The 144,179-nt window shown below is 40.5% G+C and overlaps 1 protein-coding gene across 1 annotated transcript; it reads right to left on the bottom strand.

Moving 5' to 3' along the window:
* Positions 1–39,050: 39,050 nt before the first annotated feature.
* Positions 39,051–135,899, bottom strand: LOC136863746 (uncharacterized). The gene is made up of 5 exons (XM_067140098.2): positions 135,777–135,899; positions 135,198–135,686; positions 96,667–96,998; positions 72,614–73,861; positions 39,051–39,684 (listed from the first exon to the last, which is right to left on the bottom strand). The coding sequence occupies exons 1-5, from the start codon at positions 135,897–135,899 to the stop codon at positions 39,051–39,053; spliced, it is 2,826 nt and encodes a 941-aa protein (XP_066996199.1).
* Positions 135,900–144,179: the final 8,280 nt, after the last annotated feature.

Genomic DNA, 144,179 nt, shown 5'->3' with positions numbered 1-144,179 from the left:
CAACCTCCCCCGACCAGTTAAACTGCTATCCTGTCTTTGCCATGGCCATTACCACGCTCCCGTCTCCTGCTCAAACACACAGTGGCTAATTTAAATGAAATAAATATTTCCACGCCGCTGGCCCCTCAGCTCCACCGAAAGTACTGTACCCAAAAATCATTATGGTCCAACAAATTCTGCCGCCGAGATCTTAATGTTTCAGTGCCCCCGCAGCCGCGCGGCGCCGTACCGCTACTGGAGTAGAGCACGGGCCCGATCTACTTCAGTGAGGTCAACCAGTGTACGGCGAGCCGGAGCCCTCCTCCTGGCCAAGGCTGATGTGCGGCGCACCTCCTGCAACTTGCCCGCGGTCTGTAAACATTCGCCGCGTGTGCGGCGTGCTTCAGCACCACTACCCCTCTCATGGTGCGGGAGAGCGGTATCTCAGCGTACTTGAGGGGTCCGAGCGGCCTCCTCTGGACACAAGCAGCGGCGGCTTAATCAACGTTTAATGTACTTATTCAGCTACAGGGACATTCCATTTCAACAATTACTACGTTTTTGAATTCAACTGCTACGTTTGGTGGACTTAGGAAAAGTTTTGTTTCCTTTCAATAATTTAAAGTTCTTTTTTTCTGAATTCTACTTCTACAAGCACAAAGACATTTCATCAAAACTACTACAAAGAATTATGAAACTGAATCATACCAATCTAAAAAACTCGGCTACGGGAATATTTTATTTTCTCTTTTAAATCCTTCTGCAACTAATTTCAATAATCTACAGCAAACTTGGACTTGTTTTAAAACAAATTTTGTTTTCTCCTGTGTTACCCCTCGGACGGACTTTTGGGAGGGAGGTCTATACCGGGCGGTACACCTCCACGCTGCTAATTCAAACATTGCGCCAGTTGATACTCCTTTGCTGAAGAAAGCCTGAACTTTAACAACCATATTAATTCTAAGGTTTCTCAGAAGATGTCTTTACTGTAAATTTTGAAGTGTTCTGAACTATGCCTGTTTCGATGTGTATTTGTTTGCTCTGCAGTAAGAAATTTGAACATTCTCTAACAGATGTCTCTACCAAAACTATAATAATAATAATAATAATAATAATAATAATAATAATAATAATAATAATAATAATAATAATAATAATAATAATAATAATAATAATGTTATTGGCTTTACGTCTCACTAACTACTCTTTTACGGCTTTCGGAGACGCCGAGGTGCCGGAATTTTGTCCCGCAGGATTTCTTTTACTTGCCAGTAAATATACCGACACGAGCCTGACGTATTTGACGATTGATCAATACAGGGAATTATTGCAGACAAACCCATATCTCTTAATTTACTGTACAGCAATATATATCTTCCATTGCTTATTTTAATGTCGACCCGTGCTGAAAATACATGTTCTCTTAGATAAGTTTTTGAAACCTGAAGTGGTATGGATGCGACATGAGTGATCGGCACGTTTCTCAAGCGTTTATGTAGCTAACATGGTATACGTTCTACTAGGGTTCATGGCCTGTCGGGACTGCTGCCTTGCGTTTGAAACCTTTCTAAAACAGGCTGGATGTGGGCAATATTTCCAAAAATGTTTTAGACTAATATTTCCGTAGTCCTAATTCAACTAAATTTCCAAATAAATATCGGCTGATATGTCAAGTACATTTACCTTTCCAGCGTGAAAACACCTCTTTGTCCTATATTTGCCTCTTTTTGTGATTTCAGTACTTAGATTATGGTCATATTTGTTAAAAATATCCCTCTGATTTGAAACACGGTTTTAAGATCTTGTCTTGCCATCAGTGCTCTGTACTACGGCAGTTATTCAATGTCTAATCACTCAAAGAAAGAATAAGCGCATGGTATGTTATGTTCATCGCATTTAATATTTTATCAAACTCAATTTTAATGATTATCAAAATATAATTCACCTCTCATTTACAGTAGATAAAAACTCAGTGGATAACTACAACAAACATATCTATAAATTCAGTTGTTTCTGAGAAAAAATTACTCGCGAGGAACTTATACAGTACCATTTGCTCGTTCACTGTTCTTGAGCGACTGTAGGTATAGTTACTGTAATTCTCAAAATTACGTATATTACATTAAAGAAACGTATTTAAACGAATTCATTTTTCAACTCTTCAAATCTTTGGAATCAGACACCCAGTTTTCTATCCGGAGTTTTGAAGGTTCTTGGCATTTCTTTTGTTTTTTTTGCTAGTGGCTTTACGTCGCACCGACACAGATAGGTCTTACGGCGACGACATTCCTGTTATTAATGTTCCTTACCTTCATGTATGACCATTATTAACAACATCATGTATGACACGTGGTAAAATAACGCACTGTTACCTCGGAAGTCGTACTTACCTTGAATACGTCTGGAAGAGAATGGTGAGTTGTGCAATTGAATGTCAATCATAAGTGGGATTTATGTGTAGGATTTTAACTGAATATGCTAAAATGAGTATTAAATATATTTTTCACAATTCAACACCATTTTTATTACAGTTTCACTCACAATATACCAGGTGAAACGTTAACCTGAAAATGTGACATATAAGTCTACTGAAATATACAATGCGCTTCTTATATTGTTAAGGAGCAAGGAGTGTAGACAGGGATGCAACCTGCTATGCACAACCGCTCAGATAAACAAAACCGATATCGGCATCCGTGTTGGAATTATGTCCTGTAAATGACTGCATGGCAACACTTACCATATATCACGCTGAGAGACAGAAGAACAAAAGGCACGCTGGTGTGCTCGTGTAGCTATAGATGATGTTATGAGAACTTATGCTGGCCCCTGCTAGTGAAACGTTGGTATTAAACACATAGCCTCACAATCTGCAAGATCAAACCGGATTAAATGGCTCAGAGTGCAGAATGCTACCTCATAAACCAGAATTCACGGGTTCGATCTTGTTTCAGTACGGTGGTTATTGAAGATTCTCGACAAGAGCACATAAAACACCTGTGGGACAAAATTTTCGATAATCCATCTCTCCGAGAACCGTAAAATTAGTTGACGGGACATAATAATAATAATAGTAATAATAATATCGTCGCTGCACTGGCAAATCCTTGTATCCCATAATTCTCCTTAAGTCTGGTCACGCCTCCCAGCCACATATGGATATACAGTCCATCAGAAGCGTTTTCCTTGTGTTCATTTTAGTATGTCAGCGTGTAAAGGATACTGAAACTTACTGTACCGCCCTGTACAATGTATGCTTGCCTGACGTGTTTACGCACTCCTACAAGGTAATGCACTTAACTTTGACATTCTTTTATCCGTTACTTTGCGAAAATGAAAACAACAAACATTGTTCTGATGGACTGCATATCCATATGTGGCTGGGAGGCGTGACCGTCTTAAGGAGGATAATAGATCAGAAGAGCATTATTATTATTATTATTATTATTATTATTATTATTATTATTATTATTATTATTTGACCTCAGTGATGCAGTCGATTGCCATTTGGTACATCCAGGCTGAAGTAGATATTACGGGAGCGTGTTTAAAAGTGTCAACTTTGTGTCGTTGGCTACCGATACATTTAAGAAATTCTGCAGCCCAAAATACGGTCACCCTGGCTTCTCTTGCTGTCTGTAGCTAATGAAGTGACGTTAAACAAATGGCATACGTAATAAAAAATTATGAATAACAATCAACATCTTACCAGCATCACCTCAACTTCGAGGCGAAATAGTAAATATTTGGAAGCTATCTAGGGGACTGCCTACCCGCAGCGGTAAAGGCATGCTCGGATCACAAGTAAGTACGTCGGCTCGAATCGTCGTCAGAAGGTCGAAAAATTCAGATACGAGGTTTTGACTTCTAGGGAGGAAGATGGCCCTAATGTTCACTCAGTCCACATTAAAAATGACTACCACGTTAATTCCTGAAGGGAAAAGCAGTCGGGCACAGGGCTAACCACTATATTCCACTTAATGCCGAGGTTACAGGCATTGGAAGCCTTTACACTTCAGTCTTCTAACGGCCTTCGTGGCCTGTACGGCTTTATGCAACCTACCAAATGCTTTAATCTAACCTCTCAAATTACAGAGTTGAATAGGCAAATTCGTAATAGTTCGCCGATCTGAGTGGATCAGACTGTTAAAGCACTGGATTTCCGAGTCCAATTTGGTAGGTTCGATCCTGGCTTGGTCCGATTATGTTTGTTATACGTCAGCCCAATGTCTGTAGATTTATTGGCACTTAAATGAACTCTCATGGGAGAAGATTCCGACACCTTGGCGTCTCCGAAATTCGTAAAAAATTGTCAGTGGAGCGTAAAACAGTAACATTTTTATAAATGTTTAATAGTTCATTTTTTCATCAATTCTATGCAGGGAAGCAAACTATTTAAGACATCTGCTGCTTGTAGTGCTTAAACCAACCACCGCATATGTTTTGTACACACGATTAAGAAAAAAATACAATGATTTCATTGCACATCTCAGTACATGCTGGGCTCTCTGAAACACTTATCCAGCAAGTATCCACAGGCTCTGTAAAACTATCTGTGGAATATGACTGTATAGAACTGTAAGGACCTGGTACAAAACTCACCTTCTGGTTTCCAACTAAATTTTTTATCCTTAACTTTCCTTAGGCTGCCATATTTCCTCCGGTCTCTCTTGCTCAGATGTCAGAGAGAGAGAAGGACGGGGCTATGGGGGGATTACCGGGAGCAATCAATCGCGGGAAGAGCGCGTCGACCCGGGGGCGCCGACTGAGTGGCGTCGTCGGGCGTCGGGTCGTGGCTTAGCGAGATATGGGGGAGGAAATAACACCATGCATCTCAACGCTGCATAGAAACGAAGCTGGTGCTCATTAGTGAGCACGTAATATCATTCCAACTAGTGTTCTCGATTATAATGAGGCCTGCTGAATAAACATCTGACCAATGCACAGTAAACATTTTGGAAAGACTGAGGTGGGTTATCTATTTTGCAATAGAACTGATCCTCCTGAATTTATTTTGTTGTTGTTTGAGTATCCGAAATAGTTTCAAACATTGATCATAAACCAAAATACAATTCTCAAAATTGTATTATTATCACGATATTTTGAAGCGAGGAACTGAAATTCGTGACATCTGTAAAGTTATAATAATATGGCACTTAATTCTAAAGAATTATATTGAATTGACTGAGTGAGCTGGCCGTTCAGTAAGGGTCGCACAGCAGTAAGCTTGCATTCTGATGACAGCGGTTTCGAACCCCACTGTCGTCAGTCCTGAATATTGTTTTCCGTCGTTTCCCGAATTCACGCCAGGCAAATGCTGGCAGTGTACCTAAATTAAAGCCACGGCCACATCCTTCGCATTCCTAGCCCTGTCCTATCCCATCGTCGCCATATGACCTATATGAATCGGTGCGACGTACAGCAAATTGTGAAAGAAAAAGGAAAAGCTAGAAATGAAAGTATCAACGCCGTGTATATTTTAAAATTCGTCTGATTGTATGCATCCGATAAATTACGCTAATCGTTAAAGTGACTACTCATCCCGTAGACATGTAATATTTAGCCCATAGAACACATGCGTTTCCACCCGCCTTCTTGACTGAATGGTCAGCGTTATAGTCTTCGATTCACAGCGCCCCGGGTTCGACTCCCGCAGGATCTGTGATTTTAACCGCGTTTGGCTAGTTTCTCTAGCTCTGGGACTGGGAATGTGATCGCCGTAACACACATCTTTATTTACATACAACACGTTGTATCGCCAACCACCACAAAACGCACAATAATGAACGCATCCCTTGACGTAGGAATGACGTCAGGAAAGGACCATTGGCTTAACTTACATTCATGGCGACCCCAGATGAATGGGAAAAAAGGCCAAGAAGAATAAGAAGAATAAAAAGAAATACACTTGCACATTATAACCAAGTACATCTGTACGTACGCATTGTTGGTTCAGCAAGAAACAGCTATTTTCCTTTCACGAGTCGATACTACTCCAATATCAAAACAAAACAGTTCTATTTGTCCTCAGACACTCCACGGCATTAAAAACCATGCACTATTTCATTTCATTTCATTGTTACGTAGTCTGGCCCCCTGGCTAAGTGATTAGCATGCTGGCCTTTGGTCACAGGGGTCCAGGGTTCGAATCTCTGTGGGGTCGGGAATTTTAACCAAAGTTGGTTAATTCAGCGGACACGGGAGCTGGGCGTATCATTATTTCATCCTCACAACGCTGCGCAGGTCGTCGAAGAGTGTTAAAGCAAAAGACCTGCATCTGGCAAGCCGAACTTTTCCTCGGACACTCCGGCCCTAAAAGCCATATGTCATTTCATTGCATCGTTACGTAATTATAGATATAGGACATGAATCTAAACATGTTGAACTTCAAGACGTATACTTTATTATTTTAAATTCATCATTCTTTCAAGTGTAAATGTGAGTTTGTTATTGTAATGGCCTGATGGGTTATGGTACATGCAATTAAATACCATACGGATATAACGGTTACAAGCCTGCCCGAGGAAGTAGTAGTATAGTAAGTTTTTCTCGGAGACTCTGGGTTCGATTCCAGTTTCGTCTATGGATTTGATTCCTATTCTGAAGGTGCTATGTACGTGAAAGGCTGCAGCCTTAGTCTCAAAAGTCAAGTCATTTACCACGTGACGCTACAATATCTGCAGACCATCGCACTAGCCGTCCGACTTGTTGGATGAATGGTCAGCGTACTGGCCTTCGGTTCAGAGGGTCCCGGGTTCGATTTCCGGCAGGGTCGGGGATTTTAACCTTCATTGGTTAATTCCAATGGCTCGGGGGTTGGATGTTTGTGTTGTCCCCAATATCCCTGCAACACTCACACCACACATAACACTATCCTACACCACAATAACACGCAGTAACCTACACATGGCAGATGCCGCCTACCCGCATCGGAGGATCTGCCTTGCAAGGGCTGCACCCGGCTAGACATACCCACACGAAATCGGACTAGCCAACTGCAAACATGGGAATCAAAGAACCTGGGTGGACTGTATGTGCCATGAGCTTGTTTGTATAGTATTTAGTTGTGTGCAATTATTAATGTATGTGGTAGTGCTATGTAATAATATTTGCTGTTGTGATATAAATACATCGTCTTGCGATATGTAGCGAATTGTTCCCGTGAAACTTCAAATACGCATTGTTATAAGGACTGAATGGAATTCCAAGATAACTGCATTTACAAAGTCGACGTTACCTACTTTGAGGAAAATACTGCCTTTTGTGGTTATAAAGGAGTTATCATTGTTACTATTGCTGTTGTTGGATACAATGACGGTCAGTAATGTAAATCACTCCGACGCGAAGGTCACGTTTTCAATATTGTCACGACAAGATTTCGATTTCATACGAAAGTCCCATGACAGTTACACAGTAGTAATCAATGGTACTACAACCTATTGACCAATGATTATCTTCTTCTTTATGGGACAATGGTGTGCCACTCGGCCAACCCTGATATCAGTGATGTGTTCTAAGTTCTGGTTACTATCATAACGAAATAGTTACCCTGTTATTCTTTTGACGGTGTGTCAACATATTCCAAACCTTGATACGAAAAAAGCTATATACTTAGTCGGATTTTAAAAAATTGCATTGCTCATATATCGGACTAAGTTTTATTGTGTGATAACTTTAGACTTTATTTAATGAAGATGCCCTCTTAACATTTCGTCGGATAATGAAATGGCCGGTAAAAAGGCAATATTAAATTAAAGGCCGTATCGAGCAATTTATAGCACTATATGAATTTTTAGTTTTTCACCATGTTTTATTTCGAAATGTTCTAGGTTTATAAAGTGCGTTACGTTAATCTACAATCTTAAAATTATTTAAATATTAAAATGCAATATATAAGAGTAGAGTATGTACTGTATAGGCCTAGTCTCTCAGGAAAATGTTTCTTGCGTTTAATATTTCATCAGATATCATTTTAATTGCTATCAAAATGTAATTCACGACCCATGTAGAAACAAAACCTATGGATAACCATAACGAACGTTATATGTATAGGTTTAACTGTTCCTGAGCAAAGAGTACTTGCGAGTAACTCATGCAATAACATGCGCGCATTCCTTACTTTTTGAGCGACTGTACATAGCAACGTTATTGTCTGCCATGATATGAAATATAAGACCCAGTTCATGGGCTGACGACGGTATGCTTTACTTCACAACACAATCACTTGTTCGCTAAAGTAAACTTGAAAAAGTGAGTCCATCATTTAAGTATTAAAACACTGACAGTAATACCAATAATATGAATCAAAAACATGAAGGTGAATTTACTCACGGTAATGTGTTCAATGATCTTCTGAATCTGGAGTCATGCCATTTTCTCATAAAAATGAAGTCCAGAGCAGAGCGTGGAAAACCGTAAGCTGCATTACATTATTCAACGAGTCGGTCGGTTAATTCGACGGTCAGTTAACCGAGGCTGGTTAAGGGGATGTATGCAGTAAGTTAAAAAGGAGAGAGATTACAACAAAATAGAATTATCTTATTATATTTTTATTTTTGTAAATTATACTGGCATATTCTATAGGACTGTCTGACACACTAGCACTATCATCCACTTGTTTAATATCGGCAGCATGTTCAAAATGTCTGACAATTATCTTAGTAGTTTACGGAAAGATGTCTTACGGAGATAATTAGCCAACTTAATAATGGCTAACTACGTCAATTTCAACAGAAAATACGAATTAGTACCTTTAAGGCCATATGCTGATGTGAGCCAGCAAGTATAAACTCACCTTTTGACACAGATTGCGTTGATATTCTTCAGAAAGTCAAGTCTTCCATTTTTAGTTGTATTTTCTGTATAGGAAAATTATGCCGTTCGACACTTCGAACTCTCGTATACTCTGCAATCTACTCCCAGCACGGAACAAAAATCTTTCTGCGAAGATAATAATAATAATAATAATAATAATAATAATAATGCTATTTTGCGAACGTCCGTTCTATCTGCCAATGGCTGTAAACGACGCCATGGAGACGTAAGTATTTTTCTCGAAGGAATTCTTTAACGTGCCGGAAGACAACAACTATAATACATATTTAAACGCTTTTAAATACCACCGGCCATATCTCGGATCGATCACACTCTCTTGGAAACACTGACTGACTAACTAATCAATTGCGCCACTAAAATATAAAGCTTTGCTGAGATATTATTTGATCAATTTATTAAATACTGAAATAAATTTAATCCGTTATTCTAATTGATAAATGAAAAGTGCTGCAAATTTTCTGGAGGAAGTCTTCTATTTTCGTTCCGTATCGTGACAATAATTTATAATGGTATATACTGATAATAATTTTGGACATGACGTTAACTGAGTAACTTCCTTAGAAGAAGTGCTTGGACCGGGCGAGTTGGGCAGTTCGTGCGCAACCTCGGTCGAGGTAACACGGCAAGCAGCCGAGCGGTGACAGTGAGCTAGTGCGAAAGTCATTGCGACTTGTGTTCTCGTTACATCTTTGGAATAGCCTCAGTACTAATATGGCAAGTATACGGAAAAATACTATTAAATGTGTGTTTGAGGATAGGAATAATAGGCCTAGTCCACTGGAAATTCATCGCTGGATAGGAACAGAACTCAAATTTAACAAGGACCAAATTATAGTCATTCAACTTCATAATGGGGAAAATGCAGTGTATATTAAATTAGTCTCTGTTGTACTATATGAAAACTTATTATCACGGCATGAAGGTGTGAAAGTATTCCGTCTTTCTACTGGTCTTTCAACTAATGTGACAATTACTGCTGCGGACACCTCTACTAAGCGAGTGCGTGTATTCAACTTACCACCTGAAGTAAACAACGAACGGCTTGCCTGCGTGCTGTCAACTTACGGGCTGGTCAAGGACATTCGGGACGAGAAGTGGAGTGACCCCTACGAATTTTCTGACGTGAGTAACGGCATTCGTGTTGTCAATATTGAACTTAAGTACCCTATACCCACTCAACTAACTGTTAATGACTGTAGAATTCTCCTAACGTATGAGGGCCAAATGAAATCATGTTTTTACTGTAAGGAAACGACACATTTACAAGTAGATTGTCCGCATCGTAGAAGCCGACCGGCTTTGAACGTCAGGCAGCCGACATACAGCACTGTGTTGACTGCTTCTGACGGAACTGGCAATATAAATAACATTACTGAGGATGGTGGAGACGTTAGTTCACCACCACTTCCTAGCTTAGAAGACCTTAATACTTCACATGCAGATCTCACAGACATAGACAACACCATGGAACCAGCCGTACAGCACATTAACACGGATGAACCAGCTTCACATACACAGGATATTGAAGAAGTAGTACTCGAACCTTCCGCTGAGGGACACACACATAACACAGTGACAGGCCAGACTGTTGAACAGGGACAAGAGGATAGCAAACTTAATGTTAATGCGGCTACCGTAGTGAAATCCTCCTCATGGGCGGAACAGATGGACGTCCTAGAAGACAATGAGCCCCAGTTACATAAACTCCTTCCAGTGGACATTCACCATGAGCCTGCCAACCATATGATGCCGTCACACCAACACCAATTAGTGCCTGTAGATGTCACTAAAGACACTGAAGTCGCACCTCCTAATATTGACATCGTACAGCAACTTGAGTCTACACTAACACCTGACCTGAGGACGGACTTAGTAGCCGTAGAACAACGAATATTACCTACTGGAAATCTGGATAATAAGAAACCCACGCCTATAGTTCCTAAAGATTCGTTCACTCTAACAACGAAAGCTGCCAGTAAAAATAGTGCTCGAGAGGGAGCTAAACCGTATCGTACACAACCCCGCAGTAATTCCCGAAGCCGCCGCAAATCTCCAGAGGCTCGTAAATAGATTGATAATGAGACGCACCTTTCATAGGATATTGTGTACAAGGGAGTTGGTTATATTGCTGATGGTGCAGATTCTGACTCTCGCTACTGTAAACATCAATGTCATCCAAAGCCACCTTAAATTTCAAGTGTTTGAACGATTTCTTCGTTCTAATGATATTGACATTGCTTTTTTACAAGAAGTCGCACTCCCTGTGTTACCCATATCCTCATACTTCAACCAATATATCAACATTGGCAATGCTAGTAGGGGAACAGGATTCCTTACCCGGCACGACCTGAAACTGGAAGATGTGCACAGTCACCCTTCAGGAAGGATCATATCTGGACACATTAATGACACTACGCTAATAAATATTTATGCACCATCAGGGAGCCACAACCGTGTTCAACGTAAGAACTTCTTTCAGAACGATATACTCCAACACCTGCATAATATGAAAGAAAAAAACAATCCTCGCCGGGGACTTTAATTGTGTTCAACGAACAGAAGATTCGACGGGGCAAACTTATGCGACCAACCCTGCCTTAAATGATCTCATAACCTCATTAAACCTGATCGATGTTGTGGATAAGTTGCATGTACCCCTTCCCCACTATACCTACATCCAGTATAACTCCTCCTCCCGCCTTGACCGTATGTATGTTTCCAGAACAGTCTTTCACCCTAGAACTTACGAGGTGATCCCCGTTAACTTCACCAATCACCACGCAGTTGTATGTAAAATAAATTTCCCACACAAAGTATACTATATAGGGAGAGGGTACTGGAAACTGAACTGCTCACTGTTACAGGATGATCAATGCACGGAAGCTTTTCTAAGACAATGGAACAAATGGTTACTTCAGAAATGTAAATATAGCGATAGTGCAGAATGGTGGGACCAGTTAATTAAACCGGGGATAAGAAGACTCTTCAAAAATATTGCGTATCAAAAGGCCCAAGAGAGACGCGATACAGCTGACTTCTATTACAGGGTTCTCCTACAGCTCCAGGAGAGGAATAACGCTGGCGAACGAAATTACCATGAGATTACAGATGTTAAAGATAAACTGTTGACGGTACAGCAGAGGACGCTCATAAAATTAAACGTAACCCTGAAGGATCAGACGGCACTACCTGATGAGGTTGCAAGTGTCTATTATATTGCACGTACACAGCGAGAGCAACAACGCCGGTACATTCATACAATAAGATCGTCCGATGGAAGAGAGGTGACGTCACAAGAAGACATCAGAAGAGAAATTTCCTCATTTTATCAACAATTCTATGCCAGGGAATCTATCGATGTACACGAAGTCAATACTTTGCTTCAGTCCTGCGATGCCCACCTTACTCCAGCAAGTAAAGAACTGCTTGGCATGGACATTACTGATGATGAAATTCAAGCCGTCATAAGAAATCTTCCGACCAATCGCTCTCCAGGAATCGACGGGGTCCCTTATGAATTTTATAAACAGTACTGGTTTATTATTGGCAAAGAGTTTTGTGACGTTATCCGCACTATCTTGAGACGTCGTTCCCTATGTAAAACCCACTATGAAGGTATCATAGTTCTCATCCCCAAAAAGAAAGGAACCCTTCAGGTGGAGGACTTCAGGCCTATTACTCTACTATGCAGTGATTATAAAATACTAACCAGAGTGTTATCCCGTCGTATGAAGACAGTCCTCATAGATATAATTGGACCCGAACAGTGTTGCAGCGTTCCCGGACGTACAATTTTGACCAATTTAAGAACACTACGTGATATCCATCTGAAAACAGCCTCTCAGCCGAGTGACCACCTCAGTCTCCTGAATATAGATCTTGATAAAGCATTTGATCGTATTAGCCATCAGTACCTCTACATCGTTTTAAAGCACTTCCAATTCCCTGACACAGTGATCGATTACATTCGAATGATAAACTGCCACTCTATATCTCGAATCCTTGTTAACGGCTTCCTCTCGACGCCCATACCGATAGAAAGATCAGTAAGACAGGGATGCCCCCTCTCCATGTTACTCTTCGTCATAGGCCTGGAACCATTTATTAGGACACTTCAACTAAAGTTACAAGGATACAGAGTGAATATCCATACCTTTTCAATGTGTGTTTACGCAGATGACATATCGATATTAGTCAGAGGTGAACAGGACATTCAACATATCTCTCAAGCTCTCAGCACATACAGCGCCGGTTCAGGGGCAAAAGCCAATCCAAGGAAAACTACTTTACTGAACTTAAACGATGGGCCCGGCATCGTACAGAAGGACTGGTTTAACATTGTTGATGAAGTGAAGATCCTTGGTATTAAATGGACAAAGACTGTGATAGGTACTTTAGAAACCAACTGGGCTACTGTTATTGCTAATGTTAGGGGTGTGATGATGAACTTTCGTACACGAAATTTGAATATAACTCAACGGATTGTGGTGGCAAACATCTATGCTCTCTCAAAGGTTTGGTACTTAGCTCAAGTGTTCCCACTACCCAACTACTTTGAAAGCCAGCTCTCAAAATATATTGGCTGGTTCATCTGGCAAGGCTATTTATTTAGAGTACAACGGGAACAGCTGTATCTTCCATGTAAACTTGGTGGATTAGGACTCATCGCACACGGAACGAAATGCCAAGCCCTACTTCTTAAAAATGATATTTCTATATTATTACAATCGGACAATTTCTCGAAGGCACTGTACAAAGACACTTGGAGCCCAGATAACTGTGACTCTAGTTCCTTGCCGAAAATTTTTAGAGATCACCAACTGAAACTCCAAAAGTTCGTCAGTGAACTCCCGTCTGGAACGAATGCTACTACCAAGACCATCTACACTATGTTACGACGAGCTGTGCACTTCACCCCGCGCATTGAGTCCACGGCACTCTACGCCCACTGGTCAACGGTGTGGGTCAACTTTAGCCGTATGAAACTCTCGTCCCACGCACGTTCCCAAATATTCCTTTTCATAAACAATCTGGTACCAACAGCACAACGTCGCTACCAAATACATTTGGAACAATCGCCTTGGTGTACGGTGTGTGGTCAGATGGACACAGTGATACATCGCTTGACAACATGCACACATGCCGTGCGCACATGGAGCTGGTGTAAACGACAGGTGTGTCGCCTCATGAACCTTCCTCTTGGAGACATCGATGACAGGAAACTGATTCGCCTGTCTGTAACGGCCTTTCCTCAGGTAAAACAGCAAGCGATTGTATGGCTCCTAGGTCACTACATTACATACATGTTGGACAGTGTTGATGGTGTCATACTACCGGCTCTCTTGTACCACCTAAGGAAAGAGAGATGGAAACTGAGTGCAAGTGGACAGCTAGAAGATAGATATGGCCATTACTTGAACTGTCTTGATATATAATGTGTCTTTGTGTTTTTACGTTTTAGTTTTGAATGAACACCTCGAAGGTATCAGTGATTTTCTTTTTTTTTAATACCAGACAGTGCATGAACAAATGAACTATTTCAACACTATTTCACCAATACCTGGCAAGTGCAGATTTATTTCATGTGTGAATGTAAATATTGAAGTATAGAATAAATAAAAATAGTTGGCAAAAAAAAAAAGTTGGCAGTTAGGTAAGGGCGCGCAGTTGTGAGCTTGCGTCTGCGGGATAATGGGTTCAAACCCCACTGTCGGCAGCCCTGTATATGGTTTTCCGTGGTTCCTCATTTTCACACCAGTAAAATAATTACTTACGTGAACAAAAACATTTTCTGCTTATCTCAGCTATTCCTGGGGTCGCTCGAGTAACGCTAGTTTGTTTTTGATTTTGAAATGTTTTTCTTGTAGTTCTACGTGAATGTTCATATCGTGATCATAGGTAAGGGCGTAATATTAACCACATGAACGTCATATTTCTTTTCCATAATCTCATATATTGGTCGGGATTCGAACCATGACCCCCTTGAAGAGACGCCAGTGAGAATGCCTCTCAACTACCACGTTTCACATTTTCTTTTTGATGTCGGCTTGAAGTCGTTTCTTACATCCTGGTAGCGTTGTAGGTGAAATTTTCACTCTAATATTTGAATCTCGACCACCTAAATGGAAAGGGAACTTTTTGGATTTCATAGCGTCAGATACGGAGGCACCACTCTTACGACGACAACGACCTTGGATGCCGTAAACAGATATTCGACCATTCAGGTGACTTCTACATGCAGAGTGGAGGAAATGCATCTCATCGTCATTCGTCCTCTGCTCAGGGCTACACTCAAAGGCGCTATTGCGACATTTAATGGTGGAGTATGTTAGTAAACCAAAATGTTGAGGCCTTGGGAATATGCTACACGTGAAGTGCAGGTCGACGTTATTCAAGATAACAGTTTAGCTGTACAAGGAACCTGTAAAAATACTGAATTTGAAAGAACAAAAACCGAACCGGTAGGGTACCTTAAATAAGCAACCTAATAATGGAGAAAAATAAAGGCGACGACATCGCTGCTGATATCGAGCAGCGACTTGGTGCGAACTGGCTGTTGACGTGTCACTTGTATTACAAAGTTTGACGCTGGGTAATTCTTCAAATTCCCAGGTTATATGCACTGATGGAAAAGTGAATTAGAGATAACTGCATTTTTATAATATGACGCTGTAGTCAGCGCGGCGAATGTAATAGTTTGGCGTTGTACCTGACTGCGATATCTTCAGACCTCGTATTGGCCGTGTGCGTGAAAGGTGACCACAGGATGGATAAGACACAAGATCTCGGCACGGTTGATCGCGACCAGATTTTTGGTGCCATATGCATCTCGGCTATTTCATCACGGAAAATTATTTATTGGCCACCGTGTCAAGAGTGTACCAAGAGTACGTCGATTCGGACAAAACCTCCAACGTCAGAGTCAACTGCCTTGGAGTACAACTTCTTTTGTCGTGGCTCACCGTAAAGTGATTTGGATCGTAAGAGTGGATGGACGGGTTATAATGCACCAGACTACTCGTCACTTCACCGCAATGAAGTAAAAGGGCTACCGTCTCGCTTGGGTAAAACTTCCCATCGCACGTCACAAAGCCCAAAATGTAACCTTTGGGACATAAAAACACCAATGAACCATCAAAGCATCGAGAAAGATTGCCTGGACTATGGAGTCGTGGTACCAGTTTGTACGCGTGGAGGGCAGGGTACGAAAGCATCACCAGGCATTCGAGACAATGGATTCTCTTCTCAGGGGGTACAGTTAAGGTCTAATGTGTTTGTATCATCGAATGCGGACTGTACATATGGGACCGCTGATACATCCGACAAAGTTCCTCGCCGACGAATGGTAAAGTAATTGTCTGTCAGATCATGTCCACCTATTTGGTCACCTTCAGTACGCTGCAGGAGACCTATGTGTAGAATAAGACAATGCAACGTCCAGTCACTCTCGAACTGTGGTTGACTGGTTAGATGAACACTCCATGGACATGAGGATGCTTACCTGGTCCCTAAGGTCATCCAAACTCAATCCTATTGAGGACATCTTGGTTGCTGTCCAGAGAGATGTGCGCGCCATTGACTCTGCTCTGAAAAATCACTCTGCATTTCGGGAGGCTGTGCAGTAGTCATGGAACACTATGATTTCCCACGCTTCCCGTAGTTTGTGGGGTGCATTTCACGCCGCATTGCCATCGTCATCAGAATGAAAGGATGTGCTAGACGCAAAAAAAAAACAGGTACCTCTAATTGAATTGCTCATCAGTGTATACTATTTAGGGAGCCTTCGTGGATATGTTACCCTTGTGTGTTTATTGTTAATGAAAAATAAAAGTTTGAAGAATGCCTCCATAGCCATTGTACTCGGTATCACATCATCATCCTCCTAAACTTCTAGGATGGCCGAGAGTGTGATTAAAACATACTACTTCCATTCCTGGCCCTAGATTGGCTCCGTACCGTTCCAACCATATGCCAGAGTTTGAACACTCCAAAGAAGAGTATAGCATCGAACCCATTCGAACAATTAGGGAAGCTGCTAAGCTAATCCACTGTGGCTAAGCAAGAGTTTTGAGTGTAGTATCTTAAAGGTCCCAGTTGTTTGAGATACTGAAGCTGATCGGGAACAGATAACGAGAAAAAAAACAATTACCTATGATACGTACAAAAATCAGTCCGCAGTAATAAGAATCAAGGGCTATGAAAAAGAAGCAGCAATCCAGAAAGGAGTGAGGCAAGGCGACAGTTATTCACCTCTCCTTTTCAACATTTATATAGAAAAGACAATAAAGGAAATCAAAGGGGAATTTGAAACGGGAATCACAATCCAAAGATAGGAAATCAAAACTCTGAGATTTGCCTATGATATTGTTATTTCACCCAAATTTGCGGAAGATCTGGAGAAATTGCTGAATGGTATGGACACAGTCTTGGAAAAGGAGCAAAATATGAAGATAAATAAGCCAAAGCAAACTTAATGGGGTGCAGTCTAACGAAGTCTGTTGATACAGGAAATATTAGATTATGAAATTAAGTCTTAAATGAAGTAAATAATGATGCTGCTGCTGCTGCTGATGATGATGATGATTAAAGGGACTTAACATCTAGGACATCGGCCGTGAATAAATGGATATTGTTACATGTGTATTAGAATAACTAATGATGACAGAAGTGAGGAGGACATAAAATACAGGCTAGCACAAGCAAGGAAGTTCTTTCGTAATATAAGATGATAATAATAATGGTATTTGCTTTACGTCCCACTAAGTACCTTTTTACGGTTTTTGGAAACGCCATGGTGCCGGAATTTCGTCCCGCAGGAGTTCTTTTACGTTCCAGTAAATCTACTAACACGAGGCTGACGTATTTGTGCGCCTTCAAATACCACCGGGCTGAGCCAGGATCGAACCTGTCAAACTGGGATCAGAAAGACGGCGCCTCAACCGTCTGGGCCACTCAGCCCGGTGTAAGACAAGAAATTTTCTCACTTCGAAAATGAACCTTGAATGCATTATACTGTACGAATGCGTCATTACACGTGAAAATACTATACATTCCTACAATACACACAATAAGGTTTATTTTTCTTCCCTTCCACCTTGGTATAGTAAAATGAACACAACGAACATTGTGCTGATGGACTACACATCCATGTGTGGCTGGGAGCCATGACCAGTCGTACGGGAAATAATGGCTAGAATGTGCATTGCGGGATACGAGGTATTGCTCGCGCAGCGACGGAAGCGTTTTTAAATGTTGGCCTAAAGATTATTTTCTGTATTTTACGACAGAAATGCACAAGAGGAAAAGAACCAATTCGACGTGATTGTGAAATATGGTAATGTCTTCTTAAAAAAAACGTTGATTTACAGCAGAAAAATTGAAGTTGATGCTAGAATGTGAAGGACAAGACTACTTAAAGTATGACAGATGGGGGGAAATCTGAAACTCTGGTAAGAGTAGTATTGAACTGAGTGACAGAGTCCTCATTTCATGGAATTGTCTGAAAAACAAAGTTTTTATTTTAGCCTTGTGTTAGCCTTTGAAAGTAGGATAAAAAATTCAAATGATGTGTACAATTTTGACGTTTTCTGACAAAAGCTATGAAGATATGTGTAAAGATTCTGGCCAATATATTTTATCAGCGACTATACGAAGGTCTCAATGGAGAGAAAGTATCCAAAGACATTGCCAATGAAATAACTTAATTATTTTGTTTCCGGATACAACGCTTCATTTAAATTGTTTATTGGGTGTGTGAAGTCCTAGTTTTGGTTAACTTCGATATTTTAGTGAAGGTTATCTGACGGGCCATGCTGTCAGTGTCAATAACAGGAAAAGTGTTATTATTTCGTTTGTTGTTGTGTCAACACTAACTTTTAAATGAAGTGACTCTCCTTATGTAAAGGTAACTTGAAGTTTGGTTTGATAATTTTAAAATCCAATCTCTGCATTTTGCTCTCCTAGATAAAGTCCACGTAAATTCACAATTGCTATATTTTGTATCAAAATTAAAGTTTTTGAAAAATATCGATAAATATTTTCGTACTACGTAGAACATTCTCATGACAATTTTTAGGTTACTAGTCACCTTGCCAGCTTTGGCCCGATACGGACGCCATGATTTTATGTATTGTGGTCTGAGTACTGTAGCTGGCAAGTATTTCTTACTCTGCAATGTATGTTTCTTTTTACTAGTTGCTTTACGTCGCACAGACACAGACAGATCTTATGACGACTATGGGATAGGAAAAAGCTAGGAATGGGAAGGAAGCGGCCGTGGCCTTAATGTACAGCCCAAGCAGTTACCAGGTGTGAAAATGGGAAAACATGCAAAACCATTTTCAGGTCTGCCGACAGTTGGGTTCGAACCCACTATCTCAATGCAAGCTCACATCTGCGCGCGTCTGGCCTCATGGCTAACTCGCTCGGTACAATAAACGTTTGCCGTGGTACAATACTTTTGATATTTACCTTATACTAACATATCCTATGCCTGCACCCACCTACGCGCCGCTGCAATGTACCTTTCATGGTGTCAGATATACCAGGTGGTACGGCTGATCCTATTTTTCACAAACATATGCAACCAGCTCGGAATAAATTGTCTCTTAGTCCTATGTGGCGCAACTTCTTACAGGAATTTTTTGTGAAGTTAGTCCGATATAGACATCCCCGTACAATGCAAAAAAGGTACAAGAGGCAGTAAGTGAGGCCCATTGCAAAAACACTGTGCCGTTTTATATAGAGCGGAGTCCAATACTCCAGTCATTTATACCAAATGTACAAACCATAGCCACTCCTTTAGCTGTCGGTAGATAATTGCGCATATGATTGGTTCAAGAGGCCATCTCCTTTTGAGAGAAAAGGGCAGTCACGGTATCATGGAAAACTTGATAGGTTAGGACCAATTACAGGCATGTCAATTAACCGCCATTTTGTATAGTCTCATCACATCGAAATTGATAGAAACGAGTTTTTCACAGTATTTTCTAATCTATGGCACGCAAATGCTATACAGCAGATGTGATAGCTTACGCCATGTAATTACTACCGTTACAGCGTTCAATAAAGTCATAAAACTGGACCATAAGGCTGTAACACATCAGTAACTTTACGAAGCGAGAACTTACGCTCTCCTCGTGAATACTGATTTGTATGAATTAGGTGTTCAAGCAGAAAGTAGCTGCGCGGATATAGGCATGTGAGATGTACCTCGAGAAGCTACAGGGAGCAGATTTTGAAACCTTGTTAAGTCGTCCCTTTTTTAATTTAAATTTTGTACTCTTCTAGGCATCCTTCACGAAGGCTTGACTTTTCTGAAGTCTCAGATATTCTTCTTCTAAGGAAGTTATAATAAACAGACGTAATAATTATCACCACGAAAGCACCGACCACAGACAAATTCATTGGGAATACCGCCTGAAACGTAATGTTGAACTCATTTAACCGAGTAATAGATACCCGCCCCTGTGGTGTAGTGGTTAGTGTGATTACTTTCCACCCCCGGATTCTCGGCTCTGCCACAAAATTTGAAAAGTGGTACGAGGGCTGGAACGGGTTTCACTCAACCTCGGGAGGTCAAATGAGTAGAGGAGTGTCGATTCCCACCTCAGCCATCCTGGAAGTGATTTTCCATTGTTTCTCACTTCTCCTCCGGGTAAATACCGGGATGATACCTAACTTAAGGCCACGGCCGCTTCCTTGTCTATCCCTTCCAACCTACCCTTCCCCCACAAGGCCCCTGTTCAGTATAGCAGGTGAGGTCGCCTGGGCGAGGTACTGGTCATTTCCCCAGTTGTATCACCCGACCCAATGTCTCACGCTTCAGGACACTGCCCTTGAGACGGTAGAGGTGGAATCCCTCGCTGAGTCCGAGGGGGAAACCAACCCCTGAGGGTAAACAAATTAAGAAAGAAAAAAAGAAAGAAAAAATAGGTACCCACTTTACTCGTAGGGAATGGTTGCAACTATCTGACCTTAAGGGAGATATGATTCTTTAGCGTACTGTGGTGCTTTGAGCAAGGTAAACCTGTCTGCACATTTCGAGTTCAGAACTTGTAACATATATTTATCAGTTTCAGAAGCGGTAGCGTAGATTATTCTATTAGTACAGAGATACGAGACCTACTCTTTGTTGCCTGGAATGGCTATATGGTACTAATCGCACCCAGCATGTGATTTCTTCGACGGATTCAGAGTTCGATTCTAGCTCAGAGCTTTTCATTTCTATTTTTGTACTGTTTTTTTCTATTTTCTTTACGTCGCACTGACACAGATAGGTCTTATGGCGACGATGGGATAGGAAAGGCCTAGGAAGTGGAAGGAAGCGTCCGTGGCCTTAATTAAGGTAGAGCCCCGGCATTTGCCTGGTGTGAAAATGGGAAACCACGGAAAACCATCTTTAGCGCTGCCGACAGTGGGGCTTGAACCCACTATCCCCGATTACTGGATACTGGCCGCACTCAGCGACTGCAGCTATCGAGCTCGGTTTTTGTACTTTTAAGGCATTCGTAGTTAAGGTATAACTTCCGTAAGTCTCAAAAGTTACTTTTCACCTTTAGATAGAATGCACACATCAGAAAGGAATAATAACATGCCACATTTACATGGCAAACGGCTACAACGAATGCAGCCCACTGCACTTATTGTCAGCATTATGACAAACCAATTCAACAAAGTAACTGGGCACGTTCGACTTGAAGAACGAGTGGACTTCATACGTAGGGCACATGAAACAGCACATAGAAATCTTAACAGGAAAGTGCAGGCAAGTTCCTGTACATACGTTGCAGCAAGCAAGAATGGCTCACCTCTACCGTACTCAGATATGCATTAACGAAGGAGGTGGTCATTTTGAACATTTCCTTCATTAATGGAATGGCCATGCACAAGTCCATTGCACCTCTGTCGGTAATAGCATATTTTACTGCAAATAGCTCTTTAAGAACTACTTAGAAATGAACATAAAAATGCCTGCAACATATGAACTGATCATTATTTAGGTTTGTCTTCAGCAACACGACTCATACGTACATTTAACAACAAAGTAAAACAAAATCATCCTACATCGGACTCGAACCTCCATCTAACGAGCACCGCTTTACTTCCTGAACTCCAAGCGTGCTCGCGTATCGCGAGCTGTCGTTTGCGAGCGTTATATCAACACTACTTCTAGTCATATAGTCATCATATTCTCAGTACATGAAGTTTCTGTGATGGGCCTACAGAATTTTCACGATTCTTTACAATCATTAGTTGTGTTATAGTTAAGGCCACGACCGCTTCTTTCGATTTCTAGATCTTTCTTGTCCTGTCGTCGTCAAAGGCATGAATTTGGGTGACTTCAGACCACTACCAACAGGAAACGAGAAATTTTTATTCCTCGTAATTTTTAAATTTTGTTTATATAAATATTTGAAACTTTAAAAACAGACCTCACAAGTGTTATCGGCTACATTAAATATCTTTAATGGGAGTTTCCTTCAGCATAAGTTTTAATATAGCGAAAAAGTATGTGATATTAACTTAGTTTTTTTTTCGAAGGTAATGTACAAGTCATGTATAGGTACTCGCCATGGACTATTGCTTCCATAGCTCACGTGTATTACTGCTGGAATAGGTACGTACCATTGTGTGTGACTAGAACATTCTGCATACAATTATGGCTATGTGTAACATTTAAATTTACAGTCCTACTATTGTTTGTGAAATAAACTACATGTCAAATGAATAGAACATTTCTTTTCTTCCCTTTCCATTATTTTTTCCTGGACTCTTCCCAGAATGTTGGGATTGGTACGATTTGTGCCCTGGACACAGTTTTATGTTCGAATGCCAGTTCTAACGCCAACTTTTTTTAACCTTTGCATACAGGCTATATGCTACCGTGTATTTCTGTGGTGATCGGTACTGTGGTGTGTTGCGTGTAAATAGAGAGTTGTGTATTAAGACTAAGACAAACATTCAGTCCCCGATCCAGAGGAATTAACCGCACGCAGTTAAAAACATCCACCTAGCAGGGAGTTGAAACTGTCAGTCACTGAACTGAAGGCCATTACACTGACCATTCAGCCAAGACTCAGGATAGCCCAGATAATAAGATTCGTAATTCGTACGTGCCTGTGGTTAGTAGTTGAATGATGTTACTTGCTGGCATGTTACCTTCTTAACAATTTTAGAGTTTCAACGTGTAGTTTAGATTCCATCCGTCATTGCAATTGATTCTCTCTCCTGTTATTTACTTAATTTAATATAGCGAAAAAGTATGTGATATTAGTTAGTTTTTTTCGAAGGTAATGTACAAGTCATGTATAGGTTTCTCGTAGATAACTTTATTCATTTGTTATGATATTCATGTGACTATCAGAGCCTGGTGGAGTTTCTCTTCGCCAGATCCTGCGTTGAGGATGGGCGGCTATGCTTTGTGAGGTACTCCACGTAGCGGAAAAACGTGTTGTAGGCTGTGTCAAAATTTCAGAGAAGAGTGCAGTCCCAGGACGATAGGAAAAAGCAATCCGGGGTTAAAATTAAACAGCCGGGTCGAGAACAGAACTCGGATATCCTTGTATCGTTCATCAGCATACTACCATTCAGCACTGTAGAGACGAAAGAAAAATGTCCGTTCAGTTACTAATAATGTCAACGAACATTGATTCTCATATCATATTTACTTACGACAAGCAAATCTAATACATTTTTAAGCAGTAGACATATCACACTACTTGTAAGTCAGAGTGCAAGGATTATTTTGACGTTTGGAGTTATATAGTCATTACTTTCATAGCCAAACAGCAGTAACGTCTGATATCTGCCTTCCTTAGTGGTGACATATAGGCAGTAATACCACCTCACCTAAAACTTTCATATGAAATTATAAGGTAACAAACGATACATCACAATGGAACTATAATTTCCTTTATTTACAGGTCTATATAATCTTCTACTGCTGCAAATGTCGTCTATTGAGAGACAGATCATTTTCCTTATCCTTTGTTAGATATTAGATTTCGTTTCACTTCTTCACTTGCATCAGATGATATAGATTAAAACGTGTCATAAATGAAATTTCTTTGATGTAAAGAATGACACATATGATTATATTCCAAGTAAATACTGTCTAGCATAGTTTTACCCCCATACGACCTCACTGAGAATAAATTCCTTCTATAAAATTGATTTAGCTATTCACCTCTGATTCCTATTAATGATTAGTGAAATTTCATTGTAACTGTGTTATGTACTTACCTAACTTCCAATTTCTTGACAGGAGTTTCGTAAGAATATTTTAGGGATTGATCAGTTCTTCTTTCAGATGTGGTGAAACGCATAATGCTGAAATATTTGTAAAGTATCTAGAGATAAGAGATGAACATAAAATTATATATTTATTGCACATTGAGGAATATTCTCTATGGGAAAAGTTCAACATGAATAAGGTATTATCAGGGCGAAGTGTGAAACTGATGCTCTACCTGGATATACTGGGTTTAAGTTAGGTTTACAAGGAACACACTTTTCTTTATTCATTTTTATTTGTTTTCCTGCCAAATAATTATCAAAATTATTTGTACATTATATAAGTTCACTTTCACTGGAGCAAGTATGCATGGAGCTATGGTTGTTCTGGCGAGTTTATCTCGACTATTCAACGCAGTCATTTCCCTCTATTCAGGGCTGATATTGTAGTATGAAGTAAGTAAAAACCTGAGAAAATCCCAACACACCCAAATACGATAATAATAAGGAAGTGTGTTCAACAAAAGAACGTCGATCCCAAAGCGAATTGAAGTGCCTGAAACAGTCAATTCTCATGAAGTATATGATCAGTTGACTGGGCTTCTAACAATGTTTCGAATTCCTTAATGAATACGTATTATGATATATAATTATTACATTGTTGTATATATTAACATCTCAAATTTCGAAATAATTTCTTTTTGGAATGTCTTCACTTTTGCTGACCCAAGAACATTGTCAGTTAGTTGTCCTGTTCTCAATAACGCGATGTTGATTCTAACTCAGGTCGGCGGCATTTAACTGTGCTCAAGTGCTACAACTCCATGTTGTTGGTTTCCAGGACGATAAATATATTTTTGAGGCAAAATTGTGACACACCGGCGTTTCTCTAAACTCTACAGCAATTTAGTGCACGTACACAGTAATATTCATCTTATTTCTACAAGTGTGATTTCATGAAAGGACGTTTGGTTGTTTAATTTGATAAACTGGTCAATAATTGAATTACACAAGCATATGTGTTGGGGAAATGTGCCAACACAAGTAAAGGCTTACTACGGTTTGGGATTAATTTTACGTCAGATAGGGAATCTGAGATAGGCATTACAAATAGTTGTAAATTCCAGACTTCAGGTCAAAAATTTCAAAAGGACATACGTTCATGACAATTAACAGTTAAATTAAATTCCTCTGCGCCGTTGTACTGTAGATAATCTGAAAGATTTTTAGTTAATTTTTGTTGTCATATATACCAGGTGGTATAGCTGCCACTAGTTTTTCCCAAATATATGCAACCAGCTAGGAATGAAATGTCTCTGCATTGCGCAACGTCTTACAGCAGTTTTGCGTGCGGTTAGTCCGATATAGTTCGCCTCTGTGGTGTAGTGGTTATTGTGATTAGCTGCCAACTGCGGAGGCCCGGGTTCGATTCCCGGCTCTGCCACGAAATTTGAAAAGTGGTACGAGGACTGGAAAAGGGTCCACTCAGCCTCGGGAGGTCAGCTGAGTAGAGGGGGGTCGATTCCCTCCTCAGCCATCCTGGAAGTGGTTTTCCGTGGTTTTCCGTTTCTCCTCCAGGCAAATGCCAGGATGGTACCTAATGTCAGGCCAGAGCTGCTTCCTTCCCTGTTCGTTGTCTATCCCTTACAACCTTCCCACCCCCCACCAAGGCCCCTGTTCAGCATAGCAGGTGAGGCCGCCTGGGAGAGGTACTGATCATCCTCCCCAGTTGTATCCCACGACCCAGAGTCTGAAGCTCCAGGACACTGCCCTTGAGGCGGTAGAGGTGGGATTCCTCGCTGAGTCCGAGGGAAAAGCCAACCCTGGAGGGTAAACAAATGAAGAAGTAGAAGAAGAAGATGTAGACTGTCCCGCACAATGGAAAAACGGTACAATAGGCAGTAAGTGAGGCTCAAAACCACTGTACCATTATAATGTAGAGTGGAATCCAATACTCTAGTAATTTTTACGAAATGTTACTCTACACTGCAAACCATAGCCACTCCTTTAGATGTATATAAAGAATTGCGCTCCTGATTGGTTCAAGAGGCCATTTTCTTTTAACAGAAAAGAGTGGTCACAGTATCATAGAAAAAGTGACAAGTTCTGAACAATTACAGGCATGTCAATTCACCGCCATTTTATATAGTCACACCACATCGAAATTGATAGAAACGCGTTTTTCACAGTATGTTATAATTTATGGCACTCAAATGCTGTACAGCAGATGTGATAGCTTACGCCATGTAATTACTACCGTTACGGCGTTCTTCTCGTGAATATAGAGTTGTAAGAACTGGACGCTCAAGCAGGAAATAGTTGCGAAGAGTTAGGCATGTTGCGAGTATGTATACCTGTGTAAGCTACATGGAGCAGTCAGAGTTCGAAAACTTATTGAGTCATGCATTTTGTAATTTCATTTCGTACCCTCCTAGGCATCCATTACGAAGACTTGACTTTCCTGAAGTCTCGGATATTCTTCAAAGAAAGTTAAAACAAACAGACATAATTATCGCCACATACGCATCGACTACGGACAAATTCATTTTGAATGCCAAATAAAACATAATGCTGGACTCATTTAAGCAAGTAATAGGTACATACGTCCGCCTCTATGGTGTAGTGGTTAGTGTGATTAGCTGCCAACCCAAAAGGCCCGGGTTCGATTTCCGGCTCTGCCACGAAATTTGAAAAGTGGTACGAGGGCTGGGACGGGGTCCTCTGAGCCTCGGGAGGTCAACTGAGTAGAGGTGAGTTCGATTCCCACCTCAGCCATCCTGGAAGTAGTTTTTCGTGGTGTCCCACTTCTCCTCCAGGAAAATGCTGGGATGGTATCTATCTTAGGGCCACGGCCGCTTCCTTCCCTCGTCCTTGTCTATCTCTTACAACCTTCCCATCCCCCACCAAGGCCCCTGTTCAGAATATTGCTATTGGTCATCCTTCCCAGTTGTAACCCCGACCCAAAGTCTCACGCTCCAGGACACTGCCCTTGAGGCGGTAGAGGTGGGATCCCTCGCTGAGTCCGAGGGAAAAGCCCACCCTGGAAGGTAAATAGAGTAAGAAAGAAAGAAAGAATAGATACAATGGACAAACGGTACATTAGGCAGTAAGTGAGGCTCAAAACCACTCTAATCGTAGGGAATGGTTGCAACTACTTGCTCTTATGAGAGACATGATTCTTTAGCATGGTGTTTGCAGCAAGGTAAACCTGTCTGCACGTTCGAGTTCAGAACTTGTAACATACAAAATGAGTTTCGAAACGATAGCGTAGATTATTCCATTAGTACACTGATACGAGACCTATTTTTCGCCACCTGGAGTGGCTGCATGGTACTAATCACAGCCAGCATGTTATTTTTCCGACGGACTCAGCGTTCGAATCTAGCTACGGGCTTCTCATTTTTATTTTGATACTCATGAGGCATTCGTAGTTAAGGTTTAACTTCCTTAAGTCTGAAAAGTCGCTCTTCACCTTTAGGAATAAAGCACACATCAGAAAGGAATAATACCATGCAACGTTTATATGGCAAACGGCTACATTGAATGAAGCGCACTGCACTTATTGTCAGCATTATGACACACCCATTCAACCAAGTAACTGCGCACGTTCGTCTCGAAGAATGACTGGACTCATGCGTAGGGCATATGAAACAGCACATAGTGATCTTTACAGCAAAGTGCAGGCAGGTTCCACCACATACGTTGCACCAAGCAAGAATGACTTACCTCTACCGTACTCAGATATGCACTAAGTAAGGAAGTGGTCATTTTGAAGATTTCGTCCAGTAATCGAATGGCCATCATGCACAAGGCCATTGCACCTCTGTCGGTATAAGGTTATTTTACTGCAAACAGCTCATTTAAGAGCTACTTAGAAATGAACAGAAGAGAGTACCTGCGATATGAGAACTGATCATGATTTAAATTTTTCTTGAACAGCGCGATTCACAGGAACATTTAAAAACAACATCAAAATTCATCCTATATCGCACTCGAACCTAACGAGCACAGCTTTCCTCCTCTAACTTCAAGCACTCTCGGCTATCACGAGCTGTCGTTCGCCAGCGTTATATCAACAGTACTTCTAGTCATTCAGCTATCATATTCTCCGTACATGAAGTTTCTGTAATTGGCCTACAAAATTTTCACGTTTCTTTACACTCATTCGGTATTTTATAGTTAATGGTGACTTGTTTGACACCACTAAACGGATTATAGAAAGTGTAGTAAGACCAGATATCGCTGTGAGTAGTCAAGGTCAATGTTTATAGGTTAGGCTATAATCTGCGGGTTGTATAAAACTGAGTGAATAGGGGCAGCTGTACCACTCGGTACATGTATGTATATACATAATACAGCGCCCACTTTCGTTCAGTCAGGTAAGTACGACCTATTTTGTCTATGCGGATTTAGATTAATTCTATTGATTCCTGGCCACATTGGTTTCAATGAAGCAAGGAAATTGAATTTGATCTGAAAATAAGTCCTTTAAACTTGAGCCTAAATTCAATCTTCAGCTGTGAGCGTCTTGCCGTTCTTCAAATGACGAATGAAATCGCATAATGGGATATTCGGCGTTCAAAAGTCCGGACCAAAGTTCAACTTCAACCGTTAGCTTCAGGTAAGAGGAATACATTGGTCATCAGTCTTGAAAAATTCGCCAGGCTAAATTTTTTCAGAGGACATTCATTATCCAATGATCATAATTTATCATGCCTCCTATTTTCAGACAAGTGCTAGTATGTGTTGTGGAGTATTACAAATGTTACTACACCGTGAGGTAGCGATTCAGGGGTGACTTAATTAAATAAAAATGTCCTCCTTTTCTACGCTCCGAACAGCGTATTTCTTTTTATAAAGAGAGATTTCCTCTTGGTATAATAACTACTTATACGTAGATGCCTTATTTAAATATTAAACTTGGAAAGTATATTCCAAAATATATTTTATTCTCATAAGTCCGAAATAGGTTCTTATCGCCTTCACTAACTGCGAAACATTTTTCAGGAGCGTTGATTGATAAATGTATTCAAATGGCGTCAGTACGTTATTCGTCGTTCACACTACTTCAGCTGCAATATTTCATTAGTACTTCCTCAGTATTAAGCGTATATCGATGCAATGACTGATTGATCCTTCTGGCCTATCCATAAATCAATTTTAATCCTGTACCTGCAACATTAAATTATTCCCCAACTCCGTGTCATGAAACGTAACTAAGGGTTAGCCATATATACGGACATTCATACAACAACTGTCATGGTATCAGTCAATAAAATGTTCATGAATGTTAAATAATGCCAGGAAATGTCACCGAACATCTCCAGAACTTCCATAGCTGCCAAAGCTCCAGCAATTGTACCTCCATGACCACCAAAGTCAGTTTTATTTTGATACTATCTTTAAATCATTCTAAAATGGAACTTCTACTCATTTCTCTCTTTATTAGCAATCGAAGTTTGGACTAGAAAAACAATCAGATGATTCTTTTAAGAGTTCCTACGTAGAGCTGAACGATATCTTCTAAAACTTACTGTCGACATAATTATCAATGTTGCCAGTAGCAGATTAAATGCCATTACAGAATACAGTATATGACTTCGTCAGTCTTTATTTGGTCCAACAGCTTGTTACTCCTATCTTCCAGTCCATTCTTCAAATGCTCTAAATCTTGTAAATTACGACAAAAATACTTTGATAATGAACACAACAATCTCTGTGGTATAATAGGTCGATTTTGATAGAGAAATGAGAAGATAGCTCTGCGAAGGAATGATTTGTAATTACATTTCATATCCAACCCTGTGTCCATATGTATTTTACAATCACCATATCCGAATTCAGTCTCAAAATCATCTCTCATCAATAGGGAGAAACAATGACCAATCATAACCCACGTATCTTTGCTTAATATTGAAGGGGATAAAGTAGTTTTTCAATGCATCATTTATATTATTAGTATTTTTAGGACAAAATTACTTAAACGAGAACATTCTCCTGCGTCTATGCATAACAACAATTCCACTGTTATCAATGGAACAATAATTAAAAATAACATACATTCTATGGCCAGACACCAACTAATTCAAAGTACATCAAACGCTAAATGATACATTCTCCATAAAATACGTACTGTAAAACTGCGAACTCTCGACAACGTAATCAACCTCGGAATCATCACTTCACTCTCACGCTTCCGGTGTTATTGAAAAATTAATAATCACTGTTGCGAACCCAATGAGAATGTTATCATTTTGCACAAGCCATACTATTCTACTCACATATCAGTTCAATATTTAGGCTGTGTACGTGGGAGTCACATGTAATTATCCTCAAAGGGTATAATTTGTTACAGAAATAGTCGTAACATGTCGAGCAAACTAACACTTCGATTTCATCTTGTACCTTTAATGCACAGAGTACGTAATCTTCTGAAATCTAATGACAATCCCGGTGCTGAATTGGGAAATATTTGTACAATGTATTCGGTGATGTAATTAGATTATAAAGTGCTATACCTGGATTGAAGTATTACAATGTGAACATACAGTACATGTTGACTAATAAGTAACTTTATTATATTATCATCTACAATTTAAGATCTGCAATTAAGCAATTTGGCACAATACCTTGTCCTTAAAAAGAAAGAGATATATTGGAATATTTAATCTAAATGTCTAAAACGTTACAAACAAAGCTTTCAGAAATATACACCTCGTGTAATTGTAGAGTTCGTAAGCTTTTATCATGTGTTGTTGTATTGAGATTACAGGCTGACTGACAGCGAAAATCTTGCCGCACACGGAAAGGAAACTTGTCGTAATAAAAGCTAAGAATTTCATATCCATTTCTGCAGCAAAATTCTTGACCAGTTCTTGTTTGAAAGTTATTTCAGAAATAACTTTGGCAGTGATTCAGGTCTAATTGTTTTGATATAAACATGTTAAATTTCATTGATGATATCCGATTAAACCTTATTGATCTCTTAGCTTTCACTAAACTCAAATGAATATATTAGTACCCGTATATTTCAGCATATAAGAAGTGAAATTGTGATCATTCTAATCGTATGCCTACGTATAACTTTCTTGTCTAACGTACGAGAAACAGGAAACCTACTGAGAAATCTGCAAAAGTAACATTTCAGTGAAATACATAAATGAAAATTAACCTAGGGTTCAAAATTTAAAATTATCAATGTGTAGGTTTGTACAAAATCATGCAGGATGTTTGTGGAAGAGAAAATTCCATAGGGAAAGTAAACACTCGGATTAATGAGTCTCTTTCCAGTGGACTTCATGTTGTAAGATAAATCTCTAGGTCCGAAGACACCATTTATTTTCTTCCGGAACAGTGGTTAAGTCAGTTTTTCACGCGATATCTTACCAGAAACCACAAAGTGAGTATAAAATGGTACGTTGTGTAAGTCCAAAAGACGGCCCCGCCCCTCTGAGCAGCATTGTGCGTCCGTGTGATACTTTGTTGATCGTAGGTTTTATTGTCCTCATATGCTGGAAATTGTAAATATTTTTTTCCTTAACATCAAGAAATTGAGAGAAAGTTAGCGGTGTCTAGCTTAATATCGGAATTAAAATTAATGGAGAGCTACGATGTCATTCTGTATAATATCAATGTTGTTATGCCTGTAAAATAAAACATCAGGCTTGTTGAGGTTTTTGATTGTATGGGAGGAATAAGGAACATATACAAATAAAAGTACTCAAGAAGTAAATTTGAATGCATTACACAGAGCGTAAGAGAAATCCCTCTGTAGTGAAGTGAAGACAGCCCCCAACCTGTCAAGCCACTTAAAGTTGGCAGCGCGTTGCTCTCCTCGCTTCAAAATGTGTCAAGGCGTGAATAAGACACGTAAGTTTCTTTAAATGTCAATAATGAGGACTACTGCATTTAAAATACACTAACAGTGACAATGATGATAATAATAATATCGTCGCCATAAGACCAATCTGTGTCGGTGCGACGTAAAGCCCGTAGCAAATAATAATAATAATAATAATAATAATAATAATAATAATAATAATAATAATAATAATAATAATAATAATAATAATAATAATAATAATAATAATGTGTCCGCCTCTGTGGTGTAGTGGTTAGTGTGATTGGTTGCCACTCCCGGAGGCCCGGGTTCGATTCCCGGCTCTGCCGCGAAATTTGAAAAGTGGTACGAGGGCTGGAACGGGGTTCACTCAGCCTCGGGAGGTCAAATGAGTAGAGGTGGGTTCGATTTCTACCTCAGCGATCCTGGAAGTGGTTTTCCGTGGTTTCCCACTTCTCCAGGCAAATGCCGGGGTGGTACCTAACTTAAGGCCACGACCGCTTCCTTCCCTCTTCCTTGTCTAACCCTTCCAATCTTCCCATCCCCCTATAAGGCCGCTGTTCAGTATAATAGGTGAGGCCGCCTGGGAGATGTACTGGTCATTCTCCCCAATTGTATCCCCCGACGCTCCAGGACACTGCTCTTGAGGCAGTGGAGGTGGGATCCCTCGATGTTTCTTCTGTAGATAACATTGCAGCTAACCGCCTGACATTCGTGTTACTAACACAGTAACACACCTCACTAATGGCACGCCGTGTTTACCAACACTTCGTTTGTCTGCATTCCACGTGGGTAGGAATAACAATGGCCTGCAGTAAGACATCCATTGCTACTGCTGCCAACTTAACTGCATCTGCAGTGCGAACGTGGCTCTGTGAATGAAGTTCTCTCACACACTGAAACATCAAATGTGGTAAAATATTGTACAGACGCGTTAAACGTTGTGATTTTAATACATTTGCACTTCAAAAGTATATCGGCATCAGTGTGAAAACTTCAGCTCTGTTTAACAGTTGAAGCAAGTTTCTTGGGTCCTTGCCGATTGATGGGTGTTAATACTTCCGATTCTGCATGTACAGACTAACCTTTAGATATAAAACCTACTTATATTTTAAATAACGTCATTCATCTAATTCTAGGGAAAGGAAAGACCTTTGCAATATTTTAGGTTTTGCTAAAGGTGACAGGATAACTATAGTACGCGCACTTTTTCTTGAGCCCTAGTTCCCATTCGTTACTATGGAGATCCGGGCTCAAGATAAAGTGCGCGTATAGTACACACCATTAAAAGTCACGAAGTTCTTGCTAAGTAATGCCATACAACTCAATAGTATTCGGAATAAAGATCAGTTTGTTCGAGAGCTGCTGTGTAATGAAACGAAAATTTCGAAATGCTGTGGGACTTGGGGTGAGAATAATTTTTCTGTTCCGTCTGAGTTTTTGAAATAATTGAAATACATTTAAATTAGTAGAATAATATCCCCTTACCATGATGGTGATGTACAGAGACACAGAGGCTTTATGCACTGATTTCCACGTTGATTATCTGTGACTTTACACATTTTTGTTGGAAATTACGCCCATTCTTTTTTCAAGTTAAAATCGAAGACCCACCACTTCTAGGGGCATCGTGTACAATTTCCATTTTCGGTAACACGGAAGTTAGTATTCAATCCCTCTCACGATGTGGACATTGGACATTTGAAAACTGAATACCTCAGATCACTACATATATATATCACGTCAACCATTTGTGATGTTCAGATCAGAGTGGAGTAGTGAGGATGAAGTCTACTTAAGCTTTATATCAACACTACCGTACTCAACTACTGTAACATATAATAAATCGAAAATGTTTGAAACGCGTTGTTTCGAAACAATGCTTTTAATATTGATTTTGTGCTAATATTTCGTCGCTATTTTGAAACAAACTGTCATAATTATATACTGTAGTAACTGGGAGCATTGCTTGGCTTTCTTGACCGTGATCACTGTCTGTTAGATCAGACAGCTGCTGAGTTAGTCTCAGTGAACTCCACTCCAGCCCTCATCCCAGGATTTATTTTTAGGACGACCTGGGAATTTGGGGTCACTGAATACAAAGCAGACACGTTTCCCCTTCGCCACGGTACAGGTAACGTAGCTCATGCTGCAAATACATTGGTCATATATTTTAATATGACTATAATTAAACTGGTGGAAAAATATCCAAACACCATGAAATAAGGAATGTAGAATACGAAAAATTTGGTAATATAGTTTTCGAGATAACATATTTAATTGACTAAAGGTACAAGACTACGGGTTAATATCTGCGCGAGAAAAGCCATCACAAATGTGCCCGGATGGTCCATTAATAACCGGTGTAATCGCCTTACAGTTGAATGCAGGCATGCAAATGTGCATGTGTTGTATCCTACAGGTGCCGGATGTCAGCTTGAGGTATAGAGTTCCATGCTTATTGCCCTTGGTTGGTCAATACAGGGACGGTTAATGCTGGTTGTAGATGACGCTGGAGTTGTCGTCCAATGACGTCCATTACGTGCTCGATTGGGGACAGATCGGAGGATCGAGCAGGCCAAGGCAACATGTCGACACTGTGTAGAGCATGTTGGCCTACAAGAGCGGCATGGGGGCGTGTATTATCCTGTTGGAAAACAGCCCGGGGAATGCTTTCAATGAATGGCAGCACAGCAGGTTGAACCACCAAACGGACGTACACATCTGCAGTTCCAGACCAGAACTCCCGGTGTACGTCCAGTATGTCAACGCCGCAGACAGGTGGAATGCAGGTGTTCACCTGAACTCCTTTTAACCAAAACACGGCCATCATTGGCACCAAGGAAGAACCGGTTTTCATCGGAAAATACAAGGGTCCTCCACTCTATCCTCCAATGAGCTTTCGCATGACACCACTGAAATTGCAGACGGCGGTGGTTTGGGGTAAGTGGACTGCTCTTCGCAAGACGCCTGGCTCGGAGCTGTCCTTCAAGTAACCGATTTCGAACAGTTCGTTGCATCACTGTGGTGCCAACTGCCGTTCGAATTGCTGCTGCAGACGCAGTTCGCTGCGCCACTGCTATACGCCGGTTATGGCGATCTTCCCTCTCGGAGGAGCCACGAGGACGTTCAGAGTCCGGTCTTCTATCGAACGTACGTTCTCGTGACCACTGATGCCACCACGCATGCACAGTAAAGATATTCCTCCCAAGTCGTTCTGCAATAGCGTGGTAGAAAATTCCACCTTCACGTAGCCCTATTATACGGACTCGTTCAACCACAGTGAGCTGTTAATATTGGCCTCTTTGTCGTCGTAAAGGCATTCTTGACCTACTCACAGCCACTCCGTCCAATATCACAGGTAACGAACGCTCTCACTCCGTGCAGTCCGTACTTAAAGCAAACCTGATATTATGGGACATTTGAATCAACGTCATCTTTCAGGTGTATAAACACGCCTACCAACGTTCGTTAATCTAGCACAACCCCTTCTTTGTGTTTGGATACTTTTCCGCCAGTGTATTTGGAATTGTGTATGGATAGAGCAGGATTAGTCTGGATTTAATTCAGTAAAACTGGAGAAAGACCACATAAGGAAAGCCTCGTGATTGGGGATTGATTCATTCATACGTGGTTTAAAGGTCCCCAAGTTAATTTATACTGAAACATAACCACAATTTATCCATGGAATATGTCCTTTTCGTTTATGAAAATGTACACATTTTTATTGTTACAGAATGAGCACATTAGGCAATCAAAAAGCAGAAATAACTGCCAATTTACTGTTCTGAAGTGTCAATTTACAGTGATCCACTACTATAACCATCTGTGCAGCATGTCATCTATTTAATTAAATCTGGCTGAACACGGTAATGTAGTTTTACAATCGATAACTTGAAAACAATATGGATTATGTTAAGGGAAAACAGTAGAGAAATAATTGAAAATACGATTTGTCATTGTATTGTTTACATGAGTGTAATACTTAAGAATTCGTATTGTGGACGTTTTAATTTTGTGTAACATAAAATTGTTAACATAGTCATTTCTACTTAATAACAGCCGGTTAGAGTAGGCCTATATATATTCCACGATATCTAGTTGTCAGAAGTTAAAACGATGTGATTAAAAAAAGGAACTCTTCATGTAATCACATCGTAACTTTTGACAAAGTAAACATGAGATAAATGTTAATGAAATCAAATATACCCTGAAACGAATGTGTCGTGAACAGAATCTGCTCCTAAATACCTGTTAACTGCAGTTAGTCAAATCCGTACTAAGTATTGGATATGTGGAGGATCATTCATTGAAGTAAAAAGCTACCGGAATAACGTCAGGGAATAACAAATATACGATTGTAGAATGGAAAAATTAGCTACGGATTACAGTTTCAATAAGTTTGGGAATATCGCCAAGATGAGTATTAAACATTTTCGGAATTATGTAACCAATTCTATTCCGTATTAACCAATGATTTAAAGTTGTTTTCGCGTAACGTTCGGGATTTGTCTGCAACTATTGTACTGTATTTCCTCATGGACGATGTAGTGTAAATGACGTATGACCCGCCCGACTCGTTGGCTGAATGGTCAGCGTACTGGCCTTCGGTTCAGAGGGCCCGGGTTCAATTCCCGGCTGGGTCGGGGATCTTAACCTTCATTAGTTAATTCCAATGGCCCGGGAGCTGGGTGTCTGTGCTGTCTCCAACATTCCTGCAACTCACACACCACACATAACTCTATCCTCCAACACAATAACACGCAGTTACCTACACATGGCAGATGCCGCCCATCCTCATCTGAGGGTATGCCTTACAAAGGCTGCACTCGGCTAGTAATAGCCACACGAAATTAAAAACATGTATGACCCATGAACTCTTCTCATATAATCTGGTGTTTCGCGATCATGATCCTGGATATAGTTGGTTGAAAAGGGTTTAAGGGAATGCCAAACACAGTTTACAACATATTTCGTTTGTTATTATAATTCCTTTTTAGGTGTATAATTTATTATTAAATTCTCGACTATCATCTTATATTGTAGAAAACAATCTCCTTCCCTTGATAAAGTGCTCATGTGTTTACTGAAAAGATGCTTAAAATGATTAGGAAAGAGGCTTAAGGCAGGGGTTTATATACTTATGTTCACATCACACTAGGTTTCTAGAATTGTTTTCTACAGATGTGCATTCTAGTTGACAACAAATACTGTGACTGATATTTGGTGATCAGGAAGGCACATTTCTCAATATATATACATATATGTATATATATATATATATATACCTTTAAGAGAAAATTGCCCTATTGTGTTTAATCTTACATGTTTTGTGTGATCGCAACTTAGATGTTGTAATGAGGTGATGTGTGAACTACGTTACTACATCTATAAACTAAGTGACGTAAGTACAGAATGCATAAATTCCAGTCGTCCGAATAGTATATGCAACATATGAAACAAAAATATGAAACGTACAGCCTGCGAATTTTCCTCGCTCCATTTCAATCTCACAATCTGTAACAATATGAATTTACCACAGTTACTTTGAATGTTTAAAATTATCATCTCTCACTACTTTAAAGTTTAATTGGTGTTGTGTGATGGTAACTTTGGCCATTTTATGGGTAGTTAACACTTTAAGAATATTTGACTGAAGGCAGAAATCAGTGGAATTTGCCTGGTTTCTGGGGATATACTTCCTTCTTCATGTAATATTGCACTACATCTCACGGCCTTCTCTCTGATCGCAAAATGTGATGCACTCATGTCCAACAGGCGCGATTACGTATCTTAGGTAAAGCCAATAACAAAATGATGTGAATATTTCTGCTTGTTCTTTGTATGAGAAAAATGTTTGATAAACTCTCGAAAGTTTCAACTACAGAATATTTTTATACAGTACTGTTATATACAAACAAAGTTTCTGCAGAATAAGTTTCTTTGTGTAGTTAAGATTTATTTAAATCAACTAGTTACTGAGAAAGTCCTCAGCGTGTTTATGATCGATTTTCTAGTCTGTGGAGTTGTTATAGTAGTTAACACAAGAATATTGCCGTGATTCACCCCGTCCCTGTTCTTATTTTGTAAGGCTCCGGGTTGTAGATTGTTCAAGGTTCAGGATAATAGTGCAAGGCCACCATTTAGAGTCCATTTTGAAAATAGTTAAATATATATGTATTTCGAATATCGCAAAATAATGTCGTAACATGAAAGGTGGCAGTGATTTCTGGATTTCCAAATGCAGAAGTTAGTTTTAAAATACTTCTGTAAACAAGATTTAATTCACTCCTCCTTTAGGGAGTTATGCATATTACATTTTTGTAAGTAATATTACACTACGGCCATAAATAAGGTATACTAACGTAGTAATATTAAGCAGTCAAAGGAAAGAATCATTTAACTATATAACCAGTCACAACATGTGTTTTATGTGGACACCATCCTGTGACATTATACCTATCCTGCATGTTGGCTAACATTACTAAGGTATACACCTCCAGGTAGAAAAGATAACAGGCGTCTACCAGCACCACAGTCCGTGTAATGGAACGCAACTCATGTCTGATATTAACTTTCAACGAAACAATGAATGGCATTCGGCGCGTTTTTTCATAATGTCACAGAAGTAAGCACCATGCAGCAGACCACAGAGAAAAAGTGAGAATATTAAGATAATGTGCTGTCTACTTTGTATCATTGCCATAATATGATCAGGAAGGAAATATTCCGCTCTTTGTATGGTTAATATTTTGTTCAATTTTATTCTGGAAAAAATATTCCTGGAAGTTAAACTCGAAGTATTACTTTAAGAAGAAATAAAGTTTTCAGCTGTTTATTGCGATTGCGATACAACAACCTTTCATTCATAACTGATGAATGACCATGTTAGGGAAACTACCGTCATGCAATTGGCAGGTGAAGGACTCATGAGGCCTTGCGGGTATGCGGGGAGGTGCAGGATATTTTGTGACAGTGGACGGCTGTTCGTGATGAGCGGGCTGTGCAGGGGAAGAGAGAAATACATAGAAATAGAAGGATTTGGATAGAGCTGGTCCGTCCCGGTATTGAGCAGAGAGTCGGGCAGGGGGCACTTGTCGGCATGCCACTACACGGTTGTTTCGCGGTCAACATGGATGAACTCCACAGACTGGGCTGGTTGTCAGGAAGATGTAGTGGAGCCCGTCGGATCCAGGAGCATCTCCATTGTGGGAACTCGACGAGGCTCTCCAGCACCTCGCTTCTTCTTTCCTAGCCTGCGACGACGTCGTCTAGTGCGAACCCTATGTGCTATAGCCACACATATGAAGATGATTACGGCAGCAATAGCTGCAGCGCCGCCTCCAAACAGCGTGTATACACCTCCAGGTAGAAAAGATAACAGGCGTCTACCAGCACCACAGTGTGACTCATCTTCATCATAACCAGAAGGACAGTGAGGATGTCCATCACACCACAGACTGGAGCTAATACAAGCGTTTAGTTCCGGGCAGCGGTGCGGGCAATCCCAATCAGAGAGCAGTGTTCCACCATTGGAATCGTTACTTCCTATACCGACGCCATCTTCTAACTGCAGCTGCTGCAAGAGTGATGAACGAGATCGTGATATCTCGAGCCAGTTGAATGCTGCAATTCCCGTCTCTCGACCAACAAACTCTACCAGGAAACTTGGGGGCCTCGGGGGTTGTAAGTAAAACCCTGGACTTGACCCACTGTCACCAAACCATTCCTCTGAGAACACGTGCACCGCATACTGACGTGCATTTGGAGAAGCTGGGCACACTACTCGCATCAACCTGAAACAATTACAAAAACAAACTATAAAGATATTCAATCGTTTGATCGCTTATAAATCAAGAGTCCAGAGGAAAAGCCAGCTAACCCAAGAGTATTTAACTTTTGGGGAGAGTCATTTTAAAGTTTGGAACCCTATAGCTTCCTCAGTTCTCATGGTTAATCAATGGAGATTAACTTTTTCAGTTTAATATACACCAGCCCGCAGTGGCCTTTGGACTACCAAGCCACCGCTGCTCAACCCGGATGACTGCAGATTATGAGGTGACGCGTAGTCAACGTGACGAACCCTCTCGGCCATTTTTCTGGGCTTTCTAGACCGGAGCCGCCAACTCACCGTCAGCAAACTCCTCAATTGAAATCACGTAGGCTGACTGGACCTCGAACCAGCGTCAGATCCAGGTAAAGGAAAACCTTACCTGGCTGGGAGTATAACCGGGTGCGGGCATGTACATATGTAGATGATGTTTATGGTGATAACAAATTCGAGTAGTTTGTTTAGATTTAGAAAAAAATATTCTGATTATCACAACTACAAGATATTAAGGAAAACCAGGTTAACTGCAAAGTTGACAACGGTGAAATCCATGAATATCCATAAGTACAAACACATTCAAGACTACACAACGTAAATTGACATTACACTACATACTATGAATTTTATGGTTCTGTAAAAATAGTGAAGACTCAGACTTTCCATAAAGTAAACTCTTTTAAAGTTCACTATAATTATTAACTTCCTAGTATGCAGGTAATTGGACTTATACAAAAGCCCATACTACGATCTAGTCCTTGCAATTTTAATTCTTTTCTTTCTGCAAGCATTTAAGTTTCTTGTTGCAAAACTTGGCTTCGTCACTACAAAATTACTTCAGATGCTGAACGTCTTGATACCTTTCCTCAGATATTGGAAGTGAGTATGAAGAGTAATACATATTTAAGATAAATCTTATCAAACGTAAAAACAAATATACTCCATATAACGCATGTCAAAATATCGACATTAGAGGAAGTGATCATAGCGTCATATCTGCTTGATGTATGACATCACGACGATGGTTACCCGGTTTTCCTTATGAGAACTAGGGGTTAGCTGAGTGACACATTGGATTCAAAATTTCAAACAACTGTTAATAAATGAACCAACTTGTGTTTGTCCTTTTCCTGAGAACAGTTCCAGTATTCAATAAAATTACCAGATGACATTGAAATTTTATTTATCGATTTTTGGGGGGTTAGCCTATTTTCCCTTAGACTCTTCGAGTCAAAATACCTGGCAAATCTGTGAAATGAAGGGAATTAAGACAATGATTTGAAACTTAGTGTGTCAAGGTCTTCGTTCCAGAACGTATCACTGTAAGGGTGCAATGAAAAGTGTGCTAATTGAAATTAGCAGTCAAGCATCTCACGGAGACAGATTTCTTCAACGATCAACAGGATGATTAAATGTTCTGGGGCTGCGAGCTTTCATCCGGGAGATAGTGGTTTCGAACTCCACTGTCGGCAGCCCCGAAGATGGTTTTCCATGGTTTCTCATTTTCACAGCAGGCAAATGCTGGGGCTGTACCTTAATTAAGGCCACGGCTGCTTCCTTCCCATTCCTAGGCCCTTCCTTGCCCATCGTCACCATAAAACTTATCTGTGTTGGTGCGACGTAAAGCAAATAGCAAAAAATGTTCTGGCACGTGAAATATCTGTCTAGTCTCAATTCATGTCCCTAGGAATATGGCAGTTAGGACAAGTGCCGCAATGCTGTGTTTAACACGTTTGATGAGTGAGTAGATTAAACTCTGGCGTTTATGTACACCGTTATTATTAGTTGATTTTTGCTGGTTCGTTAATATCTTTACTACATGGTTGATTATTATCTTTTAAAAACTCGATACATTTTACTTAAGGTTTAATATCAGTTCTCTGTGAACTTTGGGATGGGTTTAAAGCAGTTGTTGAGGAATGTGAAAATAGGTTTGTACCTTTAAAGGTGGTAAGGAATGATAAAGATCCACTATATTATAATAGATAAATAAAGAGACTAAGAAGGAGGTGCAGGTTGGGAAGAAATAGAGTTAGAAATGTCTGTGTACGTAAGAAGAAATTGAAAGAACTTACTAGGAAATTGAATCGAGCAAAGAAGTCAGCTAAGGATAACACGATGGCAAGCATTATTGGTGGTCATACAAATTTTAGTGAAAAATAGAAGTGTCTGTATGGGTACTTTAAGGCAGAAAGAGGTTCCAAGAAGGATATCCCAGGAATCATTAATGAACAAGGGGAGTGAGTATGCGAGGATCTTCAAAAAGCAGACGTATTCAGTCAGCAGTATATAAAGATTGTTGGTTACAAGGATAAGGTCCAGATAGAGGAGGTGACTAATGCTATTGAAGTATTAAAATTTGCCTGTGACCACAATGACATTTACAGTAAGCTACACAAATTGAAAACTAGAAAAGCAGCTGGAATTGATTTGGTTTCGGGGAGTATACTAAAGACAATGGGCTGGGATATAGTACCATATCTGAAGTACTTATTTGATTATTGTTTGTAAGCAGGAGCTATACAAAATGAATGGGGAGTTGCTATAGTAGCCCCTGTGTGTAAAGGAAAGGGTGATACACATAAAGCTGAAAATTACAGGCCAGTCCGTTTTACATCAATTGCACGTAAGCTTTGGAAATCAATCTTTCTCATCATATTAGACATATTTGCGAAATTAATAACTGGTTTGATAGAAGGCAGTTTGGGTTTGGGAAAGGTTATTCCACAGAAGCTCAACTTGTAGGATTCCAGCAAGATATAGCAGATATCCTGGATTCAGGAGGTCAAATGGACTGTATCGCGATTGACCTACCTAAGGCATTTGATAGGATAGATCATGGGAGACTACTGGCAAAAATGAATGCAATTGGACTTGACAAAAGAGTGACTGACTGAATGGGTGGCTAGGTTTCTAGAAAATAGAACTTACAGAATTAGAGTAGGCGAAGATGTATCTGCCCCTGTAATAATTCAGAGGGGAATTCCTCAAGGCAGTAATATTGGACCTTTATATTTTCTTATATATATATCAATGATATGTGTAAAGAGGTGGAGTCAGAGATAAGTTATTATGTACAGAGTAATAAATAAGTTACAAGATTGTGAGCAACTGCAAAACGACGTCGATAATGTTGTGAGATGGGCTGTAGGCAATGGTATGATGATAAGCATGGTTAAAAGTCAGGTTGTGAGTTTCACAAATAGCGAAATTCCTCTCAGATTTCATTACTGCTTTGATGGGGTGAAAGTTCCTTTTGGGGTATTAATATAAGCAAAGGTATTCATTGGTGTAATCACATAAATATGATTGTAAATAAAGGGTACAGATCCTTGAACATGGTTATGAGGTTCTTTAGGGGTTGTAGTAAGGATGTAAAGGAGAGGGCATATATGTCTCTGGTAAGACCCCAACTAGAGTATGGTTCCAGTGTATGGGACTCTCACCAGGATTACTTGATTCAAGAACTGGAAAAATCCAAAGAAAAGCAGCTCGATTTGTTCTGGGTGATTTCCGACAAAAGAGTAGCGTTACAAAAATTTTGCAATGTTTGGGCTGGGATGATTTGGGAGAAAGAGGTCGAGCTGCTAGACTATGTGGTATGTTCCGAGCTGTCAGTGGAGAGATTGCGTGGGACATCAGCAGACGAATACGTTTGTGTGGTGCCTTTAAAGGTAAGAAAGATCAAAATATAAAGATAAAGTTGGAATTCAAGAGGATAAATTGGGGAAAATGTTCGTTTTTAGGAAGGGAGTTACGTACTGGAACAACTTACCAAGGGAGATGTTCAATAAATTTCCAATTCCTTTGCAATCATTTAAGAAACGCTAGGAAAACAACAGATAGGGAATGTGCCACCTGGGCGACTGCCCTAAATGCAGTTCAGTAGTGATTGATTGATTTGATTGATTGATTGATTGATTGATTGATTGATTGATTGATTGATTGATTGATTGATTGATTGATTGATTGATTGATTGATTGATTGATTGATTGATTGATTGATTGATTGATTGATTGATTGTACTGCGGGAAGTCTGCGTTCATTCAGCCATCACACTTTCGTATCAGTAGTATAATTGGATGGTTCGGCCGCCACAACCCCCACCGGCTCCCAGAGGCCTCCTCCAACACCACCACAGCCAGAGGCCTACCCAGGGGCCTCCTCCACCACCACCAGAGCCAGAGGCCTCCCAGAGGCCTCCTCCACCACCACCACTACAGCCAGATGCCTCCCAGAGGCCTCCTCCACCACCACCACAGCCAGAGGCCTCCCAGAGGTCTCCTCCAACACCCGCGGGATATTTGAATTTGTAAACAAAGCCACGTGCTTTTTGACAGCTGTCATCGACAACAACGCATCGCTAACCTCACTGCTTCCATCTTGACGGGCCTAAACCTCAGTAGTACCAACTTAACCTAACTAGCGCGAAATTTGAATAGGTAAACAAAGGAACGTGTTTTTTGACAGCCACGTGCTTTTTGACAGACAACAACGCATCGCTAACCTCAGTACTGCCATCTTGACAGGCTTAAACCTCATTAGTACCAACTTAACCTAACTACCGCGAGATAAACAAATCCACGTGTTTTTTTGACAGCTACGTGCCTTTTGACAGCTGTCATCCGCCATCTTTAAACTACAGAGCACCGTGCTGCCCTCTTTATCGTAGTAGCTGGAAATTCATCAGCTGTCATCCGCAGTGCTGCCATCTTGGCGGGCCTAAACCTTAGTGCTACCAACTTAACCTCACTAGCGCGAGATAAACAAATCCACGTGCTTTTTTGACAGCTGTCATCCGCCATCTTTAATCCATACAGCACAGTGCCACCCTCTTTAGCTACTTACCTTTGAAATGTGGTGGCGGATAATTTGAAAAATGCTTTTTGACAGCAGCCATCTTTACTCCAGAGAGCATCGTGCTGCACTCTATGTGGTAGCGGCAATTTGAAAACTTCTAAGTGCCCCTGTTTGGAAACAAACCACGTGCTTTTTTGACAACTACATCCGCCATCCTTAATCAAGGGTGGACCGTGCCGCACTCTTTAGTTGAAATGTGGTGGCGGCAATTTGAAAAATTCCACGTGCTCTTGTTTGGAAACAATGCTACATGCTTATTTGACAGCTACCGTCCGCCATCTTTAATCCATATAGCACAGCGCTGCCCTCTTTAGCTACTTAAATTTGAAATGTGGTGGCGGATAATTTGAAAAATGCATTTGACAGCAGCCATCTTTAATCTAGAGAGCACCGTGCTGCCCTCTTTAGCTAGATACCTTTGAAATGTGGTGGCAGGCAATTCCACATGACAGCAGCCATCTTAAATCAAGAGAGCACCGTGCTGCCCTCTATGTGGTGGCGGCAATTTGAAAAATTCTACATGCTCTTGTTTGGAAACAAATTCACGCGCTTTTTTGACAGCCGTCATCCGCCATCTTTAATCAGCAGAGCACAGTGCTGCCCTCTTTAGCTAGATACCTTTGAAATGTGGTGGCGGCAAATTCCACTTGCTCTTGTTTGGAAACAAAGCCATGTGCTTTTTGACAGCTGTCACCCACCATTTTTAATCAATAGAGCACTGTGCTCCTATCATGCGGACAATTTCGTCAGTTGTCATCCGCCATCTTTAATCCACAGAGCACCGTGCTGCCCTCTATGTGGTGGCGGCAATTTGAAAAGTTCTGTTAGCTGTCATCAGCCATCTTTAATCAAGAGAGTACCGTGCTGCCATCTTTAGCTAGATACCTTTGAAATGTGGTGGAGGCAATTTGAAAAATTCTATGTGCTCTTGTTTGGAAACAAAGCCACGTGCTTTTTTGACAGCAATAGAGCACTGTGCTGCTATCATGCGGGCAATTTTGTCAGCTGTCATCCGCCATCTTTAATCTACAGAGCACGGTGCTGCCCTCTGTAGTAGCGGGCAATTTGAAAAGTTCTGTTAGCTGTCATCCGCCATCTTTAATCAAGAGAGCACCGTGCTGCCATCTTTAGCTAGATACCTTTGAAATGTGATGGCGGCAAATTGAAAAATTCTACGTGCTCTTGTTTAGGAAACAAACTCACGCGCTCTTTGTCAGCTGTCATCCGCCATCTTACATCGCAAACCTCAGTGCTACACTCTTTAGTTGAAATATGGTGGCGGATAATTTAAAAAGAAAAATTCTACAGCAGCCATCTCTCGACGCTAATTGCACAAGATGGTGGCTATACATGACTCCTTAAAGGTGCTTATGCAAGATGGCTACTATACATAGGTTCTTATGAGACACCCTTGGGATGCTTGCGCAAGATAGCGGTTATACAAGGCTCCTTATGAGACGCCCTAGGGGATGCTTGCGCAAGATGGCGGTTGCTGTTATGAGCAGGCTTAAGGGTCCTTGCACAAGATGGCTAGAGACGTCCTAAGGATGCTTGCGCAAGATGGCTGCTGCTCTTATGAAGAAAGCTAGCTTAGAGGCTAACGTGTCGTGCTAGTTGGATTCATTAAATTTGGGGCTTAAATGCAAAATGTTAAATATCTCGAAAACGGTGCATCGTAGAGCAAAACGGACAAAATTTTTCTACCCAATACCTCGGTTCGCAGTATCAGGAACATGATAACATAAGAAAAACATAGTCTAATGATGAGATCGACGGTTCGATTCCTACTTAGGCCCTTCGGCATTGGCAGCTATCTATGTCTACAAGATGGCGGCTATACATAGCTTCTTATGAGATAGCTTAAGAGCGCTTGCACAAGATGGCTGCTGCTGGTATGAGACGCCCTAGGGGTGCTTGCGGGAGGTAGCAGCGACAAGACGATGACTATACACAGCTGCTTATGATACGGCCTAGAGGTGCTCACACAAGATGGTGGCTGCTCTGATGAAGAAAGCTAGCGTGATCATGTGATCGGAACATTGATTGAAGTGTTTAGAACACTAAATAAGTGATCAAGGCTATAATAGAACACTGTACTCGATACAACATGTGTTTAGAACATGTCAGGGGATACCTTTGTTCTAAGAAGATTAGATTACCGCACATTCCTTGTAGGGTTAATAGGCGAAAGGGCTAATGGGCTAAAGGGCTAATGGGCTAAAGGGCTAAAGGAGCAACAACCTCATCGTTCGCTATCAGCAAGAACGCTTGTACTTTGTTAAGTGTAGAAAACTAATCATTATTAGTAAATGGTTTCATGTTCAGAACAAGGAATGGAACCTAGGGGTTCCGTCTTACCTAATAAAATCCCCGAGGTGCGATGAGTTACGTTTTTCGAACTAGTGTTTGGAGCACTGAACTTTTCAAGATGATAGCAGAGAGTTTATCAATGTTCTGTTGTTGGATTTTAAATTCCGCTCTATAACATGCATAAGGTGGTAGCCTTGAGGTTTACCGCCGTAAAGATGGCAGCAGTGAGGTTAGCGACGCTCTATTGTCCTTCAAAGTGAGGTTAGGATTCGTCAAGAAGACAGCTGTCAAAAAAGCACGTGGCTATGTTTACCAAACAAGAGCACGTGGCTGTGACGTCACGGTCACGTAGTATGCTGCGTCAGCATGAAAAGATAAATGTCTACACCTACGTAGTTAACACTCTGCTATGTTCACAAGATTTTTTACTCATAAGTATTCTTTATGCTTTACGTTCGTGTACATAGGTTATGTTAAGATAGCAGCAGATACAAGCGATGGTCACACGCTTTAGTAGAAGATGCATGCATTATCAAAATGTGGTGTGTACACGCTTTTAAACCTCGCTATTCTTACCGCTGCCATGTTCACAAGGTTTTTAAACATCGCTATTCTTTGTACTTTAAGTTCATGCACATAGGCTATGCTAAGATAGCAGCACAAAGACATGCGAACTTTGTACATTCTAGTGAAATAAGTTTAGTACCGCGTGCATCATGGATACATGATGTGTACGCGCATTTAAACATTGCTATACTTAATGCTGCTGCTATGTTTACAAGATTTTTATACATTGCTATTCTTTATGCTTTAAGTTCGTGCACACACAAGCGATAGTCGTACGCTCTAGCAGAAGAATTTTAGTACGATAGTCGATACATACATCATCGGCAGGTGATGGGTACACGCTTTAGAACATAGCTCTTCTTTGTGCTTTAAGTTCGTGCACATAGGTTAGGGATACACAAAAGCGATTGCTACATGCTCTAGCGGAAGAAGCCTAGTACGATATTCGATGCATGTAAAATCGATAGGTTATGCTAAGATAGCAGCACTCTTACACGATTTTAGCACAATCTAATGAGAATAGTTTAGTATGATGGTCGCTTCATGGAAAATTATTAGGTAATGTGTACACGCTTTGAAACGAGGCTATTCTTTGTACTTTAATTCATGCGTACAGGTTATGCAAAGATAGCAGCACAATCTAGCGCAAGAAGTTTAGTACGATATTTTTTGCTTGCAAAATCGCTAGGTAATGTGTACATGCTTTGAAACATGGCTATTCTTTGTACTTTAAGTTTATGGGTATAGGTTATGCTAAGATAGCAGCACAATCTAGCGGAAGAAGTTTAGTAAGAGATTCTATGCATGCAAAATCAATAAGGAATATGTACACGCTTTGAAACATGGCTATTCTTTGTACTTTAAGTTCATGTGTATAAGTTATGCTAAGATAGCAGCACAATCTAGCGGGAGAAGTTTAGTAAGAGATTCGATGCATGCAAATCAATAAGTTATATGTACACGCTTTGAAACATGGCTATTCTTTGTACTTTAAATTGATGTGTATAAGTTATACTAAGATAGCAGAACAATCTAGCGGAAGAAGTTGAGTAAGAAATTCTATGCATGCAAAATGAATAAGTAATATGCACACGCTTTGAAACATGGCTATTCTTTGTACTTCAAGGTCATGCGTACAGGTTATGCTAAGGTAGCAGCACAATCTAGAGGAAGAAGTTTAGTACGAGAGTCGATGCTTGCAAAATCGATAGGTGATGTGTACACGCTTTGAAACATGGGTATTCATTGTACTTTAAGTTCATGTGTATAAGTTATGCTAAGATAGCAGCACAATCTAGCGGAAGAAGTTTAGTACGGGGGTCGATGCATGTAATATCAATAAGTAATATGCATACGCTTTAAAACATGGCTATTCTTTGTACTTTAAGTTGATGTGTAAAAGTTATACTAAAATAGCAGCGCAATCTAGTGGAAGAAGTTTAGTACGGGAGTCGATGCATGTAATATCAATAAGTAATATGCACACGCTTTGAAACATGGCTGTTCTTTGTACTTTAAGGTCATGCGTATAGGTTATGCTAAGGTAGCAGCACAATCTAGAGTAAGAAATTTAGTACGAGAGTCGATGCTTGCAAAATCGATAGGTGATGTGTACACGCTTTGAAACATGGGTATTCATTGTACTTTAAGTTCATGTGTATAAGTTATGCTAAGATAGCAGCACAATCTAGCGGAAGAAGTTTACTACGGAGGTCGATGCATGTAATATCAATAAGTAATATGCATACGCTTTAAAACATGGCTATTCTTTGTACTTTAAGGTCATGCGTATAGGTCATGCTAAGGTAGCAGCACAATCTAGAGGAAGAAGTTTAGTACGAGAGTCGATGTTTGCAAAATCGATAGGTAATGTGTACACGCTTTGAAACATGACTATTCTTTGTATTGTAAGTTAATACGTATAGCATATTCTAAGATAGCAGCACGATCTAGCGGAAGAAGTTTAGTACGATAGTCGATGCATGTAAAATCGATAGTTGATGTGTACACGCTTTGAAACATGACTATTCCTTGTACTTTAAGTTCATGGGTATAGGTTATGCTAAGATAGCAGCACAATCTAGCGGAAGAAGGCTAGTACGATATTTGTTGCATGCAAAATCGATAGGTGATGTGTACAGGCTTTGAAACATGGCTATTCTTTTAACTCTAAGGTCATGCGTATAGGTTATGCTAAGATAGCAGCACAATCTACCGGAAGGAGTTTAGTACGAGAGTCGATGCATGCAAAATCAATAAGTAATGTGTACACGCTTTGAAACATGGCTATTCTTTGTACTTTAAGTTCATGAGTATGAGTTATGCTAAGATAGCAGCACAACCTAGCGGAAGAAGTTTATTACGATATTTGTTGCATGCAAAGTCGATAGGTAATGTGTACTCGCTTTGAAACATGGCTATTCTTTGTACTTTAAGGTCATGCTAAGATAGCAGCACAATCTAGCGGAAGAAGTTTAGTACGAGAGTCGACGCATGCAAAATCGATAGGTGATGTGTACACGCTTTGAAACATGGGTATTCATTGTACTTTAATTTTATGTGTATAGGTTATGCTAAGATAGCAGCACGATCTAGCGGATGAAGTTTAGTACGATGGTCGATGCATGTAACATCGATAGGTGATGTGTACACGCTTTGAAACATGGCAATTCATACTGCTGCTCTGTTCCCAAGACTTTTAAGCATAGCTAATCCTAATGCTGCTCTTAACGGCGTCGAGCTAAGGATTGATTACGTGACCGTGACGTCACAGCCACGTGCTCTTGTTTGGTAAACATAGCCACGTGCTTTTTTGACAGCTGTCTTCTTGACGAATCCTAACCTCACTTTGAAGGACAATAGAGCGTCGCTAACCTCACTGCTGCCATCTTTACGGCGGTAAACCTCAAGGCTACCACCTTATGCATGTTATAGCGCGGAATTTAAAATCCAACAACGGAACATTGCTAACCTCACTCTTGTCATCTTTACGGCGGTAAACCTCAAGGCTGCCACATTATGCATGTTGTGGCGCGGAATTTATAATCCAACAACAGAACATTGATAAACTCTCTGCTATCATCTTGAAAAGTTCAGTGCTCCAAACACTAGTTCGAAAAACGTAACTCGTCGCACCTCGGGGATTTTATTAGGTAAGACGTAACCCCTAGGTTCCATTCCTTGTTCTGAACATGAAACCATTTACTAATAAAGATTAATTTTCTACACTTAACAAAGTACAAGCGTTCTTGCTGATAGCGAACGATGAGGTTGTTGCTCCTTTAGCCCTTTAGCCCTTTAGTAGCCCATTAGCCCTTTAGCCCATTAGCCCTTTCGCCTATTAGCCCTACAAGGAATGTGCGGTAATCTAATCTTCTTAGAACAAAGGTATCCCCTGACATGTTCTAAACACATGTTGTATCGAGTACAGTGTTCTATTATAGCCTTGATCACTTATTTAGTGTTGTAAACACTTCAATCAATGTTCCGATCACATGATCACGGTATAAAGTGCAGTGTTCGATTCTAGTCTTGTTATGTTTCTTTAGTGATTTGCAAGTCTAAACATGCATAATGACGTCATCACTGCAGCACGTGCTTACTCTAGCTATTCCGATGCAGGTTTAAACTTGTTCGATAGAGCTATGCCTTGACATAAGAGGAGGCCTTAACAGCTTACGTATAGCCGCTATTGTCTAAAGATAGCTCCTGTGAAGGAAAAGCACGTCGAATCTTTCAAATTGCCCGCATCCAAATTTCAAAGGTATGAGGTTTAGTGCTGTAAAAATACCTGCGCGATGCAAAGCTAGCTTTCTTCATCAGAGCAGCCACCATCTTGTGTGAGCACCTCTAGGCCGTATCATAAGCAGCTGTGTATAGTCATCGTCTTGTCGCTGCTACCTCCCGCAAGCACTCCTAGGGCGTCTCATACGAGCAGCAGCCATCTTGTGCAAGCGCTCTTAAGCTATCTCATAAGAAGCTATGTATAGCCGCCATCTTGTAGACATAGATAGCTGCCAATGCCGAAAGGCCTAAGTAGGAATCGAACCGTCGATCTCATCATTAGACTATGTTTTTCTTATGTTATCATGTTCCTGATACTGCAAACCTAGGTATTAGGTAGAAAAATTTCGTCCGTTTTCGAGATATTTAACATTTTGCATTTAAGCCCCAAATTTAATGAATCGAACCTGCACGGCACGTTATACTCTGTACCATAGCTAGACTTGATCATGTTGTGAAGACTTGCTTCAATAGAAACTAAAACAGAGCGAATGCCAAAGGGCCTAAGTAGGAACCGAACCGTTGATCTCATCAATAGACTATGTTATACTTGTTCCCCATACTGCGAACCGAGGTATTGGGTAGAAAAATTTTGTCCGTTTTGCTCTACGATGCACCGTTTTCGAGATATTTAACATTTTGCATTTAAGCCCCAAATTTAATGAATCGAACTAGCACGACACGTTAGCCTCTAAGCTAGCTTTCTTCATAAGAGCAGCAGCCATCTTGCGCAAGCACCCTTAAGGCGTCTCATAAGGAGTCGTGTATAGCCGCCATCTTGCGTCCGCCATCTTGCGCAAGCATCCTTAGGGGTATCTAGCCATCTTGTGCAAGGACCCTTAAGCCGCCTCATAACAGCAACCGCCATCTGGCGCAAGCATCTCTAGGGCGTCTCATAAGGAGCCTTGTATAACCGCTATGTTGCGCTAGCATCCCAAGGGAGTCTCACAAGTACCTATGTATAGTAGCCATATTGCATAAGCACCTTTAAGGAGTCATGTATAGCCACCATCTTGTGCAATCAGCGTCGAGAGATGGCTGCTGTAGAATTTTTCTTTTTAAATTATCCGCCACAATATTTCAACTAAAGAGTGTAGCACTGAGGTTTGCGATGTAAGATGGCGGATGACAGCTGACAAAGAGCGCGTGAGTTTGTTTACTAAACAAGAGCACGTGGAATTTTTCAATTTGCCGCCACCACATTTCAAAGTTATCTAGCTAAAGTTGGCAGCACGGTGCTCTCTTGATTAAAGATGGCGGATGACAGCTAATAGAACTTTTCAAATTGCCCGCTACTACAGAGGGCAGCACCATGCTCTGTAGATTAAAGATGGCGGATGACAGCTGACGAAATTGCCCGCATGATAGCAGCACAGTGCTCTATTGCTGTCAAAAAGCACGTGGCTTTGTTTCCAAACAAGAGCATATAGAATGTTTCAAATTGCCACCACCACATTTCAAAGGTATCTAGCTAAAGATGGCAGCACGGTACTCTCTTGACTAAAGATGGCGGGTGACAGCTAACAGAACTTTTCAAATTGCCGCCACCACATAGAGGGCAGCACGGTGCTCTGCGGATTAAAGATGGCGGATGACAACTGTCGAAATTGCCCACATGTTAGCAGCACAGTGCTCTATTGATTAAAGATGGTGGATGACAGCTGTCAAAAAGCACATGGCTTTGTTTCCAAACAAGAGCAAGTGGAATTTGCCGCTACCACATTTCAAAGGTATCTAGTTAAAGAGGGCAGCACTGTGCTCTGCTGATTAAAGATGGCGGATGACGGCTGTCAAAAAAGCGCGTGAATTTGTTTCCAAACAAGAGCATGTAGAATTTTTCAAATTGCCGCCACCACATAGAGGGCAGCACGGTGCTCTCTTGATTTAAGATGGCTGCTGTCATGTGGAATTGCCTGCCACCATATTTCAAAGGTATCTAGCTAAAGAGGGCAGCACGGTGCTCTCTAGATTAAAGATGGCTGCTGTCAAAAAGCATTTTTCAAATTATCCGCCACCACATTTCAAATGTAAGTAGCAAAAGAGGGCAGCGCTGTGCTCTATGGATTAAAGATGGCGGACGGTAGCTGTCAAATAAGCATGTAGCATTGTTTCCAAACAAGAGCACGCGGAATTTTTCAAATTGCCGCCACCACATTTCAACTAAAGAGTGCGGCACGGTGCTCCCTTGATTAAAGATGGCGGATGTAGCTGTCAAAAAAGCACGTGGTTTGTTTCCAAACAGGGGCACTTAGAAGTTTTCAAATTGCCGCTACCACATATAGTGCAGCACGATGCTCTCTGGATTAAAGATGGCTGCTGTCAAAAAGCATTTTTCAAATTATCCGCCACCACATTTCAAAGGTAAGAAGCTAATGAGGGTGGCACTGTGCTGTATGGATTAAAGATGGCGGATGACAGCTGTCAAAAAAGCACGTGGATTTGTTTATCTCGCGCTAGTGAGGTTAAGTTGGTAGCACTAAAGTTTAGGCCCGCCAAGATGGCAGCACTGCGGATGACAGCTGATGAATTTCCAGCTACTACGTTAAAGAGGGCAGCACGGTGCTCTGTAGTTTAAAGATGGCGGATGACAGCTGTCAAAAAAGCACGTAACTGTCAAAAAAACACGTGGATTTGTTTATCTCGCGGTAGTTAGGTTAAGTTGGTACTACTGAGGTTTAGGCCTGTCAAGATGGCAGTACTGAGGTTAGCGATGCGTTGTTGTCTGTCAAAAAGCACGTGGCTGTCAAAAAACACGTGCCTTTGTTTACCTATTCAAATTTCGTGCTAGTTAGGTTATGTTGGTACTACTGAGGCCCGTCAAGATGGCAGCAGTGAGGTTAGCGATGCGTTGTTGTCGATGATAGCTGTCAAAAAGCACGTGGCTTTGTTTACAAATTCAAATATCCCGCGGGTGTTGGAGGAGACCTCTTGGAGGCCTCTGGCTGTGGTGGTGGTGGAGGAGGCCTCTGGGAGCCGGTGGGGGTGGTGCGGCCGAACCATCCAATTATACTACTCGTATCGAAACTTTAATAACCGTCAGTGGCAATTCGAATGAATATCAACCGAGCGAGAGATGGTGTGTTCGAATCACATCGTCGGCAGCTCTGGAGATGGTTTTCCATTTTCACGCCGGACAAATGTTGGGCCTGTACCGTAAGGCCACGGCCCTTCCCCTTTCCTTGCGTCGCCAAAAAGCTTCGACTTTTTAGTGTGACTAGGGTGAATGTAGTATAAAATCTTGGAAATCCAGTATTTCAGCATTGCCGTAGCAACGTGATGCTAGTGCCAGTTGGTCTTGCCGTGACTTCATACCGTAATACGAAACAGCTGGAACTAGTTCGCCGCTAGACTGCTAGACTTCTGCTCATGAATTAAATATAGATTGATGTGGCTATTATTGGGGTTTCTGTATAACGCAGTTCAGTACTCTTTGCAGAAAGGAATGGTTTTAAAAATGCGATTATAATGGCGTGTGGCCTCCGAAGGGGCCTGGCGCAGGTCTTTCGAGTTGACGCCGTATAGGCGATCTGGGCTCCTGTGAGGGTGGGGCCCTTCCTAAAATGAATTATAATACTGAAAACGGTACAAGCACTCAGCCCAAGAGCCATAGGAATGGACCATTGAAAGTTATAAGCCCCGACCCGATCGGAAATCGAACCCGGGACACCTTGGTCGACAGACCAGCATGCTAACCATTTAGCCGTCGCACTGGCCAAAACAAATTGCGATGCAGAGTATAACCAATTGAAAATGGTCACCTCCACTCGGCAAGAAACTTTAAATAGTTTCTTGTTGCTTTAGAAAGTGACCTGAACTTCGCATCTTTTGATATTTCCTTCGCGAGAAAAATAAATCTGGAATTCATGTAATGAAATACCATTTTGGGTAAACATAATAGGAGATGATTCTCTGAAGAGCACAAATTTAGAAACGCTTCAAGTACGTACGTCATATCCACTAAAAATGTATCAGACCACAACGCGCCTTCTCCTTTTAGGATTTCTTCCATTGTAGCGTCTACACGTATTAGCACGTTATAGAAGGCTGACGAAGGGTCTGATTTGTTGGCTGAATGGTCGGTGTACTGGTCTTCGGTTCAGAGGGTGCCGGGTTCGATTCCCGCCCAGGTCGGGGATTTTAATCGCTTCTGATTAATTCTTCTGGCTTGGGGACTAGGTATATGTGTCCGTCCCAACACTCTCCTCGTCATATTCAGACAACGTACCACACTACGAACCACCACAGAAATATGCAATAGTGATTATATCCCTACATATAGGGTTGGCGTCAGGAAGAGCATCTGGCTGTAAAACGGTGCCAAATCCACATGTGCGACGCAGTTCGTACCCGCGTCCCCACAGGTGTGGGAAAAGCGGTAGGAAGAGAATAATAATAATAAGAAGAAGACTAACGAAGGATATTTGAGGTATTTAGTCACTACCGCCCAAGACCCGTTATTTGGAAATATTGTTTACATCAGTAAGGGCACACTGAGTTACAGAACCATTCTAATGCTTTCACACGCTCATCGCACGGTGTAATTTTATTTGATACTCTGTGAATCAAGCAGCTACGTAAATAATCCACTAGATTATCGCCTGCTCTTATTTAACTCTTACTTTAATTGACAGATCTATGTGACTGAAGCCTGGTTGAAATAGTGTTCCTTATCTGTTCATGAATGTTTCGCTTTATCTCCCTACTTCAACGTCTTTCATCTCCCGCCATTGACAGCTTGTGGTCAATAACAGTGAACTGTGAAATAATTCCTTTCCTTGTACGTGTTGCCCCCTACACCGCGGGGCCGGACAGAAGTGATTATAATGTAAGTGCAAGTGTTACGGTAGAAAAATAGAGTTCGCCCAGTTTCAAAGATTGTTACATAATATGTTAGTTTCAGTGCTGCTATTCTTACCTAGAAATGCTTGTGGAGGAGAGATATCTTCATTACACCCCTAGAAGTAATATTTACTTGTATAACCTAAAGTAGTGGTCCAGGCGCCATTATCCATTGCTTCTGCTAAGGATCACGGGCATTGGCCGATGTTACTAACTACTGCAAAAGAAAAGAGACAAAGGAGGCCCGCAAAGTTTGGAAGCGTCATGGCGTCGGAGGGTAACCTTATATTTTCTGAATTCCTCCTGTAATCTCGGGGCTTACAGCAAGAAATCTAGGCCATTTAACAGCTTTAACGTATTTTTGCACATCCAGGCAAATCTCTGTCATGAGAACTCCCTTCGAGAGGCTCTTTTCTACCTCCGCGGCGCACGGCAAGAAAAAATATGTAGCTAAAACAAACCAACAACCAACAGTTGTCAGCAGTGCTATTTTAGTCACCTCTACTTACCTCAGCGCTACTAGTGGAAATGCAAGTATTAAACAAAGGACAGTCGCTTAGCGTGGGTACGGCGGGCCTCTTAGAGGGTAACGCCCTCTCTCAGGCCAGGGGAATTTGGAGCGGTGACGGTGATGTATAGAGAAAGTGAGGGATTGGCGGCTATGGGCTATACTGGGAACTATCCCGGAATTCGCCATTGTACAGGAGAACGGAAAACCATTCTCAGCACAGCCGACGGTGGGGACTAGCCCATCTCCATCTCCCGAATACAGAGGCGTAGAGCCACGGTACAGCCGTGGTCACCGCTTGTCTGCTCGGTTGGTTGGTTGTGTTTGGTTTGGGTTGGTTGGTTGGTTGGTTGGTTGGTTGGTTGGTTGGTTGGTTGGTTGGTTGGTTGGTTGGTTGGTTGGTTGGTTGGTTGGTTGGTTGGTTGGGTTGGTTGGTTGGTTGGTTGGTTGGTTGGCATGCAGAGCTGTCAGACAACGGACCAGCCGTGACACTTGTAAGCCGAAATCTACTCTGTCCGCCGACCGTGCAAACAATATTACACAGTGTATCTTGCTTACGCAGCATTGCATTCAACCGCTACCCGTTCAGACTAAAGGAGGTGAGCGGCGCATGGTGTCGAAATATGGAACTAATTTCTATGGCCTACGGAGGCTTATAGAAGTTCCGACACTTGCATCAACTCTCCCTGGTGCGCCGGTAAATCACTGGCAAATGAACAAGAAAAGCACTATCAGTGCAAACTGATAAGCTTTTAAAATATTTTTTTAGTAAAGTTGGTGTAGATGTGTTGTTGTTTGGGTCATTATTCCGTACACTGGTTTCATGCAGCCCTTCATTCAACCCTATACTATTTCTGCGTAATTACTACATCTGACATCTATTCAAATATATTTGTCATATCGTACCTTGGTGTACCCCTACCATTTATGCGACCTACACTTCCCTCAAAAACTAACCGAACAAGTCCTGGGTGTCTTAAGATGTGTGCTAACATTCTTCCCCTTATTCTGTTCAAATTTCGCCCCATCTTTCTCCTCTCACCGATTCGATTCAGTATATCTTCTTTCGTGATTCAATCTACCCATCTCACCTTCAGCATTCTTCTGTACAGTCACCGAAATTCTTCAATGTGCTAGTAACATGTTAAACAAATTGTAAAAATAAAGCATTCTTCTGTAACACCACATTTCAAGAGCTTCTACTCTCTTCCTTTCTGAGCTAGTTATCGTCCATGGTTCACTTCCATACAATGCCACGCTCCAGACGAAAGTATTGAAAAACGTCTTTCTAATTCCCAGATCAATGTACGAGGGGAGCAAATTTATTTTCTTAACAGAGGCCTTCCTTGCTTGTGCTAGTCTGCATTTGATGTCCTCCTTACTTCTCTCATCATTAGTTATTCTCCTACCAAGTAACAATATTCATGTACCTTCAAGACTGATTTCATTTGTTATTCTCCCACCAAGTAAAAATATGCATCTACCTTGAAGACTTCATTTCCTAATTTAATATTTCCTGCATCACCTTACTTCATTACATTTGTTTTCGATGTATTTCGTCTTGCACTCCTTCTCCAAGACTGTGTTCATACCATTCAACAATTTCTCCAGATCTCATTCGAACATTTTTCAGTTGCTAAACACATGAAATTAAATGATTTGCAACTAAGTTTCTACTTATTTGTGTGAGCAACCGTTTCCGCAAATGAACCATGCCAGTTCGAAATACGGATCCCGTTTGACTGACGAACCTCTGTTGGTGCAACTAAAAACGATTACAAACACGGATTTTAATGAAATAATCCTCCATGTAAAATTCTTGTAATTTCTTATTATGTGATGTACTACAAATAAAATACTATTACTACTAAAATATTTTAATTCCGTAACCTGAAAAAGCTGACGCCCTCTCTAAGACCAGGTGTTGCGTTGCGGTGATTTGAGATACGGAGAAGGTGAGACGGTAGCTGTCGTGGCTTATAAAACGAACTATCCCTGCATTCACACGGTGTCACAAATAGGTCGTAATCAGCGTTTTTGTAAGTATACCCAGCTACAACTAATTGTTCTCTGGGCCGCTGACCTTCGATGTTAGGCCCCTTACAACAACAAGAATCATCATCATTGTCCTTTAGTGTCTCCATGAAGAGGTTCGCTCCGAACTAGGTGATGTTTGCTAACTTCGTGGGATTTTTATTTTTAATCGAGGGGTTTGAGCTTTGCGCATATACGACCTACAGCCAGGAAGGTTTACCTAAGTATATAAATGAATATTCAATACAGGAGAACTCGATTAGGATGCTCTTCATATGACCAGTCGAAAATACTTATAAAGTGAGAGATGACAAAATGTCACGGATGGTAACATGTTAACACAGTTTCAAATAAAAAAGGCTATGCATTAGCATTTCACTTAAATATTAAAAAAAAACATTTTATAGTAGGTATGAATTTCGAAGCCTTTTTGCTGTATATTATTCGACAGTACTGGAAATCATCCCTTAAACGCAAATTCACTAATATTTATCGTTATCGTACGTGAACTCGAGCAATGAACTTAGAGATTCGTCATCCAGTTTAAGCAGGAATATAACAATGGACGTTTTCTTAGAGAAAAGCAAAGGCAAAGGCAAAACGATTTTCCGTAAAAGGTCCGTGGAGGAAGTACTCGTTGATAGGAATTAGACTTCATTAAAGGGAGAGATTCAGCCCCTATGTGCTGGATTGCAAGACCTTCCCACGAGCAGACATGAGTTTCAGTCAGAACTTGGTAATCACGAAATGCCGACTGAAGTTAAAAAGTAAATAAAGGACGAAAAACCGAGAGGTGGAATGTAGAGAATTTGAGGATGAGTGAAGTGAAATACTGATTCAAGGAACGATTTCACAAGGAATAAAATAAGAGAGTGGAAGAAACATAGATGAATTGTGAAGCATCCTGAGACATGAATTCATTAAGGGTATTGATAAAGATAACGCCAAGTAGAAATAAGTGAATAACTCGTGAACGGCAGAGGTACAAGTATGTTAAAAATCAAAAGGATGAAAAGGAGCACAGGCTATTTAAAAATAAAGTAGACTGAGAGTTAGAAGTATTTGGGAGGAATGACTGAAATAGAAATGTGAATATGAAGGTTGTAGGAAAGGTAAATGTTGTGTGTAGGTATTTTAAATACTATCAAGATACCCGTGCTTCGCTACGGTATTATACTGAAATTTATAATTGAATGCTTAACGTTTTATATATAATCCTCTGAAATTCGCGATCTGACTCGTTTTCTGAGAGATTACGGCAAAGTTCCACACATTTTTCAATCTTTCATTCCAGCAATCGATTTCATACTACCTGGGCTAGGTCCAGGTATACCACGCGGTCAGTTGGGCCCCTAAATCTTAGCCAACTTTTCCTATAAGCATTTTTAGTATGGATCAAATCCTGAAGAAGATCGTCTTGGTGGGTGCCTTGGCGGTACTGAACCCGCGGCCGGACGGTATTCGTAGTCATTACCAGTCCAGGACCCGTTTCCAGCGCGGTCCGCACAATTTGACGACGGTCCAGTACAATATTATTATTATTATTATTTTTATTATTATTATTATTATTATTATTATTATTATTATTATTATGATTATTATTATTATTATTATTATTATTATTATTATTATTATTAGATGTTCTGAATCCCACAGCAAGATGCAAGACCGCTACTTGGCGGAAAATTACATCTGCTGCCATTGTCATTGTTGACAATGTGACCAGCACCATTGTCGCGCGTAGGCATGTGTGCGGGATTTCTGGCGATACGAATGACATGCCTCCATGCACTATTGACCTTATTATAGAGGTGAACACTTTGACGGTCAATCTCATTCCTATCGTTTATTTCAAACCTGTCTAAATTTTATTTATATGCCAGGAGAGTCTACTGTAATCTAAGAACGTTCTCCGAAGAAAAAGATGGCTGTTGAAAACGAACCCAGGAAAGATTAAAAATGATCGGTTTATGATCAGAATAAGTACATCGAAAATCTACGGCCTGTTTCCAGTCATTCGACAGGGTCAGGAATGGAATGAATAAAGCCCCATTTAGCGGCGACAATAGGAATTGTTCCGGCAGCCGAAGCACTCCTCTGGGGCAATGATCGATGAATGACAAATGAATTGAAATTTTGGACAGTGTTGCTGGAATCAACGATGACAGGGAAAACCGGAGTATCCTGAGAAAATCCTGTCCCGCCTCCGTTTTGTCCAGAACGAATATCACATGGAGTGACCGGGATTTGAACCACGGAACCCATCTGTGAGAGGCCGGCGCGCTGCTGCCTGAGCAACGGAGGATCCTTATAAGTACATTGTGAACAGTAAAACCAACTGATCTCACCTCCTTTTACACCCCACCAGCGTTAAGTTTATTTAACACCCCCCAAAAAATTAAAAGAAGGCGTGTTTCTTTATCTTTAAAGGAGATTCCAAACACCAATGTTCACGTCTATTACCTTCAGTTTTGATATATAAGTATCCCCATAAAAATAATTAACTTTTTTCACTTTCTTGCACACTCCTCCCCCCCCCCCGCCCTAAGAGAATTTCCCGGCAAAAATACTTGTTTCTTTAATACTAAAGGGTCTTCTAAATACCAATTGTCACGACTATAACTTCTACAGTTTTTGATTTATGTGTCCTCATGAAATGAATTCAATTAATTTTCACTCCCGCCCCCCAAGATGGTTTCCCTCAAAACGCGTTTTTCTTTGTTTTAAAGGTGATCCAAATACCAATTTTCACGTCTGAAACAACTTTAGATTTATTAGATGTATGTATTCTCATACAATTGAGTCAATTAATTTTCAATTCTTTCACCCCCCTTTTCATTGGATTTTCCGAGAATACGTGTTTCTTTACTTTTAAAGCAGATTATAAATATCAAATTTCACGTCTGAAACATCTTCATTTTTGAGATATCAGTAGCCCAATTTAAAAGAATTACACGCAATTTTCAGTCACCTTTACCCCCCTCCAACCAAGTGGTATTTCCGAAAACTATAGATACACGTTTATTGATTTTTAATAGAGATAAAATATACCCTTTTTCACTTCTGTAACATGTCAAGTCTTTTGAGATATACTGTAGAAATTCTCATTTTAAAATTTCACACCTTTTTAGTTCCCCTTAAGTGGAGTTTCCGAAAACAAATCACCTATGTTTCTTTACATTTACAGGAGATTCGAAATACCCACTTTTTACGTCTGTAACATTTTAAGTTCCTAAGATATTCTGTAGATATAGTCTTCCAAAAATTCACGTTAATTTGTCACTCATATTTAGCCGCCATTAACTGGATTTTCGAAAAACGAAAAAGTACCTGTTTCTTTATTTTTAAAGTAGATCCCAAATACCAATTTTCAGGTCTGTAATATCTTCAGGTTCTGAAATATAAGTAGCCTCATTAAAGGCATTCATCCCCATTTTCAGCCTTTTCACCCTTCCTTTTTGGGATTTTCCGAAAACAAAATAATACGTGTTTCTTTGTTTTTAAAGGAGATTCTAAATACCGATTTTTACAGGTACAAACTTTAGAATTTTTGAGATATAGATACACTCATTTTAAAATTACACCCAATTTTTCACCCCCTTAGCGACGGAATAGCCAAGAATCCTCTCTTAGCGAGCACCTACATCTTAATATGAATATATCCCCAACATTTCATTTCTTTATGTCCATTAGTTTTGGCTCGGCGATGATGAATCAGTCAGTCAGTCAGTCAGTCAGTCAGTCAGTCAGTCAGTCAGTCAGTCAGTCAGTCAGTCAGTCATGACAAGTTATTTTATATATATAGACTAGCAAGATTCCCGTGGCTTCGCTACGGTATTATACTGAAATTTAGAATTGAATGCTTATTGTTTTATATATAATCCGCCGAAATTCGCGATCTGACTCCTTTTCTAATAGATTGCGGCAAGTTTCCTCCCATTTTTCAATCTTTCTTTCCAGCAATCGATTTCGTACTTCCCGGGCTAGGTCCAGGTATTCCACCCGGTCAGTTGGATCCCCAAATCTTTGCCATCTTTTCCTATAAGTATTTTTAATATGGATCAAATCCTTGAGGAGATCCAGCGTGGTGTCGTATTGGGTGCCTTGGCGATACTGAAACCGCGGCCGGACTGCATTCTTAGTGATTACCCGCCCAGGACCCGTTTCCAGCGCGGTCCGCACAATTGACGACGGTCCAGAACATTATTATTATTATTATTATTATTATTATTATTATTATTATTATTATTATTATTATTATTATTATTATTATTATTATTATTATTATTATTATTATTATTATTATTATAGATGTTCTGGACCCCACAGCCAGATGCAAGACCGCAACTTGACGGTAAATTATATCTGCTGCCATTGTCATTGTTGAGAGTGTTACCAGCACCAATGTCGCGTGTAGGCAAGTGTGCGGGATTTCTGGCGATACGAATGACATACTTCCCTGCATTTTTGACCTTATTATAGAGGTGAACAATTGGAAGGTCAATCTCATTCCTATTGGTTATTTCAAATGTGTTTAAATTTTTATTTATATGCCAGGACAATCTACTGTAAACTAAGAACGTTCTCCGAAGGAAAAGATGGCTCTTGAAACGAACCCAGGAAAGATTTAAAATGATCGGTTTATGATCAGAATAAGTACATCGAAAATCTACAGCCTGTTTCCAGTCATTCGACAGGGTCAGGAATGGAATGAATGAAGCCCCCATCTAGCGGCGACAATAGGAATTCTGCCGGCTGCCAAAACCTGTCGCACTCCTCTGGGGCAATGATTAATGAATGACAAATGAAATGATTTATATTGGACAGTGTTGCTGGAATCAATGATGACAGGGAAAACCGGAGTATCCGGAGATAAAACCCTCCCGCCTCCGTTTTGTCCAGCATGAATATCACATGGAGACACCGGGTTTTGGACCACGGAACCTAGCTGTGAGAGGCCGGTGCGCTGCCGCCTGAGCAACGGAGGCTCCTTATAAATAAATACATTATGAACAATAAAATAAATTGGTCTCACCTCCTTTTACACCCCACCGCCGTTAAGTTTATTTACTCCCCCCTCCCCAATAAACTAAAAGAAGGCGTGTTTCTTTATGTTTAAAGGAGATCCCAAACATCAATTTTCACGTCTATTACCTTCAGTATTGAGATAAAAATAATTCACTTTTTTCACTTTCACACTAAATGAATTTTCCGGCAAAAATGCTTGTTTCTTTAATAGTAAAGGAATCTTCTAAATACCAATTATCACGACTCTAACTTCGTAAGTTTATGATTTATGTGTCCTCATGAAAGGAATTCAACTCGCTTCCACTCCCGGAGATCCAAATACAAATTTTCACGTCCGTAGGCCCTAACAACTTTAGTTTTTATTAGATGTAAATATTCTCATACAATTAAAACAATTAATTTTTTAATTCTTTCACCTCCCCCCGCCCCATTCATTGTATTTTCCGAGAATACGTGTTTCTTTACTTTTAAAGCAGATTCCAAATATCAAATATCACGTCTGTAACCTTCTTTTTTGAGATAACAGTAGTCTAATTAAAAGAATTCAACACCATTTTCAGCCACTTCCCCCCCCCCCACTCCAGCCAAGTGGTATTTCCGAAAACTAAAAATACACGATACTTTATTTTTAATAGAGATAAAAATACCATTTTCACTTCTGTAACATGTTAGGTTTTTTGAGATACACTGTATAAATTCTCATATAAAAATTTTTCCTCCTTTTTAGTTCCCCTTCAGAGGAGTTTCCCAAAACAAATCACCGATATTTCTTTACATTTAGAGGAGATTCCAAATACCACTTTTTATGTCTGTAACATTCTACGTTTCTCAGATATTCTGTAGATATTGTCTTTCAAAAAATTCACCCCAATTTGTCACTCCCGTTTAACAGTGGGGTTCGAACCTGCTACCTTCCGAATACTGGCCGCACTTAAGCGACTGCAGCTATGGAGCTCGGTCTGCTGTGGAATTCCCGTCGGACATTTCTAATAGAAGGCATATTCTTCTTTTTCCTAATCAGTTTACCACCCAGGGTTGGTTTTCCCTCGGACTCAGCGAGGGATCCCACCTCTACCCCCTCAAGTGCAGTGACCTGGAGCGTGAGACATTGGGTCGGGGGATACAAATGGGGAGAATGACCAGTACCTTGCCCAGGCGGCCTCACCTTCTATGCTGAACAGGGGCCTTGGGTGGCCTTGCGGGGGAATGGGGAGATTGGAAGGGATAGACAAGGAAGAGGGAAGGAAGCGGCTGTGGCCTTAAGTAGATACCAAAGCGGCATTTGCCTGGAGAATTGGGAAACTACGGGAAGCCATTTTCAGGTTGGCTGAGGTGGGAATCGATCCACCTCTACTCACTTGACCTCCCGAGGCTTGGTGGACCCCGTTCCAGCCCTCGTACCACTTTTCAAATTTCGTGGCGGAGCTGGGAATGGAACATGGGCCTCCGGGGGGTGGCAGCTAATCACTCTAACCACTATACCACAGAGGTGGACAGAAGGCTAATTACTGGACTGTAAGTGCTGATAAGTAATTTAACGGACCCGTTTAATTAAAACCTCCGTAATAATAATGTTACTACTACTACTATCTTAACGTTCCACTAACTAATTTTCACGATTTTCGGAGACGCTGAAGTGTCTGAATTTTGTACCGCAGTACTTTTTTAAATGCAAGTAAATCTTCAGATACGAGACTGGCGTATTTCAGCACCTTCAAATACCACCGAACTGAGCCGCAATCGAACCTGCTAAGGTGGGATCAAAAGACCAGCACTCTATCATCCGAGCTACTCCGACCGGCATTGGAGCTTAGAGTAAGTTGATCGCGCGGTTAGGGGCACGCAGCTGTGAGCTTTTATTCTTGTGATAGTGGGTTCGAACTCCACTGTCGGCAGCCGGGAAGATGTTTTTCCGAAGTTTCCCATTTTCACGTCAGGGAAATGCTGGGACTGTACCTTTATTAGACTTCGAACGCTTCCTTCCCACTTGTATCCCTTTTCTCGCCCATCGTCGCCGTAAGACCTATTTGTGTCGGTGCGATGTAAAACAATTTGTAAGTACATGTTTCGGTAATTTCGGAGACATGTCTGGAATTATAATATTAATAATAATTCGGACCTGTTAAAAGTTCACTATTTTCTTTAGTGTTTTCTGACAGATTACGAGCAGCGAAGTTTGAGTGGGGCGATTAAATTTTATTTTCATAATAGTTAGTAATAATAGACTAACACAGTTTTCATAATAATATTGTTAGTGGCTTTTCGACGGATGCAAGCTGACAGCCGCGTGCTCCTAATCACACGGCCAACTCGCCCAGTAATAATAATAATAATAATAATAATAAATCTTTACGTGCCAATGGAGACGCGCGGTGTCGGAATTTTGCCAACAGGTATTCTTTAACGTGCCTGTAAATCAACCGATCAGAAGCGGTCGTATTTGAGCACCTTCAAATACCAGCGAACTGAGCCAGGTTCGAGCCTGCTAAGTTCATGAAACCAGTGCTTGAACCGTCTGAGCCTGGCAACGTTTATTTTGATAAGTTTAATAGGCACTGCAAAATCATCAGTAAGCTAGAAGGCTTTCATTTACATTTAAACATGTTCTCTTCGTTTGGAAGCACGAAAGGAAGGTACGTTTAATTAATTTACTTTTATAACATGTCCCTTACTGGTATGAAGTAAAACGTTCGATGGGTTTTGACATTTCAATTCCGATACTACTCACTTCGAAATCCTATCCCATGCATTCTTTCGTTGACGTAATAAACTTTATTTAGGTGCACGTCAACACGGGATGTTTCTGCATACGGCAGGTTGGACTCCCAAAAGACCATGATATTGAAATCGCACCGTGGGAGATTATTCCACATAAGCAGTTCGACAAAAGCACTAGACCTGTCACGTGGCGGTTCGGGTTTCTGCTGTTCCTAGCGACAGGGATGTGGCTGGACGGGTTCCCCGCCCCTACATGAAACCGGTCTGTCTGACCTTGACCTGAAAAACAGCTGTCAGAGATGCGAATTATCGTCCGTACTAGTACGCGAGTTACTTCGTAGTAGTAGCATCAGTTGTAGTATTTGAATAATGCCAGTGTATGAATACCACGAATACCATGATATGCTGCTAGTGTATCGTGTGGCAGAACAGAACACGGGTCGCCCTTCATGAATCTATCGGGAAAGGCTTCGAGCAATTTTTATTTTGTTTCTTACTACGAGTTAAAACAGAGGACACTTTGCGTTTTGAAGGGCCGACGATATTAAGACAGCAATCATCATCATCATCATCATCATCATCATCATCATCATCATCATCATCATCATCATCATCATCATCATCATCATCATCATCCTCACGTATAAATATTCAATAAAATAATTGTTTTATATTCATCATTACTGAAATAAGAAATGTAAGTTAACATTTAACGTAGTAAGGTTGCCTAGAGGTTTTGTTAATTTACAAAAGAAAGTTTAAAATTTATTTTAGTGTAAGGCAACCTGTGTGTTTTTGTTTTCTAAACTGTTGTACCGTAATGCTTAACATAGGTACATTTATTTGTTCACATGCGTTTTCGTGTACGTTCGTAAATCCGTGCTTTTCTATTCGAAATAATTTTTTTTACCGTCCACCTGGAATTACGGAGCCCGTACTGTATGTTAGTTCATAATTTTTCTACAACAGAGTGTTACTAATGCGAATGTAGTTCCTACGACCACGCCACTCTTATGTCTGTGTCACTAATGTGCGCCTTGTTTGGCTCTGTCCTGCTTTACTATGTGGCTCTCGTTACCCTCTTCTTCCTCTTCTTCTACTGGAGCCTTATGTCTTAACAGGTATACTGTATTCTACCGACATCATATTAACACGCAGTAGCGTAACCTGCTGCGATGTACCGAGATCGATAGCTGCAGTTGATTAAGTCCGGGTCCATGGCTAAAAGGTTAGCGTGCTGGCCTTTGTTCACAGGGGTCCCGGGTTCGATTCCCGTCAGGGTCGGGAATTTAACCTTAATTGGTTAATTTTTCTGGCACGGGGACTGGGTCTATGTGCCATCTTTATCATCATTTCATCCTCATCACGACGCACAGTTCGCCTACGGGAGTCAAATCAAAAGACCTGCATCTGGCGAGCCGAACATGTCCTCGGACACTCCCAGCACTAAAAGCCATACGACATTTCATTTCAGTGTAGCCAGTATCCATTATTCGGGAGATAGTGGGTTCGAACCCCACTCTCGGCAGCCCAGAAGATGGTTTTCCGTGGTTTCCCATTTTCACACACGGCCGCTTCCTTCCCTGTCCTAGCCCTTTTCTGTACCATCGTCGCCATAAGCCCTATCTGTGTAGGTGGGACGTAAAGCCAAAAGCTGCTGCGATTTGTTATTAGCACCATCATAGTAAAATGTAATATAGTTGTGGCGGAATCTTCTTAGATACGTTCGACTTCTGTGGATTGTGTATAATTTAATAACTCATCTGTACTCATGAAAGCGAACGTCGGCCTGGCGTTCAGGTTAATAGCTACATGTCTCTAACGTGTAACCTTGTTTATGTTTCTTAGATTTGTTGATGTGTATGTTTAATGTTTATACACAATAGGAGATTACAGCTGACTCATGTCCACGAGCATGACCTGGTTCTCGTCTTAGGCATAGTAATCTGTAGGTAAGTACTGCGACCGATGCTACCTCACGTGACATACATTTTATCTTGTTTCCTCTTAAACCACGCATATTTTACTATTTTCTTCCACGTATTTCAGCTTGTAGTGACCTAATAATAATAATAATAATAATAATAATAATAATAATAATAATAATAATAATAATAATATTAATAATAATAATAATATTAATAACTACCCCTACGGTTTTCTGAGACGCTGAAGTGCCCGAATTTGGTCCCGCACGAGTTCTTCTTATGTACCAGCCAATCTGCCGACACGAGGCTTACATACAGTATTTGAGCACCTCCAAATACCACCGGACTGGGCCAGGTTCGAACCTGTGAAGCTGGAGTCAAAAGGCCTGAACCTCAACCGTCTGAGCCATTCAGCCCGGAGGGAGGCACGAAATGTAGGTACGTTTAATTTATTTAGTTGTATAACATGTCCATCATTCCTTTGAAACTAAACCTTCTATGTGTTTCGACAATTCAATTCCGATGCTACTCATTTGGGCATCCTATGACTGCTTTCGTTTGCGTAAGAAACTGCCATCTTTCTTCTACCTTTACGCAATGCACAACGGGGATCGTACCGTATTTCACGTCCCGGCGCGCATATCCCAACCAATAATTATATCACACGCTTGTACAGGTCCCGCACCGATACAGGTTTCCAGGTCATTTCCATACTACCGAGCTCGATAGCTGCAGTCGCTTAAGTGCGGCCAGTATCCAGTATTCGGAAGAAAGTGGGTTCGAACCCCACTGTCGGCAGCCCTGCAGATGGTTTTCCGTGGTTTCCCATTTTCTCACCAGGCAAATGCTGGGGATGTACCTTAATTAAGACCACGGCCGTTTCCTTCCCATTCCTAGCCCATTCCTGTCCCATCGTCGCCATAAAACCTATCTGTGTCGGTGCGACGTAAAGTAACTTGCAAAAAAAATTCCATACTCACTAGACCACGGGCCTGATGACCACAGATATCCCAATCCCCTAAAGGACATAACGACATAACAGCAAATGAACCAGTATTAACGCTGAAAATTCGGTACAACTCCAGGGTCCGAAACCGATGACCAGTGTTGTCTGAAGCCCCTAAGACGGAAAGTAAATACTGACAACAACGAAACCAGTCTGGCGAGAATGTTACGTAACATAGCATACACTGCTGCAGTAGCCACCTTCAGCTGTTAACGTAGTTCAGTTGCTCTTAAACATAAAACCAGTTTGACAAGTATGTTACGTAACATCTCGTGCATTGCATAGGTAGCGTTCAACTGTTACGGTAGTACATTTGCTCGTAAACATAAACAGAAACCAGTTTGGCACGGATGGCGCGTGACTCGCCTGTTCTCAAAGGGAAGCTATTCATTCACAAGAACAATGCATACTACCTACTCTAAAAACATCGTATCTTTTTGCTCTCGAAAATAACTTCCGAGGATTACTAAAAGTTTGATATATAGTGGTTTATCACATCGTTCTCTATTGCTAGAAGAAATATCTACAGGTATACCCCTAACACGCTGTATAAGTACCGGTATCCTGATTAAAGGCATTCAGCACCTTTTTCACCCCTCCTATTGAGATTTTCTGAAAACAAAAAAATACGCGTTTCCTTATTTTTAAAGAAGATTCTAAATGCCGATTTTTATATCTGTAATCTTTTAAAGTTTTCAGATATAGATACACTCATTTTAAAACTTCCCCCCCCCTTTTCACCCCCTTAGCGGCGGTATATCCAAAAATCTTCTCTTAGCGAGCACTTACGTCTTAATATGAATGTATCCCCAAAATTTTATTTCTTTATGTCCAGTAGTTTTGGCTCAGCGATGATGAATCAGTCAGTCAGTCAGTCAGTCAGTCAGTCAGTCAGTCAGTCAGTCAGTCAGTCAGTCAGTCAGGAAAAGGTATTTTATATATATATAGATTTAGATAGGATTAGTAGTTGGATGAATACTGCGTGCTCAAATGGCGTACTACTACTAGGGAAAGGAGTTAAGGCAGAAATCTGGAAGGACTACATTCAATAATTGTGTCAAGTGAAAGTAGATGATAACGTACTGGAAAGAGAAGAGACTTGATACTGTGAAGATGGAACACAAATTATTATTTGACGAAGTAAGGTCGATTCGAACATTTCCGGTACGTGACGGCGCTTTCCGTGACGTGAAGGCATCTTCCGTGAAAATAAAATATCGTCGCCATGTAAACGAAGGGATGAGTTCCAACACTTCCGTTGACGTCATTCGCCGTGACCTTCAGTGCTTCTCCGTGATCCGTGCCGGCAATACGTATTCGCTCGCCAACGATATTTTCTTGTTTTCACCGACGTGATTTCTCTCTTCCCGCCTTTCTGCTACTCTGCATTCTTCGAATACTGAGGTTATCTGTGTACGTTTGAATTGTTCTTTACCTCCCAAAATGAAGGCCGACCTGCTGATTGAATTAGCGATGGCACACTCTTTTCTATATAATTCAAATGATTCGAAATATTTGGATAGTGGTTTGAAGAAGCGTGTATGGGACGAAATTGGCGAGAAACTGGAAGCTGAAGGTAGGTAACTAACATTTTTTGTTTTTAAGATTAAGAAAATCAGTCTGTCTGGACATAGGCACCGACTTTGATGCAGCAAGGCACTCTCTACCCCCAACCTACAAAGTCAGTGGTATTAAAAATTAATCAACAATTTCAGTTATTTAATTATTCAAGTCATTATTATTTCATTTTTCAAGTAATTAAAATCAAATGTAGTGTATCTGTGAAATTTTACTTCGTTGTCCTTCAAGCACGTATATAGAGTGGAAAACTCGCCTTCCTAACCCCTGCGTTTTCATATAGGATTAACCCACTCTTTCTTCCTCTCTTTCTCTTCTTCATCCAAGATTATAGCTATCATTAACAGTTCATCGTCACATAAAAAACTCGTCATAGAACACTTGATTGCCGACTTTTGCTCGGAACTGCACGGATCTGAAGTGTGAGGACAGACGTGAAATATTAATGTCGTAAAGGACGGATATGGACACGGAGAGCGCCGTCACGTCCCGGAGATGTGTGAATCGACCTGTACAGTGATGTCTTAGTAGTGAAATTGGAAGTGAATATATACTGCCAGAATTACTCGTTACCTTGAGAAAATGTGGTACGGAAAGGTTTTACCACTTCATATGTAGGATCAATGAGACAGGAGAAATGCAATGTTGTAATCTCTGTACACAAAGAAGCAACTGATGACAAGTATGAAAACTAGTTTAGATTAGTAACTTACACGCGTAAAATTTTGTCACGGATAATTCGTGGGAAAAGGCAAATTGAATTCAAACTGGGAGAAGGTTAATTTAGTTTCTGAATAAATGAGGGAACACATAAGGATATAATTCCTTGACGCATGATCTCTGGGAAAGACCGTACAAAGAAGGACGAACCCACGTACAAGATATTTGTGAATCTGAAAATTTTGCTTGATAACGTCGATTAGTACAAGCTCCTAGAGATTTTGAGGGTCGTTCGGATAAACTAAAGAGAGACGATTTTTATCTACAATCCCTACATAAACTGCAGTGTTCAGGTCCAAGAAATATGGAAGAGGAACAACGATGCGAATATTATTGAGGCATTTGCTATTTTTAGCTCTATATAGAACAAGTTGTAGGGGATCAAAGGTAAATGTGGAAAAATAATCACAGTTCGACGAGAGCAAGTAAAAAATCTACAATTTTCGGATGTTATTGATATGTACAGCAGATCATATTGGAGAAGTTGCCGACTGGTATGTACAAAGTCTCGGAGAGGAAGTTAAAAATGCAAATAATCTTGAAGGAAGCAGATAAATACTGTTACTCATAAGTAGAGTGACCAATAATGGCAAGAGCAAGGAAGAAATCAAACGTAGACTAGTCCAATCACGGAAGACCTTCCATAATGCAAAAATTAATTCACCTAAAACTTCTTAAAATTTTCAATCAATCGGTGATCTACATTTCGGACTGTATCCTAGGTGGCAGATTCCCTATTAATTACTTTCCAAGATTTTATCTGTAAAATTTTCATGGAACTTGGAAATTTATCGAACATTTCCCTCGATAATTTATCCCAATTCCTTACTCCTCGTCCTTTAAATGAATATTTGTCCCAGTTTTTCCCTTTGTATCCCAGCTTTCGCTAATATGAGAACATAGCGCTATATCTAGACACGTTGTTGTTACTGATTTATGTAATGCTTTTATACGTTCTAGAAATAATTTATATAATGATGAAATCAAATTGCGTCACCCATATAATTATATACTTACCTAGCAGGTCGACCAGAGTACAGCAAAATCCGGTTTCTTGTGTGGCAGCGTGCTGGCTCATCTTGTGTTGGATGTACGGGTAAGAATGTGCCCCAGGTTAGCAAGAAGAGACTCCTGTTGTCGTGAGCTTCCACAAGCCAAGGCAGTCCCTCACAAAATGCGTCCGGTCTTGACTGTGGTGGACTCGCGAACTGAACTTCGCCCCCGGAACCTCGCAGTCGCTGTCTCCGTGGACATTCTGGGGAGCGTATCATCTCGAATGAGGCAAAGAAGTAGAGGTCTGTAAAATCTTCTGTAATATTTAATCTGGAGACTGTAAAGTGAAGTTCTAACACTCGAGAAGATGACATGAAGACAATATGACGAGCACCCGTTGTGGATAATGTGGAGTTGTCACACAAACACACGCGAGGTACACGAACGTCCCTCCATGGCACTTCTAGTAGTTTTAACTCCGCTATACGAGCATCTAAAACGTCCGAGTTCCTCATGCAACGAGGGCGACCAGTATGAGGGTCAGGTTCTGTTGAACAAGCTGGTGATTCACCAAATGAAGCATTATGAAGCGTTAATCTTACTTTCTCCCCCGCTGCAGCTTCAACACGAAACACACAAGATAAGTTATGGGCACCACCTCGGCCGTACAAGAATACATTGCGAGGGGACCATATCTCCCCAGACTTCATGTGCCGAAAGATACGGCTACAAGGCTGAGGTGGTGGCGTGTCATCGCCTTTCCTCCCTGCCCACGGTTCACCTCCCATACGGGTGTCAACAAATTCGTAGTGTAAGCGAAATGTTGTAGGGTGAAGGGCAGTGCCCTCTGCTGTAGTGTGAGCAACAGTGAGAAATGATCCTGAAGAGACGTAACTCTCTTCAGGAGAACATGGTCGAGTTGCTCGCGTAGCATTCCCGAGAGATGTGTGGTCGCACAAACGGGGAGGGTCAAAGTCACAATGATCTGCAATGAGCTTAGTGTCAGTTTCAATCCCACCACCATCCCAGATGCGGAGGCGAGTTGCACATCCTGAAGTAACGGCTGAAGTGTTGGGGAGTAGTGCTTGTTGAGAGTAGGCGACAAAGAATACCCACACCTTGTCTCGCGCATGGCCTCTAAAACGGTACACACAGGTGCTGTTTGGGGCCAGGGTATGTCGTGGACTCAGTACATGACCTGAACGGCCCCGACTACTCCGTCCCCAAACTTCTTCTCCATCAGGACTCGTAGCGTTCACCCAGAATTCACACCTGAAAGAAGAAAGAATGGAGTTAGCAGTTTCCTGTTTGTTTTGTCAAAGTAAAGTGGAATCTATTACAACAATAACCCACATCCGTTACATATTAGCAATGCGTATCTTCTTAATTTCTTATTTCTTGCTAGTGGCCTTACGTCACACCGACACAGATAGGTTTTATGGCGACGATGGGATAGGAAAGGCCTAGAAGTAGGAAGGAAGCAGCCGTGGCCTTAGTTAAGGTAAAGCCCCAGCATTTCCCTGGTGTAAAAATGGGAAACCACTGAAAACCATCTTCAGGGCTGCCGACAATGGGGTTCAAACCCACTAACTCCCGAATACTGGATACTGTCCGCACTTAAGCGACTGCAGCTATCGATCGGTCTTAATTTTTTGAAACGGGTTTGAGAAGATAGTATATAAAGGAAAACTACAGGATTACAGTCAATACGCATACATGGATTATCCCCATTGTCCAACACAAAACGACCTAAATATCACTCACATAGGTCACATAAAAGAAAATAAGGCTATCTACATTTATATAGAGATCCCATTTTTTTTCCACAAGATGTACGGTACTTACAGGTTCAGGGCCTCGACGTTCTCCAGAATGTATCAACAAGGTTTATTACTCTGTGTTTCCCCCACAATCCAGGAAATTGTTCAAACAGTACATTACTTCATGGCTCGGGTACACACACTATATGACATTTTCCACATATGCAATATGCGGGATGTTTACAAAAGGCATTCGGCTACACCAATACAAAACGAAGGGAACAATGTTTACTAGCAAAATTGATTTTAGGTAGATGCTGTTAAAATATTTTTAATAAATTTCTAGATCACCTGATTGTTAAATGATACATATTTTCAGTTGCATGAATACACGAGTCCCATTTAGCAATGTTGGCACAACCTTTTCTATACCAGTTCCTTTTCATTACTCTCACTGTATTTCAAACTTTCGCTATAAGTGTGTGATAAAAGTAAAGGTAATTATTTTTTGACCGGGCGAGCTGGCCGTGCTCGTAGAGGCGCGCGGCTGTGAGCTTGCATCCGGGAGATAGTAGGTTCGAATCCCACTGTCGGCAGCCCTGAAAATGGTTTTCCGTGGTTTCCCATTTTCACACCAGGCAAATGCTGGGGCTGTACCCCAATTAAGGCCACGGCCGCTTACTTCCAACTCCTAGGCCTGTCCTATCCCATCGTCGCCATAAGACCTATCTGTGTCGGTGCGACGTAAAGCCCCTAGCAAAAAATTATACTTTTTGAGATAAAGTTCACCGTTAATAACACAAACGTTCAAATTTAGGTCGAAGTGTAAATGCTACGTGCTGCATTAATTTATACTGATTGACATGTAAAGTTGCACACTATGTAAAATTATTCAGTAAGAGTGAAAGGTTAGTAAATATTATAACTCGATGGAAGATATACAAACAGTTGAAGAATCGCGTAAGAAAATACAATGTGTGAGGACATGGAATAGAAAAGATTACCACGTCTTGGGAGGAATCCATTACACTACGAGTTAGACAAAACTGTTCATATCGCTGAAAGGACACAACGCCTAGTTCGCATGCCTAATAATAGCTGCTGATATAAATCGAAAGACAACTATTTCAGCGTGGTAAATCAGTCAACACGACCATCTGTGTAACCATTCTGAATTACCATCTGTTACGTGATCAGCTTGGAGGCTGGTTTTATGTGTAACTAGTCTTGAATAACGCATCGTAAATTACCATCTGTTCGTTAACTGGAAGCTGGTTGGATACTTAACCAGTACCACCAAATATTACGTAGTTATAGAGAAACAAAAAACAAATGGTACCTTCATAGTCAGGCGTACAATGCATGATGAGAAGTGAGGTAGTTTGCCATTGCTTTTTCCACTGGACCAGAAATTGCAATTGAAGCAGAACCGTCCCGATAAGCAGTGCTTTTTATAGCACCCAGACGCACTAATCGTGCCCATACCTCAGCCTATTCCATTCTGTCACAGCCATACACTGAGTGACAACTCAGTAGAAGCTAAATTTTGCTCTGTCCTGTACCAAAATAGTGATGCAAAATAACTGCATCAATCAAGAAATATGTACAGGCACACTGAATCACAACGATATACAAATCTGATCGTGGTGGATAGTCTGCCTCACCGAAGGAGTTCACTTTCGATTAAGATGCAATGACTCGTTTTTAAATTACTATTCATGGTACAAGCTTAATATTTCAATCATTTTCTGAATTCTGATGATGACCACATTGTAAAATTTAACTACTTTTATTATTAGCTAGATATTCTTTGTATTTTCCGTCGTTCTCGTTTGGACAATATTTTCCCTTGGCAACTTTCAGGTAAACTAGACGTTGTGTGGCGACCTCTAAGTAGAAGTAGTTCCTCGTCAGATACGTGCATATGATGCGACAAGCTATTTAATGTCGTGATCCTTGAAGACACGAGAGACATCAGTACAAACAACTGACGGAGTTTGATATAGATGCTGTTTTCACGCTGTTAGAGGAAGTGGACGATGTGCATACTTTGGAACTGGCTTGTTGTCAATCGACTACATGGGTATTACAGAAAGCTACTTAAGAAAATTATGCCAATGTAAAACACGGTGAAGTCCGAGATGCAGTAGTATGCGAATGCAACGGCGCGTGTGGCATCTGAAGAGGCCTGGGGCAGGTCTTTCGAGCTGGCGCCGTATAGGCGACCTGCGCGTCTTAAGTACGCAAATGTATGGCACGGCTGTATCATGTGATGGAAAGATGTTAAGTGGAATAGAAGTATCTGACACACAAAACATGATCAAGTATATATTACACACGTGTAAAGAGGAACGTTTGTAGGATGAAGGAAGAGGAGACCAGTAGAAGGAAATATATTTGTGATAAAAGAATGGAAACTATTAGTTTTAAGTCAAGTAAAGGAAAATATAATGAAAGCTGCACAGAATAACCTGGAGATGGAGGACCACTTGTTCATAAATCAGTTATCATAATTTATTGTGGATATTGCTGGTCTGCTGCGGTCCTTGTAAGGCAGACACTTCTGCGAGGGTGGGTGGCATCTTTTATGTGCAGCACTCTGCGTATTGTTGTGGTGGGGGATGGTGTTGTGTGTGGTATATGCGTTGCAAGAATTTTGGAGGCACCACCTAAACCCAGTTCCTGAGGCAAGATAATTAATATTTTATCTTTAGAATCATTCGACCCGGCCAGGAATAGAACGCTGGGTGCCGAGCAATGGAGGTCAAGACGCTGACCTCTCATCCATGGAACCGGACTTCATAAATCTGTTACTGAGAAAAAACTTTACGATCATGTTTAATCCATGGAGAAGCTGAACTGTGAACTGCGTGATCAAAACAGTATATGAACATGTTTGTGAGTAGATTGTATGTCCTTCTGACCAATCAATGGACGACGTAGATTCTCAACGAATCCCTTTATTCTACGACGCGGAAAATCTACTCTAATTTCACGCTTTTGCATTACGTCTGTTATAAACATTATCAAAGTTGATTCTGCTGTTGTGTACAATTACGTAAAATTCTTTTTCTTCTTTCTTTTTTAATCCGTTTACCCTCCAGGATTGGTTTTTTCCTCGGACTCAGCGTGGGATCCCACTTGTACCACCTCAAGGGCAGTGTCCTGGAGTGTGAGACTTTGGGTCGGGGGAAACAAATGGGGACGAGAACAAGTACCTAGCCCAATTGGCCTCACCTCTTATGCTGAACAGGAGCCTTGTGGTGGGATGGGAAGATTGGAAGGGGTAGACAAGGAAGTGGAAAAGAAGTGGCTGTGGCCTTAAGGTATGTACCATCCCGATATTTGCCTGGAGGAGAAGTGGGAAACCACGGAAAACCACTTCGAGGATGGCTGAGGTGGGAATCGAAACCCCTCTACTCAGTTGACCTCCCGAGGCTGAGTGGATCACGTTCCATCCCTCGTACCACGCTTGAAGTTTCGTGGCTGAGCCGGGAATCGAACCCGGATGTCCGGGGATGGCGGCTAATCACACTAACTACTACACCACAGAGTGTGACACAAATGCGTAAATTAAGGAACAATGTCCTGATAATGGATTTCAATATCGTAGCGCTCGCGATTGATGTTCCTAGAACTGTCGACACGAAGCGTTTTCCTCTGGCCACAACTGAAGTCCTCACTCTGATAATACGAATATTTATTTATTAATTATCTTGTGGCTTTTAGTACCGCGAGTGCCGGAGGACATGTTCGGCTCGCCTGGTACAGACATTATAAGATATGGTACGGCATCTACCGTATATAGGAATTGTATGCTTTTTTAGTGGAGCATAGTGTTGTGTGTGGTGTGTGAGTTGCAGGAATGTTCGGGACAGGACAATCAACCAGTCCCCGAGCTACGGGAAATAACGATGTATGGTTAAAATCTCTGACCCGGCTGGAATTGAACCCGAGGCCCTCTGAACCGAAGGCGACTACGCTGACCATTCAATTAAGGAGCCCAGTAATGCAAATATGATAACATGGGATTATGAAAAATTATATACGAAGTTACACTAATTTTGATGAAGTTGTATTTGGTCGTTGAGAAGTCGTTAGGGGATCAGATATGCGCATTCACAGCTGGAGAAAATCCATTTACCAAGTATTTTTTAATAATGTACAACCCTCGCCTTAAACAGTGAGAGAACATTTTTAAAGCTTCCGTTAAACAATTCTGTAGTGCTTCAGGGTGGTTATGTTTAATTATATTTTGTAGCCTCACCATGTCCACGGAACATGAAACTTCTGTGACGACTACTTTTTGTGTCCAAATTTAATATTTCCTTGACTAACTTAGAAGGACTTATCCAATTGAGGCAATGATATATACATTTATTTTGTGTTGTCGTAAGGACTTAATACGGAACGAAATTAATTCATTAAAATATCGTAATTGCCGTAAACAAACCAGAAACAAAATTCAATTTCGTAAAATAATACATTCATTATAATTAAAATAATCTATTTCCCTTCTGTACCTGCCTTTTTATTAACATTGTACTGTTTAACTGCGGTAAACTCAGTTATTTGAACACACATTTAATTTTATTTAATTCATTTGAAACATAGAAGGTTATGGCTTTCAGAAAAGTATACATATCAGATATTGCTTTAAGAATGAAGCCTACACTATTTTGAAATTTTACACTAAAACACATTTAATTACGTTTAATTTGGTTGTGTATTGTTAAACCAATACTGCCTATTTGTATTTTATTAAATTTATATTGTGTAATTTGATCACCGAGCACTTCAGGGAACTTTTCATTTGTCCGGCTTTACAGATAGATTATCACAGGTGTGGTGGTCATGTTCAATTACCTGCTTCAGTTCTTGCAAATGGGTGAACTTGGACATTATGATAGGCAATTGTGCAGTGCAGTGTACATTCTGCGGGGATCACTAAATTGAGAATTCAGATTCCTCCTCGTTGGAAGTTCTTCACACTCTGCTGTGTGTTGCCGATTCCAATGTATCCTTCCATCAGCTGAGTGACCGGCTCCATGGCTAATTGGTTAGCGTGCTGGCTTTTGGTCGCAGGGGTCCCGGGTTCGATTCCCGACAGGGTCGGAAATTTTAACCATAACTGGTTAATTTCGCTGGCACGGTGGCTGGGTGTATGTGTCGTCTCCATCATTTCATCCTCAATCCGACGCGCAGGTCACCTACGGGAGTCATACCGAAAGACCTACATATGGCGAGCCGAACTTGTCCTCGGACACTCCCGGCACTAAAAGCCGTACGCCATTTCATTCTCCATCAGCTGAGTACTGCAGTTGGTGGAAATCTGTCACTTCTTCCAGGCTTTAACGATGGGAGGTTTGATTTATGCTCAAAATCCTTGAAGAAACTGAAGTCGACAGTTTTCACATTGTATGGATTCATTGGTCTGACTTATCTCATTCTGGCTATGTAATCTATGGGTGAATTAATTGGCGGAGGGAGGTATCGCTCTAGAGTGGCATGAACACTATAACACTCCATCATAGTGTGCTCCTTTTCCAGATTTATGTAGTTGTTCAACGATGATGTTCTTAGATCTAGTGGTATTACTTAGGGCGCTGGCTAAAACTTCGTTTCTATTATGGTAATTAAAGCTATAGGAAATTAAACTAACCTTATTGGCTGAAGTCGACAAATTATCTGTAAAATCAACTCTGCAGGATATAAATGTATTCGCACTTACAATACCATTGTCCTCTTGCCGTTGCGTAGATCATAAATAGTGCACTTGAAGTATCTGTCTGTAGTATGTTTTGGATGCTAGCAACTTAGGGCTAAAAAGGATACTTTGAAGGTCCACTGTAACCACGACATGATCATCGGTAGCGACTTAATTAGCTTCATTCTTCGCTTCTCGAGCATCGTCTTTCCTCAGGATGTATCATTGAAATTCTTTTCGTAATAATTGAGAAACATTATATGGCCATAAAATGTCAGATTGGTCTTTTCTAGGCAGATTTATGTCAATTTTATCCTCTTCCAACGTGTCCATGAAAAGGGTTTTGCAGCTCGGCGATTTGTCGTTTCCTAATAGGCTGGAAACATGTGAAATTTTGATCGAAAAGTGACTCACCGTATATGTTTGGTATGTTTGGTGTAGATTTTCAAGAATAGTGACTGAGAATTTTCGGTAAAACTGTAAGCCGCGCACAAATTTTTCCTTATCTTCAATTTTCTGTTTATTCTTTCCTTTTATTCCTGATGTTCCTCCTGGGTACGTTTCTTGACTGGGCTGCCTTGGCCGTCGGTGCCTAAATTATTTGCTGCCTTATCAGACAATGTCAAAACATTTTTGATGTAGTTTGTATGGGTCGATCTCCACTGTCCTCATTAACTTCCGAAGTGTTTATGGAAAATATTCGGCAAACACGCACACATTCTCCGTCCGGTTTATTTAAATATATATCAAGGTCTGAGTTCTTTCTTTTGATGTCACCTACGGTGTATTTGCACCTCCTGAGAACACTCCTGGTGATAACGATCCCCCTGGTATGTGTCTGATGGATCATCTTCTACAGCCATTTCTAATGCCATTTTTAGAATTTTCTTTCCGCGGCTAAACATTTTTATACACGGCTCTTCACAATAAAACTCCTGCAGCAACGACCTAGAAGTGGAAGAAAAAGATCGCAAGCCTACTTGGTCAATATGCTACCGTACAGTGCAAACGAGCCTTGTAGAGTAGTTATTATTGAACAGAATGTTATCAAGCATAACAGTAGTGTGTTCGATTCAACACATAGGAAGTATTTCTCGGTAGCATGCTAATTGCTTTACGTCGCACCGACACAGATAGGTCTTATGGCGACGATGGGACAGGAAAGGGCTAGTAGTGGGATGGAAGCGGTCGTGGCCATAATTAAGGTACAGCCCAAGAATTTGTTGGTGTGAAAATGGGAAACCACGGAAAACCATTTTCAGGGCAGCCGACAGTGGGGTTCGAAACTACTGTCTCCTGAATGCTGGATACTGGCCGCACTTAAGCGACTGCTGCTATTGAGCTAGGTCCCGGTAGCATGAACAGTGTGTGGTGTTGTGTAATACTCCCTTACCATGCAAAGCAATTGGAGATTTTCACCATCGTTAAAACGGCAATGCCACATGTGAGCTACAACATTTTGTGGGATTTGACTCATTTCATATTTTTCTACACACAGAAGATTTTGCCGCTTCATAGTGGCAGCTATCCTGAATCTCCTAGCGCTAAAGTCCCATATTCATATATTCTGACATACAAGTTTGTCCCCGCCGAGGTTGAAATATTTTGAGAGTTGCGTGTGACAGTTCAGAATGAATAGACCGGTTTGAATTTATACTGCATATCATAAATCTCTCTATTATGCATAAATGTAACATTTATACAGTTTACATTTCGTAGTTGATTATCTCATAAGTTCGAAATAAATTGAAACAGACCTCCTCACGTAACGGGAAAGTTAGAAGTTGAAAATTGCTCATCATGATATTTTGCAGTATTATTCCGGTTCTGTACCGCATCTGCTGTCAAACAATATTTATAATTTTTAAGCTCAAACTAAAAATGTACATCGCTTTACAGTGGCAGTAATGATATAAGATAGTAGGTCTTTTTTGAAACTTGGAAATGGTAAGAAAATAGCTGAAAATATTTCAATAAGCGTCCCCCTATTTTCAGGCGTAAAACATTACATTTTTCAGTATTTCCGATTTTCCTGTGTACTATTCTAATTTCTTTCATCTATTCCCAATATTTTCCGCTGAATACTTTGGTTTATGGCTAAGTACTGTGACCGTTCAAAATGTCACCTATGGTATGTCATGATACCCAGGAGATGAAATATGCCGTTTTCTGCGTCATTCTACGATAAAAACTGCCCAAGTTAGAATTTTTCCACCCGCTCCGGGACTCGATTTGCAGTATCCAGAGTCGCGCGACCCAGCTCTAGTTGCTGGTAATTAGCAGCAAGGCGGTGCAAGAGCGCTTGTACTGGAAGTTTTCTCACTCCAACCGCGAGCGAGATGAAAAGAGACGCGTTATCACGTGACAGAGAATCTAGGTCACTAGCCGAGCCCAGAGAGTATATCCAACGGGAGAACAAACATTATACCCTATTTCCCTCATTCTTTCACCACTGCCAACTCATCGAATTCAACTGTTTTTCCCTGTTAATTTTTATAAATCGCAAGATACTCAATGGATAATCAAGTGCATGCACTCATTTGAATCAGGGAATTTTATGCATAATTATGAGACCGAGAAGTGCTCTACTTAACTGACAGAGCGCTAACTACGCTGTAAAAAAGGGCGCGTATTAATGACTACCAGATGTCGGACCATAACCATGCCAGCGAACACAAGGGATCCCCTAGTGCTCGTCATCATTCACCGACAGAGACAAAAGGACGCTTTTAAGATTGTTCGAGAATCTGCGAAGCTATTTCAAAAACATTCACTCAGTGAAAACGGGAATACAGGAGCTACATTTTGAGACCCTGTTCGTCACTCTACGTTGCATATTACCGGAGCGAACTCTGAGAAGGGGTTGCATTTTCCCCCCACTCTAGGCATCCGAGCATCTCGCCTATATAGTTAGGAGCTGAGAGGCAGACACCACCAGTGTATTTTCAATTCAACGTCAGTTCGGTGCTAGCTCGTCGCGACTGTGAGTGAGTCCTTTATGAAGGAATTTTTTTTATGTGAACAGTGTAATGCAGTGATTTATTAAAGTCTGTGAATATATGTGGAAATAACCACAATCTTAGTAAGCTGTCTGCGAGTACAGTGTGCCGCTAATTAATCTAGTCGGAACAGTACGGAACCGTAATGACCACTGCCCGTGTGTCGAAGAGGTCGTGCGTCGAGCCTCATATATGCCTAAACTAATGCGGCTAAATTAACATAAATAGGCACGTATTTAGCGAAGTGTGTGGAGCGAGCGTGCTCGATATAAATGTAAATTACCAAGAAAATGAGTGAACGACTCATTGTCGGCATAATTAAGGGCAGTGTCACGTTAAATCAATTTCTAATGCAGTAGGGAGCTCGACTTACGACTAAGTGCAATAGAGCATGCCTGAACTCTCGTCGTGAAATACGAGAATGCTAACGCATTAGTGGCCTAACCAGTGACTTGTTCTAAGTGGCCCAGTGGAATTTCAAGGTCTAGAGTAGCTGTACATAAAAAGGATAGGTAGATGAGAAGGGAACAGTGTCGGGCTTCAAGGACATTACCGGCATTGGGTTGGAATGCTCGTGCTATTGAGCAGATCCAACCATGTATTTAAATTGTGATATGTAACAAACTAACGCATTCACATGATATATTTTTCTCCTCATTTACATAAGGAGTCTACAAGAGCGTCGGAGTGACGGGATATCCAGCTGCATGCCAGAATTTGCCTGTGTACCAGAGAGAACGAGACATCTAGCTGTCTGCCGAAATTTTGCCTGGTAGCAGAGAACGTCTGGAACGTCGCCATCATGTTCGTGATTTGCCAGTTTGTCACCAGGGAACTTCATATCGCTGACTACATTATGGGTTTCGAGTAAACTCAGGGATGTGCCCTCCTGTAATGCTGTGAACTTGGCATGCTGAAGGCTGAGTACATTTCCAAGTATTTGTAGCTTTGAAGGTCGTTACCCATTGTAACTAGGTAAATTTGCATGTTGACGGAATCTCTAGCATTGACGAAATCGAAGTGCAGCTGTATTAATAGAGATTTCAGGCGGTGGTTTCAAGTTATCTCGCTCTCCTGACTGTTGGTAGTAGTATGCATATGACGATGTTTCATCGAATGTGGGACCATCCGTGTAGATATAGCCTAAGTACTATTAGGTCACGTGAAGCGAATCAGAGCCGGAATGTAGCTCTTTGTATGAGCCTCCTTGTTGAGGTCGCTATTAGGCAGTATAGAGACAATGTGAAGAGAACTAAAAGCTAACATCGAACTCAGGTATGCTTCATGATTTTAGAGGTAATGCGTAAATAGTTTTCAGTTCGTAGTGACAGCATAACAGAATGTGTGGCCTGTATTACGAGCATCAACCATTTCTCTCGTGGATAACGGCCAATCATTGCAGTGGAGGAGGAAAGCGATGTTGTGAAATAGCCGAATGTTGTAACATAAATTTCTTACTTAGCATTCCTCGACGCAAGTGTAAGGACATTTTGCATGCTTCTACTTAGAATGCATTTGTTGGCGTAGATGTCACCAAAATATAGTAGAAGCGGATCGCCCGAAACTGTATGATGTCAAGTCCTTTCGTGACATGTGCAGGAGTATTCCCATACGAAAATCTCATTAAGTCGATGAATGAGCATATCATAGAACGATAAATAATTAAATGTATGGTGAAACAAGGTACAGGTCGCAAAATGGGGAACATTAATAGCTCTTTCAGTTTTCGGAAGAATGTGTGCATTATGGCAAATCCAAGTTAGGCGATTATCAGTTTGCAGATCCCAAACCCGTAATGATGATTTCACCGTAAGTGTGAATTGCTCGAAATGGATATCAGAAAGCTGAGGCAGAGTCCTATTCCGAGTAAAAAAACATTTCGATGGAGGCAATTCAAGTAAGTTGCACAACCATTTTGCCTGATCACAAGCCGCATGATGTAATCGAAGTGATGTTAGATCAAACCTGGTGGACGTAGGCCTAGTGTAGAGACCGACGTCATCAACGTACTATAAAATCTGATCCGATGGGCAGAACGGGTGTTCAAGGTTAGCGGTATAAAGTGTATGCAGAATCGAACTGAGCACAGCACCGTGTGGTATACCTTTATTAACAAGGCGACGGGCAGGTAAACAACTATATCCATCTCGAACGTATTTATGTCGTTCATGTACCAGTTTCTGAAGACCATGTACATGAAAGGTGGAGGGATATGAAATGCTTGGAGATTACTGAAGTGAATGGGCATACTGACGTTATCGTAAGTAGTGCTGATGCCCATTGAAAGAGACATAAAGTATCCATTAATGGCAAAAGAATATTATATTGCAGTATTGAATATGCTGAGATGTTCCAACTTTCTTCGTCTGCGGCGAAAACCATACTGAAAGTGAGGAAACAAGTGAAGGTGTTCCAACCACCCCGCGAGCTGTGTTTTCGCCACACATGAGGTAAGAGCAATTGCTCTGTAAGGAGAAGGATCACTAGAATCATTTCTATGTTTCAGATCAGGGATGACGATTTCAGTAATCCAATCTAAAAGTAAATCTTTGTGTGTCCATGAAAATCCACAGCCTGTTTCCAGTGATTCGAACGAGTCAGGAAAGGAATAAATGAAACCCCGTCTAGCGGCGATGATAGGGATTTTGCCGGCTGCCGACGCCTGTCGCACTTCTCTGGGGCATTGATTAATAACTGACATCTGAAATGAAAGGATAATGGAGAGTGTTGCTGGAATGAAAGATGACAGTGAAAACCGGAGTACCCAGGGAAAAACCTGTCCCGTCTCTGCTTTGTCCAGCACAAATCTTACATGGAGTGACCGAGATTTGAACCACGGTGCCCAGCGCTAAGAGGCCGTCGCACTGCCACCTGAGCCATGTAGGCTCTTTGTGTGTCCATATATTGTTAAAAATTCATTGTCCAGTAACAGTTCATACGCTGATCGGGGTAGGTAGGGTAACATAGAGTACTGGATGTAGTTCTATTTGGGCCTGTGTTATGTTTTTATGCCATTTAAAGTTCCGGGTATGTAAATGTACGAAGCAAGAGATGATAAAGATCCCAGCTTGGGGCAGTAGCAAAAAAGGCACTTGCGACACAGACTGTGGAGAAAAATAAGTATGAGAAACCTCGATACAACCAGACAGAAATGGAGGACGTAGAAAGCTACCTCCTCCCCTTGTAAATGTCCGTACGTTAGTCCACACTGCAGACTGCTTCCCTGTTTATTTCTTCGTAATATCTTCACCAGCTGGACCGCTTTTCGTTTTAAAAATAGTATGAGTTTCCGCGTTGATACGTTGATAAGTATAATAATTTGCCCAGGAAGAAATACGTCCATATAGCTCATATGCAAATTTTCTTTTTGGAATCATTCCACAGCGATCTACGTCCAGCCATAGCGTAGACGTACGTTTCGAAAACCAGAAAGGCCGTTTCATTTGAATGCCTACCGAAACTGCATCATCTATAATGTGTTAAGAAGGATGCCGTATTTATTGCAGTGTAGACTGAGTTAAAACAAATTTAAATGTTTCCAGTCTGTCAAAACACCAATTATAGCACAAAACATTGTAAAATTCTTGTCAAAATTAACACTAGTAAACAAAGAAATATCTTTCGTTCTACAAGAACTTTCTCAGATTCTATCAAATCACTTTTAAGCATGCGTACCACGACTGTGCTGTGAATGCTAACAATTTTACAATATGCTGTACGTCGCACCGACACAGATAGGTCTTATGGCGACGGTGGGATAGGAACGGCCTAGGAATGGGAAGGAAACGGCCATGGTGGCCTTAAACAAGGCACAGCCTCTGCATTTGCCTGGTGTGAAAATCGGGAACCACGGGAAACCATCTTCAGGGTTGCCGAGAGTGGGGCTAAAACCCGCTATTTCCCAGATGCAAGCTCACAGCCGCGCGCCCCTAACCGCACGGCCAATTCGCCTGGTGTGAGTGTTAACATACCTCATCAAAAGTCGTTTTGCAACACCTATAAGGTATACATTTCATGACAACACAACATGTAGACTTAATTCATGTACGGTAAATGTACAGTATTTGCAGTAATTGCTGCTCAACAAAACCAGGAACGAAAATATTTCTGCCCGTGTTTGGATCCCTTGATTCCATCGTTAGAGATTTTCACAACAGTCTTGACAGTGCTAGTACTGAGTATCATGTTCGTGGTCGGATATATTCTTGAATATGTCTCAGCATCCGTCAACCAGGCTGTAAAACCATTTTGGCCTAGTTTTTTTGCCGTTCATAATTTGCATTTCTACTTATGTATTGCAGATTACGTGGTCGGACACGATGTCCATAAACACCGCATTTCGGTTTATCCTAGACATGTTCACTGAGGTTTATGTCACAGAAAATGGTACGTAAGTCCAGTCGGATGCTACCAGCACGACGGGGGAAATGTTAAAGATAACTGTATGAAGGACGCGCAACGTATTGTCCTATAAGGTGACGTCTGCTACAAAATGTTTCGGATGTGTTGCCACTGTCGGTTAGAGAATGTCATCTCTGGACTTTGGAGCTTTATGAACACCGTGAACAACTTCGAGAAATGTAGAGCGACCCCGTTTTACACTAACCCTTAACAGTTGTTTACCAAATGAATTATTTGAGAGGAAAAATTATGTAACGAAATGTGATATTAGTATCCGCATGCCACACTATCCTTAACTACCAATTCATTACATGACTCATTTTTGGTCCTCGTACACTGATAGTTTCAAGATTTGATTCTGAGCACCTATGAACTTTTCTAGGAGCGTTCATTTTATAATGTTCGTAAAACTGATACCATCGTGCTTATGGCATATAAATTATAGAAGTGTGTCCATTATATACAGTTCAAAAAATTAGGGGAACATGTTTTTGAACGTATGCCGTTCTCCACAAAATAATACCTCACACCCAGACGTATTAGCAACTAAACCTTTATTCTTCACCGTTGAAGTCTACAACAGAACATCGATGGTTTCGCGTTCATTTTCAGAACGCAAATGGAAATGTCCAAATAGGGGCTAAAACAAACTGAAGACAGTCCTCCAGGGTTGATTTTTATCATAGTTGGAGAGCTTCAGTATGGTGTATGTCCTCCACAACAATTGATCACAGCTTGACACCTACGTGGCATGCTCCCTATAAGTCGACGGAGGTCAAGTTGATGTATCGGGTCCCATTCTTCAATAAGAACCTGTTCCAGGTCTTGAAGAGTCTGGGGTGGAACAGGACGCCCACAATCACTTCTGTCAAGCCTATTCCACACATGGTCGATGGAATTAAGGTCGGGACTCAGTGCTGGCCATTCCATCTCTTGAATGTCCAGTTCTCGCAAGACAACTCAGGTGATGTGCGCTACATGAGCCCTGGAATTGTCGTGCATGAGTACGAATTCAGGGCGAACACAGTATGCAGCAACCAACATATGCTGTAGCAGTATCTGCTCGATGTATCCCGCAGCGGTAAGATTATCATGGGCGACGACAAGATCCGTACGGCCATCAATACTGTTGCCACCCCACACCATCACAGAACTTTGTCCGAACGGTCGCCTTCCTGGACAACATTTGGCACGTACTGCTCACTACGGAGCACTGTGCGTAATTTCAGGAATCTAGCCGGTCAAAAATCGTATCTCGGGAACTAATGGACCGATTTACTTAAAACTTAGTATGCAACTGCTATTATTGGGGATAATTAAGTGTGTGGTCAATAAAGCACAAATAATAAATTACTACGCCAGGAATAGAATTAGTAACCTTTGTAATTTTAATCATTTTTGTTATACCTTTAAGAAATTAAATAGATGTTAATAGTGGGACATGCTGTTTAGTATGTTTAAAATAGGTACAGGAATATATGTACTTGCCAAACAATTTATTCATTAGATGCAGTTACATCAGAATCGCTATTGTCACTGTCATTATCTCCTTGGGCAGAACCAGATACAGAAGGCTCAGACAGTTAAGTTGAGAACTTCTCGTGAATGCGGAATCAACATCCTTTTCCTTGATTTCCTTAAGCTGGTAATATAAGGGTGCGATGATATAAGCAGCCTATGGAAAATGTAGTATTCTTTATTCTTTATTCTTTATTATTATTTTTCTCTAGATCACAGTAAACAAATACCCAATCGATCCGTTGAATGAGAAAAATAACAGCGTTCATCTTAAGCCACACACACAAACTACTACTAACTTTAAAACAAACAGACATAGTTAATATACATAAAAAGAAATAAAAGAACACCACAGTTTACTGTATAAACAAAAAAAAGAAAAGAACAACACATAATAACCTACCGTCCGGCCGAGTCATCACCCCTGATGAGAAGAAGGCCACCCTCCCAGTGATGACTCGACCGGCCCTTCCCGTGGCGACCTCCTGAAGGCTCCAAGATTTAACCAGATGACAATATTTTCCTTCTCACCATTCCACTCCTTAATCGTACCCCTTGGACATGCCATGAAGTCCGTCGGATACTCCGGATATGTGACCCCCCTCAGATAGGGCCACCCAGTAGCCATCCTCAGTGTCTTCATGTCATGTCTAGCATAAGTATATTAGTCTTGGGCCCTTCCCACCCCGACTTCTTACGGGTGAGTCCATCTCACCCTTTCCCCGCTTTCCATGCCATCTACACCATCATTTCTCCATACTTCTCCCTCACCACCTTTCAACATACATAATAAACGACATATATACTTAATAATAAAGATAGATTACCACCTATGCAATCCCGGAGCACGACTACACCTTGCATCCAACTGTCCTTTTTGACACAGCACATTCCATCACCGCCATTGTTTTTCTGCTTGACCTACTCCGGATTGCTGAGTCCAGACAACCTTACCTCACCAGCCGTGTCTGTGTTTACATTATTCCTCTCCTGTTGCAATTTCATCCTTGCTTCATCCTTGCTTAACCATGCTTGACCTAATTCAATACCAAGCCATACTCTACATTAAATTTGCCATCTCGTCCACAAAAACCATAATTTGTCAACTCTCACAATTACATATAGACCCCTTATGTACTACTTTTCTAAAATACAATATAGTTAAAAGATATACCTCTACCATCATTTCTCCAATTCCACATTATAGCAATGAATACACCACACACCCCTCCATCTCCACAATTCCGCCACAAATAGATTTACATATTACAACAATACATACACCATTACTACACCCAACTTCTCTCACACCCCATTTCGTCATACCACACACACTTCATATTTTTTACCTCTACCATCACCTCTCAGCCAATACTTTAACTTCACTCTTTAATCATTTATTACAACAATAAATACACCACCACTTTTCTATACTTCTCCAGCACCACATTTCAACATATCCCAAACCGAAATATACCAAATGACACCACTTCTCAACACTACATACCGACATAAATAATCCATCTAGATACTAAGCCATCTTCACCTTAAAAAAGCAAACACTCATATACCATCTCTTCACCAACACCATATTTCAACCTCCACCATCATAACTCTGCTCCCTCTCAGCACTCACTTATTTTAGCGTTAAATACACATCATACCAAACACAAAAGCTTTTACCAACTACCATTCAATACAAATAACGCTCCACCAGTTTTTTTATTATACCTCCAATTACAACATCACTTCTCCATCACCACATTTCAACCTCCACACACCTAACTCTACTCCCTCACAACATTCACATATTTCATCAATACATAACACTCCACCATCTACACATTGTACATCCCTTTTCAACTTCTGTCATCACTCTAACTCACCCTCCTTCAATCTGCTCTCACATAAATTTTTTACCACGCATAAATACCTGTTGAACTCACCCCCTCTTTCCCACTGCTGAATAATCCATCTCAGAATTGATTGCTCATCCCCTCTTCCCAATAGTCTTTCTGGAAGGTTTCCTATTATCTTCTTCCTGGTCTCCTGGGCTTCCAGGGAGAGTTGTAAAATAAGTATAATACAGTGCCTAATGACTTTCTCTCCATGACCCAAGAGTTTGTGCAAAGCCACAGGCATGTAGTACGATTTGTATTCTTGTAAGTATAATTGTATAGTTTCCTTTGCGTACATGTCAAATGACACTTTATCAATAGCATACCCACACGAAAGAGTTTCTACGATGGCACGTAGATGGTTTATTAAATTTATGTCTACTCCAGTAATATCCGTAGAAGTGGAAGCCTCTCTGAAGAATCTTCTAGCGGTTTCCATCATTGGTATTGCCAGCACTTTGCTTCGGATACCAACCAATAGAAGCGTTTTCTCCCTGAACTTCTCTAGTGAAGTCATCTACAGTATTTATTTATTGCGTGTGTATTTTAGGCTTTAAATCAGTGCGTAAATGTATTGTGTTGAATGAGAGTTATGCGATAAGCCCAGGTGTATGATTTACTTCTTTAACATTAATACTGTGATCTTTTGTAATCATTGGGTCTGTTTTCTAGCTTTTATTGTCTGGATAAATTTATTACATGGAATTAAATACATCCCCCGCCCCTCGAGCCCATAAAATAATTTGTCTATTTTCTCTCGCAATTTGCCTTATATTTCAGTGCTGAGGTTTCTTATGTGCCGTAGTTTACATCTGATTCTGTACAAACTAAAAGTAGCCCCTGTAAACCCCACGTCCCCTTTAGTTCATAAAACTAATTTGTAGCTTAGTTTCTTCAGCCTTTTGTCTTGAACTTACATACTGAATTTCACAAATTCAAATTTATGTGCCGCCGTTTTCCCGTGAAGGCCTTGAACGGAGCCGTTCGATATAGCAGCCCTGTTGTCATAAGAACAATACTGTTTTCTTAACATGGAATGAGCTAGAGTACCGAAAGGCTCATCCTGACATTGTTGTGACGCACGTCCTTCTGCAAGGCTCATTCTCTGCTCGAACCATCTTTTATTGTACTTCAGCAATTTGACCCCTTTTCTACTATATTTTGTCCAGCGTGATCGAATTTTAGCACACAAAATACTGACAGATTTCATTATTGACTTGGATATATCCTTGGAACAATCCTCGCAGCCTAAATGTTCAATTACAACATTTACAATATCATTGTACCGCTTATATTCCCTGCTGTTCCTCAACAGCTCGAAAACCGACCTCCGGGTTACAGAGTACATGGCTTCTGAAATTATTTTATTACTCTCATGGTCGCGCCTGGTCTCAGCAAAAAGTTCCAGTTTTATATTCATTAAAGTATAGATAACTCATCCAAAAGACGTTCAATGCGGAAATCAAAGGCAATCCATTTTGAAAGTCAGCTCAAATTTGTATAATTAGATAGCGCTTGGACACCGTGTACCTGAATTTTAAGTGCATATTCCGGACAACAATATAGCAGTTTTCAGAAAAAGCTACATGCTGTATAAAACACACACCTTCATCTAATATAATTACATTGCAAGCTAAAGAAATATTTAGTTCTGACGTCTTTACTGACCCCTCACATAATAATAACTGCGCGCTCGCCTCGCCAGAATATGATGCCCTAACGGAGGAGAGCCAATCTAGGCCTTCAGTGAGATTAGATAATCAGACAACGCGACTTTTCAATACTTAATTACCGTACTCAAGAGTCTTATAAACACGACTCACAGACAATGCGCACCAAAGCCAAGGGTTGAAAATATCATTTTTGGCCGGCTGGATGCTAGAAATTACCCACTGTGCGGCGTCTCCATACACGCTGACGTCCAACACGCTGTGTCAGGGGAAATCTGGACTCGTCTGTGAACAACGGAGGTCTCCATTGGCGAAGTTGCCAGTTGACGTGGGTACGGCAAACAGAAGGCGAGCTGCGCGATGTTGCTGCTGTTCCTTACTGTCTGGTCAGGCACCGTGACTCCAGTGACACTGCTGAGGTCTTGTTGCAGTTTTCTGGCGGTTGCTGAGCGACGCCGCAACGCACAGATGGTCTGATATCATTCATCCTGTGGGATTGTCATGCGTCCACGACCTTGTCCAACCCTCCTTGTGAACTCGCCTGTCTCATTGTAGCGATTCCACAAGCGTCGAATAACTGACGGTGACACATTGAGATCCACAGCAACACGACGAAAAGTCCATCGTTCCTGGATCAAAGTCACGACCCTTGCGACTTGAACCTCGTTAAGATGTCCCATAGGATGTGCTCATTTACCTAAAATGTGCTCAAATGACCGCAGTAGTCTGTGTACCTCGCAGGAACGCACGGACGCACCGCTATTCACTTTTTTCTAAGGGGTCACCTGATATTTTAATGCATGGCTACGCCTACGGATGTAGTATAACTTCCATTTGACATACTCTGAGTAACTAAGGTCTCAAGGTATGCAGTAAGACCATTGGGACACCATCTACCAAATTAACGTTCACATACCAGACGTTACAAAATATGTTCACCTAATTTTTTGATCTGTGCATGTCTGGAATACGGCGATGATCAGTTGAGTGTTTCGAAGGTACATTGAAGTTTGTCTGTTAGGTCATCAGCCCAGAGGCTGGTTGGATCCTCAAATAGCATCACCAAAGGTTATGCGGTTATGAGGAAACCCCAAAAACCAATGGCAGCACCAAAATGAGGCGTACTAGGCAAGATGAGGAGTGAGGTAGTTTGCCATTGCTTTCCTCACTGGGTCAGAAAGTACTATTGCAGCACAACTGACCCTATGAACAGCACCTTTCATAACACTCAGATGCACTGGTCATGCTCTGAATGTCATTACTCAGCACTACCCATACCCCAGCAACTTCCATATTGTCATAGCCATGGATGTTGACTGGGACTTCGGTGGAAGCTACACTTTACTCTGGCCTGTGCCAAGAGATGGATGCAAAAGTACTGTATCCATCAAGAAATGACAGCAGGCAGTACATTGAAGTAAATATGAACTATTTTAAATTTGGTGTTGTTGCTGTCGTTGTTGGTTTTATTCATTTTACGTCCACTAACTACATTTCAGGTTGTAACAGATGTCGAAGTGCCGGAAGTTTGTACCATAGGAGTTCTTTTTTACGCGAAGGAAAATGTACTGCAAGGTACTGGCATATTTGAGCACTTCCTCCACCAAACTGAGCCGGGTTTGAACCCACTAACTTGGACTCAGAGAACTAATGCTCTGCCGTCTGTACCATTCAGTCTCATAAAATATGTTAAGAGGCATTTTTAGTAACTGTAAGACTGGTACAATAACTTACATTACTTCTAACACTGTAGACGTTACATGGTCCATGATGATGATGGTCAGTTGAATAACCAGAGAGCTACAACCGAATCAGTGTATTCAGGCAACATGATCTGTAGCAATGTTTTAAACGTATTACTTACATACAACATCAATTCATTGAAGAGCTCTTTGGTTATGCTGGGGATGCTAAAGAACATTTCATCGAGCATTGTAAAACATTCTTAGCAATGAATCTAAGCAGGATAATTTCCAGGGTACAGCTTGAGAAATTTCTCGGAATTTGCTCCACAAGCGAGCACTGCAACAGCTACGGAGGGCGATAGTCTCTTGTTCTTAGTGCCTTACTAATATCACCAGACTCTACTAACAATTCTTGACGTACGTTTCTTGGTCAAACACATCATGGGTGCATAGCAGAGAGCCTTTGGAAATGGGGTGAGACCTGGCCTGTTGGGCCATTGTCTCGTTAAAAACCGTTGGTCTGGTGTGACGAGATTTTTTTTTTTTTTTGCTAGGGGACGCCGCTCCGACACAAATAGGTCTTATGGCGACGATGGAATAGGAAAGGCCTAGGAGTTGGAAGGAAGCGGCCGTGGCCTTAATTAAGGTACAGCCCCAGCATTTGCCTGGTGTGAAAATGACGAGATTTTATTCCTCCCCAATTGGCAATGCAATTTGTCAATGCTGGTGAATTAGTTGAACAAATAGCAGTGTTTCTTCAACCGCCTATTCTGGAAAAGATCCATCGGTTTGCATCCAGTTTTAATATAAATGTATCAATACTTCTTAAGGCGGGCTGGTGGGTCCTCAGCCATGACAATGAACACTTCTGCCTCTTCTAAGGTAAGGGTAATAATCTTTAACTTCGTAAGTTATGTAAGTTGACTCAAGGGTCTCCCAAAATGTTACCACTTCCACCCCGATGGTACTAGTGGAATTCAAGTGTGTAAGAAAATATTTCCATTTGTCAATATTCATTAGCGAACTTAAGAGAAGCTTACGAAGAAAGTACAATTGAGTCGTATGCGCGAACAAACGTCTATGTTACATTCCCTAAATATTGAGAAAAACGGCAATAAAGATAATTGTTGATCGCGGGACATGGCTACGCGAGAGAATGTAACATAGACTTTTATTCCGTAAATCAACATGTTATAAGTGCACGCGCTCACTCATTCGTACATAATGTATGCAAGCTGAGGAGAATAGTGTTTTTTTAAAGTTTTATTCTAATTATAATGATTTGGTGCGTACATCTTTCCACTCACTAGGCTCACGTTTCCTTTTCCTGCATCTGTTTTTCGTCAACTTGTGTATACTGCTTGGGGACAACAGTATATTACGACCACTACTATCGTCTGATTGCATGATTATGGTTTCGATGAGTAACTAAATACACTCAGTAATATAAGACTGAACAAACCAGAAGAATCTCCGGACTAGAATGTGTTTTTTACATTGCATTCAATTCGTGACATTGTCGAGCGCTCGCGCGTGAAACGATGTAACATAGACTTTTGTTCCATTATTTTTCAAGTGCATTTCTCTTCACAATTTCCGGAATACTATAGCCATCTGTTGAGATATGCTCAAACTACCTGCAAATACATATCCAGGACACATCATAGATGTTTGTTCTGTGAATATCTCAAATTCCACAAAAATGTAACATAGACGTTTGTTCGCGCATACGACTCAATTATTGATGGTGATCTGCAAACCATGTGGTTATAAGCGACACCAATAAACAACCCCGTGGCACGACCGGCCTCTTACGGGTTTTCACCTACCACGCCAGGTGATTTGCAAATATTTGAATGAAATGGGGTTAGTTTTCCGACATCCCCAGCCATATTAGTTGGTTTTCACAGCCATTCTGAGGGGCTCAGGCAGTAGATAGCTGTCTTTCTGTGCTCAAGTTGGCGGGTTCGATCCAGGTTCACTCCGTGGTATCAGGAGGTTCCCAAATACGACAGCTTCTTGCCGGTAGGATTAACAGCTCGTCAAATAATTCATGCAGGTCAAGATTAGAAGCACCTCGACTTCATCGAAAACCTGGTAAGTGGTTAGAGTGTGGGACATAACATCAAAAACATTATTATTGGCTTTTATAATGGGTAAGTGATACCAACATTCTCTGTCTAAAACAAATAGGACTTCCGTCACCTCTTGAAATAGCTTGTGCCATTCAAACATATCTAACTGATAATTCTTCCCTCGTTATACCCTCGTTTGTACGATATATTGCCTTTTTGAGGCCGTAGAAATACAGCAACTAGCATAAAACCATCGAAAAGACAACCTCCAATAAACGTTACTGCGTTTACCTGTCATAAAATGCTGTAGTACACAAGAATCCAAAGTTTAATTATAATCAATAGTGCAAAATAATCTCCTTACCTGCGTTTATCCCTGGAGTAATCGAAGGAGTCTGAGTCAGCGAAGATTATATCCACATCAAGCTCAAAGCCTCTCAGTGGGGAAGGGGATGTATCAGAGTGAAGAGGAATGCTGAACGGAGACGAATGAAAGGCAACCAACATCTCTGGTCCTCGTGACACCACTCTGGGTAACCAATCTCCACCACAAAACTTGACAAGTACAGGATCATCTGTGCTAGCTCCGTCATAAAATATGAGGTGGTCCCTTTCACCAGTACAGTCCCGCCACGCTCGGAGGATTCTACCGGTCTTGTTGAAGCTCGCGAGGTTTACGGCTCTCTTTATTTGAACCTGCGGATAGAACACAGATAATTACATTTGTCATTCAGATGTAGTTAGCGGGTAAAAAGTGGTTAAGCTATATTTATGACTACATAATAATTACATTGCTCCTAAAAATTTGGAATATATAGGGGTGTATAGAAAAGGCAATAAATACTTGCTAATTTCACCCGGAATGATGTGGGTTTGATTCCCTGTACAGAAAATTAGAAATATATTTCTGGAGACTGTACAATAGAAGCGTGCATCACATTCACTAAGACGGCCATTCATAGCCCTAACCGTTTTATACCACTGTAGGGCAAAAGCTGTTCTGAACCACGGTGGGCGATTTGAATGTTGCTGAACCAGCATATTTGATTGGTGCAGTGTTAGTAGGGTCAATGACCTCTGACGTCGTCATGACGTCACCAAGGTCATGACGTTATAACATCACCTAAGCTCACAGGTTCCATGTAGTAGTCCATCATTCCTGTTAGTGACCGGTTCCACACCTCGGTCTGCCAAAACTTGCCGGTCGCCTTTGCTGCCCCTTACTCAGGCTTGATGATCGAGGGCGGTGGACTGCTAGTGACCAGCAGTGATCACTTCGCTTGTTCTCAGCAAAGTGATAGCCTTGTGTCACTAATAATACTACTACTACTACTACCCCAACTTGGCAGGTTCGATCCCGGCCCAGTCCGGTGGTATTTGGAGGTGCTCAAATACGTCAGCCTCGTGTCGGTAGATTTACTGGCACGTAAAAGAACTCCTGCGGGACTAAATTCAAGCACCTCGGCATCTCCGGAAACCGAAAATGTAGTTAGTGGGACGTAAAGCCAATAACATTATTATTACTACTACTACTACTAGTACTACATGTTTTCATTCCTCCCCTGAAGGGGGAAGCGGGCCACCTAGACGGTGACGCCGTCTCTCAAGCCAGGAGATTCGTATCGGAGAAGGAAATGTGCGGAGAAGGTAAAAGGGTTGACAACCGTGGTCTATACTAGGAACTGTCCCGGCATTTGACTCAGTAAAGGAGAATGGAAAACCACGGAAAAAATATTCTTAGGACAGCCGACGGTGGGGACCAGCCCCCTCCGTCTTCTGAATACAGAGGCATAGAGCCACGGTTAATCTGTGGCCACCCCTCCTCTGCTTGGTTGGTCAGTGAGAGTGCAGAGCTCTCGGACCACGGACCAGACGTGGCCACTTATGGGCCGAGACCTGACATGCAGTGTCTGCAGTCGTTTTTATGGGCTAGCGAGGCGGGTATTGGGGATACACAATGCATCAGTAGTCGTTTGGGAAAGTGGAGGGGTATAGATGGCAGCAAATGTCATATTATAGTGGTATGGGAAGGTGGAGGGAAATAGAGTTCAATTGTTTGTTGACAGGTGGCGGGAAGAGTTCATTAGTTTGTTGCTAGAGAATTCAGCATATGCGGTAAGAGTTCATTAGTTTATTGCCGGAGAGCGTGTGACAGTATGCAAGAGAGCTTACTTTCTTACAACTCATCCTAAGTCTTAACTAGCGATTATCTCTGTTATAATAATGAGTAGGGTTTTGAACAATGACGGCTGTCGGAGAGCGTGCTCGTTTTGAATGTTGACATCTGAAAGAGTACTTCATAGAGCGCACTTCGCGTCAAAGATGACGATGTGCTATAAAGGGTAGCGCGCCGCCTATTTTTATTGTTGACTGCTGACAGAGTGCATCTGAGTTAAAGGAGGTGGTATGATCTGGAACAGGGCACGCGTATTTTGAAAGTTGACAGCTGAGACAGATTTCCTTATTGAGTGCATTTTATGTTATGTCTAGACTGTATTATGTCTACAGAGTGATCTAGACAACTCATCAAAACTCTAAATTTACAGAGCGAGTTGGCCGTGCGGTTAGGGCGCACATCTGTGAGCTTGCAATCGCGTGTTGGTATGTTCAAACCCCACTGTCGGCAGCCCGGAAAATTCTATTCCGTTGTATTCTTTTTTCTCAGCAGCTGTACCTTAATTAAGACCACGGCAGCCTCCTTCCCACTCATAGCCCTTTCCTATTCCCATCGTCGCCATAAGACCTATCTGTGTCAGTGAGACTTAAGCCAACTGTAATAAAAGTCGAAATGTGCAATTATGTCTGTTATCATAGTCAATACGAGGAAGCATACGAAAATAATTATTGCACATTGTATTTTTTACAAGTTTTTAATGTAGTACTTGCTGTTACCCGCGGCTTCGCTCGCGTAGACTACGTAATTTGATACAAGTAATCGTTCCTTGTTACTGCACTAAGATATCGTCGCTGGAAAGGTAAAAGGTTGTATTCCACAAAGCTCCTCCTATCAATTATTCTCCTTAAGACTGGTCACGCCTCCCAGCCACGTATGGATATGCAGTCCATCAGAACAAATTTTGTTGTGTTCATTTTCCTATGCCCATGTGTAAAGGAAAATGAACCTTACAGTACCGTACTGTAGGAATGTACGTTTGCATTACGTATTTGCGCACTCCTAGTGTACAATGCATGTAAGGTTCATTTTCGTTTAATCGTCGACATAGGAAAACGAACACAACGGACATTGTTCTGATGGACGGCGTATCCATATGTGGCTGGGAGGGGTGACCAGTCTTAAGGAGAATAACTGATAGGAAGAGCTTTGTGGAATACAACCTTTTACCTTTCCAGCGACGATATTATCTGAACATTCTTAAAGTATAAAAACTCACTGAAAAGTTGTGATTCACTTACCCTAGAACCTCTTTATAAACAAAATTTTTAGTATTGCCGTTTGGGGGCTAAGGTGACCACTGGTAAAGCAATCTCTGCAACAGTTGACATAGAACTGTACATGTGAGAAACAGTCCTCGCTCAAGTCGAAAACAAAACAAAACAAAACAAAAAATATGTCTTTTTAATTTTTAAAAGATATCCCTAATATAAATTTCCACGTCTGTAACATCTTCATAAAAAGAATTCAACTTTTATCTCGCCCCCGATAAATGGATTTTTCGAAATAAAAAACCAGTATATTTTCATATTTTAAAAGGACATTCCTAATACCAATTTTCACGTCTATAACATATGAAGTTTTCAAGATAAGATATATTCATTTTAAAAATTCACCCGATATTTCAATACATTTTCCCCCCTTAAGAGAAAAATTCTGGAAACAACACAATGTGTGTTTTTTATTTTATAAAGGAGATGCCAAATATCAATTTTAAAGCATGTAACATCTTCAGTTTTCGAGATATATGACCGTATAAGAATTAAATTTTTCACTTCCTTCCAACTGCCCCCCTACCCTCAGCCTTTAAATGGACTACCCGGAAACAAACGGTACGGATTTCTTTATTTATAAAGGAGATTCCAAATACCTACTTTCAAGTCTGTAACATCTTCAGTTTTTGGGATATATGTATCCTCATCAAAAGGGATTCAACTCCTTCACTTATTCACCCGGTTTTTCAATTCTTTTAATCCCCGTAAGTGGATTTGCCGAAAAAATAGGTGTTTCTTCTTTTTTAAAGGCGATTCAAGTATCAATTTTCACGTCTGTAACATCTCCCGCTTTTTTGAGATATGCACATCCTGATAAAAAGGATACAACTACTTCACTTCATTTCACGCCATTTCTCCCCATTAAGTGAACTTTTGGAAAACAAAAATACGTGTTTTTAATTTTTAAAGGGGATTCCAAATACCAATTGCCAATGTTTACTTCCTTAAACTGTTGAACTTTTGTGATATATGATGTGAGAGTCAGTGATACCGGATCGGGTAAGTTTTTTATATTGTTGCAGGTAAACTGCGGAAGTATTGGTAATAAAATCACAAAATTCGAAAACTTAGTTGATTCGAGTGACACTGATATAATTGTGGGAAAGGAAAGTTGGTTATCGGATAATATATATATAATTCAGAACAAGTCAAAATTTCTGACGTTTAGACGGGATAGAGGGTCGAAAGGAGGGGGAATTTTCATTTGTGTGAGGTCATAGTTAAGCAGTACGTTAAAATGTGTTCTCGATGACTGCGAAATAATTGGGGAGGAGGTAAATAATGCACCCGGCAAACAAAATATAGTCATTATTGGAGCATATAGCCGGCCGAAATCAGGTTTAAACACGATCACTCGTCTTTCAGAATCGACGTGTGCAAATATAAGCTACGGGAAAATAACTATAATTGCAGGAGATCTAAACCTACCGTCAGTAAACTGGGCTGGGTCAACTATGGTCGGCCTCTCGCAGGAAGCAGTTAACTTATTAGTGTGGAATAATGGCTTTACCCAAGTCGTTACAAAGCGCAGACGTAAACGAGCACATTTGGAAGTTTTTCTATTCAGAATTGATGGCACAGTTATAACTTGTGACGTAATTCGTGGGATTAGTGACCACAGTGCAGTGGCAGTCGATATCTCTTGGAAAACTTGTAATACGAGGAATGTGGGAATTTCTAAGACTATTTAGTGCTATGTGAGTGGAGACACCGTAGGTTTTCGAAACTATTTGAAGTTTTTTTTGTTTTTTGCTATTTTTTTACGTCGCAGCTTCACAGACAGGTCTTATGACGACGATGGGACAGGAAAGGCCTAGGAATGGGAATGAAGCGGCCGTGGCCGGGTACGATGCGCATTGGTATCACCCAATTATCACTGTAAAATTTGTCACAATGGAACATAATAATTGCTTTTACACATATCAAGTGAAAAATCCCTGGAAAATTAAGAAATACCGTCGTTATTTGAGAAATATGAAAACATACTTAAGGCTTGTAGACAGGACTGGTTTATGGCGTACTACGCTGCTGGTGCCGTCTTTTGTTACTTTCTTCAGGTCCAGGGCTAGCACCGTGGAATGGGAGTGCTATGTCTGTAGATTCTCATTATCTTTGTCCATATGACTAGAGCGGCCAGTTCAAACAGCAAAATGGAGGTCAACAAAAAATAGCATGATCCCTGGACCAATAAATATTTTTAATTCTGTTCGAACGAAAGTAGCTCGATCCCTGGACCAATAAATCACTGGTGCACTGAATTTTTTTTATGTACATTGGCCATACCATTTTGTCGCCTATTAAATATTGCATATCGCGATACAATTCATGAAATGATGATGTTTGACAAGTGAAGCAATGAAACGAAAGCAAAGAAAAAGCAAAGAACTTCAGTGAACACAGATATCACACACGAAATCGTTGAAAGTGTAAGACCACACACGAAATCGTTGAAAGTGTAAGACAAAAGACATACGTGTGTCACTGTGAGCGCAACACCAAATGTACTTGTAAAGTGGTAAAGTACGTATACATACTATTCTACAAAAATCAAATATTTCTTAATTTGCCAGGGATTTTTCACTTGATATGTGTAAAAGCAATTATTATGTTCCATTTGTGACAAATTTTATAGTGATATTTGGGTGATACCAATGCGCAATATACCCGCCGTGTCCTTAATTAAGGTACAGCCCCAGCATTCGCCTGGTGTGAAAATGGGAAACCACGGAAAACTATTTTCAGGGATGCCGACAGTGGGGTTCGAACCCGCTATCTCTCGAATGCGAGCTCACAGCTGAGCGCTCCAAGCCGCACGGCCAACTCGCCCGGTATTTGAAGTTGTATACTAATTGGTCAAAGGAGGGCAAGGAGATGGACGAAATTTGGGAAAACTTCACAACAATTTTAAATACTGGACTGAATAAATTCGTTCCTATGAAGGTAATTAGGAAAATTCAGATCCGCCATACTAGATACACCGCGATTGTTAGGAAGCTTAAACGTAAGACTAGCAGGGCGTTCAACAGAAGAAATAATAATTATACGTGCAAAGTGGAGTATAGAAGTTTGGTGAAGCTTTTGCTAGCAGAAAAGATAGTTGCTAAAGAGAAATATCTTGACAATATTTTAAATAAAAATTGAAGTTCCTGGAACCCTTTTTTAAATATATACGAAGATTAAAGTGAGAGAACTAGTCAATTCTTCCTCTTTGTATATATGGGGATATATTTGCGAGGACAGATATATATAAAGTGGAAGCATTAAATAAGCACTACGGAAAGGTTTTTAATCCAGCGGCACAGTTATTCAGGGACAATTTTCCGAAAACTAATAATGATTTCCAAATTAAAGCTGCAACATTGTGTGAATATCTTCTCAAACTCAGGAAAAATAAACCGGGGGAGTTGGCCGTGCGGTTAGAGCCGCGCAGCTGTGAACTTACATCGGGGAGATAGTGAGTTCGAATCCCAATGTCGGCAGCCCTGAAGATGGTTTTCCGTGGTTTCCCATTTTCACACCAGGCAAATGCTGGGGCTGTACCTTAATTAATGCCACGCCGCTTCCTTCCCACTCCTAGCCCTTTCCTATCCCATCGTCGCCATAATACCTTTATGTGTTGGTGCGACGTAAAGCAAGTAACAAAAAAAGGGAAGTGGGCCAGATTCTCTTTCTCTCACTTCAATCTTCGTATTTATTTAACAAAAGGGTTCCAGGAACTTCAATTTTAAAATATTGTCAAGATATTTCTCTTAATGAAGCGATCATACGATACTTAATAATAATATTTAATATATCACTGAAGAATACGAAGTTTCCAGAAGATTGGAAGTCGACCATTGTAGTTCCTATTCACAAAGGGGGTGACAAGAGCGACTTGAATAACCGCAGACCGGTAAGTTTGACGTCAATCGTATGCAAACAAATGGAGCAATTAATAGTAGATTATTTGAGGTTAAAATGGGACTCTTCTGGAATGAAATTTTAGGGAAGGCTTCTCCTGCAAAAGTTAGCTCTGTTCCGTATGTCAAGATATATCGGATAAGCTCGACAGTGGTCAAGGATTGATGCAATAGTAATTGATTTTGCTAAGGCCACATCTTGTGCCACATGACATCCTCCTTAACAAGTTAGCGCGTACGGGCATTGACGTCAGAGTTGTGAAATGGATACGAGAGCTCCTCAAAGGAAGAACTCAGCGGGTGCGCGTGGGAGAAACGCTACCTTCTCCAATGTTACGTCCAGTGTGTCTCAGGGTAGCGTTGGCCAATTCTTTTCATGCTTTTCATGAATGATATGTCTGATTCGATAAAATCGGAAATGCGCCTCTTTGCCGATGACTGCGTCATATACCGGGAGATAATGACAGAGGAGGATGAACTATTGCTTCAACAGGATTTAGGTAGATTGAAGAATGGGCGCGTGAAAATCGAATGAAAATCCACAGCGGGAAAAAAGCAAGAAAATGCGTTTCAGTAAAAAGAAAATGACAGGCAAGGGGATTACGAAATTTTGGGGGAAAGTGATGTTGAAGTTGATAGTTCTATGTACACAGGTGTTACTATTAGAAAAGACTTAAACTGGTCAGAGCAAATGGAAAATATAGTTAAGAAATCCTGGTGATCGTTACATTTTATTATGCGGAATCTGAAGAAAGCTAATTCTGGTGCCGAACGTAGAGCTTGTAAATGCTTGGTAAGACCGATTCTCGAATATGGATCTGCGAGGTGGGATCCGTACAGGGTGGGTTTGATGAATTCCCTAGAAAAAGTTTAAAGAAGAGCGAAGCGTTTCGTAACCGGGAATAGGAGGAATACCATTAATTGGGAAAGTCTTGAATCTAGAAGATCTACAGCTCGCCTTTGTGGACTTTATAAGAGCTATACAGGAAGGGCTGCCTGGAGTAGTATTAGGAATAGGTTGGAACCTCCACCGCACTTGTCGAGAAATGATCAAAAGCATAAAATTAGGTCCAGAAACCAGCATAAGGATGTGGGCAAGTTTTCCTTTGTAAACAGGACCATAAGGAATTGGAATAAATTACCTGCAGCAGTCTTGGTTATATTCCCTGGGTATCAAATCATATAAGAAGATAATTAGTTCTAGTGTAAGGTGAAAAGTAAAAGTTTAATTTACGGAAACCGAATTTGTGATTTTCTGCTGGGTTTAGATTGTGAAATTAGTCGTTTTTCTTATGGTATTCTCTTTCCAGGCAATTGCTAGTTGTATTCATGTTGTTGTTGTTGGGTAATTACAAATGTTTTTAACTTTACTCTATTATCACTTGTAATGTTAAGCTAATAGTAAGTTCAACTTATACTATTGTAAGCTGTAGTGTTAAGCACTGGGAAATACTAACGTTTTGGGTGAATTTGTATATGATGATGGTGATGATGAATTTAGAATTTTAAACGTAAACTAGTAGTATTTCTTATAATATTTTATTTTCAGTGATTTGCTTGTTGTACTGTTGCTGTTGTCCTTGTTGGGTAGTTATGTTTTTAACTTTACTTTATTCTTATTGTAATGTTCAGCTAGTAGTAAGTTGTAGGGTTAAACACTGGAAATACTTAAGTTCTGTGTGAATTTTTATATAATGACGCTGGATTTATAAATTTAAATTACTATTGTTTCTTGTCATATTTTCTTTCTACTGAATTGCTTGTTGTGCTCTTGTTTTCGTTGTTGTTGTTGTTGTTGTTGTTGTAGGGTAATTATGGTTTACAGTCACTTCATTATCACTTATAATTTTAAGCTAGTAGTGAGCTCAACATGTAGTATTGTAAGCCGTAGTGTTAAGCACTGGAAATATATACTTTTAGTATGAATTAGTATATGATGATGCAGGATTTAGAATGTTAAATTAGTAGTATTTCTTGTAGTAATTTCTTTCCATACAATTGCTTGTTTTACTCTTGTTTGTTTGTTTGTTTGTTTGTTTGTTTGTTGTTGGGTAATTAATTTATTATTATACTACTGTAAGTGACCATTGCCGCCCAGATATTTCCCGTTTGCGGTGTATTTGATAATAATAATAATAATAATAATAATAATAATAATAATAATAATAATAATAATATCTTTTTTTGCTAATTGCTTTACGTCGCACCGACACAGATATGTCTTATGGCGACGATGGAATAGGGAAGGCCTAGGAATTGGAAGGAAGCGGCCGTGGCCTTAATTAAGGTACAGCCCCGGCATTTGCCTGTTGTGAAAATGGGAAACCACGGAAAACCATTTCAGGGCTGCCGACAGTGGGGCTTGAACCCACTATCTCCCAATTACTGGATACTGACCACACTTAAGCGACTGCAGCTATCGAGCTCGGTAATAATAATAATAATATTCACACCATTTTCACCCCCCTTGTATGTATGTATGTATGTATGTATGTATGTATGTATGTATGTATGTATGTATGTATGTATGTTCAGTCTTCAGCCCTAAGGCTGGTTGGATCCTCAACAGCTCTGCCATCAGCTGTCATAGATGGACTAGGCATCACTGAAGAAACGCACTAGGGTAATGAGGAGTGAGGTAGTTTCCCGTTGCTTTCCTCACCGAGCCAGAAGTTGCTATTATATGTCAGTCTGCCAAGCCCACTGAAATGCATGCACCAACCGACCCTATGAGCAACATTTTCACACCATTCATAGCAGAGACTGGCAGCAGAAGGAATGGCATTACTAGCATCACTCATACCTCAGTCACTTTCATATTGTCATAGCCAAGTATACGACAGAGGCAGATCAATGAAAGTAACAGAATTACTCTAGCCCATACCAGAAGACATAGTGCAATGTAAACACTAGGTCCTGCCAGCAAAGGCGTTTCAACCCCCTTAGGGAGGGAATATCAAAAAATCCTCCCTTAGTTAGCACCTACATATTAATATAATTGTATCACCAACATTTCATTTCTTTATGTCCAGTAGTTTTGGCTCGGCGATGATGAGTCAGTCAGTCAGTCAGTGAGTCAGTGAGTCATGACATGTTCTTTTATATATTTACTAGCAAGATACCCGTGCTTCGCTACGGTATTATACTGAAATTAATAATTGAATGCTAATTGTTTTAGATACGGTATGTAATCCACCGAAATTCGCGATCTGACTCGTCTTCTGCGAGAATCCACCGAAATTCGCGTTCTGACTCATTTTCTAAGAGATTACAGCAAATTTTCTCCCATTTTTCAATCTTTCTTTCCAGCACTCTATTTTGTACTTCCCGGGCTAGGTCCAGGTATTCCACCCGGTCAGTTGGGTCCCTAAATCTTTGCCATCTTTTCCTATAAACATTTTTAATATGGATCAAATCCTTCAGGAGATCCGGCGTGGTGTCGTCTTGGGTGCCTTGGCGGTAATGAACCCGCGGCCGCACTGCATTCTTAGTCGTTACCCGTCCAGGACCCGTTTCCAGCGCGGCATCACATTTGACGACGGTCCAGAACATTATTATTATTTTTATTATTATTATTATTATTATTATTATTATTATTATTATTATTATTATTATTATTATTATTATTATTATAGATGTTCTGGTCTCCACAGTAAGACGCTAGACCGCTACTTGGCGGTAAATTACATCTGCTGCCATTGTCATTGTTGACAATGTGACCAGCACCATTGTCGCGCGTAGGCAAGTGTGCGGGATTTCTGGCGATACGAAACACATACTTCCGTGCATTATTGGCCTTATTATAGAGGTGAACAATTGGACGGTCAATCTCATTCCTATCGTTTATTTCAAATGTGTTAACATTTTTTACTTATATGCCAGGAGAATCTACTGTAATCTAAGAACGTTCTCCGAAGGCTGTTAAATACGAACTCAGGAAAGATTAAAAATGATCTGTTTATGATCAGAATAAGTACATCGAAAATATACAGGGTCAGGAATGGAATGAATAAAGCCCCATCTAGCGGCAATAGGAACTGTGCACTCCTCTGGGGCAATGATCGATGAATGACAAATGAAATGAAATATTGGACAGTGTTGCTGGAATGAATGATGACAGGGAAACCAGGAGTATCCGGAGAAAAACCTGTCCCGCCTCCGTTTTGTCCAGCACTAATGTCACATGGAGTGACCGGGATTTGAACCACGGAACACAGCTGTGAGAGGCCGGCGCGCTGCCGCCTGAGCAACAGAGGCTCCTTATAAGTACATTATGAACAGGAAAATCAATTGGTCCCACCTCCTTTTACACCCCACCGCCGTTAAGTTTATTTACCTCCCCCCCACCAAAAATATTAAATGAACGCGTGTTTCTTTATTTTTAAAGGAGATTCCAAACACCAATGTTGACGTCTATTACTTTCAGTTTTGAGATATAAGTATCCCCATAAAATAATTCACTTTTTTCACTTCCTTTCCCACTTCTCCCCCCTCCCCCGCCCCCACAAATGAATTTTCCGGCAAAAATACTTGTTCCTTTAATGGTAAAGAATCTTCTAAATACCAATTATCAAGACTTAGTTTTCGATTTATGTATCCTCATGAAAGGAATTCAACTCCTTTTCATTCCCCCCTCCCCCAAGATGGTTCCCCCCCAAAATGAGTTTTTCTTTGTTTTTAAAGGAGATACAAATACCAATTATCACGTCTGTAACAACTTTAGTTTTAATTAGATGTACGTATTCTCATACAATTAAGTCAATTAATTTTTCAATTCTTTTACCCCTCCCCCCTTCATTGGATTTTCCGAGAATACGTGTTTCTTTACTTTTAATTACTTTTAAAGCAGATTCCAAATATCAAATTTCACGTCTATAACATCTTCATTTTTGAAATATCAGCAGCCTAAATAAAGGAATTCAACATCATGTTCAGTTATGTTTACCCCCCCCCTTTCCACCCAAGTGGTATACCCGAAAACTAAAAATATACGTTTCTTTCGTTTTAATAGAGATAAAAATACCATTTTTCACTTCTGTAATATGTTATGCTTTTTGAGATATACTGTAGAAATTCTCATTTTAAAATTTCACCCCTTTTTAGTTCCTCTCAAGTGGAGTTTCCAAAAAAAAACAAATCACCTATGTTTCTTTACATTTACAGGATATTCCAAATACCCACTCTTTACGTCTGTAACATTTTACGTTCCTCAGATATTCTGTAGGTATAGTCTTTCAAAAAATCCACCCCAATTTGTCACTCCTGTCTAACCACCATTAATTGGATTTTCTAAAAAAACAAAAAAATGCGTGATTCTTTATTTTTAAAGGAGATCCCATGTGCAAAATTTCAGTTCTGTAATATCTTCAATTTCTGAGATATATGTATCCTCATTAAAGGCATTCACCGCATTATTCACCCTTTTACACCCCTCCTATTGGGATTTACAGAAAACAAAAAATGCGTATTCCTTTATTATTAAAAGAGATTGTAAATACCAATTTTTACATCTGTAAACTTTTAAAATTTTTAGGATGTAGACACACTCATTTTAAAAATTCACCCCCCTTTTCACCCCCATTATTTGGATTTTCCATAAACGAAAAAATACCTGTTTCTTTATTTTTAAAGTAGATCCCAAATACCAATTTTCAGGTCTGTAATATCTTCAGGTTCTGAAATATAAGTAGCCTCATTAAAGGCATTCAACTTGTTTTTCACCCTTTTCCACCCCTCCTATTGGGATTTTCCGGAAAAAAATACGCGTTTCTTTATTTTTAAAGGAGACTCTAAGTACCAATTTTTACATCTATAAACTTTAAAAGTTTTGAGATATAGATACACTCATTTTAAAAATTCACCCCCATTTCACCCCCACCCCGTTAACTGGATTTTCAAAAATCAAAAAATACGTGTTTCTTTATTTTTAAGGTGATCCCAAACACCAATTTTCAGGTCTGTAATATCTTCAGGTTCTGAAATATAAGTAGCCTCATTAAAGGCATTCAGACCCATTTTTGACCCTTTTCCACCCTTCCTATTGGGATTTTCCGAAAAGAAAGAATACGGGTTTCTTTATTTTTAATGGAGACTCTAAATACCAATTTTTACATCTATAAACTTTAAAAGTTTTGAGATATAGATACACTCATTTTAAAAATTCACCCCCCTTTCACCCTCCCATTACTTGGATTTTCCTAAAACAAAAAAAATACGTGTTCCTTTATTTTTAAAAGAGATCAAAATTACCAATTTTCAGGTCTGTAATATCTTCAGTTTCTGAGATATAAATACCGCTATCCTGTTAAAGGCATTCAACCAATTTTTCACCCTTTTTCACCCCTCCTATTGGGATTTTCTGAAAACAAAAAAATACGTGTTTCCTTATTTTTTAAGAAGATTCTAAATACCAATTTTTACATCTGTAAACTTTTAAAGTTTTGTGATATGGATACACTCATTTTAAAATGTCACCCCCCTTTTCACCCCCTTAGCGACGGAATATCCAAAAATCCTCTCTTAGCGAGCACCTACATCTTAATATGAATGTATCCCCAAAATTTCATTTCTTTATGTCCAGTAGTTTTGGCTCGGCGATGATGAATCAGTCAGTCAGTCAGTCAGGACAAGTTACTTTATATATATAGATAGATTTTCGGATAGAACCGCTAGTAACATAGATATGTGAGGTTAACATTTTTGGACTTTTCCATAACTACTGTTTCCGCTAGCGTGAATAAAATTATCAGCCTATATAAGATAGTGCTTTATTTATTCGTAGTACTTACATTCTTTTCCGTCATTTTCTTATAACTCGGCGTAAGTATAAATAAGAGATTATCTCCATTATCGTATCCACTATGGAAAAAAGAATGTTAGGACAAAAATGTTTGGAAGTTGTACTTTCTACCACTTTGGATACATGGTATTTTTCGATAGATCTGCTAATAAGGCAGACATGCGAGAATGACAATTTAGACATTCCCTGAAATGCCATTTCAGCTTGCGTGAATACCATTATTCATGCCCTACACGATATCACTATATTCCTAACATTTACATGGCGAGTTTCATTACACTTTGTTCAAAAATTTTCTAATAACATGCCATAAGCATAAATTCGCGATTACCTCTGTTATAGTGAGTACGGTAAAAATGTTCGGACAAAAATGATTAGAAATGGTATTTTCTTCTACTTTTGTTATGTAATATTTCTCGATACAACCGCTGCTAACGTAGATATGCGGGGATGAAACTTCAGAATTCGCTTATACTACCATTTCAGCTAGCATGAGTAAAATTATTCAGAGCCTACGCGATTTATTCTAACCTTCACATAGCGAGTTTCATTACGTTCGGTTCAGCCACTTTCTTACAACTCGGAATAAGTGTAAATTCGCGATTATCTCTCCTATTACGAGTACGGTAAACCACAGTATGAGAATAATAATTGGTTATCCTAGTTTCTACAACTTTGGTGAAGCACCGTAATGTTTTTCGATAGAACCGCTATTAACGTACATATGTGTGAATAAAATTTTGAACTCACAAATTATGAGGTGGTGCGTAGTCGGCGTGAAGCAGGAATTGAACTCCGAGTCTGTGCAGGCTCACTAGTTAAATATCCTACTTTCAGATATGACGCTTATGCTCACTTTACGACCTTAATATAATAGAAATGCCGGGCGAGTTGGCCATGCGGTTAGAGGCGCGCAACTGTGAGCTTGCATCTGGTATATAGTGGGTTTGAACCCCACTGTCGGCAGCCCTGAAGATGGTTTTCCATGGTTTCCCATTTTCACACTAGGCAAATTCTGTGACTGTACCTTAATTAAGGCCACAGCCACTACCTTCCCACTGCCAGGTCTTTCCCATCCCATCGTCTCCATAAGACCTATCTGTGTCGGTGCGACGTAAAGAAATAGCAAAAAAAAAAATCGAAACGTTATGAATTCAGCTGGTCAGATTAAAATAAAAGGTGATGTGTGGTCGGTTAACTGTTCAGCTCGAAGACCTGCAGATCACGAGATAATGCGTGGTCAGCTTGAACCAATTATTGGACCAATACCTCTTTAGAAAAGTGACCAGCGTATTAGATTTCAGCTCAGAAAATCTTATGGGAGATTATGTTCATCATAAGCGCTTGGAGATGTAGGGTGCTAGATTTTTTTCGCAGGAATTGGTTTATGTAAATCTACTGGGTTGACGTATTTGAGGACATTCAAATACTGTCGGGCTGAGCGAAAATCGAAACTGCTAACTTGAGCTTGGAAAGCCAGCAGCTGCAGACAACTAAATGCCGGAATTATGTCCCGCAGTTCTTTTACATATTAGTAAATCTACCGATATGCGGATGACGTATTTGAGCACCTTCAAACATTACCGGACTAGGTCAGGGTCGAACAAGCTTATTTGAGCTCAGAAAGACAGTGTCTGTCCTAACGCAAAACACGACCACAGCCTTCTGAGACCAAATAAGAAGATGCCTGATACGAGAGTCCCGTTTCCTCCCCCCGAAGCCAGAGTTACTTTGCTCAATGCTCCTGTTTCTGCATTCGCGAATCTCTTGGCTGAGCATAAAAATCGGTGTTTAGGTACAATCTCCGCATTTTTTCAAAGGGGTAAGTGCTAGTTTTAAAATATCGACTCTCTGTGTGTATGTGTGTGTGTGTGTGTGTGTGTGTGTATTTTGCTTGGGAGTGTACGTTCGTTTTCAAATCACGCGAATGGTAGTTTTCCGTCTGGATGTCTAACCAATCCACGTGATAATAATTGAGATAAATTTTAGCTCGGTTTTACGGCGAGATGCCCTTTTTAAGTATTTTCTATTGTCGCAGTCCTATGGCTAGATGTCTAAGCATCAAAAAGAGCATTAGACTGTAAAACAGAAATAAAAACACATGTAGAGAAAGTGGCAGAAGACAAAGCCCAGGGCATGATTTTCTTTACTGAGCAATATTATTATTTGACTACCGTATTTTCTCGACAAGTATTTTCAACGACATAAAAATGAGGAAAGGCTAGCGATTACCTTAATTAACGTGCAACCCAAACATTTGCCTGGTATCAAAGACATCTTTAGTGCTGCAGTCAGCCAGATTCGACTTGGCTCTCATTGTGCTTAAGCAGATAGGAGTACCCAATCCACTGGTGACCTCTAAACCGTTAAAATTAAAATTTTCTCCTGGACTCTGTATAAGGCCAACACTGGGTTCACAGATTCTTGGTTCACGTTAACAATATCTATAAAAATACCAAACCTATTTGTGACGGTGTCCCGCTTCCATTTGAAAGTCCGGGACTCGTTGGAAACAAATTTGTGAAAGAAAAGGAATTCGATGAGGAGCTATCAATATCAATGGGACTTATGTAAGACAGAAAGTTGAACTGGCTGTGTCAGGAAAGATGATGCGTCAGGAAATGTTAAGAGTCAATGATATTCTAGTAAGGGAAGATAACGAGGAAGGGAGCACGTAAATGGACGAATAAAGTGGGTAGGGATTTGGTTGTTGTGTTCAGTGTACGGTGTCCGGGGGTAAGCCCACTCAGCCAGTGAATTATGGAAGGGATTTATTTATTTCATCTGCTGTGGTTAAGATGCACGAAACATGAGCTTATCTTTGACGTTCATTGGTACACATGAGTATGCCACGGAACAAAAGGAGGTGAGGAGTGAAATAGTTGTGGTAGGGTAGGGTCGATGCCAGTTAAATCCATATTACAGTGTAAATTCTAGATAGACAGACTGGTCAATTTTGTGGAGAATTGACGTAATAATAGGCGGTAATTGGGCTTTAACCCACACAAATGAAACTTTCTTCCTCTGTGTCCGAATTCCTTTTACCACTTCTGCACGAGGATCAAGGATGATTTTCCTATATTAGTAGTATAAAGGTTCTGCAACGCTGATCATATAACACGACAATAAATCGCTCAGAGAGAGTTGTAGAATATGGTAGGATCCCTACTCGAGCCGTAAAACCGGGCGTAAAATATGGATGCTGTCGGAGATATCTTGAATTCACTGCATAAGGCAGAATCTATATCAATATAAGCACTATCTAGTGTATTTGAATTCCAGTCCTTCTATCCTTCTGTGTAGATATGTTGGGCGTGAGGCTATTCTGTCAGGTGGCTATACAAGCTGACAGCGATGCAGTTACCGGTAGACGTTTCTTTTGGGGTAGTCAGCTTGGATATCTTGTACAGTATTGAAGAGCTTCCTTATTGGAAGAGCTTGAGAATGTATTTTCCCACTAACACTGCGTTCGTTGATGGAGAGGAGGTTCAAGTGTTTCAATTACCAGAGCTTACGTTGGTTGACAACATTGCTCCGATACGAAACACACCGAGCTCGATAGCTGCAGTCGCTTAAGTGCGGCCAGTATCCAGTTAACGGGAGATAGTGGGTTCGAGCCCCACTGTCGGCAGCCCTGAAGATGGTTTTCCGAGGTTCCCCATTTTTACACCAGGCAAATGCCGGGGCTGTACCTTAATTAAGGCCACGGTCGCTTCCTTCCAATTCCTAGGTCGTTCCTATCCCATCGTCGCCATAAGACCTATCTGTGTGCGACGGAAATCAACTAGCAAAAAAAAAGAAGCCATACGAAACATGAGGACCTCGTACTAACATTTTTCAGGTTTAGCCAACAAAGGTTTGGAGGCCGTAGCAAAACATCCCTTTCCGTACTTCAGGAGAGTTCGAATCAAGGATCGGTAATAAAACAGCACATTTTTAGGTCACGCCACACCATGAGCCACTAATGTCTCGTAAGCTGTTGGCTGAAATATGGCATTTACGGAGGATGTAATGGATGTTCCGAGATCGTCAATTTTTGGTCGATGTTGAGTATTAAATATGGCGCCACCAACTTATATGGAAAGGAATGTATCAGGATTTAGCTTATGTATAAATGCAAATATCGTACGCATACTGTAGAACTTATATCTCAGGAAAAATGTTAGATGTGAGGTCCACTGTGTAAATTTTAGAAATCAACGGTACTAGAATAGAGCCCTTTCGAAGGTCTCGTGATATCATCCGAGGACCAATTGACATGCCATTGTGAATCACGTGGAGATGTCTATATTCCAATAGACAACTTAGGTTCCCAATGCGTAATTTGTCTTCTAAAAGCCTGGATAAGTACGCTGTCGTAGGCAGAAGGAACGTCAGTGTACAACGCTCCAACGTAATTGCTGTTACTCAGAATAAGTTAGATGTTTGTAGTTAGATGTACAAGTGTGTTTCTTGTACCTTTCCCAACAGAAATCCGTCTGTTGATGTAAAAGCTCCTAGTGATGTTTTATACAACATTGTAGTCGGTGTTTAACCATCCTTTCCATAGTTTTGTACAAGCAGGATATCAAAAGACAGTGAGCCATATGATGAAGATTGTCGTAGATTCTTACTATTCTTCAATAATGGTACTAAACGAGTAAGTTTTATTGTCAGAGCATGCACGCTCTGGAACCACATCCCGTCCAAGAGCTTCAGTACTTTATGTCGAGCAATGGATGTGTTCAGTAGCATTCGATAGTGGGGCTTGAAGCTCAAATGGACGAAGTAGTTGATGTAATTTCTCTTCTAGGGCACTGAGTGGTGTATAAGCCTATATACAGTGAATTACATTGAATCATGTGCCATTTGTCACAGTATGTCTTCTTTTATTAAAATCATACATGAAGAAATAATTTCGGGCAGTTCTGTGAGTTTCAAAAACGGCAAATATTCCGTCACAACGTAGCGGGACATAGCTAGGAGTTAAGTTATAATATTGGCGCCAAAACTGTCACTTTTAAATTTGAATAAGTGTTTTGCTTTCGCTAGAGTTTGTTGTAGAATGAAAATTAGGCCCCTCTTCACCGTTAGGTGCCTTTGGGTGTGGAAACAGAGCGAGGGGGATTGTACCATAACTGAGCTAGTCTGTTCGCATAGATCACCGAAAAAAATATGTTTATACTTTATTACGTCCCTTCGTAAAAATGTTCATTATCAGAGTTCACATATTTGGTACTACGGCCTAATGCACTTTCCTGCGTACATAGGATGCAACCGGCCCATGTGTTTAATTACGTCACCTGTCAAATATAGTTTATGCTGAGCGTATACAATGAACGGAACTTCGTCGCGTATGATTCAGGCCGAAAGCTGCTTCGTATCTATTGACCTGGAGTGGACTGCCTTGCTATAGGCTATAATATAATCAACTCCACGGGATGTAAAGCGACTGGAGTTGGAGCTGGCAGAATTAGAAAGCTAGGCTGATGTTGCTGGGTGTTTTCACTGGCATCTACTGTCACCACTGTTAGTTTCTTCACTCCAGTAATTAGGATGTAGGCCTGGGGGTCCACGTTAACGCATTGTAGACGCATGATGATTTATTTTTCTACATCACTTACCGGCTCAGCTGAATAACACAAATTTAATGCAGTAACCACAGCTGTGATAACTAAATTATGGTTAGATACATTTCCTGGGTCACCTTCTTCACGCTTCCCCAGTTCTCACAGAGTCCTGGTAGTCTGAATGTAGTTTAAACTGATTGTAGTGTATTATAGTATCTTCTTAGAAAATAGTGTGTTTATTCCATTACTGTGAAATGTGTGTGTAGTATAGTATCTGTGGTATCTGTAGTAACTCTCTTATTAGAATTCTGTTATAGTAATTATGGTAGATTTAACTGAAGTTTAGAATTGTGTAATTATTGTGTATTATTCTCTGTTTCCAGTAATTAACAGAAATGTTCATCCTGATAGGGTGCTGTAGAAAAAATCGTGCAACTAAATAGTATTTTAGTGTATTAGTAGCCTATATTAATTACCTTATTGTCGTGTGATCTTTATGAACTCTCCTAGACAATATTTCTTTCCTTCCATTTTTATTTTGTACAGAATAATTTATCTAATCTTTCCTTTTCTTTTTTGCTAGTTGTTTTACGTCGCACCGATACAGATAGGTCTTACGGCGACGATGGGACTGGAAAGGGCTAGTAAGGAATGGCTAAGAAGTGCAAGTGTAGGAACTGTGGGTGTGGCCAGGCATTAAGGAGTATGAGGGAAGATTTGGAGAGTTTGAGGGAGATGATTATGATTCTCTCAGAGGACAGGAAGGAATGTAGGTCACTAGCGATCAATGTACAGGATACAGTAGGTGTAAAAGGGGGATGGGAAGGAAAGGGTGAGTTGTAGAAACAGGTGGTCTAGTGTTTTAAGGGGGAGGAGATTGCAGGCCAAGGCCTCCATTGAGGATCAGAATTCAGGACAGGTGTCTGTGAGAAATCGGTACGAGTCACTGTAGATAGAACAATCGAGGGAGGATGGGGAACAGGGAACTGTTGCTGATAATTGTGGAAGTAGGAGATAGGGAAAAGATAGGAAAGGGAAATCTGGAGTAGTGGATAGGAAAGGACAGGTGGAACATGGTCATGGGGTGGAGAAAAGGGAGGAGGAAGTAGCTTCTGCAGTTGTCAGGCAAGATAGGACTGCCAAGGACAGAAGGGGTTGAAATGAGGTGGGTAGGGTTGAGGATCTGTTCATGGGAGATTCCATTGTCAGACATGTCTGAAAAATGTGTGGAGGAAAGGGTACCAGGGCGGAGTGTTGTAGTTGTAGTGTTATCCAGGAATTAGGTTGAGGCAGATGTTGAGGAAAGTAGAAGAGAAGGAGGAGGGGAAAAAGAGAAGGTGGCATCGTTTCACGTTGGTACTAACAACGTAAGACAAGCAGCTATAAGTAACAACATAGTTGGTGATGTGTGAGACCTGGTAAATGGAGCACGGGTGAAATTTAAGGTCGCGGAGATTGTTATCAGTGGAATACTGTGTAGAAGGGATACTGACTGGAAGGTGATTGGGTTGGGTATTTAAATGAGACTATGGAGTGGGTATGTGGGAAACTGGGAGTAGAGACTTCTAAATCCTGATGGCTGGGTAGGAGATAGGGATCTGCGCTCAGGTGGACTTCACTTAAACCGCAGTGATACATATAAGTTAGGAAATTTGTTCAGAAGGGTTATAGCGAGGTACAATGAAGGAAACGGGGTGTCCTAGGGAGCGGTGAGAAGGGAACAAGGAACTGTAAATCAAGTAGGAATGACATAAAAATGTTAGTGCTGAACGGTAGAAGTATTGTAAAGAAAGGAACAGAATTAAGTAATTTAATAGATATATACTTACCAGATATTGTAATAGGAGTTGAATCATGGCTGAGAAATGATATAATGGATGCAGAAATTTTCTCACGGAACTGGAATGTGTATCGTAGAGATAGGATAGGAATGGTAGGAGGGGGAGTATTTATTCTGGTGAAAGAAGAATTTGTAAGCTACGAATAAGTTAAAGATGACAAACATGTAAGGTAACTTAGGGAGATCCCGACATGAGGGAGAACTCGACATTTTTAAGCTTAGCGCCTCTGGTAACCACAGTACTGCACAGATCAAACTTGCAACTACATATACTGGAGCCGTGTGGTTTTGTGCTCATGGTCATCCTGTTAGCTGAAGATTATCACTATAAATACAAGGCATATGAATAATTGAAGGTGAGTAAGTAAGTGATATATGATTTAAAAGTAACTTGCTATAATATGATGAGTAGGTTGTGTAACGAAATAGGTAGATATGCGATACTTTTATGATAATGTTTTAGGTTAGGCGCACAAAGCAAGTTTCGGAGAAGCGGTCATCTCATTTCCAAATCGCCAAACCTTCAGCTTGGTAAGTGTTGCGACCTCTTGCCTGCAAATGAAACTCGGGGAGATCTAGACACGACAAGCTGGGAGATCTCGACACTGTAGAGATCTCCCTGAATCTCTAAACCGGGATACATTTTTGGGAATAGCGTTTAATGGTGCGTTAATACTACAGTTTAGTAGGAGTAATAATGTATGACAACGTAGTGTATTAGGATATTTATAATATTTTTGTAATGCGATATTTTTATAATAATGTTTGTATTGTTAAGTTAAACTCAAATGACGGAGGTTGGAGACTGATCATAAAGTAGAAGTTTCGCATTAATAGTTTTTCATCTAAATGGCTATAGGTGGAGGATGCCACGCAAATATGTGTACAAAGGTCTGCTTGGACGATGGAATGCAGAAGATATGGCTGCTGCTATTAAGGACTTGAAAGAAAATGGAACTACTTTAGCAACAGCTGCGAAATATTTCATTATTCCAAGGAATACACTAAGATCCGGAATACTATCTCGTATATCTATCAATAGAAAACTAGAAAAAGGAGTAACAATTGACAAAGCTATGTAGGACCATTTAGTCAACCATATTTCTCATCTCGATTCTAAGGGGTTTGGGCGAACAGTGACCGACTTACGAGAACTGGCTTTTAGTTTCACTCAGAGGAATGGTGTTAAGAAGCATATTTAAAAAACAAAAGGCAATGGTTGGATATGACTGCGTTTTTCAAGAGCCTGTTAATACTTTTAATGCCAGTCTTGCCTAAGCCACCGACAAAGGAGGTCGCATTGAGCGGTGAGTCCCGGGAGGGGGAGTGGAGTTCGAGAGTGTGGAGTGCTGGAAGGTTGCCGAGAAGTGGGCCGACAATGATTGGTATAGAGCAGTACAGAGCGACGATAGGAAGATGGCAAAGGAAAATGAAGAAGGAAGAAAAGAAGCCAGGTGGGTGTAAAATGGATATGGAGAGGAAAGGAGAACTATTGTTATCGGCAGCAGTGATTATAATTTTATTATGTATTGGGGGAGTCGAGTTGAACCCAGGCCCGTCATCTAGGAGAAATGAGAAAAGAGAAAATATGGACGCAATCAAAAGAGCTGTACGAGAGGTGTTGACAGAAGTTTGCCCTTTCGGGCAGATGAAAGAGATGATTGAAGAACAGTCCAGTAAGATTGAAAAAATGGAAGTATGGATAAGAGGAAAAACGGACGACATAGCAGCACAGGTGAGAAATAACACCGAAGAAGTGGTAGCATTAAGGGGAAAAGTAGGGCGACTTGAAGAGGAGAATTTAAAGCTGAAAGTAGAAGTGGAAGCGAATACTTTAGATAGAAGGAAGAAGTGCTTGTTTATTTATGAAGTGCCTGAGGAGACGAGTGAAGTCAAAGTAATTACAACTTATAAAGTAGTGGACCTAATACAGGGAAAAATGAAAATAAATTTTAGTGAAGTGGATATTGACGATGTGCAGAGAGTGGGGAGAACTAGAGGCAATAGGCCTATAAAGGTTCAATTGTTTTCAACGTTGATGGCGGATATTGTGTTAGCAAATGCGGGAAATGTCCAGAGGGATAAAATATGGATAAGGAGAGACGTGGGAAGTGACGCGATCAGAAATGAGAGGCTACTCAGAAAATACAAGATGCTGGCTATAAAACAGGGGCTGAGGGCAATTATCAGAGGTCAAAATTTAGTGGTGTCAGACAGGAATTGGAAGAGAATCTGGTCTGTGGATAGATTGATGGATTTATAATTGAAGTTAAAACAAGGGGGAGAAAAGGAGAGTAGTGCAATAAACTGTAGGCAAGTGAGGCGAAATAGGAATAGCAGTGTGCTGAGGATGGACTTAGAGATGAAGTCAAAGCGGGCTGAAGAAAATGGGAGTAGTACAGCGATTAGTGGAGAGGATAGGCAAAATACAAGAAGCAACAGTGTACCGTGTGAAGAGAGGCAGGGGGAGGTGTCCAGTGATAAAGTGACCGATAGCAGTGTTCGGAGTGAAGAAGTGCGGGTAGAGAGGCCAAGTGAGAATGTGACTATTTGCAGGGAAGAGAGAAGTAAGGGAAGTGTATGCAGTGAAGTAAGTGAAGAGCAGGGTAAGAGGCTCGGGCAGAAGCTCGATCTGACGCGAGATCTGAGTAGGGGACTACATGTCGAGCAGAGAGAGAGAGAATTGAGGGACATGTTGGTGGCTCTTTACGGAAAGAAGAAATAAAGGGCAGGATTGGCGAAGAAGTAAGAGATGTAGGTGGTGTTGTGGAGTTGGATTATATGAGTGATTGGTATTTGTTATTCATTGCCGAAATTTTTTGAAGATGGAGAGGTAATTTTGTTAGGTTATGATGGTATTTATTTGTGAAGGCTGAAATGTGGTGATGATATTTGGAGCTGGAGGAGTGGTGGTAAATGTGGTGTTGGAAAATATTGAGGGCTTGGTATTTATGATTATGTATTATTTGGGGGCTGAAATGTTGTGATGGAGAAGTGATGTATAAGTTATGATATGTTATAGGGTTGAAATGTGGTGTTGGAGAAGTGGTGGTATAAGAGGGTGGATGGTAGAAGGTGAGTGTAATGGTAGAAGAAGTAGAGGTGGTATAAGGGGTGGAGTTGGTGTTGTATTGCTGAAATGTGGTGTCGGAAAATATTGAGGGCTTGGTATTTATGATTATATGTTATGATTAATTTATGAAGTGTTATGACATGTTACAGGGTTGAAGTGTTATATCGTTGGAATGTGGTGTGAGAGAAGTGGTGATATAAGTAGAGGTGGTATATGTTGTGGAGTTGGTGTTGTTTATTAGGTTATGATGGTATTTATTTGTGAAGGCTGAAATGTGGTAATGGAGAAGTGGTATATTTATTGTTGATATTTGGAGTTGGAGGAGTGGTGGTAAATGCGGTGTTGGATAAGTGTTATATCGTTGGAATGTGGTGTGGGAGAAGTGGTGATATAAGTAGAGGTGGTATATAATGTGGAGTTGGTGTTGTTTTGCTGAAACGTGGTGTTGGAAGTATTGAAGGCTTAGTATTTATGATTAGGTGATGTATGGTTTGGTATTGAGATGGTTTATTTACGGCTGATTTCGTGGGAGTTGGGAGGTGGTATTATTGTATTGGTGTCTGGTATGAGTATTTAATTTTTTGGAGCTGGAGAGAGGTGAGTTTATTATCATTTTGTAAATTTTGGTTTGTTTGTATGGAGAGGAGGAAGAGATATGATGTTGGAGAGGTGTTGGTATATGAGTGATTGGTATTTGTTATTATGGAGTGTTATGGCGGAATGAAATGAAAGGAAGCAATGTTAACGCGGATTGGTAAAAGCTGTGGTATGATGGATTGGAATGCAATGACGGATTATTGTTGTTATTATTTAGCCTTTTACTATAGGAGGTGGAATCTGAAAGATTGAAAGCAATGTTAGTGTTATGGCTGGTTTGGAATGCAATCTGGTAATGTTGCTGTGGTAGCTTATTCTGGAGTAGGTCAGGGAACAATAGAGGTGATGAAAATGCTGAAGCAAGAAGGTTGCGTACGTGTGAGTGATAACAAGCAGGAAGTTGTAACACCAGTAGTAGAATGTAAACATTGACCAGGCTGTTGTGAACTGGTGTAGATGGAGTTGGTTCTGGTATAGAACCGGGGCGTTATTGTTCATTTCATTTTATTTTATTTTGTATATGGTGGAGTGGGGTGGCTTAGGTTGGACTACGTTTATTAATCTTATTAGTTATTTATTTATTTATTTATTAGTATTGTGAACATGTATTCGGGGCTGAACGCCTGTTTTGTTCAGTAATAAATACAAATACAAATACTTTTAATGCCAATGAAACTGGTGTTCAGCTCATATTTAAGGCAGGGAAGATTATCAGTGATAAAGGAAAGAAAAACATGTTTCACAGCACCACTGCATCCCACCCTTTGTTATAATGAAAGGGGTAAGGCGAAAATACACTCAAAAGGAATGCCCAGTAGATCAGTTGTTAAAATGTCCGAATCAGTGTATATGACCACTGAGGTGTTTTCAATATTCCTTGATCACCTAAACCGTTACAAACCTCGGGGCAGGATTCGGTTGATAATCGACGGACACTCAACGCACTGCAAAGATCCGTGGTGTAGTGGTTAGTGTGATTAGCTGCCACCCCCAGAGGCCCGGGTTCGATTTCCGGCTCTACCACGAAATTTGAAAAGTGGTACGAGGGCTGGAACGGGGTCCACTCAGCCTCGGGAGGTCAACTGAGTAGAGGTGGGTCCGATTCCCACCTCAGCCATCCTGGAAGTGGTATTTCGTGGTTTCCAACTTCTCCTCCAGGCAAATGCCGGGATGGTACCTAACTTAAGGCCACGGCCGCTTCCTTCCCTCTTCCTTGTCTATCCTTTCCAATCTTCCCATCCCCCCGCAAGTCCCCTGTTCAGCATAGCAGGTGAGGCCGCCTGGGCGTGGTACTGGTCATCCTCCAGAGTTGTATCCCCTGACCCAGAGTCTGAAGCTCCAAGACACTGCCTTTCAGGCGGTAGAGGTGGGATCCCTCGCTGAGTCCGAGGGAAAAACCAACCCTGCAGGGTAAACAGATAAGGAAAGAAAGAAAGAAAAAAAGAAAGAAAGAAGAATTAATAATAATCTTACTTGTTTTTATACCTTTCGACTGTTTTTGAGAAACACGGTAATAGTTGCCTGAGCTATACTTACACCGGGACTATATGATTTTTACTTTTTTCTATCCTTGGAAAGTGTAGCATTTCCCAATGCTGCTATCGATGGTGACAGTGTTGGTAATAATAAAGGCGTGTGGTCTAGTGCAGGTTTTTCGAGTTGACGCCATATAAGTGACCTTCGCGTCTGTGAGGGTGGGGCCCTACCTAAAATGAAATCTAATGATGAAGACCGCACACACACCCAGCTCCCGAGTCAGCGGAATTAACCAATGAAAGTCGGCAATTGAACTCGGGAACTTTCGGAACGAAGGCCAGCACACTAACCATTTAGCCATTGAGCAGTATACGGTGATTGTGATCTTACTGAATACTAACGGATATTCCAGTTGTTGAGGGGTTAGGTGTCGTACACTTACAGCAGTATTGTTAGCAGAAGAGACTGAACAAAGCTCAGTTGACAACTGTGAGTCAGGGTAATTTTATTGTTGAACGCGTGCTGTAACTTGGAAAAATGCAATTTCTTGAAGAACCGTAGGAGTTAACTACAAAGAAAATAGTTTTATAATGACTTTTAGTGTTAACTTCTGTGAACATTGGTTATTTAAGTATGAACGTGTGAAATTAGCGTTTTATCAATGTTATTATTTGAAGAATGGATATTTTTATTACGGAGATGGCCAGATATGTTACAAACAGGAGGGGATAAGCGGGTTTATAACGAACGGAAGTACTCTTACAGTACAACTAGCAAGATACCCGTGCTTTGCTATGGTATTATACTGAAATTTATAATTGAATGCTTATCGTTATATATATTACCCGCCGATATTCGCAATCTGACTCGTTTCCCGAGAGATTACGGCAACGTTCCTCCCATTTATCAATCTTTTTTTCCAGCAATCGATTTCGTACTTCCCGGGCTAGGTCCAGGTATTCCGCCCGGTCAGTTGGGTCCCTACAAATCTGCCACCTTCTCCTATAAGCATTTTTAATGCCAATCAAATCCTTGAGGAGATCCGGCGTGGTTTCGTCTTGGGTGCCTTGGCGGTACTGAACCAGCGGCCGGACTACAATCGGAGTCATTACCCGTCCAGGACCCGTTTCCAGCACGGTCCGCACATTTTGACGACTGTCCAGAACATTATTACTATTATTATTGATGTTCTGGACCCAACAGCAAGATTCAAGACCTCCACTTGCCGGTAAATTACATCTGCTGCCATTGTCATTGATGAGAGTATGACCATTGCCGCCCGTTGTCAAGTGCACAGGAATTCTGGCGATACGAATGACATACTTACGTGCATTATTGACCTTATTTTAGAGGTGAACAATTGCACGGTCAATCTTATACCTATCGTTTATTTCAAACGTGTTTAAATTTTTATTTATATGCCAGAAAAATCTACTGTAATCTAAGAAAGTTCTCCAAAGGAAAAGATGGTTCTTGAACACGAACCCAGTAAAGATTAAAAATGATCGGTTTATGATCAGAATAAGTACATTGACAATCCACAGCCTGTTTCCAGTCATTCAACCGGGTCAGGGATGGAATTAATAAGCCCCCAGCTAGCGGTGAGGATAGGAATTGTGCCGGCTGCCAGAGCCCTGTCGCACTCCTCCGGGGCAATGATTAATGAATATCAAATGAAATGAAATTGGAGAGTGTTGCTGGAATGAATGATGAAGGGGAAAACCGGAGTACCCGGAGAAAAACCTGTCCCGCCTCATCTTTGTCCAGCACAAATCTTACATGGAGTGACCGGGATTTGAACCACGAAACCCAGCGGTGAGAAGCCAGCGCGCTGCCGCCTGGGTCACGGAGGCTCCTTATAAGTACATTAGGAACCGTAAAATCAATTGGTCTCACCACCGTTTTCACCCCACAGCGGTTAAGTTGATTTACACTCCCCCTCCACCAAAAAAGGAGGCGTGTTTTTTATGTTTAAAGGAGATTCCAAATACCAATGTTCACGTGTATTACCTTCAGTTTTGAGATATAAGTATTCCCATAAAAATAATTAACTTTTCTCACTTACTTTCACACTCCCCCCTTAAGTGGATTTTCCGGCAAATGATATTTGTTTCCTTAATAGTAAAGGATCTTCTAAATACCGATTATCTTCAGTTATGAGATATGTGTCCTCATGAAACGAATTCAACTCCTTTTCACACCCGCCCCCAAAGATGACCCCGCCCCAAAAAAAGCGTCGTTTTATTTTTAAAGAAGATCTAAATACCAATTTTCACGTCTGTAACAATTTTAGTTTTTTTTTTTTTTTTTTTTCCTAGTTGCTTTACGTCGCACCGACTCAGATAGGTCTTATGGCGACGGTGGGACAGGGAAGGGCTAGGAGTGGGAAGGAAGCGGCCGTGGCCTTAATTAAGGTACAGCCCCAGCATTTGCCTGGTGTGAAAATGGGAAACCACGGAAAACCATTTTCAGGGCTGCCGACAGTGGTTAGTTTTTATTAGATGTAAGTATCTTCATACAATTAATTCAAATAATTTTTCAATTTTTCAATACCTATTTCTTTACTTTAAGAGGAGATTCCAAATACCAGTTTTTACGTCTGTAACATTTTACGTTTCAGAGATATACTGTAGAGATAGTCTTTCTAAAAATTCACCCCAATTTGTCACTCCTGTTTAACCCCATTAATTAGATCTCCAAAAACACAAAATTAAATGCTTCTGTATTTTAGGAGATTCCATATACTAACTCTCTGGTCTATAATGTCTTCAGTTTCTGAGATATAAGTATCCTCATTAAAGACATTCAACCCATTTTTCACTCCTTTTCACCCCTCCTATTGGGATTTTCCGAAAACAAAAAATTTGAGTTTTTTATTTTGAAAAGAGATTCTGAATACCAATTTCTACGTCTGTAAACTTTTACATTTTCCAGATATAGATGCACTCATTTTAAAAATTCACCCCCCTTTTCACCCCCATTATTTGGATTTTCCAAAAAAAAAGTACGTGTTCCTTTAATTTTAAAGGAGGTTCCAAATTTAAATTTTTATGACTGTAACCTCTTCAGTTTTTGATATATAAGTCTCCTCATAAAAGGTGTTCAACACATTTTCCCCCTTTTCACTACTTTTCATTCGATTTTCCGAAAACAAAAAATATACTGTTCCTTTATTTTGAAAGGAGATTCTAAGTACCAATTTTTACATCTGTAAACTTTTAAAGTTTTGAGATATAGATACACTCATTTTAAAAATCCACCCACTTTCAACCTTCCACTATTTGGATTTTCCAAAAACAAAAAGTACATGTTTCTTTATTTATAAAGGAGATCCCAAATACCGATTGTCAGGGCTGTAACATCTTCAGTTTCTGAGATATAAGGATCCTTATTAAAGGCATTCAACCGTTTTTCACCCCTTTTCACCCCTCGTAGTGGGATTTTCCGAAAACGAAATAGGCGTGTTTCTTTATTTTGAAAGTAGATTCTAAGTACCAATTTTTACATCTGTAAAGTTTAAAAGTTTTGAGATATAGATACACTCATGTTAAAAATTCTCCCCCTTTCAACCCTCCAATATTAGGATTTTCCAAAAACAAAAAGTACATGTTTCTCTAAAGGAGATCCCAAATACCTATTTACAGGTCTGTAATCTCTTCAGTTTCTGAGATATAAGTATCCTCATTAAAGACATTCAACCCATTTTCACTCCTTTTCAACCCCTCGTATTGGGATTTTCCGAAAAAAAATCGTGTTTTTTATTCTGAAAATAGATTCTAAATACCAATTTCTACGTCTGTCAAGTTTTACATTTTCGAGATATAGATACACTCATTTTAAAAATTCACCCCCCTTTCAACCCTCCACTATTTGGATTTTCCAAAAACAAAAGGTACATGTTTCATTATTTATAAAGGAGATCCCAAATACCGATTTTGATGACCGTAACCTCTTCAGATTTTGAGATATAAGTCTCCTCACAAAAGGTGTTCAACACATTTTCCCCCTTTTCACCCCTCTTCATTCGATTTTCCGAAAACAAAAGAATACTTGTTTCTTTATTTTGAAAGGAGATTATAAGTACCAATTTTTACATCTGTAAACTTTTAAAGTTTTGAGATATAGATACACTCATTTTAAAAATTCACTCCCCTTTCAACCCTACACTATTAGGATTTTCCAAAAACAAAAAGTACATGTTTCTTTATTTTTAAAGGAGATCCCAAATACTTTTTTTCAGGTCTGTAATATCTTCAGTTTCTGAGATATAAGTATCTCCATTAAAGGCATTCAACCCATTTTTCACTCCTTTTCACCCCTCCTATTGGGATTTTCCGAAAACAAAAATACGTGTTTCTTTAATTTGAAAGGAGATTCTAAATACCAATTTCTACGTCTGAAAACTTTTACAGTTTCGAGATATGGATACACTCATTTTAAAAATTCACCCCCCCATTTTCAACCCCATTATTTGGATTTTCGCAAAACAAAAATTTACTTGCTTCTTTATTTTTAAAAGAGATCAAAAGTACCAATTTTCAGGTCCGTAATACCTTTTGTTTCTGAGATATAAGTACCGGTATCCTGATTAAAGGCTTTCAACCCCTTTTTCACCCATTTTCACCCCTCTTAGTGGCATTTTCTGAAAACCAAAAAGTACGTGTTTCCTTTCAATGAAGGTTCTAAATACCAATTTTTACATCTGTGAACTTTTAAAGTTTTGAGATATAGACACACTCATTTTAAAATTTCACCCCCTTTTCAGCCCTTTACCGACGGAATATCCAAGAATTCTCTCTTAGCGAGCACCTACATCTTAATATGAATGTATCCCCAAAATTTCATTTCTTTATGTCCAGTAGTTTTGGCTCGGCGATGATGAATCAGTCAGTCAGTCAGTCAGTCAGTCAGTCAGTCAGTCAGTCAGTCAGTCAGTCAGTCAGTCAGTCAGTCAGCCAGTCAGTCAATCAGTCAGGACAAGTTATTTTATATATATATATAAACTAGCAAAATACCCGTGCTTCGCTACGGTGTTATACTGAAATTTATAATTGAATGCTTATAGTTTTGTATATAACCCACCGATATTCGCGATCTGACTCGTTTTCTGAGAGATTCCGCCAAAATTCGCGATCTGAGACGTTTTCTGAGAGATTACAGCAACGTTCCTCCCATTTTTCAATCTTTTCTCCAGCAATCGATTTCGTACTTTGCCATCTTTTCCTATAAGCATTTTTAATATGGTTCAAATCCTTGAGGAGATCCGGCGTGGTGTCGTCTTGGGTGCCTTGGCGGTACTGAACCTCTACTTGGCGGTAAATTACATCTGCTGCCGTTGTCATTGATGACAGTATGACCAGCACCATTGTCTCCCGTAGGCAAGTGCGCAGGACTTCTGGCGATACGAATGACATACTTCCGTGCATTATTGACCTTATTACAGAGGTGAACAATTGCACGGTCAATCATATATCTATCGTTTATTTCAAATATGTTTAAATTTTAGTTTATATGCCAGAAGAGTCTACTGTAATCTAAGAAGGTTCGCCAATGGAAAAGATGGCTCTTGAAAACGAACCCAGGAGAGATTAAAAATGATCGGTTTATGATCAGAATAAGTACATTGAAAATCCACAGCCTGTTTCCAGTCATTCAACCGGGTCAGGAATGGAATGAATAAACCCTGCCGAAGCCTTTCGCACTCCACTGGGGCAATGATTAAATGAATGACAAATGAAATGAAATGATATTGGAGAGTGTTGCTGGAATGAATTATGACGGGGAAACCCGGAGTACCCGGAGAAAAACCTGTCCCGCCTCCACTTTGTCCAGCACAAATCACACATGGAGTGATCGGGATTTGAACCACGAAACCCAGCGGTGAGAAGCCAGCGCGCTGCCGCCTGAGGCACAGAGGCTCCTTATAAGTACACTAGGAACAGTAAAATCAGTTGGTCTCACCTCCGTTTTCACCCCACCGCGGTTAAGTTGATTTACCTCCCCCACCAAAAAGGAGGCGTTTTTTTTATGTTTAAAGGAGATTCCAAATACCAATGTTCACGTGTGTTACCTTCAGTTTTGAGATATAAGTATTCCCATAAATATAATTCACTTCTTCACTTACGTTCACACTCCCCGCCACCCTTAAGTGAATTTTCCGGCCAAAAATTATTGTTTCTTTAATAGTAAAGGATCTTCTAAATACCGATTATCTTCAGTTTTTGAGATAGGTGTCCTCATGAAACGAATTCAACTCCTACTCACACTCGCGCCCAGAAATGATTCTCCCCCCCCCCCAAACGCGTCGTTTTATTTTTAAAGAAGATCTAAATACCAATTTTCACGTCTGTAACAACTTTAGTTTTTATTAGATGTAAGTATCCTCATACAATTAATTCAATACATTTTTCAATTCCCCCCCCCCGAACCTTCATTGGATTTTCCGAGAATACCTATTTCTTTACTTTAACAGGAGATTCCAAATACCACTTTTTACGTCTGCAACATTTTACGTTTTTGAGATATACTGTAGACATAGTCCTTCTAAAAATTCACCCCAATTTGTCACTCCTGTTTAACCCCCATTAATTAGATTTTCCAAAAACAAAAAAATAAATGTTTCTGTATTTTATAGGAGATTCCATATACTAACTGTCTGGCCTGTTATATCTTCAGTTTCTGAGATATAAGTATCCTCATTAAAGACATTCAACCCCTTATTCACACTTTTCACCCCTCCTATTGGGATTTTCTGAAAACAAAAGAATACATGTTCTTTTATTTTTAAAGGAGATTCTAAATATAAATTTTTACATCTGCAAACTTTTGAAGTTTTGGGATATAGATACACTCATTTTTAAAATACACCCCCCTTTCACCGCCCCCCACTATTTGTATTTTCTAAAAACAAAAAATACATGTTTCTTTATTTATAAAGGAGATCCCAAATACCGATTTTCAGGTCTGTAACATCTTCAGTTTCTGTGAAATAAGGATCCTTATTAAAGGCATTAAACTATTTTTCACCCCTTTTAACCCCTCCTATCGGGATTTTCCGAAAACAAAAAAACTTGTTTCTTAATTTTGGAAGTAGAATCTAAGTACCAATTTTTACATCTGTAAACTTTGAAAGTTTTGAGATACAGATACAATCATTTTAAAAATTCACCCCCCTTTCAACTCTCCACTATTTGGATTTTCCAAAAACAAGAAGTACATGTTTCTTTATTTTTAAAGGAGATCCCAAATACCCTTTTTCAGGAGTGTAATATCTTCAGTTTCTGATATAAGTATCCTCATTAAAGGCATTCAAACCGTTTTCAGCCCTCCTATTAGGATTTTGGGAAAACAAAAAAAAATGTTCATTTATTTTAAAGGAGATTCTAAATACCAATTTTTACATCTGTAAACTTTTAAAGTTTTAAGATGTAGACACACTCATTTTAAAAATTCACCCCCCTTTTCACCCCCCCCCCACTATTTGGATTTTCCAAAAACGAAAAATACCTGTTTCCTTATTTTTAAAGTAGATCCCAAATACCAATTTTTAGGTCTGTAATATCTTCAGGTTCTGAAATATAAGTATCGTCATTAAAGGCATTCAACCCATTTTTCACCCCTTTTCACCCCTCCTATTGGGATTTTCCGAAAACAAAAAATTAGTGTTTATTTATAATGAAAATTCTAACTACCAATTTTTACATCTGTAAACTGTCAAGGTTTTGAGATATTGATACACTCACTTTAATAATTCACCCCCCTTTTCCCCCTCCCATTAATTGTATTTTCCTAAAACAAAAAGTACGTGTTTCTTTATTTTTAAAAGAGATCAAGTGCACCAATTTTCAGGTCTGTAATATCTTCAGTTTCTGAGATATAAGTACCGTTATCCTGATTAAAGGCATTCAACCCCTTTTTCACCGTTTTTCACCCCTCCTATTGGGATTTTCTGAAAACAAAAACATACTTGTTTCCTTATTTTTAAAGAAGATCCTAACTACCAATTTTTACATCTGTAAACTTTTAAAGTTTTGAGATATAGATACATCATTTTAAAATTGCAACCCCCTTTTCACCCCCTTATCGACAGAATATCCAAAAAAACCTCTCTTAGCGAGCACCTACATCTTAATATGAATGTATCCACAAAATTTTATTTCTTTATGTCCAGTAGTTTTGGCTCGTCGATGATGAATCCGTCAGTCAGTCAGTCAGTCAGTCAGTCAGTCAGTCAGTCAGTCAGTGAGTCAGTCAGTCAGTCAGTCAGTCAGTCAGGACAAGTTATTTTATATATATAGGTAAAGTTTCCTTCGATATCTGAGTAAGTAGACTATATATGCTTAACAACTCGGTAACTAATATATTCACTGGAAATACACTGTAACCATACAATTTATAATAGAACAATAATATTGAAAAAATAGTAAATGTTTGAAATTACACATTGAGCTAGTTTCCTAAAAAGTGATCACATGCATCCTCGTTATTTGAGTTGCCGTCATTTTTCTGATTGTTATGATCAATGACGCCTTTACGAGTATTAGAACTCAATTCACATTTCACCACTATGGACCAAAATGTTTACACGGTGATGCTTTAGCTTACTCTCGCACAATACTAAAATGATTTGGCAATAGCTTCCCCGTATGGAACTTTAGGGATATCAAAGTTCTTCTGACAGTCGAACATTAGTGATAGAAGCACATCTTTTTGTTCTTGGCATTAATGTATAAAATACCTTGCCCAATGCTTATGATTTTTCAATTACAACTTAACGATTTCTGGATAGTCAAATAGTTTAATTTTCTCGCGCTATTCTAGGTTTTTCGTGCCCTCTTCACGTCTTTAGTGCTGCTAATGAAAAACAAGTAACATCATGATGTTCGGTTAATGATCATTTCACATGAATGGCCACATGTGGGAATCATCGGTCTTTCACCTGTATAGTCTAAGAACGAATTACTTCTCTTAGTAACTGAAAGTGTAACAGGATAATAGATATGATGTTAAAGTGATTCTACTTAAAAACGCTGAACTATTGCGCTTACTATTTCCTCTTATTCTCTTTACCCTTCCAGGACAGTGGATTCCTTCGCAATGTCTAGCCTTTCCAGGCGTAACTTTTCAATATGAAAATCTGATTCTTCAAATCCTATCATGCGAATTATTTTGTAAATTACAACACTCGTGCTTACATTCATTTCATAAGCAACCGAAGTGATCGATATAATCTCCAGCAAGAAAGGAGATGGCCAGTTATGCATCTCAGAAAGATATGCAGACAGCCTGATTTGAAACTAAACCCAAGTTTCCTAACAGAAACTAAGATTTTCAATTGGAATCGTTGGCATTTAATGTAATTTTGGGAGACGTACACATCAATCCAAGAAAACTTATTTTATAGTTTTTTTGAAGATGGCCAGTTTTCCAACTTCACGACTCAATCTGAATGAGGGATAGAGGAAACATACAACAACCATCGATGACCAAAAACATCCCTTGGAGACCATAGTATGCGGGTAATAAATCTGGCTAGGATAAAGTAGGACAAATTCCGTCCCCGCACCTAATTTCGTCCCCCTAGAGATTTCCACTTTACCTGGTTGGTACCTAATGTTTAACGTCACGCACACGCATTGCCTCATCCCGTAGGCTTGCGAGGGTGATTGTGTGCACTACATTCAGTTTCCGTGCTCAAGGATTCAATTTTCATCCTGAGCTGAGTTAGTGCAGGATTCAAATTAAGAGTCTTTTATTCCTAGAGTGAGCACTGATGAAATACTGGACTGCATTTCAGTCGTGTGGTGTAGTTTCTGGCGTGTAATCACTATAGTCAGGTGGATGGCGTGAGTTACTGTAGCGGTTTTTATAGTAATCAGGGAATTTTCGTAATTTCTCCCCCACATCATTTTATTTGTTATTTATGAAAGGTTTTATTATTTTCAGCAGGAGCTGCCTGGCCGAGGCGGTAAAGGCGTGCTCGGTTCGCCCGGAAGGACATGGGAGCGAATCCCCATGAGGAAGTCGTAAAATTTAAGAAACGAGATTTCCACTTCCGGAGGTGCATATGACCCTGAGGTTCACTCAGCCTACACCTAAAATGAGTACCAGGTTAATTCCTGGGGGCAAAGGCGGCCGGGCGTAGGGCTAACCACTGTACCCCATCACCTGTCGCGGTTAACAATGGTAGAAGCCTTTACCTTCCACTCCTCCAAGGGCCTTCATGGCCTGTATGCAGGTGTCTTTGTCTTTATTATTTTCAGAAGGGAAAACGAAAGCTGTGCGATAAAGTGACTGTGAAAAAGGCTGTTAAGTCAGTGAGGGACAATATAATGAGTTACAGACATGCAAGTAACGCGTTTAACATCCCACGAGCAACGCTGAAAGACTGTTGAAAGGAATACCAAGAAAACATTTTTCATAAGTGGCCTTCAAGTAATTCGTTATAGGGAAAGTGTTTGGTAAGGTTAGAAAGGAAAAGTATTTTAAAATTACTTGTACTTTTCATAAATCTGGAGCGGGGAACGAAATCATAAACACACATTTGGTAGTTTCGTTTTGTACTGTCTATGCTAATCTCAAATATTGGCTACCTTACGTCATAACAGTTTCATTGTAACTTGGCCCTAAGTGGAGAATATATTCAGTAATACCCGGTGGTACAGCTGCCCCTGTTTTATTCCCGAACATATGCAACCAGCCAGAAATTAAATTTCTCTTACTCCTATCTTGCGCAACATCTTACAGCAATTTTATGAGCAGTTAACCAACATTGACCTCCCCGCAATATACAAACATGGTACAAGAGGCAGTAAGTGAGGCCCATCTCAAAAACACTGTACCATTTTATGAAGATCGGACTCCAATACTCCAGTCATTTTTACGAAATGTTACTGTACTGTACAAACCATAGCCACCCCTTTAGCTGTCGGTAGAGAATTTGGCACGTGATTGGTTCACGAGGCCATTTTCTTTTGATAGAAAAGGGTGGTCATGGTGTCTTAGGAAAACCTAATAGGTTAGGACCAAGTACAGACATACCAATTCACCGCCATTTCGTACAGTCTCATCTCATCGAAATTGATATAAACATGTTTTTCGCTGTATTTTATGGCACGCAGATGCTGTACAGCAGATGTGATAGCTTACGCCATGTAATTACTACCGTTACAGCGTTCAATAAAGTCATGAAATTGAACCATAAAGTCACATTTCACCTTATTTAGAAAGCATACATCAGAAAGGAATAATAACATGCGACTTTCATATGGTAAACGGCTACAACGAATGAAGCGCACTGAACTTATTGTCAGCATTATGACACACCCATTAAGTAAACAACTGCGCACGTTCGACTCGAAGAACGACTGACTTCATACGTAGGACACATGGAACAGCACATAGTAATTTTTACAGCAATGTGCAGGTAGGCTCCACCACATACGTTGCAGCAAGCAAGAATGATTCACCTCTACCGTGCTCAGATATACATTAACGAGAGAGGTGGACATTTTGAACATTTTCTTCATTTGTCGAACGGCCATGCAGAAGCCTATTTCACCTCTGTCGCTAATAGCTTATTTTACTGCAAATAGCCCTTTTATGAGCTACTTAGAAACGAGCATGACAGAGTACCTGCAACGTGAGAACTGATCATGATTTAGATTTATTTTCAACAACGCGACTCATTCGAACATTTATCAACGAAGTAAAGTAATGTTGTATATCGGACTGGAACCTCCGTCTAACAAGCACCGCTTTGCTCCTCCAACTTCAAGTACGCTCAGCTATAACGAGCTGTCGTCTACCAGCGTTATATCAACACTACTTCTAGTCATTCAGCCATCATATTCTCTGCAAATGAAGTTTCCGTGATACAGAATTTTCACGATTCTTTACCATCATTCGCTATTTTATTGTTAATGCTGATTTAGTTGACATGAATAAACGAATTATAGAAAGCGTAGTAAGACCGGACAGAGCCGTGAGTTGCCAAAATCAAGGTTTTTAGGTTAGGCAATAATCCGAGGGTTGCATAAAACTGAGTGAATATGGGCAGCTGTACTACTCGGTATATATACCATTTTCTAGCCTTTTCCAAAATATTCCTGCCTTTCTACAAGTTCAAATGTGCTAAGGGGAGGAAATATGAGCTCCTTACCTTGCATGGTAAATGAATGTAAGAAAGTTTGTGCCATTCGGAAGAATGCACTCACCTTATGCTCACTGTCTTGGCGAACGGAGATCATGGCATGTTTGCAATTAGGAACAGTCTTCTGACGCAGGGTTAAGTAGCAGGTGACGTTACGAGGGTACATGCCAGGGTAGTTCGGTGACTGCAGCCGGCAACGTTTGCGGTAACACTCGTAGAAGTTGCGGCTACAGTAGGTGCCAGGCACCACCTCCCCTCGCTCCAGCGGCGCCCCAGCACTGCCGAATCTCACAACGGCTTCGTCTCGACCAACGAACTTGTAGCGCAGCTGGAACTCGAAGGGTGTGTCGGCGTGTAGAGGGGATGGGAATAACTTGATGGAAGCTGTGACAGTGCTTGTCTCGCTGTAGTAGACGGCGTACCCCGATGAGGAACCGCACCACGACCCACCGGTGAAGGGGCGGCCAAGCTCCGACAGCTGCATGAAGCCGTCCGGGCAGCCGTCCAGGGCAGCGGGCTCGTACCTTCCCACGTTGAACGAGTCGAATATAAGCTGAAAAGAAGGAAAAAATGCTCAAGTTAGAAATTGTTGATAAATTATTGTGTTATGTATAACGTTAATTCTAACTTCTAAGAATCTTACTAGACGCCAACGTGTCGGAATTCTTTCCTGCAGGAGATCTTTTCCCAGGTAACCATCCAGGTGTGACCCATAAGGAGGAGCTGAACAGACAGACGTGTCCTGGTGCGGCCTGGAAGTTTGCATTGTCCACGTGTGGCCGACACTAGGTTATTTCATCAACTCTGTTTATGACGTAAAATATATAACTGCGTACAGTTTTGGCAGAAAGATTAGGGACACCGTGCCATTTTAAACACAGGTGACCCTGTCACTTTATTATTAGGTTAAATAACAATGTTTTAACTGTGAATTAACAATGGGAAAGGAGTATTTGATTTGCCAAAATAAGACGAATCCCTGATGATGATTTCAAAAAATGTCAACAAACCGAAATTTTAAACTTTTTTACAATAAAATCCAAAAATAATGAAAAACTGTGATGCAATTTTGATTTATTGCAGGATCGTTTTCAATTTAGTGTTATATTATAAATTAGCATGTTGAAATATGCCTTGAAAAATTATTTCGCAAACGGTCAAGCATTTTCTGATATTTGTTATCTAGACAAGAGTGTGGGGAATCATGGTATATTTAATTTGATATAACTTTTGAACAGAAGCATCTAGCGCGCAGCGGTTGGCTCAGCAGCATTACTTGGGATTCGATAGGTAACTATCGAGTGTGCTAGGTGCTTCCATTCAAAAGTTATTTCAAACAACTTATACCACGATTTCCACCACACTTGTCTAAGAAAACTCAGAAAATGCTTCGCCATTTGCGAGATAATTCATCAAAAACATGTTTTACTTGCTTATTAAAATATAATACGTTATAAATAATCCAGCAATAAATCAAAATTGCACCACAGTTATTCAATTATTTTGCAGTTTGTCAAAAAAGTCAAAAATTTTGGTTGTAAATCTATAACATTTTCTTTAAGGAATAAGCATCGTCATGGAAACTACTGGTTTGGGCCAAGGAAATACTCGCGTTCCATTGTTAACTAACAGTTAAAACATTATCTAACCTAATAATATAGCGATAGTCACATATGTTAAAATTATACTGTGCCCCTAAACTTTCTGGTAAAACTATACTTCACTATATACCGGTACTAGTTGTTTTAATTTCCGGCTCCATGGCTAAATCGTTAGCGTGCTGGCCTTTGGCCTAGTGGGGCCCGGGTTCAATACCCGGACGGGGCGAAAATTTAAACCTTAAATGGTTAATTCCTTTCGCCCAGGGACTGAGTGTGTTTGCTTTCCTCAACATCCCTGCAACTCACACACCACACACAACACTATCCTCCACCGCAATAACACGATGGCAGATGCCGCCCACCCTCATCGGATGGTCTGCTTTTATTATTATTATTATTATTATTATTATTATTATGATTATTATAGTTATTTGAATACAGATACTTAGTCCTTTTGAACCTCTTGAATCACCTCCCTGTTTGTTTATGTTATCGGCGCCGATTAATCTAGAGTGAACCTCATAGATTAGCTCATGTCACGTGGTGCAGATCCCAGAATATACACACACATTTTCATGGCTGCATAGTCCACGTTGAAATTCCGTCGTGCGTGTCTTGGAAAGCACGGACCTGATAAGTTAAAATGAGGAGGTTTTAAAAGACTAATACCTGTTTTACTATCACAAGGACCTACAGAGTGGAATAACATGATTTGAACTAAATAATTCCTACGATGTATGAACGTAATCGTAAGTCGATTGGCTGGACCATAAACCTTACATTGTTCTTAATCTTAATTCATACGAGGTAAATACGCACTGGGTGTGTATCTCGGTTAAAGAACAATATATAATTTTTCCTGCACCGACAGGCAATATAAATATGAACTAGATCTGGGAAAACTGGAAAAAAGAATTTTTTGAATGTGTCGATCAAGTTGTGCCGAAAATTTTCAATCTCTAATAAGCGGAAAACGCCATGGATCACTAAAGAGCTAACATAAAGTATTCGAAAGATAAATTTTTTATACAGGAAATGGAAGGAAAACCCAAGTGACAGTAGGTGGGAGAAATACAGACTGGCTAGGAACAAACTCAAATCATTAATCCGCGATGCCTACAGTTCATATCCACAGCCTTAGTTCCAGCAGTAAAGATCTATGGGCTTTCATCTGAAACAAAAGCGGCAACAGTGCTCCATCTGTCTTCAGTACAATGCACTATCAGTTTCCTCTTCCCAAGAAATAGCAAACACATTTAACAGTAAATTTAAAAATAACTTCACCACTGCTGACAAGGATGAAGACATGTTCACCACAAGGACAACCCGAAACTTTTCGCCCCTAACTAGTTTGTATATCACTACTAACAAGTTCGCAACAAGTCTTCGGAGAACTAGACCTCATGCTGCGAACGGCCCAGATAACGTGCAGGCCAGAATTCTCCATCGCTGTGCAGAAGCATAACCACCTTCGATTTGTGCAATACTTCACATTTTAATGAACAGGGGGACTGTGCCAGAAGAATGAAAGAAAGCAAATGTCGTTCCCGTATTCAAAGACGGTGACAGGGAAAATGTACACAAATATCGCCCAGTCTCTCTTACATCTGGCTTATGTGAATGCATGGAACGCCTAATTGTTAAACATGTGCTGCATTTTCTGAATGAAAGGAACCTCTTGAATAACAGCCAACATGTTAGGGGCCGATGACCTCGATGTTAGGTCCCTTTAAACAAGCATCATCATCATCAACAATCAACATGGATTCCTCCATGGAAAATCCTGTACTACACTTTTAACAACAGTAATTGATGAGTGGCAACATTCCCTGGACCAGTCTAATATATCCCAAGTGGATTGCATAGCTCTCGACTGGAGTGCAAGGTACCTCATCAACGACTGTTGTTAAAACATAACAAGTATGGCATTCAAGACAACCTGCAGGCATGGTTTCGATCATTCCTGGTAGGTCGGACGCAGAGAGTTGTGTTCGGTGGACCAGATCAGAACAAACTTCAGTCACCTCGGGTGTGATTCAAGGTAGTGTGATAGGACCGCTTCTGTACACGATATTTACGCTGGATCTGTCAGGCTGTGTATCGTCTTCTATGGCACAGTGCGCTGATGACACCATAATTTACAGAGCCATCCGCAATGAGAACGGCGTAAATAACTTACAGTCTGATTTGGATAATGTGGCTCTGTGGTGCAAAATAAATAGAATGGCTGTAACTGTACAGAAATGTAAATATATCCGCTAACTAGACCAAGATCACAGTTACGACACCAAATTTCACTGTGTGATAAAATCATGATGCCCTGCACCTCAATAAAATTGCTTGGCATTCACATTTGCAGCAGTTTAAAATGGAACAAGCATGTTGAGGAAATAAGGTGCAAAGCATACAGAGTTCTGGGATTCATCCGCAGATGTCTACTGGGAGCCAGGAAGAAAGCAGTTCAGACAGAATATTTGTCATTAGTACGGCCAATACTGTTGTACGGGCTTCTTTCCTGGCACCCTACTACAGTGGAAAACACGATGAAACTAGAGGGAGTTCAACGCCAAGCAGAACAACTAATTACTCAACACGGTCATTTAAATACAACCAGGTAACTGCCCCCCCCCCCAATAACAACCATCTGAGAAAATCTGAGAAAATCCCTCGCAGGTAACATTCATATAAACCCTTTCAATCGCTTAAGGCTGAACTATCGTCTAGGTTTGTCCCTTTTCCCTCCATTTGCAAGAACAGCATCATATCAAAGTGACTTCTTTAATCGTTCTGCTCGGCTGTGGAATGAAATCCCACCACTGATAAAAGAACTACTTGTTGAAAAAAATTGTAAAGAGGTAAAACGGATGTGTGTATAACGAAGCCTCCTGTACATAACATAATTTTTCTACTGTGTGAATGGTCAGTATAAGTGAGAGGACGGATGAAAGTTTATGGGATCCTGAGTAAGTGAGAGTGTATGTGGCTATGAGTGAGTTGGCCTAGATAAAGTATGTGTGGGGATCCTAGAGAGAGAGAGAGAGAGAGTCGAATTACTTGAATGTTGAACAGGTCTTGTAAGTATTATGTATATATGCCTATGTAAATACGGTACCGGTAACTGTATTTAAGTTCACTATGCGGAATGTAATTGTATATTTTAATATTGTAATTTTAAGTGGAGATGGAGGCACTTTCGTGTATGTGGGGCTATGCCCTTTCTCCATTCACCATCCCTAAATTGTACCTACAATTAGTGGACAATAAATAATAATAATAATAATAATAATAATAATAATAATAATAATAATAATAATAATTAATGTAAGATTTATTCAGTTGCGTACGATGTTATTGTTATAAGACGAACAATCCACTGAAGCACTAACGAAAAAGGACAGTAAGGAAATAAGAAGTCGTGCATTATTTTCCTCCTCCTTATTTATCTGTTTACCCTCCAGGATTGGTTTCTCCCTCGGATTCAGCGAGGGACCCCACCTCTACCGCCTGAAGGGCAGTGTCCTGTAGCTTCAGACTCTGGGTCGGGTATACCACTGGGAGGGTGACCAGTACCTCACCCAGGCGGTCTCACTTGCTATGCTGACAGGGGCCTTGCGGGCGGATGGGAAGATTGGAAGGGATAGACAAGGAAGAGGGAAGGAAGCGGCCGTTGCCTTAAATTGGGTACCATCCCGGCATTTGCCTGGAGGAGAAGTGGGAAACCACGGAAAACCACCTCCAGGACGGCTGACGTGGGAATCGGACCCATCTCTACTCAGTTGACCTCCCGAGGCTGAGTGGACCCCGTTTCAGCCCTGGCACCACTTTTCAAATTTCGTGGCAGAGCAGCGAATCGAAGCAGGGCCTCCGGGGGTGGTAGCTAATCACACTAACCACTACACCACAGAGGCAGACCAAGTCGTGCATTCAACTACTAATAAAAATCACTCTTAATAATAGCCAACAATGGGTGACAGATTATTACAATCGGTTGCAGGTATGCCAATGCTACCCATCTTTAGTATCCTAGTTTTGTCCATTACATAGGTTTACACTGTTCAAAACTATCCCAAGCTACAGTCACAATTACATTACCATCACCACTCTCAAAGCCGAGCAACTTAGGGAGTGCAGCAGAACTTGGGCAACTCGGACATTTATTTACGTACTTCACAATTGTTACTTTCCATTGCTTGTACTATACAAACGCCGATTGCCTCCTTTATATATAGCCTACGCCTTAAAACAGAACCTGAAACTTCTGAAATATTCTTATGTTATACTATATAAAGCCTTCATTCTCTGCCACTTGGGCGCAGCCCTAAAGGCAGATCAATTATAATTGTTTGATTTATTATCAGTTATAAATTGTATGAAATATAAACATTATTCGTGACCATTCTGAAAACTTTTGATGAAAAGAGGAATACATTAGGAAATAAATTTTTAAATCTTTCTGCAACATTTTAGACGATTATAGAATCTTCTGGAATGTTTAGGATTATTCTAGGCGATTTCCAGCATTCTGGTTCATTCTTTATAAATCTGAAACGTTCTAGCGTTTCGTAGACAATTCCGGAACATTCTGTATAATAGTTACTATATGTCTATGTTACGTAGCTAGATTTTTCTAGAAATAGATTTTGGTACAGCATAGCATATATAATCTATGCGTAGGAAATAACGTATTGCAAATTGTGTAATTTCATAAAAAAGTAATTGAATTATTCTTTAAATGATATTGTCTAATAATTAAAGTGTATTGTTTGCTATGTAACGCACTGCATACGAGGGCAAAACATAAAGGAAGTTACACTAGCTCGCCGCGGAAAAACGCTCTGTATCGTGACCATGGCCAATGCGGAGCAAGCTACTATAACTGCTGACACGTCCAATAGGAATCTTGGTGTCGTATCGCGTCGTGTTGTGTGTGCAGAGCGGGCTAGGCTCAAGGGCGCGTCAAATGGATGTTCACTTCAAATTCGAGGTGCGTGCAGCGATCAGATTTCGATGAATTAAACGGCTCAATTGCACGGACATTCATCGTGAAAACACTACTCTATATGGTGAGCGTGCATTTTTTTGCCCTGGTATTATAAAATGATGTAAGCAATTTGACGCCGGACGATGGATCTCACGGACGAATATCGCGAAAGCAGACCCGCAACGTCCAGTACCGTTGCAAATGTTGACAGTGTGGATGCGATCATTAGAGCGAATTGGCGCAGAACACTGCAGAAAATCGCCAGCGTGTTGAACAGTTCGTATGGGAGTGTGCTCTCCATTGTTCACCAGCACCTTAGATTTCATAAACTGTGTCAAAGATGGGTCCCACGTCTGCTCACTGATGTTCACAAGGGAAAATGTTTCCAATCGTCACTGGCATTTTTGCAACGGTATTCTGTGTAGGGCAACGAGTTTCTGCGGCGAATCATCAGAGGGGATGAAACGTGAGTCCACCACTTCACCCTCGAAGCAAACAGAACATCGATGGACCGGGTGCGCATCACACCACCACCACGAAAAAAGACCCAGGTCCAACCGTCAGCAAGAAAGGTAATGGCGACAGTGTTCTTTGACATGTAGGGTGTGGTGCACGTGGAATCTATGCCGAAAGGTACGACAATCAAATCACCTGCGTATTGTCAAACGTTGAAACGTTGCGTAAGGCAATTAAAGAAAAGCGGCGGGGAAAATTGAGTGCCGGTGTGATTTTGTTGTACGATAATCCAACACCTCACATGGCCCGCCAAACATCGGAACTGCTGCAGCGATTCAAGTGGGAGGTATGGCAACATTCTCCATACCGTACAGACTTAGCGCCATGCGATTATCATGTGTTCGGTAAGCTGGAAAAGGATCTCTGTGGATGACGATTCCGAAACGATGAGGAGGTGCAAGAAGCTGTCTCCAGGTGGTGGCATAGCGCTGGAGGTGATTTCTACGCAACCGGAATCGGAAAGTTGGTTGACCGTACCGAAAAATGTTTACAGTTTCTTTGGGACTGTTCGGAAAAGTGAACTTATATTGTGTGTTGTCATAGCCGTGTTCTCATTGTGTAGGTGGTTTCTTAAATGCCCATACCTTGGATGTGTAACTTACTTTTTGATTCGCCCTCGCATTCATTCAATTTAATTGTGAAAGCCATATCTCGGATTACCGTGCAAGTACCTGTCACTGCTTTACCCTCTAAGGGGCTGCCTGACCGAGGCGGTAAAGGCGTGCTCGGTTCACCCGGAAGGACGTGGGTCCCCCGTCAGGAAGTCGTAAAATTTAAGAAACGACATTTCCACTTCCGGAGGTGCACATGGCCCTGAGGCTCACTCAGCTTACACCAAAAATGAGTACCAGGTTAATTCCTGGGGGAAAAGGCGGCCGGTCGTAGAGCTAACTGCTCCACCCCACCAAGTGCCGAGGTTACGTATGGTGGAAGCCTTTACCTTCCACCCCTCCAGGGTCCTTTATGGCCTGTATGGAGATGACTTTGCTTTTTGCATTGCTTTTACTTTACCCTCTAATGCATTGCACGTCGTAATCTGTACTTCCATTACTTTTTAGTGCATTCCTGCCCAACACTGAATCACATACATACATACATACATACATACATACATACATACATACATACATACATACATACATACATATTAATTATAGACTGTTATCCCTTTCAGCTTTCAGTCAGCAAGCCTTTGCGAATTAACCAACCGTCTCCCTAATCCTCTATTTACCTGTGTAGCATATTTTTGGCCTCATTTAATTCCAGATCCCTCACTTCTACAATCTAGATCATGTCGTACAGGTACTGTGAAGTGGGCGTTCAAAACCTTGTATCTGTATTGCGTACAAATATGCAAAGTCCTGTAAGTGGAACAATTCGCAGGCTGACAATTTCAAATAAGCTCAACACATCGTCGCATATTTTCTCCCTCTGCTTCTCTTGCACTCCATTGCCGAGTTCAGTATTCTCCTAGGTAATCTGCCCTTCATTCACCTCGCAAGACCCCACCACCAAAGCCGGCTTCTGCACACAGCCTAACGCACAGAATTCATTCCTAATTTCACAGACAACTACAACACGGTTCAACCCGGAAATTAAACTAAATAACCCTTATGCCATTGTTCCCACCGGCTTTTACCAGCAATAATTCTCTCAATAATTATAGTTAATAATAATAATAATAATAATAATAATAATAATAATAATAATAACAATAATAATAATAATAATAATTTGATATAACCTACGTAATACCACCCCTATGTATGTGGTACATGTTTCCACAAGGCAAAATCTATTTAAGAATTTAGACTCATCAGTCTGGTTATCAAATGCGTCGCATTGTGAAGAGACTTGAAAGTAAGTTTAAAAGACTGTGATTTTCTTGTCCTTCCTTCACTTTGTGACACAATCGCTTTAACTACCTCGTTAAGTTAAATGCTGTCTT

The sequence above is a fragment of the Anabrus simplex genome, chromosome 2 (assembly GCF_040414725.1).
Source record: "Anabrus simplex isolate iqAnaSimp1 chromosome 2, ASM4041472v1, whole genome shotgun sequence".
NCBI classification, from domain to species: Eukaryota; Metazoa; Arthropoda; class Insecta; order Orthoptera; family Tettigoniidae; genus Anabrus; species Anabrus simplex.
Note: the sequence above shows the minus strand (reverse complement) of the source record. Positions and strands in the feature narration are given on the sequence as shown.

Bases quoted from the DNA above. Each gene is read 5' to 3' on its own strand.
- LOC136863746 (XM_067140098.2), bottom strand. From the start codon at position 135,899: ATGCAAACTTCCAGGCCGCACCAGGACACGTCTGTCTGTTCAGCTCCT. The intron at 73,862-96,666 runs GTAAGGAGATTA...TTCTTCTTTCAG, and splicing joins TACTCCAGGGATAAACGCAG to GTGTGAATTCTGGGTGAACG. The intron at 39,685-72,613 runs GTAAGTATATAA...TAATTGTTTCAG, and splicing joins TACTCTGGTCGACCTGCTAG to GTTGATGCGAGTAGTGTGCC.